The sequence below is a fragment of the Panulirus ornatus genome, chromosome 8 (genome assembly GCF_036320965.1).
Source record: "Panulirus ornatus isolate Po-2019 chromosome 8, ASM3632096v1, whole genome shotgun sequence".
In the NCBI taxonomy this organism is placed as follows: Eukaryota; Metazoa; Arthropoda; class Malacostraca; order Decapoda; family Palinuridae; genus Panulirus; species Panulirus ornatus.
The window spans coordinates 3,352,239-3,496,417 of NC_092231.1; the positions used below are offsets into that span (position 1 = coordinate 3,352,239).

A 144,179-nucleotide genomic window follows, 5' to 3' on the forward strand; every position below is an offset into this window, starting at 1 on the left:
GAGATTGACAGTGGAACAAACATCAATAACCTTTTATAGGAATTGGCTATGTTGAATTAGGTGGTAGCATAAGGCTAAGTCTTGACCACAAACCTAAGTCATGATGCAGTTAAGTGCAAGACTGGCCACCAAACTGGGGTACCGGAAACCGGAATCATGTCAAAAGGACACCACTAAACAACATAGAATGATAGCCTTTATGATATACAATGATTTAATGATGATGATTATGGTATTGAGAAATACATCGCAATCCGGAATTGGTCTGACGAGAACCATTATTTACCTTTGCTTGGAGGGTTTTTATGTACATTGTATTTGTAATTTGGCTTAGCAGTGCTTAATTATCTTACTTCGTATGACATTCACCAACTTTTATAATCGTAAGATATTCACTGTTTTTTTTTTTTTTTTTTTTTTTTTTTTTTTTATACTTTGTCGCTGTCTCCCGCGTTTGCGAGGTAGCGCAAGGAAACATTCTAGATAGCTTAAAAAGAATACGGGACGGACTAATTGACCGTGGTACTTAAAGAACTTTATTCGTCTTCATATAGGTTTTATCATTATTACGATTTTCATTAAACTATTTGGTGATATCCCTAGTGACATCATGCTCATGATATATTTGAGAATAAATGTATAACATGTCTTAAGGATATAGTTTTTAATTGAATTTCCATCCTGGAGATTGTGTTTGAGGTTGTGTTGCTGTGTGAAAGGTCGTGTGTACCGTACCCTTGGCCTTTGTTATGATCCGCCGTATGGACAGACTGGAGCTGGAGCTAGAGTGGCCCTCAGTACTGTGTAGTTGACAACTCTTTATATCATGTCCACCATGGTGAACAAATACGATGCGTAAGTAATCACTTCGAAAAAAATATTAAAACGTTTGAAAAGTTTTTGATGCACTTTTGAGAAGTTTTGCTACAATGTAAATACGTAGTACCTAAACTTGCCAGTATGAATAAGCGAAAGTAGTATGCACCTTTTCGAGTTCATATGCTGACCTCTGACTTTGCCTCATTTGAAAATAATTTTACCATTTATTTTAGCTTAGTTTCCCTTGATATAATGTGGTCAGGTTGATCATTTCTTTTGGCAATTACTCCAGGAGTACACCACACACTGAGGAGGACTTTCTAAAGTACTATTTTGTTTCTTACAAATCTTGTTATCATTACTTTTTATCTTGTTCCTGTTCTTTTGAAAGGGCTTTCAACTGTTACTGTTTTCCATTCCTTACATTATGGTATGTATTTTGATTGTCACCCCTTTTTCTTTTCCCCTCATGTTAATTTGAGGTGATTCATTCATATTTCTCAATTTTGGAACCATTTTAGTTGCTCCCCTCTGTACTTTCTCTGAAGGATCTATATCTTTAGATTATGAGACCATTCCTGAACAGCATACTCCAAGTGTGGTCTCATAACTTTAGTGCAATGAACGAGCATTTTATCTATCCTACCATTTGATTGACTTTCTCGTATTTCTTAAGAGTAGTTTGTAAATTTCATATCCTTTGTCATCAGTATTCCCTGGTCTTTTGTGTAATCAGCAGCTGCTATGTTTTTACCAAACATTTCATGATCTGTTTATACATTACTATGACCAAAGTGCATCACTTGGTGTTTATCTGAAATAAAATCTAACTTCCAAGTGTTTAACCAAGTCATTAGTCATGATAGATCACCTTGAAGAGTATCTGCTCTGTCAGCTCTATTGTAAATTTTTATGTCATATGAGAATGATTCACAGATTGAATTTTTTATCACTCTGGAGATTATTTACAAATATTAGGAATAAAATTGGCTGAAGGACTGGTCCCTGAGGTACTCCACTTTTCATGTCAACTTATTGGTGCTCATTGAACCATACTTGTATGATAGGTATTTCAAGCAAGTTTTATTTTTTAATGAAACCATGTCGCTACTGGAGCAAAAAGTGGGACATGATTATTTATTTGGTTGAATGACTAGTTTTGATTAAACAGGGAAATAGCTTTGTATATTTTTTGCTGGGGATCTCTCACCCCCCCCCCCCTCTCTCTCTCTCTCTCTCTCTCTCTCTCTCTCTCTCTCTCTCTCACACACATACACACAGTATGTTGTTTTGTCATTAAGGATGTGATTTACGACCCTGAGGCACATGTTGCCCTTGACGTTTAATCTTTCAGGGAACATAAAAGTTGCTGAGTGATTTTGAGAATATTCTCTTTAGAAATATGGAAATCATAGTGGTGAGGGTTATGAAGATCATGGAAGAAGTAGGATTAATGTAAAGGTAGGTGAAACACAGGGTAGAGCAAGTTTTGAGATGGATAATCTTTTTTATAAGGAAAACTGCAACAAATGAGTGAATGAGGCAAAAGGAATGTGGCCCAGAGTCACTTCAGATATCATGCAGGGGTCAGTTCTTGGCAGAGTCGAGTCGAAAGCAATCTGACTTATAAACTCTCTTAGGCTAACTTCAAAACTTGACCTTTTGTCCTAAACTGCAGTGTTGCTTCACTTCCCCTCTTTAGGTATTACTATGGGTTTTGCTCCTGAGAGCTGGCTGCTTTTGTGGCCACATTACTAGCCAGACCATGCAATGATGGCAAGCTGCTGCATTTCATGATTACTGTGGGGTCATTAGCACTTCAAGGGTGGGCCGTTTTGATAAGTGTTTCTTTCTGTACACCTTGAAGCTGTGGAATTCTCTACCTTCTCATGTCTTTCCCAACAACTATGACCTGGCACATTTTAAAAGACAGGTTTTTCACTTCTCTCCAAAATTTGCTGATACTTCCCTTTGTCTCTTCTTTTTCCCCTCTTGTTAACCTTTCTGTATTTCAATCAAGGACAGGGTTTTATGTGGAGTTTTGTCCATGACTGGATCCTCCAGTGTAAAAATAATATGATAGCATACTGATAATTTTTCTGATAACTTTTATGAAGTACACCATAAGTAATAAAGGTTTGACTTTTGCTTGTGAGAGTCAGCACCATATTTATATTTAAACAAGCATTCTTACATTGCAGCAAATTATGTTGCTATTAGTTTTTCAGAATATTATGGGTTACAGTCCTGATTACCTTTATTTACTTTTGTGCCTTTCAGTCTTAAATCTAATGATGACTCGGGTGAAGAAGAGGGTGGAAATCGTGACTCAAAGGAGACAGAAAAACCATTGGTATGTTCATTATTATTGTTGTTGTTGATATTATTATTATTATTATTATTATTATTATTATTATTATCAATATTATTTTTTTTTTGTTATATTTGTTTCCCCTGTCAGCGAGGTGGTGCCAGGAAACTGACGAAGAATGGCCTATCCACTCATTTACACACATATTTACATAAATGCCCATACACGTACATATACATGTCAACATATATACATACACATACAAAACCATATACATATGTACACATGAATATATTCATACTTGCTTGCCTTCATCCATTCCTGCCGCTACTGTGCCCCACAAGAAAGATCATTGCCACCATTCACTGTGTCCCATCCTTAGTTGTCATATTTGTACTTGGATTGAATTTTGCCAACCATCTATCAAACTGACTTTGGAGTTTGTGTTGATCCCTTTGTAAGCTGATGCAGTCATCGTCATTAATCACTTCTCTCATGACCGTAGTATCATTTGCAAACAATATCTGGGGAGATTCCAGTATGTCAAGGCAGGCCATTGCCATAACACTTAAAAGAGCAGTGGCATGCTGCTGGTGACCCTAGTTCATTTTGAGAATGCTTCTCTAACCTCTGTCCAGTGAAGGAGTCTTTCTCTTATTCATTCCTGTGTATCCTGCTTCTTAACCATCCTTTCATGTGGGTCACTGTCAAATGCTTCATGGTGCTCCATTCATCTCTTTGGCCCAAGATGGAGCTAAATCTGATATAGAAGTCTTAGGAGATTTATAAAACATGATCTTGAATCACAATTAGGTACTTGATTCTTTGCATATACAGCTTTATCAGCTTTCGGAGTATTGTTGCCAGTGTTTTACATATCTACTTACAGTATATTGATATCTGTTTCGCATGAAATTTATTTAGATTTTCTTTTGTTGCAGCAGCATTGTGACATTGTTGTCTTGCTGCCTTCAATATTTTAAGGGTATTTACCCCAAAGTAAGAAATATAACTGATGCACTGTATGGTATTTCACAGTGGGTTTCAGTGGACAGCATTTCTGAAAATAGGTATCCAGAGTTTATCTTCCTTAATGGAAGAAAAAAGGAGAAATATCATATTTGTATCATCCATAGTGAAAGGAAAGAGGGTGAGCTTTTCTTTGTTTTTTCTTTAAAAGTTCTTTTTTCTTATAACCATGCTCTCAGATACTCATAGGGCTTTGTCCATAGGTGAGAATCATAGGCTTTGAAGAATGAAAAAGGGTTTCCAATCTGCTTCTTTTCTGTCATTTCCCCCCACAAGTATTTCTTGATTCTAGGCAGTGATAGGTATAAGGCAGGTGCCAGTGATCAGTGAGTAAATGGCTGGGGCTCAATGCACTTCATCATATCTCTTCTGCATTGTGATGCCTTTGGCCTGAGCAGGTTACTGTAAGGTCATTAATTTCACAGAACAAGCATGCACTGGCCTTATAGGGTTTATGGTTATTGAAGTGGGGTAAATCCTAATGGTTGCACCACATTTAGAGGGCAAGACTGTATTTTACCCTCCCACCATCCTTACCCTTGGCAAGCTAGAGCTCACACATATGCTTGTAGGGTTATGCCTCCTGTACTGAAATGATTTTTCACTTTTCAAAACCCATTTATTTTTATAGATGAGATTCAGAGACACTTATTTTTCTGACAGCCACCAGTTGAAGTTAAGTGTGGGGAGCATAGACTGCAGTATACTTATTGTATATGGTTCAGTCGTCGAGCACCAGGAAAGCAGGCTACAACACAAAACTATGACCAGAACCTCAGGTTACTTGGAAGGTGAGTACAAGACTTTCTAAGGATTTTATGGTGCTTTAGTGTGTCAGAGAGAAACTCGTTACATAAGAAAGGCTTTAGACTTATGATTTTTGATATCATGCAGATGATTTTTTTGATACTATATTGCCATTATTCCCCTTTGCATGAGGTAGCACCAGGAACAGATGAAGAAAGGCTGCATTTGCTCATATCCATTCTCTCTAGCTGTCATATGTAAACTGAAACCTTAGCTCCCTATCCATATCCAATACCAGATCCCACAGATCTTTTCATGGTTTACCCAAGCCACTTCACTTGCCCAGGTTCACTTCATTGATAGCATGTCAACCATATATACATCATTCCAGTTCACTCTTTCCTGTGCACACCTTGCTCCACCCTTCCATTTTTAGTCTGGTCTCCTGTTCTTCATGTTTCCTCCATTTCAGCCACACACATTCTCTTTGTTAGCCATTCCTCACTCATTGTCTTTATTAGTCCAATCCATTTCAGCACATCCTCTTCAGCTTTCTCAACTACACTTTTTACTACCACACCTCTTGTCTTTTAATACTTACTCGATCGAAACACCTCACACTATATATTGTCCTCAAACATTTTATTTCCAACACATAGCCTCATTTATAGCCTGTGCCTTGTATCTGTATGATAGTATTGAGACTACTATACCTTCAAACTTTCCCATTTTTACCCTCCCAGATGATAATCTCCCATTCCACACATTCTTCAGTGCTCCCAGAACCTTCATCCTCTCACCCACCCTATGACTCACTTTCACTTCCATAGTCCATTCACTGACATGTCCACTCCTAGATATCTAAAACACTTCCTTGTCTCAAACCTACATCTGCCACCCTATCATCATACACATTCAACAGTCCTTGTAAGCACATGCACACACTCCATCTCCTCACTTCATCACTACCCATTGCCACTTCCCCCTTTGACCCTTTGCTGATATTTGTATTTGTTATAAAGCTATTGGAGCAAAATTAAGGATAATCTGTTTATGATTACGTGTGGGAGGGTTAGGCTCTGTCTTTTAAACTTGCTTTGTTATCCTGCAGGCTTTTTTTTTTCTTATTATTACCTCACCTACTGTAGTAAGCCTGTGTCAGGAACAAACAAACAGTAACCTTGGTTGTATGTGTATAGTTTGTAATTGCCATGAATTGTATAATGTACTGAAATTGGAGACTACCATCCACAGCCAAGTCTGACAAACTACACACTGGTTTATCTTGATTGCTTCCTGTGCCATGGTTTAGCTCACTGACAGTCCATTTATTTACCATGTATATGTGGGAAAATTTACCCTTACGTACAGTTTATGTAGATATACATGTCTCTGTATTCTTTATCTCTTCCAGTGTAGGCAAATTTGCAGCTACCAACCTCTTCCTGTAGCTCAGCTTTCTTATTTCAGACTTTTTTGTTACTCTCTGTTGAACTTTGTCAGATTTTTGTTTCATCGAGTGGAATGATCAGATTTGGGATGTGTACCCTAAGTTAGGTCTTATGTATGTGGTAAATGAATTACTGAACATTTCCATATCCTTATGTATTGATGTAATTTTGATTTTAGCAACTAGATGATTTTCAGTAAGTGACTCCATTCCCTTTTAGAGGGATGGATCAAATGCATAGTATGCAGATTAGCATCATTGAGTGAATATGAATCTGGCATCCTGTTCACTTTATCATATGTCTTCTTTGTATCCATAAATTCTGCATACACCTTTTTTTTGTTTTTCTTTAGAACTTTCCTTATCATTTGAGTGCAAATATGTGGTCTCCAGACCCTCTGCCCCTCCTGAACCCACCTTGTTCTTCACTTACAAGGGTTTTAGTAACCCTTTGAACACAATCCCTCTCATACCATACATCCTGCCAACTATATTATGGGAGCTACTGCTTTCTTAGTTCTTATAGTCAGTTTTAGTTTCTTATCTTTTATATAGACAATGAGACAGTAACAGCTTCATCCAGTCATCAGGTAAATTTCTGTTAATCTTGTTAACGAAATTGACATGATTTTAAAGGTGTCACATTTAAAATGTTAAAATGGACAAAATTAGGGATCCCTACTGAAGCAAGAGACATTAGGGTTTACATTAAAAACAATTAGAAGTACATTATGGAATGCTTGGCTGAATGTATCAATAAAGGCCAGTATGATTTTGTGCCCAGTAAAAGCACACAAACTCAGAAACTCAGTTTTTAGTTCACCATGATAACAGTGATAACTATGATAACCTATGAAGGGAATGAGGATCTATACTGTTTTTCTTGAATTTTACAAAGCATTTGGTAAGTGAATTAGAAAATAGTGTAACAGAACATCAAGGTAAATTAGGAAGATGGATGAGGGAGTTTCTAACAAACAGACATTCAGAACAGTGGCAAATGGAACTATGTCTGACAAAGATCTTATTTTATTAGGTATGCCTTACGTAACAGTATTACTTTTTCTCCTCTTGATAATGATACGAGGTATAGACCAAGATAACAGAACACATTGTCGTGTTTTTTGAGAACACCAGTTTTTACAAAGGAGAGTATTTGAAAATAAATCATGGAGTGGGCTTGTCAGGAATTTATTGAATATTTTGAACAGATAGCTTGCAAAGGTTAATAGTCTAACACCAACACCTTGCAAAGGTCTAACAGCAGAAGTGACTGAAAAATGAAGAAAATGTCATAGATATGATTGATTATAAACAAAATGATTACACTGAAGAAACTGTGTTATTGAGTTAGCAATATTGTAGCAAGAACTTTCACAAAGATAGAAAGATTAAGATGAAAATCTTCATTTTGTATATTAGAAGCAGTATTGAATAGAACTGTGTTGTATGATTACCACCTGAGCAAGCAATGATTGAAATTGAAGAGAAATCAGAAAGACTTTAAAAGTAAAACTAAGAGAATGGAATCCGGAAACAGTCAAGAAAAATTGACAGAACTTTAACTATAAGTTCAGATGGTAGAAATTTATTTGCAGGAACAGAAACAGAAAGGGAGATACATGATGAGTGTTACCTGCTAGCTCTGCCTCAGGCAAAATCTTGTTGTATGTACTCATTGGAAATAGTTACTTTGTAAGAAATCTATTAAGTCTTTGTCATGGCCAAATGTAGGGATTCAATTATTAATTCTTAAAACTGTCTACCTTCATTCTTTGTGTTCATTTTCCAGTGTCATTGTTGTCCTTTATCTCCAGCATTACGATTCACACTCATATGCTTTGGATTTATGGCTAGTTATCTGTAAGGAGGCATTTAATTATTTTGCTGTGCTCCTTTAGCAATGCAGAACCATGATAAAGTACTTATAGTTATCTTAAACCTTGCAGATTTGCATCAGTGGAACAGTTTTGGGGTTACTATAGTCGTTTAGTCCGGCCTGTTGACCTAACTTCACACTCGGATATACATATTTTTAAAGATGGAATAAAACCTATGTGGGAAGTAAGTATATGAGGTGCTTCAGTTTTTGTTCTTGAGAATATTGAAGTGTGTCATTATATCATATTTTTGAAGGTGCTTGACAGAGTAAAATCATCAATGATTCTATAGTTATTTGTGCTTGAAGCAAAATAATATAACCTTATAATTGATTATTAAATCTCAAAGGATGTTGCGAATAAGAATGGGGGGAAATGGATTGTTCGTTTACGCAAAGGACTGGCTTCACGGTGTTGGGAGAACATGATATTGGCAATGCTAGGTGAACAGTTCATGGTTGGAGATGAGATCTGTGGTGCTGTCATATCAGTGAGATTTCAGGTAAGGATCCCCACTTTAAACACTGAATGATAAAAAGGCTTTTACACTAGAAATGTGGATTGTGTGATAATGCTGTTTTTTCACTGCTGATATTACTTAGCTATTAATGAGTTTGATTTTGATTGATTCATATTTTCTTCCTTTTAAGAATAGTTGTAACTTCCGCAATACTGAATTCTCTGTTTCCTAGGAGAATGAAAATGTCATCAGCAGCTTAGCATGTATCTTATGTTTAGTCATTCACTTGTCGTGCTAGTTCGGAAAGTTATAATTTTCAGTAGGGCATTTTGTTCTTTACTGGATGTGCTGTCATGATTAACTGTCTTTGCTTCTTTAATTGCATAATATGTAGGAGTGACAGTTGTAAGATAAACATTGGAATGGATGATTCATGCTCTAAAGTAAACAGTCATCCATCTTTCTAGTTTAAAGTGATTCACCTTGCTCAGATAAAGGTTGCTTCAAATGATGCACCTCCAGCCTCACCTCGGTTTTCTTTTTACATGCAGTACGGTTACTAACAGTAGCAACTAGTCATATTCAGAGCTCTGTCTATCTTTCATAGATAACTCCTTCCAAGAGAATAATCTAACTCCTTGGAGCTCTGTGACAGATTTTCATATTGTTCACTATGGCTTTTTTTTTTTTGAATGAGCATTGTCATATTGGTATGTTGGATGTTACCATACTCTTCCTGCATGTGGTTTCACCAAAAGTGAAAAGTTCTCTTTGCTGAGGCTACATCATTCTCAGTGGATGAAGGGGAGTAAAGTCTTGGTGAGGAATGTCTCACTCCAAAGAAGTCCTTCATGAAAGGGGTGCTAGGGTTACATGATTATGATACTGATGTTTGTTCCATAAAGTTGGAAGTATATAGAGGAGGTTAAGCTCATAATTTGAACCAGAAATTACTTGATATGGAAACAAATTACCTAATTTTGTTGGTTATAATTTTCTTAGGTCTTATGATGTATAACAGTATTTGTCTCCATTCATTTTTGTTTGTTTCATTTGAAGAAAGTGGCAGGCATGATATTTCCTTTGGTTGTTAAATTTCAGTGTAAGCAGCCAAACTACATCAGTTGGCTTAATCATCTGTAATTGTGCTAGAGGAAGGTTTTTGATTCACTTACAGGAGATACTGAAAACAGTCCCTGAGACAAGCTCTCTTCTTTATTGATGAATACATATAAAGTATTGTAACACCTACAATTTTGTTTTTCAAACTGTGGGACTTTTCTTTGCCTTATTTTAAAAAGGATATCAAGAAATAATCATCTTTTTTATAATGGTAAAGTATTATTTTGCATAAAGATTATTTTTATATACAGTATTATTGAAATAGTGGAATAGGAACCCCAGTTCTTTGAAAAATTGATTTCATAAAAGATGTTCTTGATCTACCCCATGCAAATGGGAATGGAGTTAATGAAAGATAGATATATAGAAAAATAATGATTATATACGTCTGCATGTTTTAGTTGTAAGTGGTACTGATCTCCACTTATTTGAGGTAACACCACAAGTGAAAAGTTACTTTTGGCAATGTCAAGTGTCGAAACAGAGTGCAGTCCCATTAGAGAGCTTTTTGCTTTAAAGGAGTCTGTCCAGTCTGTGCTACTGAGTGTAGTGCAGCCTTGGAGTTGCAGGATCCCCTGAAAATATAGTCCTTAGGATAACACCAGGACCCTTACAAAAGGAGTTTCTGCAAAATGAGAGTTGAGAAAGTGGGAGGCTTTATAGGAGGATGGAGACTACCAAGTATGAACAAAAGTAGTGAGTATCTGTAGACTCATCTGCAGAGGGAGGTGTGTCACTTGCAGAAGTCAAACTGGTTTAGAGCTGTTACTAGACTGTGTATGCTTTAAGGTACACCATGAGTGAAAATCCATCTTTTGCGAGGCTGCTTCTACGTATGTGTATACTTCTTTTTTTGTGTGAGATTAGTAAATGAATATTTGTAGTTTTTGCTGTTTGAATGTGCAGATCAGTGTAACTAGCAAGAAGGATATAAGAGCTGTAGCACTTTCAGTCCTATGTACATGCTTGAGAAAAATATCACTTGCAAAATAGATCTGTAAGAGTTTTTCAGGAAAAATGTTGTGTGATGTATCGTTATCAGTTACCATAATAGGTGTTCGTGAGTTTGTAAGTTGATTTGAGTATAAAGTTAGTTCTGAGTGAAATGATAGCATAAGACGTCGAGTTTTAAATAGATATGTTTTTTATAATGTCTCATTAGAGATTGATTTATACAGGAGGACATAATCTCTATTTGGAATCGAACTGCACAGGACACAGTAACAACAGGACGAATCCGTGACACTTTGAAGCGAGTTCTTAACCTTCCTCCCAATACAGTTATGGAATATAAAACTCATAATGATTCTCTCAAGTAAGTCACCTTTGTCCTTTTGTTGAAGTTTCACTTTGTTTTTTACTGAAAAAGTAAGCTGGGCATTTTAAGATGTCTTTTTGTTTGATTTTTTCTTATGAATGGTATCTTAAGAAGTCCAGCAATGCAGTCATTTGTAATGTGCCTTTTTGATTTTCACTCTCATTTAGTTATTTTGCTTTACTTAGTACATAGCTAGGGCATTGCATGTGTTAAAGCTCCAGGTTTGCCTTTTGTTTGCATGCCAGACAAGTGCTTGTCTTTCTTTGGAGTGCTATAATCTTCTGTTGACATTTTAAACTGAAATTCAGCTTACAAAATCCGAATCATAATCAAGTTGTTGGTAATAAGTGCTTTACTCTAAATAGATTCCTCTAACTAAGGCTTTTATGAAAAATACAATAAGGTTGCAATAAATTCCAGTCATTTTGCGTTTGCATTGATATATATTTAAAAACCTCAGTTACTTATAATTGTATGATTTTGTTTTTTGAATGTTTTGCACTTCCTCACCCATGTGGCTTCTTGTACTGACCCTCCTGTAGGCACACCCACTCCGCGTCCAGCCTACTGCGGAAACCTGGCCTTCCCATGAGGCATGACCTGCACTGATATTTCTATCCTCCAGCCCCCCCTCCTTGGAGAGAGGAGATTTTGGGGGAGGAGGGGGGAAGAGGTTGAGACAACCATCATACTCTATGCATCTGTGTGAGTGAGAATATATCTGTGCCAAGTTGCAGTTGTGGTCATGTACATAGGTGATGTATGTTCTGAATTGTTTACAAAGCAATACATACCTTTTCTCTGATACATTTTTGAAAGCCGACACAGAATTACATCGGAATATCTGAGCTGTACTCCTTTTAAGAAATATATGTCTGTGAGCTATACTTCAGCTTTATGCTTAACTCACTAAAGCTTCAAAGACATGCTTTTCAACCTGGCCCAAACAAGACAGTTAGACCACCATAAAATGGTAAATCAAACTACTGTCCACAATGTGTTTACCATCTTCAAGCAGTCACTTGCTTTGGTTTAATCAATGAAAGTTTGGAAATAAGTTTAAAGTGATCGTGTTTTATCCCTAAGCGAAGTGTTCTTTTTTTTATCCTCAAGCAGCTCTTGCTTTGGTTTGATTAGTGGAAGTTTGGAAATGAGTTTAAAGTGATAGTATTTTATCCCTAAGCAAAATATTTTTTGTGCCTCTTGGCAGCATATAGGCTGTTGGTCGTTTACAGTTTGTCTTTATTGGGAAGAAGTATTTTGAAGCTAATTACAAAGTAATGGAAAAAAGTAATGCTCCTGGATTTTGTAAAAAAAAGAATGTAGTACCTTTTTTTATGTAGATAGCCATATTTTGGTTTTAGGGGCCCCTTTGTATGACGAAAATTATTAGAGCAATAAAAAGTCAAGGTGAAAGCTCGTGTTCCTTTTTATTTACAGGTATTTAGGAATTTTTTATTTTATTATAGATAATAGGGAGGGTATACGACAGAGAGGTTATATGATGGATTGATTACTTAGTATTTAATTACTTGTGCAGAAATGTGTTATATAAGGTGCTATGGATATATGGTTGAATAGATGATTGCTGATTGCAGTGAGTTTTTATTGGATGAGAAAAGCATGTGTGTGAGTAGGAAGGGAGGAGGATGAGTTGCTTACAGCGAATATGGGTTTATCTCTAGGGTGTGTGATGTCACCATGGCTATTTTTGTCTGTTCATGGACAGAGTGGTGAGGGAAGTAAATGTGTGGATCGAAAAGTAAAGGATCAGGTCTGCAGTAAGCTGGGGGCTGGAAAACATGGAGGTTAAATGAGATACCGTGTTTATGTGACATGTCTCTGATGGCTCCTCTTGAAGGAGAAACACCAGAAGCTGGTGAGAGAGTTTTGGAATGTGTGTGAAATCATGAAGTGTAGAAGAGCAATGAGACTAGATGGTTTGAGCATGGGTTTGAATGGGGAGGGTTCAGAGAAAATAGATTGGTTTAGGTATCTGGGAATGGCCACGTTAATGAATGGAACCATGGGGGTTAAAGTGAGTCATAGTATGGAAAACAGGTAAGATATCGGGTGCATTTAGGGCCATATGGAAGAAATGGTAGGGATAAAACTAGTGATAAAGATAGTGTATGTTTGAGGGTAGTGTATGTTTGAAGATGTAGTAGTCTAACAGTGTTGTTTGGATGTGAATCCCTTAGGCCTTGAATGCAAAAGAATGGAAGAAGGATGTACCGGAAATGAAGGCTTGAACTTGATATGTAATATCAGACAGTTTAATTTTGAATAAATGATATTATATTGAAGAGAGGTGTAGTAGTGAGTGTAATCTGATGAATAGGTCTGACAAGGATCTGCTAAATTGGCTCAGACATATAGAGAGGATGAGTGAAGACTGACTGATTGAGAGGAAGGGAATACCATGATGGAGATGGAAGCATGGAAGAATGGAGTCGTGATAAGAGACTTTGATGATTAGGGCCTAAATATTTAGATGGGCAAGAGGTATGCACTGGACAAACGAATATAAAGACGTGGTAAGTGGAGGCAAGATGCTCTCCATGGGTTGAATCAAGGCATGTGAAACAAACAAGGTAAATCATTGGACTAGTCTATGAGGTTTGTCTGTGGATGGTTCCTTTGATTTCAATATACCGTACATGATAGCTAGAGATTAGATGTGTGCAAATTTGGCCTTCGTTCATTTGTTCATGACACTACTGCACTGAAAACATGGAAGGGAATTCAATTTAAAAACAATGTATGTTAATTTTGAATTTTTTAATATAAAAAGCATCAATGATGGGACTCGTATGAGCATAACGATGATTTGCAGTGTTGGAGTAGTTGTCATAGCCTTATTTGACATTAGCTTATGATTCTAATCAGGGTTTTCAGCAGCAGCAGTTAATGAAGTGAATTCTGATTCAGAAATTTGCAGAACAGTAGAAGTAACACCAGTATATTGTCTGCATGTATTATGCAGAGCAAAATGCCATCTGTTGTTGACGTGATGGAACAACTAGTTTTATTTTTGTTCGATCAGAATAGGTCCATGATTTCACTTGAGTTCTTGAGATTAGAGATTAAGAAGTTAATTGGATGTAAATAGAGTAAAGAGAGCTCTCAACAATCAGTCTTTTTTTGAGATTAGAAGGCAATGACATTGTAGGGTGCATTTCATTCAATTCAAACTGATGATGAGTTTGTAAAGTATTCTACGCTCCTTTGCACAGGTATTGGAACTTATGAAAAACTGTATTAGACATTTTGTTGGGATAGTTCGCGTGATGTGCTTAATGAATCAACTTGAATATGTCAGTTACTGAAATTGTTTCATATTCATATTCCTGTATGTGTAATAATTGGCTGAGAGGGAGATTTTTATATATTATTGAATACTTTGGTTACATTGGCCACATTAATTGTTGCCAAAGACTTTCTGTATTGTTACTTTTGTCTCTTAACATCCCTAACTCAATCAGGTTTTACATGTGTTGATGGTGTAGTGCACACACACACCTTGCCCTCCTCATATAGATAATGGTGGCTTACAGGTTTAATGAAACTGCATTGTAGAATGCAAGATTGAAATTTAGTTGAATGAAGCCTGTCTATGTGCTTATCATTCCCCTTGAATACTCCAGGTATATTAGTGGTAGACTGAACTGTGAGTCAGAGGTTGATGCTCCATTATGAAAAATTTAAATGCTGTATCTTATCACATAATGATATTGATAATAGTGTTATTACTAAGATGGAAGGAGTAACACTACAAAAATATTTATATACTTTTACTAGATTTTCATTAAGTGGTGGTTTTACGTGAAGAGAGAGTGGTTACTGTATACACCTAGTATGATGATATATATGAGTGACTGAGGCATATGATATTTTTTCAGTTATTGCAGGAGAATGCTAGTGACATCAATGGGTAGTTGGTAGGTGCAAACTGCTGAGAATTCAGATGAAGGCAGAACCCATCATTTCATCAGTTGACAATGATAACAGTGAACCATTCATCATCATTTCACATTCATAGTAGTTAAGGGCTTAAAAATATATGTGAAAATGCTATTGAATGAATTTGGAATGTGTTTGTGCCAGCTGCATAAAGATTAAGGGACCAGAAATGATCATAAGAAGTACGGTACCAAGGAAGGATTCTTATTAATAAACCTGGCATATTACACTGTAGGCTTATGATTGATTGTATTGAAAGGAATAGTGATTCCTTCAAGGAAATGAAAAAGGTGGATTTTGGAAGGGACAAGGGCATGTAAACTTGATTTTGCTTTAAGGCAGTGGAGAAAGCTTTATTGAAAAATGACAAAATTATATACCTATCTATCTATATCTCTGATGCCTTCTTCAATTGGAACTCCCTTAAAGGGATAGCCATGGCAATAGACTCCATAACCAGTGAACTCCAGTGCCACCTCTTTTCCTTTAGCACCTCTCCCTCAATTGGACAGTGGCAGAGGGCAACTATCTAATGTTCCTTCCATCTACTTCTACCGAAAATTTCTGCCTAATTCTCCTGCCTAAATTCTCCTATCTACTACTTTTATCTACAACTCCTACCATTTTGCCAAAATGCAGGGCTAGCACATAGTGCTCACCGCAGGAAAATTTAGAGTTATGAAGAATGAGCTGTGTGAGTTAAGTGTTACATATGACAAGGAGAGATTGTATAATTGTGGACAGAATGCCAGTAGTCCACATGTTAATAAGGTAGAAAGAAAAGACAGCTATCTGGATCAGAAGAGTGCAACTTGACAACCACTTAAGTGCAGGCTCATTAAGCAGATGTCACTGTCCCTCCTGATACCCATGTGGGTAGTACTTGTAAAATACCTTCCTGGTCATTGGCTGCCTATCAGCAAAAGTATATACTGCAATTATCTACATAGAGAAGGCATGAAATATTAATAGGAAGGTGTTTTGGAAAGTTTTAAGTCTGAACTGTACATGGAGGTTTTCTGATTGCTATTTAGAGCTTTTGTAAATGGAAATAGACTGATTAGTCTTGTTAAAAGTGATTGTTATTTAGAGCTTTTGTAATGGAGATAGACTGATTAGTCTTGTTAAAAGTGGAATGCTCAGTATTTTGAATTGGGTACAGCTATCCCATATACTAACAGGGTCATATTTCCAAAAAAGATTTTTTGATTATGCAAAATGTTGCTTTATGAACTTTTAGAACCCATTACAGTATATGAAGGGGCTACTTTCCCAACCTCTAATTTTCCAAATCAAACTCATAAGTATGGAATATACATGTGGTAACTTACATCTTACACATATTTAATTTGACTTCAATGAAAACCAGCTGTAATATGTGGTTATGAGGTTATAAGGTCCTGATGGAGTGGATTTGGGTGGATTGAGGTTCAGTCTATCTATTTGTATCTCTGACGCTTGTTCTAATTGGAACTCCCTCAAAGGGGTGGCCATGGCAACAGTCTTTCCATGACTAAAGAAACGTAGTGCCGCTACTTACCACTTGAATAATCTAAGTCTGGAGAAGTTTTCTTAGGCCTTTAGAAAATATTTACCAATTTGAACTGTATGATGCCTCTTTTTATCTCTACAAAGTTCCCACAAACCTAATTTACAATCAGGCTCTGTATTTTCTACAAGGGCCACAATCTTGTTTGTGTAGTCCATCACTTCTGCTAAACCATTGGATGTTAAGTAGCATGTTTCTTCCCTTTTTTCTAGGGAGATATCCTGCCCTAACTCCCTGAGATCCTCATTGGCTGTTTTCTTAGAATGTGTCTCTGACACATCTTGTTCTTCAGTTTTTCAAAGCTGGTGCTGATAGTAAGAGTCACAATTATCAGCTGGATCTTGGGCATTGTCTCTGCCTGCCCCAGACTTGAAAAACTATGTACGCACTCAGGTCATACCTTACCCAAGACACTGTTGATTTTTGTGGATGTGACTTTCTTTCATGACATAACAGTATGTTCTGTAGCATTCATGATTTTGTGTTCTTCCACCTCCCTGATTAGAGGTTTACCCTCTGCATTTATACTGTTGAGGAGTTCGCAGAATGTTCTCTGGAAATATGGCTTAAAGGTGGTAGTCACACTTTGGTTCATGTGCTGAAGAAAAGAAGTGGGTGTTTTTAGGGAAGAACTCTACCCTAACGTTTGGATTCATCCCAGTCTTGTGTTGAAGATAGCTTGATGCATAGGCAAGCAGCAGGTCTTTATTTACCAGATTTTTTCTGGCATGATGGTAAAATCAAAGGAAGAGTTTGTTACAATGATAAATCACTTTATTGTGGGCTTGTAAGGGGAAGGTATTTAAAGTGTAATTGAAAGTGAGATCTTTGTGTTTGAGAGTTGGGTTGTCATTGTACAGTAAGGGAGTTAATGAAGGAGAGTTAGTTGTAAATGAGTTGTGTTATTTGAGGATGATCATCAGTAAGGATAGTGAAATATTTGGATGGTTTATTTCAAAGATGAAAGCTGACTGTGAGTTGGAGGAAGCAGAATTTTTCTTGTCCAACATGCCAGTTCCCTTGCCCAATTGGCCTCAGAATAGTTATGGTTATGCCATGGACTGAAAGGAAAGGTAATCTTTGAGGAAAAAGGAATGTATAACTTCATTTTCACTAAAGAAAAAACCCTCTGTCATGTTCTCTGCAGAGACAACAGCTAACTCAAGGAGAGGCAGCAATTTTCCCATGGAAAGAAGTTTGCATGTAAGAGTGATTATCCTTGCTTTGTTGTCTATCTCAGACGGTAACTTTTCTTAGTGACTGAGATACAAGATGTTTTCCTTCTTTCTTTGGTTTTTAATCATTCTCTTTTGGCCTCATTCTCAGTTCCAGGGACTTAAGTAAGAAGATTAAGGTATTGTTTTACAGAACTTTCGTTTGTAGATTTTTGTTTTTGAGTTTGATGTACCTTTTCCCTTATTTTGTTCAGGAAAATGCAGACTTTGAAAGTGATTATTATCTATACAGAAAAACTTATTTTAATGAAACAACTCTTCTTTCGTGAGTAATTGGTCTTAATAGAGCATATTCTCCTTCCACATTGTTCCCAAATGTTGTTGGATTTAATAAACTGAGGAAGATTCATTCTTCCATTCCACAGTGATGGGTTAGATGCTGAAGTGATGGACTAAGGGGGGTTAGTTTGGCTCAATAGTTGAGCTGATTGTGGGATCCTGGGTGCTTTAAATTTTCAACAAAAGTACAGCTAAGCTTTCCCCAGCCGTGAACCATAAGGTGATGTAGCTTCCATTTTCTGACATAGAAGAGAAGCATTCATGTCAAATCAGGTCCCAACTGTCCTACTGTCTTCGCTGTATGCCTTACTAATGAATTAATGGCAACCAGATGTAGTCTGGTTCAGGGCTGTGCATGGGTATGTGAGTGACTGACCTGTTGCATGTTTATTGATGGACCTTTTAACTTTTAATCTTACTGTCTTTGGATGTATGTGTCCAAAAATGTGCAAAGGGCATGGAGGGGCTCTAAAACTAATGGATTAGTGTAAAGGAAAAATATTCCTTCTTTGTGTTTTATACTGATTTGTTCTTTCTCATTATTTCTTAAATGTAAGAGCAGTCTACTTTTGCTATATTTATAAGTTTTGTAGGTGTGATGAAGAATGTGTGGAAAGAGAGAACATTATCTCTGAGAGCAAAAATGGATATGTTTGAAGGAATAGTAGTTCCAACAATATTATATGGTTGTGAGGCATCGGCTATAGATAGGGTTGTATGGAGGAGGGTTAAGGTGTTGGAAATGAAACATTTGAGGACATCATGTGGTGTGAGGTGGTTTGATTGAGTAAGTAATGAAAGAGTAAGAGAGATGTGTGGAAATAAAAAGAATGCGGTTGAGGGAGCTGAAGAGGGTGTGTTGAAATGGTTTGGACATATTGAGAGAATGGGTTGACGAAGAGGATGTATGTGTCAGAGATGGAGGGAACAAGGAGAAGTGAGAGACCAAATTGGAGGTGGAAAGATGGAATGAAAAAGATTTTGAGCACTCGGGCCCTGAACATATAGGAGGGTGAGAGGTTTGCAAGGAATAGAGTGAATAGGAACGATGTGGTATACCAGGGTTGACATGCTGTCAGTGGACTGAACCAGGGCATGTGAAATGTCTGTGGTAAACCATGGAAAGGTCTGTGGGGCCTGGATGTAGATAGGGAGCTGTGGTTTCAGTGCATTGCACATGACAGCTAGAGACAGTGAATATGGCCTTTTTTTCTGTTTTTTCTGGCACTACCCTGCTGAAGCAGGGGGCTGTGATTCTGTTTCCAGTGGGACATGGTGGCGCCGGCAGTGTTTTAAAGATAAGCAAGAATGAATATGTACATGTTTATATATGTGTAAGTATATGTGGATATGTTGATATGTATATGTAAGTGTATGGGTGTTTATGTATATATATGTGTATATGAGTGGATGGGTTATCCTTCGTCTGTTTCCTGGCGCCACCTCGCTGATACGGGATACAGCAGTCAAGTATAATGAATACATGTGTTAGAGGTGGAGGGAATGAGGAGAAGTGGGAGACCAAATGGAGTTGGAAGAATGGAGTGAAAAAGATTTTGAGCAATCAGGGCCTGAACATACAGGAGGGTGAAAGGTGTGCAAGGAATACAGTGAATTGGAACGATGTGGTATACCGGGGTCGACGTGCTGTCAATGGATTGAACCAGGGCATGTGAAGTGTCTGGGGTAAACCATGGAAAGTTCTGTGGGGCCTGGATGTGGAGAGGGAGCTGTGGTTTTGGTGCATTATTACATGACAGCTAGAGACTGAGTGTGAACGAATGTGGCCTTTGTTGTCTTTTCCTAGTGCTACCTCGCGCACATGAGGGGGGAGGGGGTTGTTATTTCATGTGTGGCGGTGTGGCGATGGGAATGAATAAAGGCAGACTATGAATCGTGTGTGTATATATGTATATGTCTGTGTGTGTATATGTATGTATACGTTGAGATATAAAGGCATGTATATTTGCGTGTGTAGATGTGTATGTATATACATGTGTATGTGGGTGGGTTGGGCCATTCTTTCGTCTGTTTCCTTGCGCTACCTCGCTAACGCGGGAAAAAGTGACAAAGCAAAATAAATAAATGAATATTTTTTTTTTTTTTTTTTTTTTTTTTATACTTTGTCGCTGTCTCCCGCGTTTGCGAGGTAGCGCAAGGAAACAGACGAAAGAAATGGCCCAACCCCCCCCCCCCCATACACATGTACATACACACGTCCACACACGCAAATATACATACCTACACAGCTTTCCATGGTTTACCCCAGACGCTTCACATGCCTTGATTCAATCCACTGACAGCACGTCAACCCCTGTATACCACATCGCTCCAATTCACTCTATTCCTTGCCCTCCTTTCACCCTCCTGCATGTTCAGGCCCCGATCACACAAAATCTTTTTCACTCCATCTTTCCACCTCCAATTTGGTCTCCCTCTTCTCCTCGTTCCCTCCACCTCCGACACATATATCCTCTTGGTCAATCTTTCCTCACTCATTCTCTCCATGTGCCCAAACCATTTCAAAACACCCTCTTCTGCTCTCTCAACCACGCTCTTTTTATTTCCACACATCTCTCTTACCCTTACGTTACTTACTCGATCAAACCACCTCACACCACACATTGTCCTCAAACATCTCATTTCCAGCACATCCATCCTCCTGCGCACAACTCTATCCATAGCCCACGCCTCGCAACCATACAACATTGTTGGAACCACTATTCCTTCAAACATACCCATTTTTGCTTTCCGAGATAATGTTCTCGACTTCCACACATTTTTCAAGGCTCCCAAAATTTTCGCCCCCTCCCCCACCCTATGATCCACTTCCGCTTTCATGGTTCCATCCGCTGACAGATCCACTCCCAGATATCTAAAACACTTCACTTCCTCCAGTTTTTCTCCATTCAAACTCACCTCCCAATTGACTTGACCCTCAACCCTACTGTACCTAATAACCTTGCTCTTATTTACATTTACTCTTAACTTTCTTCTTCCACACACTTTACCAAACTCAGTCACCAGCTTCTGCAGTTTCTCACATGAATCAGCCACCAGCGCTGTATCATCAGCGAACAACAACTGACTCACTTCCCAAGCTCTCTCATCCCCAACAGACTTCATACTTGCCCCTCTTTCCAGGACTCTTGCATTTACCTCCCTAACAACCCCATCCATAAACAAATTAAACAACCATGGAGACATCACACACCCCTGCCGCAAACCTACATTCACTGAGAACCAATCACTTTCCTCTCTTCCTACACGTACACATGCCTTACATCCTCGATAAAAACTTTTCACTGCTTCTAACAACTTGCCTCCCACACCATATATTCTTAATACCTTCCACAGAGCATCTCTATCAACTCTATCATATGCCTTCTCCAGATCCATAAATGCTACATACAAATCCATTTGCTTTTCTAAGTATTTCTCACATACATTCTTCAAAGCAAACACCTGATCCACACATCCTCTACCACTTCTGAAACCGCACTGCTCTTCCCCAATCTGATGCTCTGTACATGCCTTCACCCTCTCAATCAATACCCTCCCATATAATTTACCAGGAATACTCAACAAACTTATACCTCTGTAATTTGAGCACTCACTCTTATCCCCTTTGCCTTTGTACAATGGCACTATGCACGCATTCCGCCAATCCTCAGGCACCTCACCATGAGTCATACATACATTAAATAACCTTACCAACCAGTCAACAATGCAGTCACCCCCTTTTTTAATAAATTCCACTGCAATACCATCCAAACCTGCTGCCTTGCCGGCTTTCATCTTCCGCAAAGCTTTTACTACCTCTTCTCTGTTTACCAAATCATTTTCCCTAACCCTCTCACTTTGCACACCACCTCGACCAAAACACCCTATATCTGCCACTCTGTCATCAGACACATTCAACAAACCTTCAAAATACTCATTCCATCTCCTTCTCACATCACCACTACTTGTTATCATCTCCCCATTTACGCCCTTCACTGAAGTTCCCATTTGCTCCCTTGTCTTACGCACCCTATTTACCTCCTTCCAGAACATCTTTTTATTCTCCCTAAAATTTACTGATAGTCTCTCACCCCAACTCTCATTTGCCCTTTTTTTCACCTCTTGCACCTTTCTCTTGACCTCCTGTCTCTTTCTTTTATACTTCTCCCACTCAATTGCATTTTTTCCCTGCAAAAATCGTCCAAATGCCTCTCTCTTCTCTTTCACTAATACTCTTACTTTTTCATCCCACCACTCACTACCCTTTCTAAACAGCCCACCTCCCACTCTTCTCATGCCACAAGCATCTTTTGCGCAATCCATCACTGATTCCCTAAATACATCCCATTCCTCCCCCACTCCCCTTACTTCCATTGTTCTCACCTTTTTCCATTCTGTACACAGTCTCTCCTGGTACTTCCCCACACAGGTCTCCTTCCCAAGCTCACTTACTCTCACCACCTTCTTCACCCCAACATTCACTCCTCTTTTCTGAAAACCCATACTAATCTTCACCTTAGCCTCCACAAGATAATGATCAGACATCCCTCCAGTTGCACCTCTCAGCACATTAACATCCAAAAGTCTCTCTTTCGCACGCCTGTCAATTAACACGTAATCCAATAACGCTCTCTGGCCATCTCTCCTACTTACATAAGTATACTTATGTATATCTCGCTTTTTAAACCAGGTATTCCCAATCATCAGTCCTTTTTCAGCACATAAATCTACAAGCTCTTCACCATTTCCATTTACAACACTGAACACCCCATGCATACCAATTATTCCCTCAACTGCCACATTACTCACCTTTGCATTCAAATCACCCATCACTATAACCCGGTCTCGTGCATCAAAACCGCTAACACACTCATTCAGCTGCTCCCAAAACACTTGCCTCTCATGATCTTTCTTCTCATGCCCAGGTGCATATGCACCAATAATCACCCACCTCTCTCCATCAACTTTCAATTTTACCCATATTAATCGAGAATTTACTTTCTTACATTCTATCACATACTCCCACAACTCCTGTTTCAGGAGTATTGCTACTCCTTCCCTTGCTCTTGTCCTCTCACTAACCCCTGACTTCACTCCCCAGACATTTCCAAACCACTCTTCCCCTTTACCCTTGAGCTTCGTTTCACTCAGAGCCAAAACATCCAGGTTCCTTTCCTCAAACATACTACCTATCTCTCCTTTTTTCACATCTTGGTTACATCCACACACATTTAGGCACCCCACTCTGAGCCTTCGAGGAGGATGATCACTCCCCGCGTGACTCCTTCTTCTGTTTCCCATTTTAGAAAGTTAATACAAGGAGGGGAGGATTTCCGGCCCCCCGCTCCCGTCCCCTCTAGTCGCTTTCTACGACACGCGAGGAATACGTGGGAAGTATTCTTTCACCCCTATCCCCAGGGATAATATACATATATATATACATATACACACACACACACATACACACACATACGCACATACACACACACACACATACATATATATACATATAAAAAATGTAAGAAACAATTTAGAAAACAAACTTTTAGCTTGAAATGAATGAAAAAATGAATGTCACATAATGGTTCAACCTCTGGCTATGGAAAAGGAAATGTACAATTTATTCACACAAACGTCAATAGCAGTTCTCATCAATTTCACCACTGTATCAATAAGCTTCAATGTCTAAGCTACATTTTTCTCCAACTTCACTATTTTCTTGTCAAAAACACCATGCATGAAAACTATCACTCCAGTAACACAACTATAAACATGGAGCTGAGGGCTTTCAACCACAATCCTCCTTTTCACTTCATATGTAAGCACCCTCTCTGTCATTATGACAAACAAGCTATTCTAATATAAACAAAAAGAAATTAAAATCGCTAAAATAACCCAACGCATTGTCAATAGTACTGTTAAAGACGGTCGGTTAGTTACACGGTAATCGTTCTAAGCTTGATTTCACTGCATACTTGTAAATTTAACACTGCTAATAACAATGTTACATTTACATTACTGTAACAGCCTTCCAGTCTCATACTACCGAAGTCAGTATTACAAATTGAGTCATTATAGCAGCTTTAATCCCTGAAATAGTCATACAGCCTATTATAATCAGTGCAACAGAGGTACAACGACAAAACTACACAGGCTATAAAGCCTATTAATCATGCTAATATCAATGTAAGACGTCTTCGAGTAACAACAAAAAAAAAAAAAATCGTTCCTTTAATAAGCTACAAATCCCTATATCAAGTTTATAGCCACTAAAATGTACGTTCCATTAAAACCATTGGATGACTGCAGCAATACCCTATAACAAAGTTTATCTTAACAATAATAGTAACCCCCTACAGGTATCGTAACGATAGGCATAGCAACCACTTATTGCAAATCTTTAGAATCAATACCCACCCCCCTCCCCAAAATTACTTTACCAACTGTACACTAACAACTGTAATATCTGTATCCATATAATTCATCCGACAAATGTCACTCGCATCTTTTAGTCATATAAATTCCTGTCCACATGCACACCATACGGCTTGGCAAACACCTTAATCCGTGAACAAATTTCATCACCGTAATATGTCTCACGATGAACCTTTACAAATAAACCTCGAATATATTTATTATTATTAGAGAGAGAGAGAGAGAGAGAGAGAGAGAGAGAGAGAGAGAGAGAGAGAGAGAGCACTAGTTGACAAGGAAGTTCATTTCTTGATTTTACCAAGTTATTGAGTTACTTGTAACTTGTTTGCACATTCTTTGTGTCTGTCTTATAATTTCAAGTCTGATTTAGGAAGATTAAGAAAGGAAAGTTGATATATTAAAAAAGGAAAATTGATACAGTAGATGGATATCTTATTTAGCAAAGAGGTATATATATTTAGTACATAATCTTTAACAGTGAATTTCTGTATTTTCAGAGTATAAGGGAGATTCATAAGTACTTGTGACATTGTTGTATCAAAACATTAAGAAAGTTATTCAGTCTCTGATCAGTGATAGGATCCTAAATAGATTTTTATTTGATACAGGCAGTGTTCATCACAGCCCTCTAATGCAAACTAAATTGATGAGATGGTGGTTGAGGTATGGGAAAGAGCCAGAGTAGAGGGACATGTTGCTGTTGTGACTTCATAGGAAAATGGTGTGAAGTGTATGGTCACATTTATATACCAAGTGTATGGATATATAGTGCTGTACATAAATATTTTACCTAATTTTATTGTTTTCATTTTAATGCTCCTTCTGAAAAGGTAAATTGGAAGTACTCACATCTTGCTGCTAGTGCATGTTTTACTGGAGGATTCTCATTCTTTCTTTTTGTAGTGTATTTGAGCAAATTCATTTATTTTCATGAAAATTACTGTTATGGGATAGGATCTACTTCCATCATCATGATACATGTTGAAGCAACAGATCATGTTTCCAGTGTGAAGGCATAGATGCATTAGCTTTACTATGTTGATGTAAGTTTCCTGATAAGGGGGCATTCATTTGTATTAAGTATAGCAGGCCATTTTCTTGTTAGTAGATGGGCTGGCTCAGGTCTCTTACAAAAGTAATCTTTTATGAACAGTCAGGGTTTTAAGAGGGGTAATTTCCTCATTGTTTGCTCTTTTTTAGTGCATTGAGACTGCATTGGATGGTCTGTTAAGCCTTAAACAGTGGGTATGGTCCAGGTATCCCAACACAGAGAACACAGAAAAGGAAAAGATTTTTTTTCTTCTTGAAGTGGTTCATTAGCATTCACAAGTAAAGAAGAATTCACAGAAAGTTATGTTAGTGAGCACCTGGAGAAGTGTGAATGGTGCATTTAAAGCTCCTGGTAATAGAGAAATGAGAATTGTTTCTTTTTTTTCTGTTTAGCTTGTTTTCCTTTTTATTATCTTATTTCATACACAGGCACTGTTGGTGATAACAAGTAGTGGTGATGTGAGAAGGAGATGGAGTGAGTATTTTGAAGGTTTGTTGAATGTGTTTGATGATAGAGTGGCAGATATAGGGTGTTTTGGTCGAGGTGGTGTGCAAAGTGAGAGGGTTAGGGAAAATTATTTGGTAAACAGAGAAGAGGTAGTGAAAGCTTTGCGGAAGATGAAAGCCGGCAAGGCAGCAGGTTTGGATGGTATTGCAGTGGAATTTATTAAAAAAGGGGGTGACTGTATTGTGGACTGGTTGGTAAGGTTATTTAATGTATGTATGACTCATGGTGAGGTGCCTGAGGATTGGCGGAATGCGTGCATAGTGCCATTGTACAAAGGCAAAGGGGATAAGAGTGAGTGCTCAAATTACAGAGGTATAAGTTTGTTGAGTATTCCTGGTAAATTATATGGGAGGGTATTGATTGAGAGGGTGAAGGCATGTACAGAGCATCAGATCGGGGAAGAGCAGTGTGGTTTCAGAAGTGGTAGAGGATGTGTGGATCAGGTGTTTGCTTTGAAGAATGTATGTGAGAAATACTTAGAAAAGCAAATGGATTTGTATGTAGCATTTATGGATCTGGAGAAGGCATACGATAGAGTTGATAGAGATGCTCTGTGGAAGGTATTAAGAATATATGGTGTGGGAGGAAAGTTGTTAGAAGCAGTGAAAAGTTTTTATCGAGGATGTAAGGCATGTGTACGTGTAGGAAAAGAGGAAAGTGATTGGTTCTCAGTGAATGTAGGTTTGCGGCAGGGGTGTGTGATGTCTCCATGGTTGTTTAATTTGTTTATGGATGGGGTTGTTAGGGAGGTAAATGCAAGAGTTTTAGAAAGAGGGGCAAGTATGAAGTCTGTTGGGGATGAGAGAGCTTGGGAGGTGAGTCAGTTGTTGTTCGCTGATGATACAGCGCTGGTGGCTGATTCATGTGAGAAACTGCAGAAGCTGGTGACTGAGTTTGGTAAAGTGTGTGGAAGAAGAAAGTTAAGAGTAAATGTGAAAAAGAGCAAGGTTATTAGGTACAGTAGGGTTGAGGGTCAAGTCAATTGGGAGGCGAGTTTGAATGGAGAAAAACTGGAGGAAGTGAAGTGTTTTAGATATCTGGGAGTGGATCTGGCAGCGGATGGAACCATGGAAGCGGAAGTGGATCATAGGGTGGGGGAGGGGGCGAAAATTCTGGGGGCCTTGAAGAATGTGTGGAAGTCGAGAACATTATCTCGGAAAGCAAAAATGGGTATGTTTGAAGGAATAGTAGTTCCAACAATGTTGTATGGTTGCGAGGCGTGGGCTATGGATAGAGTTGTGCGCAGGAGGATGGATGTGCTGGAAATGAGATGTTTGAGGACAATGTGTGGTGTGAGGTGGTTTGATCGAGTAAGTAACGTAAGGGTAAGAGAGATGTGTGGAAATAAAAAGAGCATGGTTGAGAGAGCAGAAGAGGGTGTTTTGAAATGGTTTGGGCACATGGAGAGAATGAGTGAGGAAAGATTGACCAAGAGGATATATGTGTCGGAGGTGGAGGGAACGAGGAGAAGAGGGAGACCAAATTGGAGGTGGAAAGATGGAGTGAAAAGGATTTTGTGTGATCGGGGCCTGAACATGCAGGAGGGTGAAAGGAGGGCAAGGAATAGAGTGAATTGGAGCGATGTGGTATACAGGGGTTGACGTGCTGTCAGTGGATTGAATCAAGGCATGTGAAGCGTCCGGGGTAAACCATGGAAAGCTGTGTAGGTATGTATATTTGCGTGTGTGGACGTGTGTATGTACATGTGTATGGGGGGGGGGGGTTGGGCCATTTCTTTCGTCTGTTTCCTTGCGCTACCTCGCAAACGTGGGAGACAGCGACAAAGTATAAAAAAAAAAAAAAAAAAAAAAAAAATATTTAGAAAAATTCATGCTACAATTCAATGTGAGGGAGGTTGCCTAGCAAATGTGTTGGGGGGTTGGTAAAGGATTTGTTTCTTGATTTATACTGAAAAGTTTAGTCTAAGTTCAGAGATACTTATACACACAGACACTGTTTTTGCTGAATAACAAATGTATGTAGAAGTATTATACCTTTTACACTGCACGTAAATGTGAGGAGATTAATTGACTGGCATGTATGAGGAAGATGTTAGAGGTGTTGTTTCATATGAATATTGTAGGTTATCTGTTTTTTGGTACAAAAAATGTTTATGACCCCAGAGTTACTTAAAGAAAATTTGACACAGTTTTCAGCTGCGTTTCTCAAGAGAACAACATTTGATGTTTACCACATTTTAAGGGTTAAATGGAAAATTTTCCTCTTACAGATGTAAATGTTCTTTGTCCTTTAGCTTTCTGTCCTTAAGTGCCACCAGTAACCATAACCATATATTAGCGTTAATAGTCATTTTAGAATGTAAACAAAGTATCATACACACAGTGCCTGCCAGCAGTTGATCTGCAATTGACATTTGTCAAGTAATTTATCAATTTTTTTTAATTGTTCATATACTGTTATCCAGGTATGCATTTAGCATCATAACAAAATCACTTGTAAGTGCAACTTGGCACAAAAAGTACTTATTAATTGAATATTTTCATGTAATGTGACAAAGGGATTTAATCAGAATCTAAAAGCATGCTATCAAGTTCCAAAAGGACCGGTCTACCAAAACTGTTGAAACAAAACACATAAATGGAAAACCCCAGAACAATTTGGAAGCAAAACACACAACATCTTTCATTAATGTCACCTTACAGGAGCTTAAATCACACACAACAAACAACATCCCTTTTTTAAGTTAACTTATTGACCAATTCCAATGCAGAATTTGCAGCCTTCATAGAAACTCACATCAAGGATCACATGAATAGTGAGTTTTAGGCACCAAAATACAATGTATACAGATGTGACAGGATTAGAACATGTTGAGGAGTTTGGTTTTATGTTAAAGATTCTTGTTTGATAACAACTGAATGAAATTCCTTAAATAATGTAGTAGAAATACTATTTGTCAAAACTGAAAGCCATAATCTGGTCAGTGCATTAATCTAGATCCACAAGAATTTATAGAACAAATGAGAAAGACAGAGTTGTGCATCAACTACCTTGGAAACTAAGTCCCAGACTTAATCTTCAGAAGAATCTTCAACTTACCAGACACAATGTGAGAACACATAGGAAAAATATTATAGCCTAGAATCTTTCCAGAAATGATTTAGTTGAACACCTGAAGGAAAGAGAATTATCAAGACTGTGTGACATATTCTCTCTTATTCAGTAAATAGCAGAGCCCACTAAAAAATGTATGTTGTATATTTTCGTCACCAGTAATGTAGACCTATTCTTTGGCATCACCTTTTCATATACAGTGAACTCTGATCACAACTAAACAGAGGCCTTGCGCAAGCAAGCGTGTGTGCTAAACTATCAGGGCAACATACATAAACCAGTAACAGAAAAATACAAAAGGTCAAGGCTGAGACAAGTAAGATGCTCCTTTTATAAGAGGCAAAACATGAATTGTAAACTTCTTGGAAAAGCCATAGCTCACCTAGCAAATAAAAGAAAACCTGTCAGATGAGCTTAGGGATATAAATTATATACTCAGAAAGCCTCTCTTGACTTTCAGTGGGCCAAAGATCACCTTAAAGATAATCATCCCACCCAACTTCTTCATAAACAACAATCCCTTTACTCAAATCTCACTAATACACCACAGGACTTCATGAGGGCCTCTGAAAACATACCAGTGCACTTTGCTCTAGGACTGTACTCATGGAACTCTGTCTTTATCAAGAAATGGAAAATGCCACCTGCACTAACACTAAACAGCTGTGAAATAAGTCTGAACTCTGGCATCATCCTCGAGAGTTTCAAACTGACAAAACATCACCCACTCCACAGAGGAGGAACCACAACAATGCCAAAATATTTCCAACGAGTAGAACTGACATCACACATTATTAAAATTTTTGAGAGCCTCTAAGATGTAAATTGACTGACTTCATGGAATTGAAAAGTCTGACACATACGGACAACATGGTTTCAGGGTAAGAAGATCATGCCAACCTCAGATGTTTGACCACTACAATAGAATGTAGAGGCTTTGAAAATCAGAAAAGAAAAAGAATGCTGTTGATATACAGTATATCCATTTTGCAAAAGCCTTTGATAAATGTGACCATGGTGCCGTAGCACAAACTGTGAAGATGGGAATAACTGGAAAAACTGGTAGACTTACTGCTTTTTAAATGATGGATCACAACATGTGATTCAGGCTACCTCCATCGCCTGCATGGTAAAAGCTCAGTTTCTTATTTTTGATTCTGACACTAATGCAGAAAAGATTCATATTCTCAAGTGATGCTAGAATAAATGTAGAAGTCTCAAATGATGACTAGAATATTATGGAAATCTCATTAACAGGAGACATTGAGAAACTTCAAACAGACTTAAACAAATACATCTGTTGGGTCAAAAAAAAAAGGCATACTTTTCAGTGGGGAAAACACAGTACTACTCTAGTACGGGTAGGGTGAAAAAATAGAAAACTACAAAATACTAGACATACAGACACCATCACTTCACGATTGAGTGGTATAAAACACCTTAGAATGATGATTCTGATGACCTTACAGCAGTTGCCTCTTCCAAAAGATGTTTTGGTAGATCTTGAAGATGAGACAAAAGTGAAGCTAATACTTGGTAATATTGATATTCTCACAGATGGAAATTCGCTGTGTTTTAGCAGCATTGTTCAGGGGAGGGGAAATTGTAGTGCTAGAAAGTTTACAAAGCTCTTTTGCAGCATACATTAATGCACTAAAGGTTCAGAACTATGAGGAACAACTGAAATCATTGAGGTTGTACTATTTAGGGAGAATTCAGGAGAGGAATAGCATAATGTATAATTTGAAAATTGTGGAAGGCATGGCTCTCAACCTTCACTCAAAAATAATTCCTTGCCAGCATGAAAAGCATGGAACACTCAATAAAATATTACCGCTGTAATTAACTGGTGCAGTAAGTTCAAGAGAAAACCCCTCAAAAATATGGTACCCATGGGATACATAGTGGAGGAATTTAAAAGAGTCCTTTGATGTGTATTTACAGTGTACCAGATCAACCAGGCTCTGGTGCTTATGTTGGCTTATGGGCCATATCTTCCTTTAGCTTGGTCAACCAGTGACCCAGTTCAACAGTGTGGACTGATCCCCAAGCAAGAGACCTCTGAAACCATTGAAAGGTATATATAAGGAAAGATATGGCTTTGTTCATGGATCCTCTGAATTCATTTGTGCATCTTGAGTGATATTAATGAGTTCAAAGGCTGAGAGGCACCCTTCAAAAGTGCTGACAAGCTGTGACATAACAGTTCTAACTGTTTCACAACTTGAGTTAGTGATATTAGGCCAACAAATATATTAGATCATGGAGCCCCAGAATGTATTGGTTAATATACTGCAACAGCCAAGATCACAGTAGTGGATTCATGCAGGTCAAAGTGATATTACTTGCTGAAGTCATCCATCTTGATGGTAACTTGAATTATTAATGCAGCATTTCATAGACCCTTGTCATTAGATATTTTTGAATGTAAATGCGCTGTGACAAGTTACAAATTTTTTTTATATTGCATGAACTCATATAACCAGGATTTATCAGAAAACAGATCATTTGAATACACTTGTGTGAAGGCATGAATAACAGCAAATACCATATGGGATTTCTTGACTATAACCCACATCTTCTTGAGATTAAGCATCATGCTTGGGATATGATCGTGAAACACAAAGTGATTCAAGGCCATTCCCATCCTCCCCATATATTTTCTTGCCTTTACGCTTCCCATAGAATAAACCGAAATGTGTGACAAAGGGAACTACCCTTGGTGGTTGTAGAATCCAAGCAGTTGTACTGTTTGGAAAATCAAGCAACCTTAGTGGCTGAACAGTTATTAAAAATCTACTGGGTGGAAGATGAAAACATTAGTGATGCAGGGAGAAAATATAAAGGATCCTGGTAGTTGACCATTATCTCACACCTTTTGTATGCATATCTATCTGCTTCCCCCTACTTTTTTGTTAGTCATATCTTGTTTAGAAAATCAAAACAATTATAATGGTGGAAAAATTAAAAAAATGTGTTGTGGTTCATTAAATCACTACTTTGGTTAGTGGAATCATCTACATACATTCTTCTTGTCTTCTATTCTTTCTTGGGGTAACCTCTTTACACAGGCACCTAAACAGAAACATGTCCTACTCCACTTTTTGATACAATTTTTCTGTTAAATGTATGAATATATACATGCATTAAATATGTCTCACTTTTAGAAGAGGATTAGTTGGGATCTCAGAAGCCAATGTTGATCCATTACTTAGCCAGCATACAAGACAAGATGGTTGGAGAACATTGCATTTTGTTGATGCATATATTGTACCATATCCAGCTTGATTGAGCTGAAATGTGATTATGCCATATACATAACTATATTATTTGGAAAGGTGACATCAGCAGGATAAGACTTAACACTGTCCACAAAAATAATCATGTGCTTGCCTTTTAAAGTAGGCTTTACATATTGGGTATTATTTGTGGAACAAATCTATTATTCATTTATAATGAGGATAGCATATGTCTGGCAGTATGGTACAGTCTTGGAAGCCAGATGACATCATTTGCTGCCTCAGTTACTCCATGGTATTGAAAGTGGAGGAATGCAATCTTTCCTTGCCACCCTTTTATTAACCGATATATTTGCTGATGCTGTTCAAAGGGATATTTTTTCTCTACCAATGATTAACTATAGGTTTTAAGTTGTACAAGTAAATAGTAATCCATATTCTTGCTTGGAAGCAAGAAAATGTGTCCACAAGCAAGATCTCAAGATATACTGGAAGGGCTGAGTTCACCATTCAGCTTTTTTTTTTTCTGATATAATTCCTCCTTGAAAAGTTGGGTCTGGTTGACCTAGGAAGACCAGTAAGGTGACTGATAACTTTTCTAGATCAACCAGACAAACTTTCTCAAGGAGGGAAAGAAGTGTCTGAATGGTGAACTTGGCTGGCCTTGTCAGTGTATCTTGAATTCTTGCTTGTAGCATCATTTTCTTGCTGAAAAAAAAAAAAGGTATTTTCTTCCATGGACAACTTCTTTGGACCTAAGATTAGTTACTAGTAGAGGAAAAATATCACTTGGAAGAGAAATAGAAAGAATGTCAATAAGTAAGAATGACAACAAAAGTTGCATATCTCCACGCAGCACCATAGGATAACTGAAGTGGCAAATCATGTCATATTAAGTTTTCTTTACCATCAGATAGCTTTTTAAGCAATTGTATGCTGCCAAGACTTAGGATTTCATAATTTAGTTTATTCCAGCCATTCACCAACCTGACACTAACACAGTGCTTTTCTATATTCCTTCTTAAAAGCTTTAAAGTTATGACCCGTGGTTACTCTACAAGTGCATTACATTAAGAACTGTTTACTTTTGATGTTGACCAGTCTGATTTAGAAACTTGAAGGTTGTATTCAGGTGACCTACAATTCTTTTCTAGTTCATGGTGGGCAGATTTTAGCCTTCAGTCTTTCATTTTATCATAGTTTTCTTAATTCCTGTATCATCTTAGTTGCCCCTTTTATGGACTCAAATATATCTTTTTGATGTTTAACTAGACTTCAGAATTATAAAGGAACAGTTTTGGTATATGTTGTGAATAGTTATCAAATTTCCTCATTCATGCATTTATATGTGGTTCTTGTATATTATTTGCCAGTAGACAGTTAGCCTCCTAAACATATGTTATTTGCCAATTGACAGTTTGCTTCCCTAGAATTTCTCCTGATGTAGAGTTCTGGTCCCAGGGTAGCCACAATGTCCACTCTTAGGTCTCCAAATGAGCCAGCAGGGTTGTTTGTGGCCACTTTTTCCCATTATTTGAACTTCCTATTGATTTCATACGAATACTAGACAGGGCACTGATTCTTCTGGTAAGAAACAGAAGCCTTGTGTACATTGATGCCATTTTTTTTACTGTAAATTATTGTACTGTAACTTTGAAACTGTTGTGCATTACAATCATTGCACAAGATTTTCCTAACATTGTGCAATACTGTACTTTACGTTGATTAATGTTGATGTACATCACATGCTTTTCCATAGGTCATGAAATGAAGAGATTGATAAGTGGGTACCTCCTGTATTTAACATACATGTAAATCCTCAACTTTCTGAATTACATATAACTGCGAATGTTATATAGACATAGTGTTCACATGTCCATGCATCTGGGTTTAGAATGAATAAACGTCAGTGATATGGTGGTTCTCCTTTGCTGTTCTCCACTCTGAGTTTTGATATATAACTGGATGTATTAATGTAATTTAGTACATGAAGAACTGCTGATAAATGTGAAATTATTTATGTATTCATGATGATAATCTTCACTGTATGTAAACAACACCCAAAACAGCAGAATTTGAGAGATTGTCCATAAATATTCCACTAGGACATATCTGTAACAAAGTCTAAATTGAAGTTGGTCTCATTAAAATTAGTTTACTTTACGGAATACTTTTCAGGAAAGCATATGCTACATTTATGGAAGAGCTCTGTAGAATTTTTTTGAAAGGCAGGAAATTATTTTGTTGTTTTAGATACAGTGTGTGTTATTTTTCTGTATTTTCCAAGTCAGTTTTCATTCGTATTTGAGTATCTCCCATGTTAAGTCTCAAGGTGCCATTTATTTGGGATATTATTGTAAAGGTATTCTCCAACCTGTGAACATCTAATCTACAAACACCCGTGCCCACAAATGAGCTCAAAAAAAACAATATTTATTTCCTTGTCCCACATGCTGTTAATCCTCATACTTATGAACTGCAGAACTACTTTACTTAAATGTGCACTCTTCCCTTAAAGTTTTCCTTAAAATTGTGTTATAATAACTATATGTACTTGGTAATGCAATATCTATTACTATAGTCACATATACTTTCTCTTTTTTTATGTACATTGGAGGCACCGGCCACAGACAAAAGTCCACATCAAGGCTGGGCCTTAAGTGGGTGATGCATCATCATAACAAGCACCTTATTTTTTTTTTTACACAGTATGTGTCATTGGAACATGAGCACAAGTCTTTTGAATGATGCTATATACATCACTGAAATGCCAGAGTGTTAAATGTAGAGCACCTGCCCCAGCTCTGATAAATGGATGTGAAACCCCAAGTTGATATGTCAGTACAGGGGAAAAAATGAGAGTGGTACAGATGGGTAACTTGAAAAATATAGTTGGCAGTAGAGGAATCTATATATCAAAATAAAGATGTGAAAAGTGTGTGTGGTATGATGAAAATATTAGCAGAATGCATTTTTGAAACTCTTTCAGGATGGTATGGTCAGGTAGAACTTTTGGGGTTGGTAGATAGATTAATCAAGTGGAGTCCCAGTTATCCAGACCCTGCTATTCTAGATTTCTGGATATAAAGTATGTCTCAGTCAGGTAGTACATTGCTGATTGATCAAAGTGAATTCACTTGTATTCAAACAGTCAGTAAAGTGTACGACTCATCCCTACAATATCACAAACATCATTTCAACGTATCTCGGGACATTTCATGCCCACAATGAAGATACTGATAATTTATTGCTCACTTGCCCTGCTTAGACACAGACACAACAGCACTACACTTCATGACCTATGGTCCCCCACCCATTATATGTAGCTGGCCTCTTAAGCACTGCAATAGCCCCTTAGGAGATAGAAGGGATTCCTGGGGCAGGAATATAAGGCAAAGAGGATATATATGTCAGAGTGGAGGGAATGATGAGAAGTGGGAGACCAAATTGGAGGTGGAAGGATGGAGTGAAAAAGATTTTGAGCGATTGGGGCCTGAACATACAGGAGGGTGAAAGGCCTGTAAGGAATAGAGTGAATTGGAACAATGTGGTATACCGGGGTTGACGTGCTGTCAATGGATCAAACCAGGGCATGTGAAGCGTCTGGGGTAAACCATGGAAAATTTTGTGGGGCCTGGATGTGGAAAGGGAGCTATGGTTTCGGTGCATTACGCATGACAGCTAGAGACTGAGTGTGAATGAATGTGGCCTTTGTTGTCTTTTCTTAGCGCTACCTCGCGCACATGGGGGTGAGAGGGGTGCCATTTCGTGTGTGGCAGGGTGGCGACGGGAATGAATGAAGAAAGCAAGTATGAATATGTACATGTGTATATATGTATATTTCTTTGTTTGTATATGTATGTATACGTTGAAATGTAAAGGTATGTATATGTGCATGTGTGGCAGTTTATGTACATGCATGTGGGTGGGTTGGGCCATTCTTTCGTCTGTTTCCTTGCACTGCCTTGCTAATGTGGAAGACAACGACAAATTATAATAAAGAAAATAAGTATGTGAACAGGTTTAGGGCGTTAGTGGACTCTGCTTCCATGAGGTTTCACTGCAAGTGAAAAAAAAATAACTTTTGGCAAGGATGTATTATTGGGAGGACAGTAGTGTCAAAGGACTTTTTAATCCAAAGGGGTCCACCTTTTCCTGCAACTGGAAGGAGCAGTAATTTAGGTTGCCGTAGCCCCTGCAGAGAGATTGTGAGTAACAACAGGATTCTTTCTTAGAAAGGTTCAAGAATAATGATTTTATTTATTATAATATTATTATACTTTGTCACCGTCTCCCGCATTAGCGAGGTAGCGCAAGGAGACAGACGAAAGAATGGCTCAATCCACCCACATACACATATATATACATACACATCAACACACACACACATATACATACCTATACATTTCAATGTATACATATATATACATACATAGACATATATACACATGTACATAATTCATACTTGCCTTTATTCATTTCCATCGCCACCCTGCCACAAATGAAATGACAACCCCCTCCCCCGCACATGCACAAGGTAGCGCTAGGAAAAGACAACAAAGGCCACATTCATTCACACTCAGTCTCTAGCTGTCACGTATAATGCAAATGACATGATAAATAGATAAAATGAGTATAAGCTAATGTACCTGTCCTTTGTGTTGGTTACGAATTTTAAGAAAATGGATGGGTGGATGCCATGACAAATACTATCTATCTGCCTATCTATATTTCTGATGCCTGTTCCCTCCAGGAACTCCCATCATGGGTACATCAACATTTACTGATGTATATCTTCATCTTGAAGCTTTCCACTGCAGCTTCCAGGCTACATTTTGGGAAGGGGTAGGAAAGTAGGCATGTATGGGTGCCAAATACTTACACATGATGATCAGTCTTGGTTACCCTGCAGACATAACTGGGGAGGGAAGCACAATTTTTGTTGATGTTGCCATGCTTGCCACTTTCCACTGTATACAGTGCCTGCATAGATTAATGATAGTTACCTGTAACTTCCGCTTCCATGGTTCCATCCGCTGCCAGATCCACTCCCAGATATCTAAAACACTTTACTTCCTCCAGTTTTTCTCCATTCAAACTTACCTCCCAATTGACTTGACCCTCAACCCTACTGTACCTCATAACCTTGCTCTTATTCACATTTACTCTTAACTTTCTTCTTTCACACACTTTACCAAACTCAGTCACCAGCTTCTGCAGTTTCTCACATGAATCAGCCACCAGTGCTGTATCATCAGCGAACAACAACTGACTCACTTCCCAAGCTCTCTCATCCCCAACAGACTTCATACTTGCCCCTCTTTCCAAAACTCTTGCATTTACCTCCCTAACAACCCCATCCATAAACAAATTAAACAACCATGGAGACATCACACACCCCTGCCACAAACCTACATTCACTGAGAACCAATCACTTTCCTCTCTTCCTACACGTACACATGCCATACATCCTCGACAAAAACTTTTCACTGCTCCTGACAACTTGCCTCCCACACCATATATTCTTAATACCTTCCACAGAGCATCTCTATCAACTCTATCATATGCCTTCTCTAGATCCATAAATGCTACATACAAATCCATTTGCTTTTCTAAGTATTTCTCACATACATTCTTCAAAGCAAACACCTGATCCACACATCCTCTACCACTTCTGAAACCACACTGCTCTTCCCCAGTCTGATGCTTTGTACATGCCTTCACCCTCTCAATCAATACCCTCCCATATAATTTACCTGGAATACTCAACAAACTTATACCTCTGTAATTTGAGCACTCACTCTTATCCCCTTTGCCTTTGTACAATGGCACTATGCACGCATTCTGCCAATCCACAGGCACCTCACCATTGGTCATACATACATTAAATAACCTTACCAACCAGTCAATAATACAGTCACCCCCTTTTTTAATATATATATATATATATATATATATATATATATATATATATATATATATATATATATATTTGTATGTATATTTGTATGTAGCATTTATGGATCTGGAGAAGGCATACGATAGAGTTGATAGAGATGCTCTGTGGAAGGTATTAAGAATATATGGTGTGGGAGGCAAGTTGTTAGAAGCAGTGAAAAGTTTTTATCGAGGATGTAAGGCATGTGTACGTGTAGGAAGAGAGGAAAGTGATTGGTTCTCAGTGAATGTAGGTTTGCGGCAGGGGTGTGTGATGTCTCCATGGTTGTTTAATTTGTTTATGGATGGGGTTGTTAGGGAGGTGAATGCAAGAGTTTTGGAAAGAGGGGCAAGTATGAAGTCTGTTGGGGATGAGAGAGCTTGGGAAGTGAGTCAGTTGTTGTTCGCTGATGATACAGCGCTGGTGGCTGATTCATGTGAGAAACTGCAGAAGCTGGTGACTGAGTTTGGTAAAGTGTGTGAAAGAAGAAAGTTAAGAGTAAATGTGAATAAGAGCAAGGTTATTAGGTACAGTAGGGTTGAGGGTCAAGTCAGTTGGGAGGTGAGTTTGAATGGAGAAAAACTGGAGGAAGTGAAGTGTTTTAGATATCTGGGAGTGGATCTGGCAGCGGATGGAACCATGGAAGCGGAAGTGGATCATAGGGTGGGGGAGGGGGCGAAAATTTTGGGAGCCTTGAAGAATGTGTGGAAGTCGAGAACATTATCTCGGAAAGCAAAAATGGGTATGTTCGAAGGAATAGTGGTTCCAACAATGTTGTATGGTTGCGAGGCGTGGGCTATGGATAGAGTTGTGCGCAGGAGGATGGATGTGCTGGAAATGAGATGTTTGAGGACAATGTGTGGTGTGAGGTGGTTTGATCGAGTAAGTAACGTAAGGGTAAGAGAGATGTGTGGAAATAAAAAGAGCGTGGTTGAGAGAGCAGAAGAGGGTGTTTTGAAATGGTTTGGGCACATGGAGAGAATGAGTGAGGAAAGATTGACCAAGAGGATATATGTGTCGGAGGTGGAGGGAACGAGGAGAAGAGGGAGACCAAATTGGAGGTGGAAAGATGGAGTGAAAAAGATTTTGTGTGATCGGGGCCTGAACATGCAGGAGGGTGAAAGGAGGGCAAGGAATAGAGTGAATTGGAGCGATGTGGTATACCGGGGTTGACGTGCTGTCAGTGGATTGAATCGGGGCATGTGAAGCGTCTGGGGTAAACCATGGAAAGCTGTGTAGGTATGTATATTTGCATGTGTGGACGTATGTATATACATGTGTATGGGGGTGGGTTGGGCCATTTCTTTCGTCTGTTTCCTTGCGCTACCTCGCAAACGCGGGAGACAGCGACAAAGCAAAAAAAAAAAAAAAAAATATATATATATATATATTTTTTTTTTTTTTTTTTTTTTTTTATACTTTGTCGCTGTCTCCCGCGTTTGCGAGGTAGCGCAAGGAAACAGACGAAAGAAATGGCCCAACCCCCCCCCCCCATACACATGTACATACACACGTCCACACACGCAAATATACATACCTACACAGCTTTCCATGGTTTACCCCAGACGCTTCACATGCCTTGCTTCAATCCACTGACAGCACGTCAACCCCTGTATACCACATGACTCCAATTCACTCTATTTCTTGCCCTCCTTTCACCCTCCTGCATGTTCAGGCCCCGATCACACAAAATCTTTTTCACTCCATCTTTCCACCTCCAATTTGGTCTCCCTCTTCTCCTCGTTCCCTCCACCTCCGACACATATATCCTCTTGGTCAATCTCTCCTCACTCATTCTCTCCATGTGCCCAAACCATTTCAAAACACCCTCTTCTGCTCTCTCGACCACGCTCTTTTTATTTCCACACATCTCTCTTACCCTTACGTTACTTACTCGATCAAACCACCTCACACCACACATTGTCCTCAAACATCTCATTTCCAGCACATCCATCCTCCTGCGCACATCTCTATCCATAGCCCACGCCTCGCAACCATACAGCATTGTTGGAACCACTATTCCCTCAAACATACCCATTTTTGCTTTCCGAGATAATGTTCTCGACTTCCACACATTTTTCAAGGCTCCCAAAATTTTCGCCCCCTCCCCCACCCTATGATCCACTTCCGCTTCCATGGTTCCATCCGCTGACAGATCCACTCCCAGATATCTAAAACACTTCACTTCCTCCAGTTTTTCTCCATTCAAACTCACCTCCCAATTGACTTGACCCTCACCCCTACTGTACCTAATAACCTTGCTCTTATTCACATTTACTCTCAACTTTCTTCTTCCACACACTTTACCAAACTCAGTCACCAGCTTCTGCAGTTTCTCACATGAATCAGCCACCAGCGCTGTATCATCAGCGAACAACAATTGACTCACTTCCCAAGCTCTCTCATCCCCAACAGACTTCATACTTGCCCCTCTTTCCAGGACTCTTGCATTTACCTCCTTTACAACCCCATCCATAAACAAATTAAACAACCATGGAGACATCACACACCCCTGCCGCAAACCTACATTCACTGAGAACCAATCACTTTCCTCTCTTCCTACACGTACACATGCCTTACATCCTCGATAAAAACTTTTCACTGCTTCTAACAACTTGCCTCCCACACCATATATTCTTAATACCTTCCACAGAGCATCTCTATCAACTCTATCATATGCCTTCTCCAGATCCATAAATGCTACATACAAATCCATTTGCTTTTCTAAGTATTTCTCACATACATTCTTCAAAGCAAACACCTGATCCACACATCCTCTACCACTTCTGAAACCGCACTGCTCTTCCCCAATCTGATGCTCTGTACATGCCTGGGGATAGGGGATAGGGGAGAAAGAATACTTCCCACGTATTCCCTGCGTGTCGTAGAAGGCGACTAAAAGGGGAGGGAGTGGGTGGCTGGAAATCCTCCCCTTTCTTTTTTTTTTTTCTTTTTTTTTTTTATTTCCAAAAGAAGCAACAGAGAAGGGGTCAGGTGAGGATATTCCCTCTAAGGCCCAGTTCTCTGTTCTTAATGCTACCTCGCTAACGCGGGAAATGGCAAATAGTATAAAGAAAAAAAAAAAACCTGTAAAGTATACTCTATGAATTATTTTGCTTTTGAAAAAGTAAAAGCAATTTATAGTAGTCAGTATTTGAGGTAAAAAAAGAAATATTAATTAATGATGTGTGAAGGCAGATTTGTCCATTCGTATCTATAATAGCAGTGGGTAGTAGCTCCTTTACAGGTGTTATAAAGCTTGATATGATTATATGTTGTTAATCATTCATTTGAGCTCCTCAGATGCTTGAAGACGTAATATTTAAATGTGAAGAGGTTATAGGAAGAGGGAAATGCAGATGAATGAGAATTTCATAGCTTTTGATGTTCAGGCCTTAAGTGGCTGGGACACATGCAGAAAGTTCATGGGAGCATTCGCTGAAATAACACCCATACAGTAGAGAGAAGGTATCTACATCATGGGGGTTGGTTAGTGAGGGACGGTTTTACAGCAGTGATAACAAGAGGTAGGAAAGTGGAAGGTAACTGATTCTATGCTAGGATAGAATGAGGTGAAGGAAGTTAGACTCTAGATATCGAACACCAGCTAAAAAGAAAAATAGGTAAGTAAATTATGTAATGCTATGTAAGTTGGGTTTCCAGGATAGAGTGGAGATTTAATTATACTCATGTTTCTTTGTTATCGCAAGGATGAAGTGTAGTGTTGAAGTTAATTACTAGGAAATGAGTTAAAGGTATGAATTGTGTTTTTCATGAGTTGAGCTTAACCGGGTTACTACATCCCTATTACAGGATGCTGTATAGGTCCAAATTAAGAGGGAAATTGTGTTCACTACAAGAAGAAAAGCAACTGTTGGAATCAAGAGAAAGAGAGTGAGTTGAAGTATGTAGTGGACTCACTGGTAAGAGTGACTAAGGTTAGAGGTTGAAGAAAGATCATTGTTGGTGTAAAGAAAGAGAATTGGCAATAAGACAGACCCATGAGGGACACCACTATTGAAAGGGTAAGAAGGAGAAGTCATTCTGTTAGTGGCTAGTGCAAAGGAATGACTAGAAAGGAAACTAAGTCTTAGAAAACAGAGAGAAACATAAAATCCAAAGGAAGGAAGCTTAGAAAGCAAAGACTTGTGTTACACCCTCTCAATGCTTGGACAGTGACAAAAGATTCACTAAAATCTGCTGAGAGGACACAAGATGAGTCACACAGAAGAGATCACTGAAGGACCTTCATTTGCAAAGGCTGTATTAGTAACCTGAAAGAAGGGAATGATATTTTAGATGCTTAATAAAGTGAAGATTAAGGAGAATTTCAAAGATTGGCAACTGCAGAAGTGAGAGCAAGGGGGTGATAATCATAAGGATTAGAATATTCTCCTTTCATAGGGCTGGGGTTAATGTGGACATGTTTCCAAATAGAGAAGGTTAGGATTTTTAGAAAGAGAAAATAAGCATGCAAGGATTGAAGTTAGCAACGAGATACTATACTTAAGGGCACAAGAAGGGATGCCATCCAGACCTTACTTAGAAGACTTTGCATGAGGACATTAAAAGAGAGGTTGTAGGCTAAGTGGAAAGATGTATTTGGGAGGACTAGATGTGTAATCACCCAAAGGAAAAATGGAGGGAAATAAGTTACCAGAAGGAGCAGTACGCTTGGAGTTTACTATAGATTGATCAGGGTGGAGAAGTTAAGGAAAGGTTGAATTGCAAAAGTTATTAAAAATGCTTTTGGTTAACGACAAAAATGATTCATTTGAAAAAGTCAGGTCAGTAGTCTTTCATTCTATGAAAGCAAAGATTCTGAGTTTCTAGAAATAAAGATGATGTGATATGTGGTTTAAGTATTTTAGCAATACTTAGTGGTGAGTATTGAAAAAGAAATATTGCAATTAATAAGCATATGAAGGAATAATTAGGTGGTGTGGCCATGAATGATGTTCCAGGACTTTGGACAAGGTGGATTGATCCTGGTGAAGTAGAATTCACAGCCCCAGATAAAAGAAATTGAAGGAGTGTGTATGTGATAAAGGTGCAGATTTTAATGAATATGTGAGAATAAGTGATAACAGCTGTGTTTACAGGATTTTGAGCATGAAAATTGAAATAAAAATTGTAGAGTATTTCAAATTAAATTTAAGTTACTTATTTAGAATACTCTTAGAACCTAATAACTGCAGTTTTTGTTTTGCTATTGGATATACTTTTTATGCTGTAGGTTAATTTCATGGTACTTAATATAAGTGTTGTGTTTAATTGTAACTTTTAAGTAAATATTTTTGCAATCAAACACTGTAAAAAGTATGAAGCCAGTAAGTTATCCGACACATGCACCATTTCCCTTTCACATGAATTAGAGAAGAATAGGAAGTAGTCATGTTGTTGTCTAATCTATTGATGGCATTTTATGAACTTGGATTCTACTGGCACTGTTTCATTGAAGCATTGGCTTATATTACATATGTAGATAGAATTATTTAATCAAAATCCTCCTCCTCACATAATTTAAATAAAATTTTTGTATAAGCAGTAGATCTGAGATAAAGATATCAGGAAAACATATTTTTTTAATTGATATCAAGATATGTTGTTTAATGCTGAAATATACTTACCACTTAATTGAATTCCAAAAATAGCCTCAAAATAGAATCATGTGATGATTGTGTAACAAATGTCTATAACTTTCTCAGAGATGATGAAAATATGCAAGATATTTTCATTATTTTATTCTTAGAAATTTAACCTTTGTGATGTAATCACAAATTCTCAGTTAATGTCAAAGTTTTCTGGATGCCTGTATGATAATTCTGATTTCTGTGCAACAAAAAAAATAAATTTTATTTTCAACTGAAGCCTTACGAATGAATAATAGTTAGTACTTTACCCAGTTACCAATACATTTCAGAGACCACTCAAGCTTCCGAAATACCAGAGCAGACAGCTACAATAACCGTGCTGAAGGATTCTTGAGATAAGGATATGCTGAAGAATTTTCTTAGGAGATCCTCTGGCACATCTCTTCCACTATTAAGTGTCAGATCCTACAAACATCGCCTACCTAGTATCCTGTCCAGCATCGCAGTGTTGAAGGACTGATATTCAAATTGACAGGAAGCAATATATTGCCATTTTCTAGAAAACAAATGCATTTTCAAATGAGGGAAATATATTTTTCAACCTTTTATTAATTATTATCTATGCTAAATAAATTATTGTTATTCTTAAGGATGAAATTATTTTTGAAACAATATTATATTGAAGAAAGAGGACTTGTTTTTGTGGTTGATGACATGATAAAGTATGTTGGAGTAAAAATGTACTCCCTCAGTAGAGTGAAATTAGGCAAGACAGCATTCATAATATATTGTATGAAGCATGTAAAATGACATACATTTAATGCAAAAGATTAAAGAGGTACAATTTTTTTTTTTTTGTAGTCAACCATAGTGAAAGTAGTGTAAAACACTAGTTTCACTGTACAACTGTGACATACCTTGCTAGAAGTTAACTGATATTATCTATATCAATACTCTGGTTGTGTGAATCTTTGGTACTCATTGATAAGACACCACAGAAAAGTTGTAAAAGATTAAATAAAGTGAATATAACAGGTAAAATCAATTTATTAAACACAAGTAGAATGTACAACAGGAATATGTCTACTATTATTAACTCAATTCCCAGTTACATAAGGAGGATCAGGTACACATAGCCCCTAAAAGAGAAATACGAATCTCCACACCTGTTGTTTGTTTGTTTTTTAGTTTGCTTGCACACTAAATTGATACATCAAAATGGAAACGAACCACCATTCATATTACCCATGTATAGAAATAAATTCCAATTCATATATCATATAATAGGGTCACTGCACAGTACAAGGTAGGTACCAAAAATGTTCACATGGTAGATTATTGTGCTATAACGTGACAACCAATATCATGTAAATAAGGAGTTAAGGACCATGGACTCTCCCAAAAAAGCCTGAAATATACTCAAACCCTTATGTAAGTACTGAAAATAATGTACCAAATAACACTCAAAACATTATCCAAGCAATTAAAATACAATACAACACATGGAAAATAAGATAGGTATCTGCCTATTTGTCATATGTACCTTCGGGACTCAAGATAGGCGAGGTAAGGCTTTGTTGAATATTTTCTTTGAATGTGTTGATAATCTTTAGTTCATGCATTTGGGTAAGAACCTCCATAAGAGATCAAATTAGAAAAACAAAATTTACTGTATCTTTCACAGAAAATGTAGATGTTTTTATCTGAAATATGATCACTTGCCTTACCTCACTTGCCTGAATTGCAAATGTTTACTGTACCACCTGCATTTTCAATATTTTTCTTAATATGCAAGTTATTGTAAGGGAATTTTTCGTTAACCTACATAAGAAAAATGTGTAGAAAACTATTCAAAAGATTACAATATACCATATCATTCACCAGGTAAGATTTACATTTTGAACGCTGTGACAACCACTCTGCACTCCCCTCCCTGAGCTGTAAATGTGTAAACTATACACTTGTACTGCTGTTGCAGTATATCTCTTAATATTGTCCTCTCTGTAATTCATTATTAGTGTATGAATTAGTCATAAACATAATAGAGGGAACCGAGTATAAAATTTTGAAAATATATAAATTATCTTATCATTCACCGAGTGAAACATGAATTATATAAACAAAAGATGCTGTGCAGAAATATGAATGATACAGCACTGTATAGTTTAGATTGTTTCCAATTCAGGAAGGGAAGTGGTCAGTCATCTCACAATTAAAACAAAACATCTTAGTTCTTACAATTAAAAACAAACATCTTAGTCAGTGAATATGGTAAATTGTATTCTCTATTTATTTTTTTCTTTGTTTATGCAGTTCTCTTCAATATGTTCATACCTAATGCATGAATAAATGGTATAAAATGAATACTAAGGGAAAAAATATACAAAAACTTATATTTTTCTTAATATTCATGCAGATAACTATTACTTCATACATCTGGCAAGAACATAATGACAGGCTGTGTATTAAAAACAAAATATAGCATTTACCGAGGAGGATGTATGTTTTTAACTATGAGACGAACCGACCACTAGCCTCCCTGAACTTTAAATGATTTAGACAGTATACTACTGTACTGTCCATATTTCTCACAGCATTATTCTTAATAATGTGCTCTATGTAATTCATTTTTAGTATATGAATTAGTGAATAACCTGCTGAATAATATCAATGCTATTTATTGTATTTGTATGTGAATAGGCCAGTATAGTACTGTGTTCAGGATCTGTGTGAGGCGAGTGGTGATTTATATTCTAAGCGGCATATTGTACATCTGTGTTGGCATAAAATGGTTCTGTAGCCAGTTATTTCCATCTCAGTGGCAGGTTTGTATACATGATGATTATGAGGATGATATAGCATGAATTATAAGATAAAAAACAGTGATCTTCATTTTATAACAATTGTTTTGAATTTTATTCATTATATGCCATGGGCTATTGCTGTAATAATAAATAGAATTCAATTACAATTGTATTTTTGATAATTTTCTCTTAAAAAGAAATATATTTATTAATTTTGCTTTGTCACTGTCTCCCACGTTTGCGAGGTAGCGCAAGGAAACAGACGAAAGAAATGGCCTAACCCACCCCCATACACATGTATATACATACACGTCCACACACACAAATATACATACCTATACATCTCAATGTACACATATATATACACACACAGACACATACATATATACCCATGCACACAATTCACACTGTCTGCCTTTATTCATTCCCATCGCCACCTCGCCACACATGGAATACCATCCCCCTCCCCCCTCATGTGTGCGAGGTAGCGCTAGGAAAAGACAACAAAGGCCCCATTTGTTCACACTCAGTCTCTAGCTGTCATGCAATAATGCCCGAAACCACAGCTCCCTTTCCACATCCAGGCCCCACACAACTTTCCATGGTTTACCCCAGACGCTTCACTTGCCCTGATTCAATCCACTGACAGCACGTCAACCCCGGTATACCACATCGATCCAATTCACTCTATTCCTTGCCCGCCTTTCACCCTCCTGCATGTTCAGGCCCCAATCACTCAAAATCTTTTTCACTCCATCTTTCCACCTCCAATTTGGTCTCCCACTTCTCCTCGTTCCCTCCACCTCCGACACATATATCCTCTTGGTCAATCTTTCCTCACTCAATCTCTCCATGTGCCCAAACCATTTCAAAACACCCTCTTCTGCTCTCTCAACCACGCTCTTTTTATTTCGACACATCTCTCTTACCCTTACATTACTTACTCGATCAAACCACCTCACACCACACTTTGTCCTCAAACATCTCATTTCCAGCACATCCACCCTCCTGCGCACAACTCTATCCATAGCCCACACCTTGCAACCATACAACATTGTTGGAACCACTATTCCCTCAAACATACCCATTTTTGCTTTCCAAGATACTGTTCTCGACTTCCACACATTCTTCAAGGCTCCCAGGATTTTCGCCCCCTCCCCCACCCTATGATTTACTTCCGCTTCCATGGTTCCATCCGCTGCCAGATCCACTCCCAGATATCAAAACACTTTACTTCCTCCAGTTTTTCTCCATTCAAACGTACCTCCCAATTGACTTGACCCTCAACCCTACTGTACCTAATAACCTTGCTCTTTATTCACATTTACTCTTAACTTTCTTCTTTCACACACTTTACCAAACTCAGTCACCAGCTTCTGCAGTTTCTCACATGAATCAGCCACCAGCGCTGTATCATCAGCGAACAACAACTGACTCACTTCCCAAGCTCTCTCATCCACAACAGACTTCATACTTACCCCTCTTTCCAAAACTCTTGCATTCACCTCCCTAACAACCCCATCCATAAAGAAATTAAACAACTATGGAGACATCACACACCCCTGCCGCAAACCTACATTCACTGAGAACCAATCACTTTCCTCTCTTCCTACACGTACACATGCCTTACATACTCGATAAAAACTTTTCACTGCTTCTAACAACTTGCCTCCCACACCAAAAAGAAATATAATGATATAATGATAAAACTGGGAAGCACAATAAGTTGGGCTAAACAAACACAGAAGACATATGAAATCACTTGCCTGGTTGACTGTTAAGCTGGCACACCCTCATTATCCTCCTCAGACGATGACATCCACGTCACAAAATACTTCTCAAAAGTATTATATTCAATATATGAACTTGGTAGTTTTGTTTAAATCATAATACGAAAAACTCTGTTTACAATATGTGTGAAAATACCAACAAATGTTATGTAGAAGTCCTACAAATCAGCATAAAAATAATGTTTACTCTATCTATATCTCTAATGCCCCATTCCCTCAAGGAACTCCTATTAAAAGGGTGGCTGAGGCAAAAGTGCCTCCATTTATCTCTGTCCTTAAATGCTTCCCTTGCATAGACCATTAAATGAATTCTTCCACCATTTATCTCCCTCCAGTACTCTTCCACTGTATTTCCCCATGTCATGGATGGTCTTCCTCTCACACCAAGCCTTTTTAATTGTATTGTCAAGACTCCATATTGCAATTTTTTCACGATCCCAAACTGCCTTTAAGTATTCTGTTTAACCCACTCTGCCACTCCACAATTTATTCACTTTGCATGATCTGCCATACTGAATCTCTCATACACCCCCTCAGTTCTTTCTTCATTTCATTTAGTCATGCCACATGCTTCTCTCAAATAGCTCATTTCCTCGGCCTGAGTTCTTGACCTAATGCTTTCCAGGTCTGTGTTTCGGCTGCAAGGGTCAGGGTCAGGAGGACTATACTGTCCCTTAATCCCTTCTTCACTTCCACGCTTACATCCATACCATACCTTTCAATATTTTATTAAGGGATCCAATAACTCTTCTAACATGTTCTGTTCTCTCCCTTATCTTTCTTTCCATATCACCAAACTTACCCAAGATAGCTTCTTAATACATAAATTCTCTCACTGCTTCCAGTCTTCCTACCCTATTTGTATAATGCAGTTTAGGAAACTTTCTTCCCTCAATCTACAGGGCTTTGCAAAACCTATACTTTCACTCAATTTCCTTGTAAATATCATTACTTTACTTTTACTTTCATTTACCTTCAACTGCCTTTCCTTATACACAACATAAAACATTCTTGCCACCTTCTGCAACTCCTCTTCTCTCAGCAAACAACACAGTATCATCTGCAAACAGGCTTGTCACTAGACAACATACCTCACCACTACACTCCATCTCTGCAACCGCTTTCCCTTGTGTTGCTTTCATCTGTCTTATCACTCCATCCATATATATGTTATAAACCCACAATGACATAACACAGCTCTGGTTCAAAATAATGTATACTGAAATTTTCACTCAACTTTCCATCCACTCTTACAAATGTATTTGCTCCTATACAGAGGGCTTTCACACCATCCATTAGTTGTCTCCCTACCCCATATATCCTTAACATATCCCATATATCTTCCACTCAACTCTCATACGCTTTCTCTGGATCCATAGAAGCTGCATACAGCTTTGAACCTTTCGCTAGATGCTTTGTGGCCAGCGTATATCTTGTGATGTCAAGTATAGCTGTGTAATAGAATGTGCGTGATGATTTCATGATACTTATTCTTGTAATTACACAGTTGGGTATGAGCTACACTTACTCCTATATAGTGTAACTTAATCTTTGATGTTTCTATCTATCTATCTATATCCTTGACATCTGTTCCAACTGGAACTCCCTCAAGGGGATGGCTATGGCAAGAGAGTCTCCATAACTAGTGGATTCCATTGCCACTTCTTAGCCTTTAGTGCCCCACCCTTAACATAGGGCATTTCTAATGCAGTGTTTGCATAAGCTCCTACCTAATACTTCTACTACCAAATGTATCTACCTAATGCTCCTGCTTAAATGTTCCTACTATTGCTCCTACCATTTTGCCAAAAGGCAGGGCTAGCGCATAGTGCTCACTGCAGGAAAAAAATCTTCGATATTTTACGAAAACCCTTTCCAAATTTCTAGGGTAGGATTTTTTTTGTGGGTGTGTATAAATGTTAAAGGGTTAAATGAAAGAGCATCCTCCATCTTCATCTTGATAGATTTGCTTTTGTTCTTTATGAAGCAGATGCTACCCTCATTTATGCCAAAACAGCGAGTAAGTTCCAAAGCAATCGACCCACTCTTAAGTTTATTCAGTATCTTAAACAGGCTTTGTCGTATTAGGAGTACCTACCAGACACTTAAACATTGTGGTGACTGGTTCAAGTGGGCAAAAGTGTAGAAACTTGCAAGTGAAAAAAAGGCCATGTTCTTACTCTCTGAAAGCTAGCAAAGAACTGATGCAGGAGGCAGCATCATATGCACAGCTTCAGCATCACACAGGGCACAGACAGTTGGTCTTGCATGTTAGATCCAGGACCAGACTTAGGAAGCATAATCAAGTTTTGGTCTATGTTCTGACCTGCACATCAAACATTTCTGTTTGCCACCAGAAAGTTTGCATCCTTAACAGTTCTCCTAATGTGGATTGTGATGACTGGTTAAGCATAGTGTTATCTTCTGGGTCTCTTTCACATACTCTTCTACTTATTTCCAATTAGATAACTGTCAAAGTGAGGCTTTCCTTTAATGTGTCTCATCCTTGTTCCTATGCATTTTGATGAATTTCATCAAACAGTTACAGACCAACTATGAAATTTATCAAGGTCTCCTCATAAGCTGATGTAATCTATTTCATTTTTCCTTGCTTCTCTTATGACCTCATGGTCAGGTAAGAATCCAGTCCATCAAGCAAGTTACTGACATATGCCAAGAAGAGCAAAGGGACTAAGATAAACCCTGCAGCATGCCATTGATGACATGATCTCATTTCGAAAATGCTCCTCTCCCTAACCTGAATTTTTTACTCCCTTCCATTAATGTAGTCTTCTTTCCAGATGTCATCCCTGCCTATGTACTCAGCTTTTAAATCAACTACCAATGATGTATGGTGTCAAAAGTTTTCTGGCAGTACAGAAACATAAAATCTACCAATCCATCTCTTTGATCTAAGAAGCAGCTCATTTTTGTCAGAGAAGTCTGAGATATCTGTAAAGCATGACCTCAACCCCAAACCTTTGCTACTTTCTAGTTTGGTTGTTTCTCCTATGTAAATAGTTTTCCATATGCTTTCGTACAAAATTTTCCTGTGGTTTTCTGAAATAATTTAAAAAGGGAGTTGTTTTTTGGGGTTTAAACAATTTTAAAACCTTTTTTAAAAACCCAAATCAAAAAATTTTTTAAAAAAAGAATTTTAAATTAGGTGCCGGGAGGTTTCAATAAATTTCAAAATTTTCTTACTTTTTTCCGCCCCTTTCCAAGGGGGTTTGGTTTGGACAGCGGGGCCAAAAGTATTCCTTATTTTTTTATTTGCTTATTTTAATTATTTTTTAAGAATTTTAAAATAAATTTTATTTTTTTTTTTTTTTTTTTTTCTTTTCCTCCCCCTTTTTGGCGGTCCCAAAGGAAAAAACAGAAAAAAAGGGCCCAAAACCCCCCCCATCCATTTTAATCAAAAACCCACACCCCTTTTACTTTCCACCCACAGCCTTTTCCTTGGTTTACCCCGAGCTTCAAATCCCCTTGATTAAATTTCCACTGACAGCAGGGTAAACCCCCTGTATACCACATCGCTCCAATTCCTCTATTCCTTCCCCTCCTTTCACCCTCCTCCCATGTTCAGGCCCCGATCACAAAAAATCTTTTTCACTCCATTTTTTTCCACCTCCAATTTGGTCTCCCTTTCTCCTCGTTCCCTCCACCTCCGACACATATATCCTCTTGGTAAATTTTTCCCTCACTCATTCTCTCCATGTGCCCAAACCATTTCAAAACACCCTCTTCTGCTCTCTCAACCACGCTCTTTTTATTTCCACACATCTCTCTTACCCTTACATTACTTACTCGATCAAACCACCTCACACCACACATTTTCCTCAAACATCTCATTTCCAGCACATCCATCCTCCTGCGCACATCTCTATCCATAGCCCACGCCTCGCAACCATACAACATTGTTGGAACCACTATTCCTTCAAACATACCCATTTTTGCTTTCCGAGATAATGTTCTCGACTTCCACACATTCTTCAAGGCCCCCAGAATTTTCGCCCCCTCCCCCACCCTATGATCCACTTCCGCTTCCATGGTTCCATCCGCTGCCAGATCCACTCCCAGATATCTAAAACACTTCACTTCCTCCAGTTTTTCTCCATTCAAACTCACCTCCCAATTGACTTGACCCTCAACCCTACTGTACCTCATAACCTTGCTCTTATTCACATTTACTCTTAACTTTCTTCTTTCACACACTTTACCAAACTCAGTCACCAGCTTCTGCAGTTTCTCACATGAATCAGCCACCAGCGCTGTATCATCAGCGAACAACAACTGACTCACTTCCCAAGCTCTCTCATCCCCAACAGACTTCATACTTGCCCCTCTTTCCAAAACTCTTGCATTCACCTCCCTAACAACCCCATCCATAAACAAATTAAACAACCATGGAGACATCACACACCCCTGCTGCAAACCTACATTCACTGAGAACCAATCACTTTCATCTCTTCCTAAACGTACACATGCCTTACATCCTCGATAAAAACTTTTCACTGCTTCTAACAACTTGCCTCCCACACCATATATTCTTAATACCTTCCACAGAGCATCTCTATCAACTCTATCATATGCCTTCTCCAGATCCATAAATGCTACATACAAATCCATTTGCTTTTCTAAGTATTTCTCACATACATTCTTCAAAGCAAACACCTGATCCGCACATCCTCTACCACTTCTGAAACCACACTGCTCTTCCCCAATCTGATGCTCTGTACATGCCTTCACCCTCTCAATCAATACCCTCCCATATAATTTACCAGGAATACTCAACAAACTTATACCTCTGTAATTTGAGCACTCACTCTTATCCCCTTTGCCTTTGTACAATGGCACTATGCACGCATTCCGCCAATCCTCAGGCACCTCACCGTGAGTCATACATACATTAAATAACCTTACCAACCAGTCAACAATACAGTCACCCCCTTTTTTAATAAATTCCACTGCAATACCATCCAAACCTGCTGCCTTGCCGGCTTTCATCTTCCGCAAAGCTTTTACTACCTCTTCTCTGTTTACCAAATCATTTTCCCTAACCCTCTCATATATATATATATATATATATATATATATATATATATATATATATATATATATATATATATATATATATATATTTATATATATGGGGTGGGTTGGGCCTTTATTTCGTCTGTTTCCTTGCGCTACCTCACAAACGCGGGAGACAGCGACAAAGCAAAAAAAAATATATATATATATATATATATATATATATATATTTTTTGCCGGTCTCCCGCGTTTCCGAGGTAGCGCAAGGAAACAGACGAAAGAAATGGCCCAACCCACCCCCATACTCATGTATATACATACGTCCACACACGCAAATATACATACCTACACAGCTTTCCATGGTTTACCCCAGATGCTTCACATGCCCTGATTCAATCCACTGACAGCATGTCAACCCCGGTATACCACATCGATCCAATTCACTCTATTCCTTGCCCGCCTTTCACCCTCCTGCATGTTCAGGCCCCGATCACACAAAATCTTTTTCACTCCATCTTTCCACCTCCAATTTGGTCTCCCACTTCTCCTCGTTCCCTCCACCTCCGACACATATATCCTCTTGGTCAATCTTTCCTCACTCATTCTCTCCATGTGCCCAAACCATTTCAAAACACCCTCTTCTGCTCTCTCAACCACGCTCTTTTTATTTCCACACATCTCTCTTACCCTTACGTTACTTACTCGATCAAACCACCTCACACCACACATTGTCCTCAAACATCTCATTTCCAGCATATCCATCCTCCTGCGCACAACTCTATCCATAGCCCATGCCTCGCAACCATACAAAATTGTTGGAACCACTATTCCTTCAAACATACCCATTTTTGCTTTCCGAGATAATGTTCTCGACTTCCACACATTCTTCAAGGCTCCCAGAATTTTCGCCCCCTCCCCCACCCTATGATCCACTTCCGCTTCCATGGTTCCATCCGCTGCCAGATCCACTCCCACATATCTAAAACACTTTACTTCCTCCAGTTTTTCTCCATTCAAACTTACCTCCCAATTGACTTGACCCTCAACCCTACTGTACCTAATAACCTTGCTCTTATTCACATTTACTCTTAACTTTCTTCTTTCACACACTTTACCAAACTCAGTCACCAGCTTCTGCAGTTTCTCACATGAATCAGCCACCAGCGCTGTATCATCAGCGAACAACAACTGACTCACTTCCCAAGCTCTCTCATCCACAACAGACTTCATACTTGCCCCTCTTTCCAAAACTCTTGCATTCACCTCCCTAACAACCCCATCCATAAACAAATTAAACAACCATGGAGACATCACACACCCCTGCCGCAAACCTACATTCACTGAGAACCAAAATATGTATATATATATATATATATATATATATATATATATATATATATATATACATAAACGCCCATATACATACATATACAAATCAACATATATCTACATACACATGTATATATTTATACTTGCCTGCCTTCATCCATTCCTGGCGCTACCACACCCAAAAAGAAACAGCATTGCTACCCCCTGCTTCAGCGAGGTAACACCAGGAAAACAGACAAAAAGGCCACATTTGTTCACAGTCAGTCTCTAGCTGCCATGTGTAATGCACCAAAACCACAGCTCCCTATCCACATCCAGGCCCCACAGACCTTTCCATGGTTTACTCCAGATGCTGAATATGTATTTCATAACAATGATCTTTTGTATTTGATTACTGTTCCTGGTCTCTACCACATGGCACAACACATATGCAGCTGCACTGGATCAAAGGGCATAAGTCAATAAGTTTAACTGCCTCATACTAAAAAAAAAATGTGTAACTCCAGTTCAGGAAAAATCATAGTGAGGTGAGCAGTCACTTAAGAAAGAAAAAACAAAGACGTGGTAAAATGATGGAGCAAATTACTTATTTCATAAAACAGCTGTAACTATAGAACAATAAACAAATATACCGGAGTTTTGCATACGATAAATCTTAATAAAAATACCTGAGAACAAGGGCAAATGATAGTATGATAAAAAGGAGAGGTCCCAGCCATGAGGAAATCAGCTGCCCTTGCATGCTCACTTAACTTGAAAGCCAAAGGCCTGTCCTGCTCTTTGTTAGCCTATGGATATGGGGCTAGAGACCCAGTTCAGCAGACTTAATTCCCATAAAAAGTGATTGTGAACTTACATGGAGAAAGCTGTATGCATTAGATCCATCCTTATAAATGGAAACAGAATTAAAGATAAAAGACAAATAAAAAGGACTCTCTTTTGGTGTACATTCTTTTGCTTTCTATTGAACAAGCTTCACTTTAAACATAAGTACCTTGCCAGTGTAGAGTAAAAGGAGATGGTCATTGAGGATATTCAAAAACTTCTGTGTCAGAGGTATCTTATAGGTAGACACTGTAAGTGGCGTTCCCCTACTGCTTACGCCAAGCTTAGCACCTCCTATCAGTCCACCAACCTGTCGTTCAATTTAAATCTTAAACAAAGACATAAGTTGGTTATGCATGTAAGTGAAATGAGTGTTTTTATACTCTATCCATGTCATGCTTGAGGGACATAGTCATAATATACAAAGATGTACTCCTATCCATATTTTGCATGGACCCAGAATATATGGTCTCACTTGTGATGTCTTATTTTTTCAAATAGTTCAAGAAATACAGGTATATTTAACTCATCTGTGGTAAGTGTCTGCAAAGGTTGATTAGGTGACTATGGGCAGTGAGCACAGATCATATATATAGTGAAAACCTATATTCTCACCATCTAGCCCCACAGCCCAATAATGTAACCCAGTGTCCAACACCCAGTATAACATCCCATCACCTTGTCTTACATCCCTAACACCTAGTTTCACATGCTCATCACCTAGCCCCACATGCCTAGAACACACCCAACACCCAATCAACTGACATCATGATGTGCTCTGTCAGAGTAGCATGATATCACAGTAACAACAGAAACCTGGATGTGTTTTACTAAACAATCCCTTACTGGCAGATTTTGCATTTTCAGTGGTAGGAAACACAGACCCACACTTCTTCATCTGCCACTCATCACCACTTTCAGTCACCTTCCTCTTTCCACCACCTCCTTTCCTGCCTCTTGCTACTTCATATGTGTTTATCATCAATAAAATACAACTACAGTATAGTAAAAACTATCTATTTATGTAACTCTCTAAAACCCATTCCCTTCAGAAACTCCCTCAAGGGGATGGCCATGGCAAGGGAGGCTCACCCTTCACAGGCCACTGGCAGAGGGCAACCCTAGTGTTTTCAGAGGCTTCTACCTATTATTCCTATCTTCTGCTTCTACCTAATGTGTCTACCTAATGTTCCTGTCTAATGTTCCAACCTACTACTAATATGTAATGCTCCCAGTTAATGTTCATACCTACTACTACTACTACCTAATGTTTCTGTCTAATGTTCCTACGTACTACTTCTATCTCCTGCTCCTCACATTTTTCCAAAGGCAGGGGGAGTGCACAGTGCTCACTACAGGAAAATCTAGAGTAACAAAGAATGAGTTAAGCGCTGTCAAGTGTTATGAGTGACAGGGAGAGATTGTATGTTTATGGACAGACTGCCAGCAGTCCATGGGTGAGTAAGGCAGAAAAAACAACTACCTGGCTCAAAGTAGTCAAGTTAACAACCACTGAAGTGCTGGCTCAGCATGCAGCCATCACTAACCCTCCTGATACCTGGGCAGGTAGGACTGGCAATATACCTCCCTAGCCAATGGCTGCCTTCCAACTGCTTCCTACTAAAACAAAGTAGCAATAACACAAAACAGTCATTCAATCATAAACTGCTCACTGCCATCCTTACTTGATTCCCTCCTTCTACAACTTCTATCCCTCCCTCTTGCTTGCCTTGTGATACAAACTTTTCTATTTTTCAAATTGTTTCATTATCATCATAGCTACAGAATAGTTAAAACTGTACAGTAACAATGCAAAGCAGTCATTTTATCATACAAGAAAGTCAAATCAGTGCTGAGACAAAAGAGTATGGGGTCAAAAGTAATTCAAATTTTTTTTATAATGAGTCTTTCCCATGTAGTAAATGCACTTGTTTCCTAATTCATAAATTGTCATAAAATTCCAGTGAATTAGCTGCCATCATCTTGGAAATACCAATAATTACAGATACTCACATGTGAAATTACATATCTATCTTGTCATCACTCTTTTATGCCTCCTAAACTAAAGTATGTATTACAAAAACAGTAGAACAAAAACAATAACTTCTACTACACAAACCTGGTCCTGCCATCCCCCACCAGTAGTGAGCCACTGCTCAATGCACAAAGTGGCATGGATAAGGTGTGAGTGACGTGGTACTGGATGTCCCATCAAGACCATGACTACTGAAATCAATGTACCTGCTAGAAGACTGCTACCTCCTAAACCTGATCCTTGGGGTAAATGCGACCAAACTTCTACTTCTACTCCACCACCATACCTACAAACAAAATTAGAAAAGAACAAGAATTAGTTACCCAACTCTTTTACCATCAGACATGACATACAAGATCATATATCACTCACATACACCTACACTTGTGTGTCATGTCCCATTGTCGTTTTCTGGCCTGTAACATCCATGTTAAAAAGTTTAGGAAAAATGCAATGAATAAGATGCAATTCCTTTAAAAATTATCTATTTATCTATAATTCCCTTTCCATATACATGAGAAATGTTAATTGCATACAGCCTCTCAGTTCATTCACCACATCCTCACATTTTTTCACTATGTGCCAAAGATGATCTGTCAAGTTAGGAAACTATGAAGACTTTAACACCAAGTTAAGTCTGTAGCTTCAATAATCATCAACGAATGTGGTAAAAATTGGACAAGAGACTGGTGTGAAGAAATACCAGGAGAGATTGAGTGTAGAATGGCAAAAGGTGAGAGTTAATGAAGCAAGGGTGGTGATTGAGGGAAGAGAGGTATTTAGGGAAATAGTGCTGGAATGTGTGAGGGATGCATGTGGCATACAAAAGGTGGGGGTTGGGCAGATTATAAAGGGTATGAGTGGTGGGATGAAGAAGTAAAGCTGCTGGAGAAAGAGAAACAGGTATTTGGGTTGAACATACAGGGAAGGAGTGCAAGTAATAGAGGGATGTATAAGAGAAAGTGGCTGGATGTCAAGAGTAAGGTGCAGAGGTTAAATGAAAAACCTTAGAAATGGGAGAGATACAATGTCAATCCAGTGAGAGTCTGAACATGAGAAATTTCCCCGTGAATCCAGTAACATCTAACTTTCACGCATCATTATAAAAACTTGTGAGGCTTCCATTTCCTCCATACAGTGTTTTCTACAATGACATATTATCTAATGTAACTTCATTCTATGGGGTGAATAAAATCACAAATTTTGTTCATAAATCTTGAGGCTCCTATTTACTACTAAAGTCAAAGGGTTAAGTACACTAAAAGTAGGCTACTCTTCCTGAAGGCTTAATATCTGCAAGGTTCTTTTCCCTTACACTATGGCTGCAGGGAAACCTGGCTACCATTGTGTGAGCAAAAACACCAGAAAAAAATCTCTTGAGAATATATCATACTCATTTAAAGATATGAATACATCAATATGAAAATTGAAAAATTAATCCTTTATACAACTTTGTTTCACCATGGCGGAGTGCTGAATTTAGTTAACTAAGCACATAATTAAAAAAGAAGGTTCAAAAACTTAAACACAAATTACATTCTTATTAGATTATCAACAAGCATGCAGAAGCCAAAATGAAAATTTATATCCTTTATCTACCTTTGCTTTGTCATGAAGTTTACACTTATAATTCAAAACAGTGTGTGGAAATCTTGTCTCATATGGTGGATGTTGTAGTTAACTGATAGCATATGAATATATCACAATTTAAGGGTGGAAGTGAACAATTACAGGTCAAGAATCACTAACAAAGGCAAAATCACACAAGTGAAGGGCACACTGAATATTTCTCAAGGAACCTGGATATTACCTGTTCTGCAACTGTAGGGCCAAAGAGTCTTCACTTGTGAGGTCTATCACCTGACAGTAAACTAACACAGCCTTCACTAGAGCACCTGGAGCAATGGGGTTGTCATAATCACGAAGATGATCTACTTCAGTCCAGGTCAAACGCACATCTCCTCCAGACCAATCACGAAGAACACATACTACATGGAATTCAGGTACCATTCGTGCACGAGCACCAATCGGTTTCTTCTTGTTAATCTGGACATATAATCAAAATTGATATTCTTTTGTTATATGTATGAAGCATAAAATACAGGTGAAGATTATAAATAAAACCTATCAAGGTCCCTAGCCATGGCAAATGTTCAGGTTATTTCTCTTTCCTCATTCATTCATAACTGTCATCACTGTACTACCTCTTTCTCTGACAGATATCAGAAACATATATGAGGAAAGACATGTAGTTTTAAGTGTCCAACAGGAACAGAGGATATTCAGAATTATATAACTGGAAATGTGGGTGATGAAAGGAAGGCAGATGTAGTTTTAGGTTCAAATGAAGAGGAAAAATAATGTAGAAAAAAATATACACTACCTCATTAACATAGGAAATGGCAATCAACAAAAAATAAATAAATAAAAAAACAAAAAGGAGACTGAACCACTTGAAACATAAGGTAAGAATTAAGGGAATCATAAGAAATCAGGCAGTATATTTTTCATTAATGTCATTATTACTAAATAATCATTGCCATCATTATTTTCTTTCTTTCATAAATGTTCACCATTTCCCATATGAGCGAGGTAACACCAAAAACAGATGACAGAACAGTAGCCATGAACCAGGACTTTCTATTGTGAGGTACTGTGAAATTTAAAATCAGAGTATACATATGGGTACATCAAGCCTCAAATACAGAGGAATGGTATGAAAGAGGAAGAAATGGTTTCCTAAAAGATGTTAAAAAGCAAAGGAACTTTAAGATGCGCAGTGGTGAAGATATAGAGAGCACTCTAACCAGTTAGCATTTGCATGGTATATGAGAGCATGTAACATGTATAACAAGATAACGAATGAGGAACAAGTAACTCTGAAAAGAAAACTGGGGACAAGGCAGGTGAAAACCTAAAAGTTTCCCATAAATTCATCATGGGTCAGTTGTAAGCTAAGGAGCAGCTACTCAGGCTAAGAGAATCAAAGGGAAAAACTGAGGAGGATAATGATATAACTTTGTCATCTCTCCTTTGGCCTTGTGCAGACATCTGGGTATGGAATGGCAAGATTCCTGAAGTATCCTAGGTCCACATTTTAGGGCCACTGGGTCTTGATCTGAAAGGGGTGAGACACTGATGAGGTGATGCAGGAAGCAGCCACCTGATCATACATTCTGAGTGCCTTATGTGCCTCAAAATCTGTGTACCCACATTTTCTAATTTCCAAGTAAGAACATGAGCTTTCTTCTCCTTAGGAAGGTAAGAGCTAACCATCTTGAAGCACAGGTGGAGGAAATACAGTGCCTAGAAGCAATATTCCCAAAATGAAGTGGCAGCCTGGAAAAGTACATGAAGAACACTGTTCCCTCAAGACAGCCTGAGGCACATTAAGGCAGGTTACTGGTGCTCACAACATTAGATACACTAGTCTCAGATATCATATGCATCAAGGTTTCATCCTGAGGATGTCATATGCTTGTACCCACAATAAACCTTAGCTGTGTACTGTCTGTGAAAACATATAGGGTGGACGGTCAATGTTTTTTTACATATATATAATAATGACTTGCTAAAGGTATGGAATCCTTCATGAAATTTTTGTAGACAATGCAAGGGTCATGTGGGAAGTGATAAGCAAAGAAGATTGCACCAGCTTACAAGGGTACCTAAACAAACTCCAAAGTTAGTCTGAGAAGTGGCTGATGAAATTTAACCCAAGTAAATCTAAAGTAATGAGGATGGAACAAAGTGAAAGCCAGCCTTAATAAAATTATCAACTAACAGGAAATAAGCATCAAGGTTCTGTGTCTGCAAAAGACTTTAGAATATACGTCATCCCTAACCTATCAACGGACTCCCATACTAGAGAATGGTTAAGAAAACAAACTGTCTGCTGACAAATATCAAAATAGCTTTCACATATACTGATAACAAAATAGCTGTTAATATCCTACATAGGCTAAAACTAGAATATGCTTCCCAAGTTTGGTTACTACACCTAAAGAAGCACAAAGAGCTCATACATATGGTCAAGAGTAGGGTAACAAAGATGGCACCTGAATTACAAGAGTTAAGCAACAGGAAAAAGCTAGAGGCTTTAAATTTAATCATCTTTGGGGGAGTGAAGACTGAAGGGTGACCTGATCACATTTAAGATTTTTCAAAAGATTGACAAAGTGGACAGTGGACAGTTCTTCAAGATAAGCAGGGAGAGAGCTTATCTTAAGAGATTAAGAAACTTGTAAAGAAATATTCTTATAGTATAAGAGTGGCGGGAGATGAAAAAGATTGACTGAAAACATGGTTAATGCGAAGAGCATACACAAATATATGAGTGGCGGGAGATGAAAAAAATTGACTGAAAACATGGTTAATGCAAAGAGCATACATAAATATATGAAGTTATATGACAGTAGAATGTTCAAGAGATTGCATCCCATGTGTAAAACTCCCACCTCATACAGTACAAACTGGTAATTACAGAAAATATAATTTTTACTATTATCATAATTATCAACATCATTATCATTATACAGGGGCACTAGTTTCTAAAGATGACTTTGTGTTTTTCCTTTATCACACAAACACACATACACACACACACTCTTGTTCAACCTTTGGTCTCCAAAGTCCTTCTACTGCTGATAGTGTCTTATGCCAGTCAGTCTGCAAGGCCTACTACATTTTCAATCTGTTAAGTAAACTAACCACTGAAGCATGCTGAGGCAAATCTAGCAGTAACTCTACCATCTATGTCAAAACTACTGTTGCCCAGCCCAATGATTTAGTACTTTATTCACAGGTTATGACCTGCTTCCCAAATCTTCCTATCTATATAACTATGATTTGAACATGTTCAAGTTTAACAGCTTTTGCTTTACACAGCTTAGACAATTAACTGAAGTACAGACTGGCATGTGAATCACTAACATTTTCTCTTGGTAAAACAACTTCATATTTTCAAATAATACAACACTTCATCCAGGGTTTACTAATAAAAGCTGTTTCTACTACTCAGCCTGAACTTTAGGAAAGAGTTTTCTGGAAGTTTGAGAGTGCTAAAGCTACAGGTTCAACTGACCTCAGTTAGGGCACAATAACTCAACAACTACTTTGTCTGGTAGGTTCATGAAATATAGTTTACAGTGTAGCTAAACTTTCCATGCCAAGGTTCAGAGGCTCTCACTAAACACAGATGGCAAGCAAGCATTATTCAAGCTCTGTCAATTCAAAGAACTAAAAATTGTTACAATCAGTAGTCTAATACATACCTTGATGGCAATGTTTAATACTGATCCTCCTTGTTCATAACAAATGGGAGGAGTATCAGTCCATCCTCCTGCTAAATCAATACGAGCAGGTGATAGTGCTTCCACCCACACTCCAACATTCAACCTCTGACACAGTTTTGGTAATACCCACATTGCTGACACATGTACATTTGCTGTCTCCACCTTTGTTAAGGAAACATATATAAAAGTCTCTTAGTCTAAATAATTTTGCTTCTTAAAATAAATAATAAGCAATCATTACAAATGAACTTGAAAATATATACAAAGGAGTAACTATGTGTACTAAAATGGGTACTCATCATACACATGCACACATACAAACATATATGAAATGTAATTCAGAAGTTACAATCCACAAAATTTAAAGCACAATCCCTTATCCAAAACTCTCTTACTTTTCAAGACTTGGAAATAAAACTTTTCTAAAATCATTTCAGCTTTCCAAGTTGAAAGACAAAAATTTCAGGAAAAGCTATAAAAGTGCTAGGTCTGAAAATACTCTGGCTTCAAGAAATTTTCCGGTTAGCAAAGGTCTAACACGTCATTTTCAGAATAGAGAAACGTGTAGGAAATTGATATCCTTAAATTAGGGAGATTAGTTGAGACATGAAACTTCACTAAATTCAAAATTTTACTTAACCAAAACAGTTAAGCTTCTGTTAATTTGGATAAGAGAATTTTCACAGTACACCCTTACCTTGCTTTGCATGGAACCAGAATAAAGGGTTCCACTCATGCACATTTTATATTTTGACCTTCAATAGAAAATGTGTGTGCTTCAATCACATGCATCTAAATCAAATATCTCATAAAATACAAGATCCAGTGGACTCGATATCATCGCCAAGTTGGATGAATTTCCAAACAGCTTCTTTTGTTCATCATGTGCTAACAAGGAATATGCCATTTCTATTCCTATTTGAAAAGATAGTTGTAGAGGTCTATGCTTTAAACAGGTACTTTTGTCATTCTTTCATAAATTTTGATCTTATAATGTTACCTAAAAAGCATTTGATGACACTGCTAGGTGTACTTTTACAAAGAGAAGACATACTGGAAGACATATTGTGCTTACCATATGGATAATAAAGAAGTTAGATGAAAGTGTGTCTATGCAACAACTGAATAAATATCATGGTATCAGTAACACAACCAAGCATGAAATCAAGTGGAAGCAAGAAATACTGTTGCAGTTCTTCACTAAAAGCATATCTAATGAGGGTACACCTAATCATAAACTAATTCAAACAGCTAGACTGGCCAACCCTGACTGGCATATGTACAAATGGTTTGCATCAGAGTGAAGGTATAAGCATTTTTGGCTCACTCTTGCGTGAAAAGGCCACATGATTTCATAAAAAGTTAAAAATCACTAAGCCTTGTGACTTCTCACATGGATGGTTCCATAAACCTTGCCCCATGATACCTAAAAGCATGCTGTGCTCGTTCATTTATGAAAGAAATACTTTTTACTACTTGTCTACTATATCTGAATTGCCAGTTATCACTGGCAATTCAGAAATTTATCTTTGCAACTATAAATGCAAACTCTGTGCAATGAGCGCAAATGAACAAACGTCTGTCCATCTATCTTTCCATCCAACAGACATCTTTAGAACCCAATTTATAGTCATACATATATGTAAAGCCTAGATCAAGAGGAAGAGCATGGAAGGTACATGAATAGTTCATGACATTACTGATACACACTATGAGAAATCAATGAGCATTTACAGTTGATTGTAAGTTAATTGTAAAATGTGTAACTAAACTTTTTCTCATCCCAATATATCTATCAATCCCAGGGTGTATGATAATGGTATTTTGTCAGTGTATGATGAAGGTGTTTTGTCAGAGTGTATAGCATCCAGAACCCTAATACAAGCAGGAGTTTCACTATTTCATTGAGCCTAGCCCAGACCACATGAAGGGCTTGCCATTGAGCTTTAAGCTTAATAACATTTAAAAGAAAAATTAAACCTGAACCTTGAAACCCAGGACCACATTTGTAGGGCTCCCACCGTACTCAGGAAGTCAACCACAACCACTGTCTGCAATCACAGGTCATACAATGAGATGATGCGTAGCTGTATGGGTTGGGTAAAAGTACATGAAAAGTACTTGGAGGAATAGGTACTTGGTGTTAAGGTGTGGAAGATACATTGTATGCTGAATGAATGTTTGTAATATTGAAGTGATTGATGTTGCACAGTACATTTATGTGAATGTTACAGAAACAAAAAGCAAAGTGGAAATTGTGGTATGTGGGGGCCCTGAGACATCCTAAGAAAACAAATGTGTTGCTACAATACAGCAGAGATGGAAGGAAAGATGTGGTTGTCTCCTCTCACTGCATGTGGCAACCGAATTCAAATAGTTTAACAATGTCAAGTGTTACTTCACTCTGACCCACTGGTAACACAGAAAGGTTACATGGACTAAGATTAGTGAACATATCCACGAAAAAAAAATAAAAAAGGGCACTAAAAAAGGCAAAATGATGTAAAGAATACATATGGTACTGGTTATAACACACTTATGACACCAAATAGACACCACTCCTAATTATTCTCTAAAGAAAATATGAATAAAATTGGCAAAGAAATTGTGGATAGTCCAAGAGACTAACCTGCTGACTAATGACAATTTGAGAAGCTCTTTCATAATGCCTGGAGGCTCTGATTAAATCTTCAGGATGTCCAGACTTTATCCACTGTGTGCACACATTTGCCATTTGGTCCACTGCCCTTTCCTGGTTTCCAGCCTAGAACAAACTGGATCAAAATTAGTAAGGTATCAAAGGGGAAGTCTTTCCATATTATAAGAATAAGAGTATAATTATACGAATAACACTGTGTAGGCAACTACTTGATGACAAAAAGTTCTGAGACTGCCAATCAAACCACAAAATTTGTGGATGAAGTTACCATGTGATATCTTCCTGGTTTATACACTAAGCCTTGAACAACTCTAAGGACACCACAGTGAACACCCATCTGCTAACCCTCTCTGACACTTGGGATTAAAACTAATCCTCTCACACTGATTATATAGCATGGTATTACCATACTCCACCTGCTTGAGGCTAAACCAAAAGTGAAGAACCATCTCTGGTGAGGCTATATCATTGTCACCTGACAAAAGAGGGAGCATGCTTATTAAAGAACTCCTCATTTCATAGGAGACCACCCTGTCCCTACTGATTGTAGCCTTGGAGATGCAAGAGCCCCTGGGGTTATAACCTCAGGACCCATCTGTGAACTGAGACCAGGGTTTGTGTAGTATTATAACAATAATCATTGTACAACTATAATGGTACACACTGTTGTGCCATGATCACAAAATGAATACTACCTATTACACTGACAAAATCATTCAATTTTGAATTTCTTTTTCCAAGAAGTATAATGAACACTGTACTGTTAGAATACTAGCAAAGACCAGTATCAATATATTATGTAACCATTCAACTGTGGTCATCCTAAAATCTACTGTATAACTTAAGTTTAAGATATTCTGAAACATTCTAAAAAAATCTCTAAGATCTTAGTCTCTATGAAGATTAACCATAACAGACTTTTCTAAATAAATAACATACAAACAAAACTTGGTGAAACACTGTTTATGTCTTCTACATGCCTTTCATCTTAAGTTGCTCCACTGCCAGGCATATGAGGTATTTTCAGGCACACATAGTGAGATGTGTGGTATTTTGCAAAGTGTTTTTGACAAAGAATAATTTGATTATCATGAATTTTCATCACTTATAATGATTTGACAAAGAATAATTTGATTATCATGAGTTTTCATCACTTATAATGATTATCTCATGAAAATGTCATAGCTTCAAAAATCACTAAACAATGTGAGTCTGCAGACCTCATACAGTCTTCTTTATCATCTCCACACATTCTGACCTTTGTGTGAAAAAATGGAAAGAAATCTAGGCTGCTGGATCTACATACAATGTGCTGGATTGATGGCCAAATATTTGGACTTGAGGCAAAGGCAGCCAATCTAAGACTTATTTATGTACATAACCAAGATGCAGTAAACATAAAAAAGATCATGGGTTTTTTTATGCCCCAGCCACAATGAAAGGGTTGACTGAAATAAGCCTAAACTAAATCATAGCAACACAACACAAACAGCTTACTATGAACTCAACCAGTGCATTCTTCCACTGAGGATTGGCAGCAGGTCCACTTCTCAGTCCACCCATTCCTGCTGCCATACAGCCAAGCATGTCTGCAGCATTGGCTAATAAACGAGGGGTGGAGGGACGAGGCTGCTTTAGCTGCTCATGTAGCTTTTGTAAGATCTCCTCGACTGACTTATATCCTCCTTAAATTAGATACTTTTCTTAACATAAACCAAAGCTATACATGTAATCTAGCAACAATTATACATTTTGTTCTTGAAGAAGTTCTAATATAGGTATCTCAGACAGATATGCTGGAACCACTTTAAGAAGTATGGACAGTGACAAAAGTCTTTTACTCTTTTGATATAACAGTCTCCAACAGGGAATCTATCTATCTATCTGATCTCTAATGCCCATTCCATCCAGGAACTCCCAACAAGCAGGTGGCTATCTACTTATCCTTGTCCTTACATGCCTCTCTCACATACACCATTCCACACATTCTCCCACCATTTCTCTCCCTCCAGTACTCTTCCACTCTATTTCCCCAGGTAACAGGCAGCCTTCCTCTCACACCAACCCTTTTAATCGTAGTCATACACTCTCTTCACAAAATCCCCTGCCAACCCCTTTAATTGTAGTCATACACTCTCCTCATAAAATCCCCCGCCAACCCCTTCAATCGTAGTCATACACTCTCCTCATAAAATCCCTGTCTTGTACTCTTTCCTCTTGCCCAAACCATCTCAAAGTATTATGTTTCTCTCACTCTACCACTCCACAATCTCTGCAATTAATTTTCTTTGCATTCCTGTCTTACCAGATCTTTCTTCATTCCATCTAGCCATACAACATACTTCTCTCACATGACTCATTTCCAAAGCTTGGATTCTTAACCTTAGTGACATCCCATGTCCATGTTTTCACAGCATAGGTCAAGGTTGGGAGGAATGACATTCTTCATTTCCATACTTACACTTCTTTTTTTTTTTTTTTTTTTTTTTTTTTTTTTTTTTTTTTTATACTTTGTCGCTGTCTCCCGCGTTTGCGAGGTAGCGCAAGGAAACAGACGAAAGAAATGGCCCCCCCCCCCATACACATGCACATACACACGTCCACACACGCAAATATACATACCTACACAGCTTTCCATGGTTTACCCCAGACGCTTCACATGCCTTGCTTCAATCCACTGACAGCACGTCAACCCCTGTATACCACATGACTCCAATTCACTCTATTTCTTGCCCTCCTTTCACCCTCCTGCATGTTCAGGCCCCGATCACACAAAATCTTTTTCACTCCATCTTTCCACCTCCAATTTGGTCTCCCTCTTCTCCTCGTTCCCTCCACCTCCGACACATATATCCTCTTGGTCAATCTCTCCTCACTCATTCTCTCCATGTGCCCAAACCATTTCAAAACACCCTCTTCTGCTCTCTCAACCACGCTCTTTTTATTTCCACACATCTCTCTTACCCTTACGTTACTTACTCGATCAAACCACCTCACACCACACATTGTCCTCAAACATCTCATTTCCAGCACATCCATCCTCCTGCGCACATCTCTATCCATAGCCCACGCCTCGCAACCATACAGCATTGTTGGAACCACTATTCCCTCAAACATACCCATTTTTGCTTTCCGAGATAATGTTCTCGACTTCCACACATTTTTCAAGGCTCCCAAAATTTTCGCCCCCTCCCCCACCCTATGATCCACTTCCGCTTCCATGGTTCCATCCGCTGACAGATCCACTCCCAGATATCTAAAGCACTTCACTTCCTCCAGTTTTTCTCCATTCAAACTCACCTCCCAATTGACTTGACCCTCACCCCTACTGTACCTAATAACCTTGCTCTTATTCACATTTACTCTCAACTTTCTTCTTCCACACACTTTACCAAACTCAGTCACCAGCTTCTGCAGTTTCTCACATGAATCAGCCACCAGCGCTGTATCATCAGCGAACAACAATTGACTCACTTCCCAAGCTCTCTCATCCCCAACAGACTTCATACTTGCCCCTCTTTCCAGGACTCTTGCATTTACCTCCTTTACAACCCCATCCATAAACAAATTAAACAACCATGGAGACATCACACACCCCTGCCGCAAACCTACATTCACTGAGAACCAATCACTTTCCTCTCTTCTACCCATCATTATTCCATTAAGGGGCCCAGTGACTCTTCTACCCTATACTGCTCTCTCCCTTATCTCACCTTCCATATCACCATAGCTCCCAAATACTTAAATTCTCTCTCTCTTTCTCTCTCTCCTCTCCATATCTATAACACAGTACACAGCGGTTTTCATCTCCTCATTGGTTATAGTTTCAAGTATTGGAATTCTCCTTTCACATTTCTCCATTCCCAGTCGTGTCCTTACATCAATGCAACATCTCATCTATCTTTTGAAAAATACATCCTCCTGCACCACTTTTCACCTTCCATTCTTATGCATTTCCTTCAAACTTTCTTCTAAAGCCTTCATCTGCTCTTCTCCCTCTCCCTTATCATTTTATTGCACTCTTTAGACTCCTGTGCTTTCTAACTTACAAGAAACTGTTCTCTAGCTACTGACTGGAATGATGAAGAAATATATAAAAGAATGCATTCCTTACTTGTGACTATATATCTAAACAGAGGAAGGAGAGATTCTCCTCCTACTTCATCTGCAGTGTCACCGATGAACTGCTTTACTGTCTGCAAGTATATGAGTTCCCGTTCTCTTGTTAATTTCTTCAAGTCACATTTACAGGCAGCATCTAAAAGAGACACTCTACAGCAACTTCTCCATTCATGAATTTTTGACTTCCATTCCTCTTGGCTCTGGTTATCAGTACCTACTCTTACCAAAGTTACCATCAGCTTCACTTGTTCAACAACAGGAAGTTCCATAACAAACATTTTGGCAGTTAAAGCAGTTTGATACTGGTCTTGAACACCTGACCATAAATCCTCCTTTTCAATTCCAGTTCTAGCAAAAAATTCACACCATTTAATGTTGAATATGGATGCTTCTTCAACATAATGTGGCCTTGATAATTCATCACATAACCCATAGCAAGTCACTACATCATATTTATCTTCATGATATATCTGCCAAACAAGCCCACTTGGTATGTTAAAAGAAATACTGGATCCTTGTAAGTGGAAATCTAAAAGAACACAGGGCCCTGTTAAACTAAGTGACACATTTTTACCAATGAAAGAGTCTAAGACATAAACTTTTCCAAGTGACACTTTTATAACTCCTTCAATGAAAGAATTCACTACTGAAAGTTCTTCAGTTGAGTCACTTTTCATTACTGTGCTTGTATAAGTGATACTTTTTGTGGGAAGTATGGGCATTATTGATAGTTTAAATGGTAAGTTAGAGCTCAAGTAATGATGCCTGATGCCCTCTAGGGGGTGGAAATTGGCCTTAAACCCTTGCAACTGCTTCCAAATCTGGAGTCTGAAAATAAGAGAAAAACAATTTCAGTGAAAATCATTTCAATGATGTAGCAGTATACGAGCTAGAAAAACTCTCACTCTACCTCAATATGGTAAGTCTCGTTATATGAAACTCCAGGTACTAATCAAAATATGAAAAAACATCACATATCTACTTGTGTCTTGCCCTTGCTCTCCACTCATACAATACTTAGGCCTAGGGTCATACATAACACCTTCATAACACATGGTGCAAGTTCAAACATAACTAACACTCCATTTGATCCAAAGAGCAATTCAGATCAAAAAGTGGGAGAAACAGGAAGTACAGCAAAATCTTCAGATCCTGTGCCTTACCACAACAAAGAAGGGACTCTCTTTTACAAAAAATTCTGTTCATACTGGGACTGGTAATACATATTCTATGCATGCATCAGCACTCAAATATCTCTAAAAATAGCATTCAGGAAAATTCATTTGGCAAAGCATTCAGTCTACTTAAGAAAAACCTGCTCAAGCATGAAGAATTTTGATAAATGTCACACCTTTCATCAGCTATAAAAATCTGGTTTTATTTGAAAAAATTTTCCTCTCAAGTCTGTAGTCTTGAATTTAAGGAAATACTTCAGAAAAATCATAAAAAGCATTCTTATTCCAATTTGGAAACTTTATAAACTAATAAATAATTGTGATAATTAAGAACTATCTGGACAACATAAACACCACTATGTACCCCATGACCTCTGTGAAAATTTACTTCCCTCAAGGTAATCAAAAAACTTACATACCTACACAAAATAAGAGACCAGGAACAGCCACTGATCTACAAATTAGTCTCACTACCAAGAGCAACATACAAGGGTCTGGAAATGATAATTTGAAAGCAGGTGGATGATTTACTATATAGGAAAAATTTCCTAAGTGAGTGACAGCATGGTTTTAGGGAAAGGTCATGTGTAACTAACCTTTTACAGTTCTACAAGAGGGTTAGTGCAGTCCTGGACAACAGAGAAGGTTGGTTGGGTGAAAGATGCATCTACACCGGAATAAAGCACATGATACGGTACCGCATGGGAGACTGATTAAGAAGTTGGATGACCTGGCAGGAATAAGGAGGAAGCTCCTATGATGGATAAAGGAATATCTCAATAGGAGGGAACAAATGATACAGGTTAGAGGAATCTTTCCAAAGCAGGTTGGAGTGACCAGCAGAGTACCACAGGCTTTGGTTCTGGAGCCATTTCTCATCTTGTACTATGCTAATGACTTGTCTGAAGGTACAGTATCCTACCTGAATATGTCTGCAGATGATGCAAAGGTCATGAGGGAAGTAAAAAGTGAGCAGGACTGCATCATTTAACAAGGTAAGGGTTCTTAACCCACAGATGAGGTCCCCAAAATATCCTTCAAATGGTTGAAGATTTAGGAATGTTAGCTAAACCTGGTCTAACAGAGGGCTTTTACCTTGTGGCGGAAGATTTCCAAAGCCTGTAATGGGGTGGGAAAATCCACAAGCATCCTTAATTGGCAAGGAGCCTAAAGTTCTAAACCCAAGGTCATCCACCAAAAATTGGTCAGTCCATGAAAAAAGGGGAACTCTACCTGTCCTTTCTTTATATATCATGTAGTGGGCTCTCACAAGACCTGCCCTTTTCTCTAACACAGCATATTGGGAAAGTAACCATTGTTCAAAAATATGCCAGTAGCACTATGTGTTGATATCCAACTTTGTCAGACAGAGGACCTCTTAAAGGTCAGAAAGTGTTCTGAAGTGCAACAACTATGGGTAAACACTTCATGTGGGGGTTATCTACTTCAGTTTTATAACAAAAAGAAGGTTTTTCAGCAAATAAATACCTGCAAATTTGAGTATTTTTGTGAAGATAATAAATTTTCTTGAAAACCTCAGTATAAGGACTAATTATCATGCAAAATTCAAATCTGGGGTTGAAATATATGTTGGGGAAATTAAGGCCTATAAATAAAAAATTCCCTGGGGATAGGGGAGAAAGAATACTTCCCACGTATTCCCTGTGTGTCGTAGAAGGCGACTAAAAGGGAAGGGAGCGGGGGGGGGCTGGAAATCCTCCCCTCTCTTTTTTTTCTTTTTTTTCCAAAGGAAGGAACAGAGAAGGGGGCTGGATGAGGATGTTTCCTCAGAGGCCCAGTCCTCTGTTCTTAACGCTACCTCGATGACGCGGGAAATGGCGAATAGTATGAAAGAAAGAAGAAATAAAAAATAAATGGTTACTCTTTAAGGATATTCTGTGATTATCATGTTCAAATTTATTGGGTATCTGCTGCCTTAGAGAAGCATTATGAGATATTTTCTGTGATCATTTCAAGTATTTATGTTGGGAGACATTAAGGCCTGTAAATATTAAGTAATTAATGTTTACCCTTTACGAAGATTCTGTGGTTTTTCTGTTCATATTTATTAGGTATCTGTTTTTTGAAGAAGTATTGTGAGATATTTTCCATAACTACATCAAGTATAAAAGCATTTCATTGTGTCATATTTCATATCTAAAACAAAAAAGGTTTTTAGGCTGAAAAATTCCCTGAACTGTTACCTGTAATTTTTGTTATTTTTGTGAGGGTAATATTTCATGTGATCATTTCAAGTATACAAGCCCTTCATTATGTAATATTTCAAAGTTAAAACAAAATCTTTCTATGGAGGGGCTTGATAAATAGTCCTTATAAGGAAGTTTTGAAGGAAATCTATTACTCTCGCAAGAATTAACAATAATCACATGTAAAGTTTTAGGAAATTTTTGAACTGAAATATCTTTTTTCTTTTAAATTCAAAGGTAACATAACCAAACACTTCTGTTCTTGACATAAGTATGGAATGTATATCATAATGCTTCCCTAAGAAGACAAGCACCCAATAAATATGATCTAAGAGAATCTCCTAAAAGAGTAACAGTTAATTACTTATCTAAAGGCCTTCCTCTCCCCCAACATATATTTCAACCACAGATTTGAATTCCGAATAAAAATAATCCTTATACCAAAGTTTTGAATTAAATATACTGCCCTAAAAAAAATACCAAGAATTACAGGAAACAGTTCACGGAACTTTTTCACGCAAAAACTTCTTGTTTCCAAGTTGGAATATGACGAAATGAAACTTTTCCATGCTTGATATAACTGCGGAAAATACATCATAATGCTTCATCAAGGCGAGAGATACCTGATGAATATGAACAGATTCACCATTAATTACTTATCTATATGCGGACAGCATATATTTCACCCACAGATTCAAATTCATCATGATAAATATTCCTTTTAGTGAGGTTTTGAAGGAAATCTACAAACATGACAAAAATACTAAAAATTGAGGTATTAGTTCTGGGAATTTTTGGCACCATTTTTTTTAATGAAATAAAACATAATAAACCATGGGGTAAACCATGGAAAGCTGTGTAGGTATTGTATATTTGCGTGTGTGGACGTATGTATATACATGTGTATGGGGGTGGGTTCTGCCATTTCTTTCGTCTGTTTCCTTGCGCTACCTCGCAAACACGGGAGACAGCAACATAGCAAAAAAAAAAAATATAGGGTTAGGGAAAATGATTTGGTAAACAGAGAAGAGGTAGTAAAAGCTTTTCGGAAGATGAAAGCCGGCAAGGCAGCAGGTTTGGATGGTATTGCAGTGGAATTTATTAAAAAAGGGGGTGACTGTATTATTGACTGGTTGGTAAGGTTATTTAATATATGTATGACTCATGGTGAGGTGCCTGAGGATTGGCGGAATGCGTGCATAGTGCCATTGTACAAAGGCAAAGGGGATAAGAGTGAATGCTCAAATTACAGAGTTATAAGTTTGTTGAGTATTCCTGGCAAATTATATGGGAGGGTAATGATTGAGAGGGTGAAGGCATGTACAGAGCATCAGTTTGGAGAAGAGCAGTGTGGTTTCAGAAGTGGTTGAGGATGTGTGGATCAGGTGTTTGCTTTGAAGAATGTATGTGAGAAATACTGAGAAAAGGAATTGGATTTGTATGTAGCATTAATGGATCTGGAGAAGGCATATGATAAGAGTTGATAGAGATGCTCTGTGGAAGGTATTAAGAATATATGGTGTGGAAGGCAAGTTGTTAGAAGCAGTGAAAAGTTTTTATTGAGGATGTAAGGCATGTGTACGTTTAGGAAGAGAGGAAAGTGATTGGTTCTCATTGAATGTAGTTTTGCGGCAGTGGTGTGTGATGTCTCCATGGTTGTTTAATTTGTTTATGGATGGGGTGTTAGGGAGGTGAATGCAAGAGTTTTGGAAAGAGGGGCAAGTATGAAGTCTGTTGGAGATGAGAGAGCTTGGGAAGTGAGTCAGTTGTTGTTCGCTGATGATACAGCGCTGGTGGCTGATCAATGTGGGAAACTGCAGAAGCTGGTGACTGAGTTTGGTAAAGTGTGTGAAAGAAGAAAGTTAAGAGTAAATGTGAATAAGAGCAAGGTTATTAGGTGCAGTAGGGTTGAGGGTCAAGTCAATTGGGAGGTAAGTTTGAATGGAGAAAAACTGGAGGAAGTAAAGTGTTTTAGATATCTGGGAGTGGATCTGGCAGCGGATGGAACCATGGAAGCGGAAGTGGATCATAGGGTGGGGGAGGGGGCGAAAATCCTGGGAGCCTTGAAGAATGTGTGGAAGTCGAGAACATTATCTCGGAAAGCAAAAATGGGTATGTTTGAAGGAATAGTGGTTCCAACAATGTTGTATGGTTGCGAGGCGTGGGCTATGGATAGAGTTGTGCGCAGGAGGGTGGATGTGCTGGAAATGAGATGTTTGAGGACAATGTGTGGTGTGAGGTGGTTTGATCGAGTAAGTAACGTAAGGGTAAGAGAGATGTGTGGAAATAAAAAGAGCGTGGTTGAGAGAGTAGAAGAGGGTGTTTTGAAATGGTTTGGGCACATGGAGAGAATGAGTGAGGAAAGATTGACCAAGAGGATATATATGTCGGAGGTGGAGGGAACGAGGAGAAGTGGGAGACCAAACTGGAGGTGGAAAGATGGAGTGAAAAAGATTTTGAGTGATCGGGGCCTGAACATGCAGGAGGGTGAAAGGAGGGCAAGGAATAGAGTGAATTGGATCAATGTGGCATACCGGGGTTGATGTGCTGTCAGTGGATTGAATCAGGGCATGTGAAGCGTCTGGGGTAAACCATGGAAAGCTGTGTAGGCATGTATATTTGCATGTGTGGACGTATGTATATACATGTGTATGGGGGTGGGTTGGGCCATTTCTTTCGTCTGTTTCCTTGCACTACCTCGCAAACGCAGGAGACAGCGAAAAAAAAAAAAAAATAATAATAAAAGTCATCTATATTTGATATAATTATGGAAAGTATATGATAATGCTCCCCTAATATGAGATACCTAACAAATATGAACCAAATAATCACAGAATCTTCTATCAGAGTAACAATCAATCAATCATTTGCAGGCCTTATTGTCCCACAGCATATATTTCAACCCCAGATTTGAATTCATCATGATGAATTGTCCTCATCATGAGGTATTGAAGGAAATCTATTACCCTGACAAAAACACCAAAAATTGCAGGGAATTCTTTGGCCGAAATACCTTTTAATATCAAAATTAAAATGTGACATAATGAAAGTCTTCTGTACTTAATATAATTATGGAAAGTATATCATAATGCTTCCCTAAGAGGACAGATACTTAACAAATACAAACCAAATAATCACAGAATCTTCTATCAGAGTAACAATCAATCAATCATTTATAGGCCTTAATGTCCCACAACGTATATTTCAACCCCATATTCGAATTCAGCATGTTAAATAGTACTCATAATGAGGTACTGAAGGAAATTTATTACACTGACAAAATATCAAAAGGTTTTAGTCAAAATAAATTGTACAAAGGCAAAGGGGATAAGAGTGAGTGCTCAAATTACAGAGGTATAAGTTTGTTGAGTATTTCTGGTAAATTATATGGGAGGGTATTGATTGAGAGGGTAAAGGCATGTACAGAGCATCAGATTGGGGAAGAGCAGTGTGGTTTCAGAAGTGGTAGAGGATGTGTGGATCAGGTGTATGCTTTGAAGAATGTATGTGAGAAATACTTAGAAAAGCAAATGGATTTGTATGTAGCATTTATGGATCTGGAGAAGGCATATGATAGAGTTGATAGAGATGCTCTGTGGAAGGTATTAAGAATATATGGTGTGGGAGGCAAGTTGTTAGAAGCAGTGAAAAGTTTTTATCGAGGATGTAAGGCATGTGTACGTATAGGAAGAGAGGAAAGTGATTGGTTCTCAGTGAATGTAGGTTTGCGGCAGGGGTGTGTGATGTCTCCATGGTTGTTTAATTTGTTTATGGATGGGGTTGTTAGGGAGGTGAATACAAGAGTTTTGGAAAGAGGGGCAAGTATGAAGTCTGTTGGGGATGAGAGAGCTTGGGAAGTGAGTCAGTTGTTGTTTGCTGATGATACAGCGCTGGTGGTTGATTCATGTGAGAAACTGCAGAAGCTGGTGACTGAGTTTGGTAAAGTGTGTGAAAGAAGAAAGTTAAGAGTAAATGTGAATAAGAGCAAGGTAATTAGGTACAGTAGGGTTGAGGGTCAAGTCAATTGGGAGGTAAGTTTGATTGAAGAAAAACTGGAGGAAGTAAAGTGTTTTAGATATCTGGGAGTGGATCTGGCAGCGGATGGAACCATGGAAGCGGAAGTGGATCATAGGGTGGGGGAGGGGGCGAAAATCCTGGGAGCCTTGAAGAATGTGTGGAAGTCGAGAACATTATCTCGGAAAGCAAAAATGGGTATGTTTGAAGGAATAGTGGTTCCTACAATGTGGTACGGTTGCGAGGTGTGGGCTATGGATAGAGTTGTGTGCAGGAGGATGGATGTGCTGGAAATGAGATGTTTGAGGACAATGTGTGGTGTGAGGTGGTTTGATCGAGTAAGTAATGTAAGGGTAAGAGAGATGTGTGGAAATAAAAAGAGCGTGGTTGAGAGAGCAGAAGAGGGTGTTTTGAAATGGTTCGGGCACATGGAGAGAATGAGTGAGGAAAGATTGACCAAGAGAATATATGTGTCGGAGGTGGAGGGAACGAGGAGAAGAGGGAGACCAAATTGGAGGTGGAAAGATGGAGTGAAAAAGATTTTGTGTGATCGGGGCCTGAACATGCAGGAGGGTGAAAGGAGGGCAAGGAATAGAGTGAATTGGAGCGATGTGGTATACCGGGGTTGACGTGCTGTCAGTGGATTGAATCAGGGCATGTGAAGCGTCTGGGGTAAACCATGGAAAGCTGTGTAGGTATGTATATTTGCGTGTGTGGACGTATGTATATACATGTGTATGGGGGTGGGTTGGGCCATTTCTTTCATCTGTTTCCTTGCGCTACCTCGCAAACGCGGGAGACAGCGACAAAGCAAAAAAAAAAAAAAAAAAAAATCTAAATTGAAATGTGACATTATGAAAGTGTTCTACACTTGATATAATTGTGGAAAACATATCATAATGCTTCCCCAATATGACAGGTACCTAATAAATACAAACCAAATAATTGCAGAATCTTCTAACATAGTAACAATTCATTACAAATTTATAGGCCTTAATGTCCTGCAACATATATTTCAACCCCAGATTCGAATTCAGCATCATTAAAAGTACTTATACTGAGGTTTTGAAGGAAATCTATTTTCCTCACAAAAATGCCAAAAATTACAGGGAATATCTTAGCTGAAAAAACTTCTTGTTTTAACTTTGAGATTTTACATATTGAAGGCCTTCTATACTTGAAATAATCATGAAAAATAGCTCACAATACTTCCCCCAGGCTACAGATACCTAACAAATACAAACCGAATAATCAAAGAATCTTCTAAAAAGTGTAACCTTTAATTACTTAATATTTACACGCCTAAATGTCTCCAACATACATTTCACTCCCAGATTCAAATTCACCATGATAAATGGTCATTTTAGTGAGGTTTTGAAGGAAATCTATACCCATGACAAAATTACCAAAAATTGTAGGGAATTTTTTGGTCCCCCTAAATTTTTGTTTTTAAATTCAAATATGACATAATAAAAGTCTGCTAAACTTGATGTACTTATGGAAAACATCTCACAATGCTTCCCTAAGATGACAGATATCTAATAAATATGAACCAAATAATCACAGAATCTTCTCTTCTAACACAGTGACAATTCATTACAAATTTATAGGCCTTAATGTCCCGTAACATACATCCAAATCCACCACCTTGCCGGCTTTCATCTTCTGCAAAGCTTTCACTACCTCTTCTCTGTTTACCAAACCATTCTCCCTGACTCTCTCACTTTGCACAACATCCCTACCAAAACACCCTACATCTGCCACTCTACCAGCAAACACATTCAACAAACCTTTAAAATACTCATTTCATTACTACTTGTTATTACCTCCCCACTTGCCCCCTTTTTTATTCTACCTCCTTTCCTCTAATCATTATTACATCACTCTTATTTATGATGATGTTAGTTCCAAAGTCTTGTGTATGTCTCCATCCTCTGTACCATTCTTACTGACATCAACCATGTATTCACCAGTAAAACCATATCATCAGCATAATAAAGATCAGTAAAATTTATGCTGCCACTCTAGCACCCCTTTTTGAACTCTCCATTATCAGTCACATTACAGTCTGACAAATACTAAAAAGCACCAGTGAAAGTACACATATGAATCTTACCCCTCTCCCCACTTTTTGTCATTTACTGTACTCTCCATCTACTTTGATACAAATGCATAAGCTAAAATACTAGCTTTACAACGACCATCATATACTGTTACCTGGCAGAATGGGACTCCTGCTGTGCAAGAGTACTGTAATTGGCTGCTTGGGCATAGATGGCGCCACACTGGCCAGATACATATTCCTCATATCCAACTCCAGAGCACAGTGGCAGCAACAGGTCAAAGTACAGTGATACCTATGGAAGATATTCTGCATTAGATAATGATTTTCAAAGCATAAATACAATGTATAACAGAGAAGTCAAATAATTTTTCAAAAGAACAGAACCATCATCTCAACTGGTTAAACCTTGACTAAACCTCGCATAAGAAGGCTATCCTCTTTTAAGATTATTAACAGCTGGATATATAATTGGGTAACATCTTCATACTACCTATATAAGGGAAGGTTATAAAATATAAAATATAAAAAGAAAAATAGCAACCTACATAAGGTGCTGGACAGTCTAAGTAGTTTTTAGTTGAAAAATTGCATAGTTAGTAATAATGAATAAACTAAGGTTTGACATCTGCTTTTTACAAAAGCATTCATGGCTGAGTCTGTTGAGAAAGTTATAAAGGGATGAAATTTCAGCTTTCAGTTGTGGTGAGAATCACCATTAAGATGATCATTAATAAACAAGAGTAACAATGAGTTCTGTAACTACTGTTTGTAGCTTACTTTATAAAAAAAAGAGCTGAGGAAAATCAGGGAGGACATAGTACTGGATGCAGATGATAAAAGAATAAAAGATGTTATCTGGCAGCTTATGCATGTAAAAATTTAATCTGTGTTTGGTAAAAGACCTCTTCGCACCATGAGTGAAAAGAGCTAAATCTTGACACAGAAAGCCTAGCCACACCAACAGACTGTCCAATGATGGCAATAAGTCTTCTGTACATTACCCAGTGACAACACTAAAAAAACAAATGAGGTTATAAAGCCTTTATCTCCCAATGAGATCACCGAGCTCAAAACCTAAATGCTGAGTAATTGCCAGGTAGGTAAAGGACAGAGATGCAAGAAACATCATAATCATGCATTAGAACTGGTGAGCAGTACATATCCTTTAAGCCTTTTGTAACAAAGTGCAAATAACATGTCTTTTCACATGAAAGTGATTCTTTCTTGTGAAAAAGACTAGCCAAGGAGAGAAGTGCTTAACAAATGGAGGAGAGCTCTCTCCTAGCATTTCTGAGGTTGTAGAAAGCCTGGTCAGAGTTAGTTTTTGCATTGTGTTTGTGCTGTAGAAGAATTTCATGCTCTCTGATCCAGTCGTTGCTGCCAATCATATCAGAAAAGCAAGAAGACAAGCAAAAAACAGATCATCAGAAAGAAGAACCATCTCGAATGAAAAACTGACAAGATCTTTTACAACAGTTTATGGGCGAAAGCATCAAACCCAGATAAAAGCATCATCAATCTTTTGTCCTATTCCTTAACAAAGGACAAAAAACTTGCTCTGGGATTTGGATTCTCTTTCTCTTTCAAATCGACTGATTCTCTTAGTGTGAAACATCTAGCAGCTTTCGTGAAATCCACTAATAACACCCACCAGGAATTTGATTTCGTATCTGGTTCAGTTCTAAGTGTCTTGGCCAGTGATAGCATTTCCAAAGGTAGTGACATGCCACAGAGACTCCAAAGAGCCACTGAAAATCTTAAGAAAAATAAAGATATTCATACCACACAATCAGATAAGACTAGTCAGTTTTGAATACAGTGACCTACAGATGTAAACTTCAGGATCTTTTAAATGATAAAGAAACATATGAAAGATTAACATCCAATCCTCTTTGTAATAAAATAATGACCTCCAACTACAGACTTAACCAACTTTTAAATAAGCACCAGGACATTCTGAAGTCAGTGAAGATGGTTAATCCCTCTCTTCCTTATGTATAAAGTCTCCCTAAAATTCACAAAGATAGATGTCCCCTCAGACCAATCATCTCCTCTATTAATTCTTCTGGTTATAAATTATCCAAATGCTTCGCTAAACACCATCGCATGTTATTCATAGCTTAGATTTTGTAACCAATGCCAGGACATTAATTTGCTTGAATTATAAACTCATTAGTTTTGATGTGAAGTCCCTTTTCACTTAAATCCCCATTGATGAAAGGAGGAAATTACCTGATTTCAGTCTTGCCTTGTTCCTGCTCATAAAAACTCTCATTACTTAGTAAAACTTTGTGTCCAATAATGTTTTCAAAAATGACGAAGCTAATTTTTATGCACAGAAATTTGGTCTTGCCATGGGAAATCCCCTTAATGCTATCCTCAGTAACTCATTCATGGAATACTCTGAGAATGAAATTCTAACTTCAATCAGCAGTAATCATCCAAAAATCTGGTTTAGATATGCTGATAATGTGTGACCCTTATGGCCATCTTCTCAAGATTGTGATGTTTTTTATTATGAATCAAATAACACTCACCTCACCATCAAATTCACGATTGATTTGACAAAGAAGGCAAACTGCAGTTTCTTGATGTGTTGATAACTAGGGAATCTGATCACTTGTCCTTCAAGTATGTCCTTCAAGTACATGATTCTTCAGTAAAAATGTCAGTAGTTATGTCTTCGTTTTTAATAGCATTATGGATATGTGATTCCATAAGTCTGGTTGAAAAATGTAGTCCTATAAGACTTTGGGGAGTTATGTTATCCTAAGTGGTTGTGAATAAGGCTTACTGGAAAGCTAGGAAGACATCTTATGCATCTAGTGACAAAAATGTGGAAACTGGTGATAACTCTAAATATTTAGTGTTGCCCTATTCTTCTAACTAAGCTAATGTACGACAGATACTAAAAAACAGTGCCTTTAATGCCGCCTTCCAGTACAATAACACTATCAGAAAGACCTAAAATAAAAGTAGGTCAAATAATCCAAAAATTGGAAGTGTTTCCACCATCAAATGTAAGGCAAGTAACGATGTATACATTGGACAGATTGATCAGACAGTAACCAAGAGATGCTACTGGCATCATCATTTAGTATGCAGAAATGACCACAAAAATGCAATTGCTAAACAGCATTATGAAAACGATCACCCTGTAGACCTTAACAACCCAATCACATTGTACCCCTCTTCTGATTATGATTATGAGTGAGGAAAGGTTGACAAAGAGGATATATGTTTCAGAAGTGGAGGGAAAAAGGAGAAGCAAGTGACCAAATTGAAGGTGGAAGGATGGAGTGAAAAAGATTTTGAGCAATTGGGCCTTGAATATACAGAAATGTGAGAGGCATGCGAGGAACAGAGTGAATTGGAACAATGTGGTATACTGGGGTCGATCTGCTGTCAATGGACTGAACCAGGGCATGTGACACACCTAGGGTAAACCATGGAAAGGTCTGTGGGACCTGGATGTGGATACGGAGCTGTGGTTTCAGTGCATTACCCATGACAGCTAGAGACTGAGTGTGAACGAATGTGGCCTTTTTTGTCTCTTTTCCTGGCACTACCTTGCTGAAGCACAGATAGCGATGCTGTTTCCTGCGGGGTTGGGTAGTGCCAGAAATGGATGAAGGCAAACAAGGATGAATATGTATGTACATGTGTATACAAGTATTTGTCTGTGTATGTATATGTATATACATGTGTATATGTTGATAAGTATATGTATGTATAAGGGCATGTATGGGGGCTTATGTGTGTGTGTGTGTGTGTGTGTGTGTGTGTATATATATATATATATATATATATATATATATATACCCATGTATATACATACGTCCACACACGCAAATATACATACCTACACAGCTTTCCATGGTTTACCCCAGACGCTTCACATGCCTTGATTCAATCCACTGACAGCACGTCAACCCCGGTATACCACATCGCTCCAATTCACTCTATTCCTTGCCCTCCTTTCACCCTCCTGCATGTTCAGGCCCCGATCACACAAAATCTTTTTCACTCCATCTTTCCACCTCCAATTTGGTCTCCCTCTTCTCCTCGTTCCCTCCACCTCCGACACATATATTCTCTTGGTCAATCTTTCCTCACTTATTCTCTCCATGTGCCCGAACCATTTCAAAACACCCTCTTCTGCTCTCTCAACCACGCTCTTTTTATTTCCACACATCTCTCTTACCCTTACGTTACTTACTCGATCAAACCACCTCACACCACATATTGTCCTCAAACATCTCATTTCCAGCACATCCATCCTCCTGCGCACAACTCTATCCATAGCCCACGTCTCGCAACCATACAACATTGTTGGAACCACTATTCCTTCAAACATACCCATTTTTGCTTTCCGAGATAATGTTCTCGACTTCCACACATTCTTCAAGGCTCCCAGAATTTTCGCCCCCTCCCCCATCCTATGATCCACTTCCACTTCCATGGTTCCATCCGCTGCCAGATCCACTCCCAGATATCTAAAACACTTCACTTCCTCCAGTTTTTCTCCATTCAAACTCACCTCCCAATTGACTTGACCCTCAACCCTACTGTACCTAATAACCTTGCTCTTATTCACATTTACTCTTAACTTTCTTCTTTCAAACACTTTACCAAACTCAGTCACCAGCTTCTGCAGTTTCTCACATGAATCAGCCACCAGCGCTGTATCATCAGCAAACAACAACTGACTCACTTCCCAAGCTCTCTCATCCCCAACAGACTTCATACTTGCCCCTCTTTCCAAAACTCTTGCATTCACCTCCCTAACAACCCCATCCATAAACAAATTAAACAACCATGGAGACATCACACACCCCTGCCGCAAACCTACATTCACTGAGAACCAATCACTTTCCTCTCTTCCTACACGTACACATGCCTTACATCCTCGATAAAAACTTTTCACTGCTTCTAACAACTTGCCTCCCACACCATATATTCTTAATACCTTCCACAGAGCATCTCTATCAACTCTATCATATGCCTTCTCCAGATCCATAAATGCTACATACAAATCCATTTGCTTTTCTAAGTATTTCTCACATACATTCTTCAAAGCAAACACCTGATCCAAACATCCTCTACCACTTCTGAAACCACACTGCTCTTCCCCAATCTGATGCTCTGTACATGCCTTCACCCTCTCAATCAATATCCTCCCATATAATTTACCAGGAATACTCAACAAACTTATACCTCTGTAATTTGAGCACTCACTCTTATCCCCTTTGCCTTTGTACAATGGCACTATGCACGCATTCCGCCAATCCTCAGGCACCTCACCATATATATATATATATATATATATATATATATATATATATATATATACAGAGCATCAGATTTGAAGAATGTATGTGAGAAATACTTAGAAAAGCAAATGGATTTGTATGTAGCATTTACGGATCTGGAGAAGGCATATGATAGAGTTGATAGAGATGCTCTGTGGAAGGTATTAAGAATATATGGTGTGGGAGGCAAGTTGTTAGAAGCAGTGAAAAGTTTTTATCGAGGATGTAAGGCATGTGTACGTGTAGGAAGAGAGGAAAGTGATTGGTTCTCAGTGAATGTAGGTTTGCGGCAGGGGTGTGTGATGTCTCCATGGTTGTTTAATTTGTTTATGGATGGGGTTGTTAGGGAGGTGAATGCAAGAGTTTTGGAAAGAGGGGCAAGTATGAAGTCTGTTGGGGATGAGAGAGCTTGGGAAGTGAGTCAGTTGTTGTTCGCTGATGATACAGCGCTGGTGGCTGATTCATGTGAGAAACTGCAGAAGCTGGTGACTGAGTTTGGTAAAGTGTGTGAAAGAAGAAAGTTAAGAGTAAATGTGAATAAGAGCAAGGTAATTAGGTACAGTAGGGTTGAGGGTCAAGTCAATTGGGAGGTGAGTTTGAATGGAGAAAAACTGGAGGAAGTGAAGTGTTTTAGATATCTGGGAGTGGATCTGGCAGCGGATGGAACCATGGAAGCGGAAGTGGATCATAGGGTGGGGGAGGGGACGAAAATTCTGGGAGCCTTGAAGAATGTGTGGAAGTCGAGAACATTATCTCGGAAAGCAAAAATGGGTATGTTTGAAGGAATAGTGGTTCCAACAATGTTGTATGGTTGCGAGGCGTGGACTATGGATAGAGTTGTGCGCAGGAGGATGGATGTGCTGGAAATGAGATGTTTGAGGACAATGTGTGGTGTGAGGTGGTTTGATCGAGTAAGTAACGTAAGGGTAAGAGAGATGTGTGGAAATAAAAAGAGCGTGGTTGAGAGAGCAGAGGAGGGTGTTTTGAAATGGTTTGGTCACATGGAGAGAATGAGTGAGGAAAGATTGACCAAGAGGATATATGTGTCGGAGGTGGAGGGAACGAGGAGAAGAGGGAGACCAAATTGGAGGTGGAAAGATGGAGTGAAAAAGATTTTGTGTGATCGGGGCCTGAACATGCAGGAGGGTGAAAGGAGGGCAAGGAATAGAGTGAACTGGATCGATGTGGTATACCGGGGTTGACGTGCTGTCAGTGGATTGAATCAGGGCATGTGAAGCGTCTGGGGTAAACCATGGAAAGCTGTGTAGGTATGTATATTTGCGTGTGTGGACGTATGTATATACATGTGTATGGGGGTGGGTTGGGCCATTTCTTTCGTCTGTTTCCTTGCGCTACCTCGCAAACGCGGGAGACAGCGACAAAGCACGTTGAACCCGGTATACCACATTGATCCAATTCACTCTATTCCTGGCACGCCTTTCACCCTCCTGCATGTTCAGGCCCCAATCACTCAAAATCTTTTCACTCCATCTTTCCACCTCCAATTTGGTCTCCCACTTCTCCTCGTTCCCTCCACCTCCGACACGTATATCCTCTTGGTCAATCTTTCCTCACTTATTCTCTCCATGTGCTCAAACCATTACAAAACACCCTCTTCTGCTCTCTCAACCACACTCTTCTTATTTCCAAACATCTCTCTTACCCTTACATTACTTACTTGATCAAACCACCTCACACCACATATTGTCCTCAAACATGTCATTTCTAGCACATCCACTCTCCTGCGCACAACTCTATCTATAGCCCACGCCTCGCAACCATACAACATTGTTGGAACCACTATTCCTTCAAACATAGCCATTTTTGCTTTCCGAGATAATGTTCTCGACTTCCACGCATTCTTCAAGGCTCCCAGGATTTTTGCCCCCTCCCCCACCCTATGATTCACTTCCGCTTCCATGGTTCCATCCGCTGCCAGATCCACTCCCAGATATCTAAAACACTTAAAACACTTTACTTCCTCCAGTTTTTCTCCATTCAAACTTACCTCCCAATTGACTTGACCCTCAACCCTACTGTTCCTAATAACCTTGCTCTTATTCACATGTATGTGTGTGTGTGTGTGTGTGTGTGTTTGTATGAGTGGATAGGCTGTTCTTCATCTGTTTCCTGGCACTACCTTGCTGATGCGGGAAATGGCAATCAAGTAAAATAAATAAATATATATCAAAACCTGATCACCATTTCCTACACTAGCGAGATAGCACAAGAACAGATGAAGAAAGGCCACACTTGATTTCATCAAATATCTAGATGTCATGTTTGATGCACTGAAACCAAAGCCCCCTCTCCTTAATCAGAGCTCAAAAACCTTTCCATGGCTTACTGCAACTGATTTACATGCCCTGACTCACTCTATTGACAACATGTTGATCCCTAAATACCACATCAATCCAATTCAGTCTATCCCATGCATGTATGTAATGACATGTGTCACTACACCATACTGATTTCCAAAACAATGCCAACCATCCTAGGTATCATTCAAGCTTCCAGGTGATCCTTGAAGACTTATCCCTGTCTTCACACTGTCTCGATGTGGTTTATAACAGACTTCACTGTCTCCAACAATAACTATGTACTCAACTTCTCCCTGTCTTCACACTGTCTTGATGTGGTTTATAAGAGACTTCACTGTCTCCAACAATACTGATGTCCTCAGATATGACCATGGATTAACACTAAGTCAATTGTAGACTGCAACACCTCATGTCTCCCTAAACAAATTGCTAAAAAAATCATAAATCTCTCCACAATTCCACTCTCAGAGTATTGACAAAAGTTCTTTAGATTTCATGTTGCTGTGGACTGGGATCCATGGTCTAGTTGTGTATGATAAAGTGTGGACAAAGAAGTAAAGCTATGAAATACATGATTCTGGAAGATATCCGACTTCCCTGAAAATACAATAATAATGATGTAATTCATAAGAATGGTAAATAGCATCACGAATTCTTGTAACTTATTACCAAAGTAAATCTTTCACCTTTTTAATATTACCATAAATCAAAGGCTGCTTACCTGCAGAGGCGGTACTCCACTGTCAGTGCCATAATAGGTACAACGGTCTAAGGGTGGCAATGTGTGAAGACTAAGCAACTGCTCTGTTAATGAAGCACTGAGAAACACCAGTCCTGATATTACTGCACCAATGCCCCCTTTAAACAGGTTCTCTGTGAGGTAAGAATTTCATATCAAAATTCACAAACCAGACAAATAAAATTTATCAAAGCAATATAATCTTGCCTTATCTGTTTGGGAAGGTGCACAACAGCAAGAAGGGAAGAAGACAAAAGGGAAGAAAGGGACAGGTTAATTTTCAGGAAATTCACTGGATGGTCCATTCAATCAGTACATAACAGGAAGAACATCTGTAGAAAAAACTTGCATAGTGGTGATGATAATCTATATTACTACAAAAAGATGCAACGAACCAGAACAAATATTCAACAATAACAATGAGGGTTCAATAAAGATGGAACAAAATACAGCAAGATACTCTCTCTCTGCAGATGGAAGAATCCTAACAATATGAGATTTCAAATAAAGAGAGACAGGAGAGTCTAGATTCTCACAGAGATATAGAGTCATGGATGCATGATCTTAAGAGTGTCAATAGACCTTAATTCATCAGCATGTGACTGAGCAAATCACAACCAGATGGAAGAATCCTAATAATATGAGATTTCAAATAAACACAAACAGGAGGGTTTAGAGTCTCACAGAGATATAAAGTCATGGATGCATGATCTTAGAGTGTCAAAAGACTTTAATCTATCAGCAGCTGACTGAGCAAATTACAACCAGATGGGGGTGATGCCCTATCATTTCTAGACCTTGACTTTATGCAATGAGACATGGAAATAGAAAATATCAAATATGATAAACCATTAGAAAAAAAGTGATCATGTAATGCTTGATTCTAACTACACTGTTAATGAGGATATAAAATGGGGATTATTGAGGAAACTAGACTCACAGTGAAGATAAAACTGTAGAAACTGTACAGGGCTGAACAATTTCTTTGAGGACACACATTGGGAAACAGTTATGAAGTCAAAAGATGAACTACTTTTATAAGAGGTTTTTTGAGAAATCTACAATGAAAGAATGGAAAAAATAGATACCCTTGGCTGCAAACAGATAGGAAAGGTTAGAATAAAAGATCTAGAAAAAAATCCCAAGAAAAAGAGTAAAGGGTTATATCATGAAGTGAATATATGCAGCACAACAGCTGCCCAGAATTTGAAAGGTATACCAAAGCAAGAAAAGAGTATAGTAAGACAAATAAGGAGTAGAGAAACACCAAAAAAAATATTGCAGACAAGGCAGGGCAAAACCCAACACTTTTCTAAACATTCCTTAGGAATATGTCAATTAAAGAGCAATGATCAGCAATTCGCTGATGATACAGCGCTGGTGGCTGACTCATGTGAGAAACTGCAGAAGCTGGTGACTGAGTTTGGTAAAGTGTGTGAAAGAAGAAAGCTGAGAGTAAATGTGAATAAGAGTAAGGTTATTAGGTACAGTAGGGTTGAAGGTCAAGTTAATTGGGAGGTAAGTTTGAATGGAGAAAAACTGGAGGAGGTGAAGTGTTTTTGATATCTGGGAGTGGATTTGGCAGCGGATGGAACCATGGAAGCGGAAGTGAATCATAGGGTGGGGGAGGGGGCAAAAATTCTGGGAGCATTGAAGAATGTGTGGAAGTCGAGAACATTATCTCGGAAAGCAAAAATGGCTATGTTTGAAGGAATAGTGGTTCCAACAATGTTATATGGTTGTGAGGCATGGGCTATGGATAGAATTGTGCGCAGGAGGGTGGATGTGCTGGAAATGAGATGTTTGAGGACAATATGTGTTGTGAGGTGGTTTGATCGAGTAAGTAATGATAGGGTAAGAGAGATGTGTGGTAATAAAAAGAGTGTGGTTGAGAAAGCAGAGGAGGGTGTTTTGAAATGGTTTGGTCACATGGACGGAATGAGTGAGGAAAGATTGACAAAAAGGATATATGTGTCAGAGGTGGAGGGAACGAGGAGAAGTGGGAGACCAAATTGGAGGCAGAAAGATGGAGTGAAAAAGATTTTAAGTGATCGGGGCCTGAACATGCAGGAGGGTGAAAGGCATGCACGGAATAGAGTGAATTGGAACGATGTGGTATACTGGGGTCAACGTGCTGTCAATGGATTGAACCAGGGCATGTGAAGCATCTGGGGTAAACCATGGAAAGTTCTGTGGGGCCTGGATGTGGAAAGGGAGCTGTGGTTTCAGTGCATTATCACATGACAGCTAGAGACTGAGAGTGAACGAATGTGGCCTTTGTTGTCCTTTCCTAGCGCTACCTTGCACACATGAGGGGGGAGGGGGTTGTTATTTCATGTGTGGCGTGGTGGCGATGGGAATGAATAAAGGCTGACAGTATGAATTATGTACATGTGTATAAATATATATGTCTGTGTGTGTGTATAAATATGTATACATTGAGATGTATAGGTATGTATATTTGCGTGGAGGACGTGTATGTATATACATGTGTATGTGGGTGGGTTGGGCCATTCTTTCGTCTTTTTTCGCGCGCTACCTCGCTAACGCGGGAGACAGCGACAAAGCAAAATAAATAAATATATAAATATAAATAAGTAAAGAGCAATTAATCAGGCTAAGAGTTCCATAGGGAAGAGCTGTAAAACATGATGAAATAATATATAAGGGAGTAAATGATAAGGTCATAGCTGGGGAAACTGTAACTCTAAAACCATCACTGAAATAAATACAAAATGGCATAAGCATTCTACTAAATGGTCTTGACCAATATAAGGCATATGGTCCTGACAAAGTATATGTATCCTACACAAGTTTGAAGAAACACATGACAGACTGCTTATCATATTCTTCCAAAAACTTCTTGGAGAGAAATTAGTGCAATGGGAGTAGAAGGCAAGTGTTGTTGCTATCTTCAAGACTGGAAGTGAGATGATGAACAGACCAGTTTTGCTGATGAGGCTGGTCTGTAGAATACTGTCACTTAAGGAGAAACTCCTTCAGTGAGATTCAACATGGGCACAGGATACGGTCATGTGCAACAAATCTCTTTAACTTCTGTGAGAGAGTGAGCACCATTTTAGACAGCATGTACAGATAGGTAGACTGTGTGTTCCTGAATGCCAGAAGGCACTGATACTGAACCACACTGGAAAGCATAAAGAAGCTCGTCTTCATGTCAGCATGAAGGGGTGACTTGCTCAGCAGATAAGAAATTATCTTAATGGAAGGGAACAAACTTCTACCTAATGCTCCAACCTCATGTTCCTACCTAATGTTCCTACCTACTACTTCTACCTAACAATTCTACCTAATACTCCCGCCTAAAGTTAAACAGCATAAAGCACACCAATATTCCAACATGCTTCTCAAGTTTGGTCACTGCACTTCAGGAAGCACAAAGAACTTACAAAGAAAATCTAGAGGCAGGCAAAAAAGATAGTGCCTGAAATTACAGACTTGAGTTATATGGAGAGGGTGGAAGCCATAAATTTGTTCTGCATGAAAAAAGAGAAGAGTAAGGAGGGGCTTGATAACAACCTTCAAGTTTGTAATCCATTTAGACATTGTCAACAGGAAACAGTTCTTCATGAAACGTGAAGACAGAGTAACAAGAGGCTAAAACTTGAAACTAAGCAACAAACTTGTTAGAAATGAAGTAAAGAAGTATTCTTAAACTATTAGAGAATTGGATGAATTAACAGGCAAAATCTAAAATTTTGTATGATGCTAAGTAAAGTAAGGGTTAAAGAATGCACCAGCCACTATTGCTCCTAGGGTTCTCCTCCATTAATGTGCTTGATGTGTTGCCCCAGGGTATATCTAGTCTATACAATATTGCAAACATATGAGATTATGCAGTTCCCATTCACACAGCAGTACGTGTAAATTACAGTGGTTATACTCATGATTTCACAAGAGGCATTGATGCTTTTGTATAGGATAAGCTGATTTTGGGCTTTTGTAGTAAATGACAACTCTAATCATGGTTGGTGTCCAAAAAGGTACAGGTTTTAGATCTATCTGCCTGACAGCTTTCTCATCCTGCTTGTATGCTTGATGTTTAGTGTAGAAGAGGCAAAGAATAAAAGCAACGATAAACTGAAAAAGGACCCTGTGAGAATTGTTAGTGTAACAAAATGTGAAGAAGTAGCTGTTGAGAGTATGCCTTAGAAATATTGCAAAAGAAGACATATTGCAATCAAATAATTGAGTTAACATATTCAAAATCAATCATAGTCAGATACTTGCATACTCACTCATTTCTTTTACCGACATTCTATACGCCATCCTGCAAATATCCTGACCATCACCAGCAATAACAACACCATGAAGAGCAGCATGTTCCAAAGGGGCTGCCACAGTACAAACAATAGCACCATCAATGTCATCAGTTTTAGGAGACTGTACAACAGGTGAGTATGGGAGGAAAGCATCCAATGATGTCACCCACACCCCAGTTTTGCTCTTTTCACTTATCTGCAATATGTACCAATCAAAAACTGAATCATATTATATATGACATGATTAGAATCACTTACAAGATCAAAGAAACAGATACTAAGGTACTGTGTATACAATAAATGAATAATAAAGTACACTGTACTGATTAATACTTTAGTAGCCATCCAAATGGCATGCTGAAGCAGAGTTGGTGGTGTCGTTCTGGCACTGGAAGGGATGAAAGTTTGTTCTGGAGAAAGTTGAAGAAATGCAGTGCCACCAGGAGAATGTGCCAGGAGACGACCATGATGTACTACAAGAATGCGACTATTCTGAACAAGCTCAGTGTTGATCTGCAAACCACAAGAAAACTTTTAGAAAGGGGAGCCAGATTATGATATTATGTATAAAGGATAGAAAAGAAGATTCTTCAAAGACTTAATAACTGAGAAAAATCTGTATGAATAGTAATGTGTCAGTGAATGATGAAAGGCAAGATAGATTAACAAATGAAAAAAAATGTGTGCAATTTAGTATGGTGAAGTTGTCATGAGATATAGTACAAACAAAACTAAAGTATGCTCGCAGTATGTGACAGAGTAGATTCATAATGTTTACCATTAAATGGGAGATTCTTTAAAGCAAATATCTAATCCACAAATTCTCTACCACTCCTGAAACCACAATATTCCTCATCAATTTGATGCTGTGGATGCCACCATCCTCTTAATTACCACTCTCCCATACAATACACCAAGCAGACTCAACAAACTTATACCTTTGCAATTTGAACACATACATACCTCTGTCCCCCTTTCCTTTATACAGGCATCCCACCAATCCAATCCACATATACAGTGAAAAACCTAACAAACCATCATTATACATGACAGCTAGAGTAGATGTCAACAAATGAGACCATTTCTTATTTGTTCTAAGCACTTCCTCACTAATGAAGGTAACAGTGAACAAGAGTGAATAAATCAGTATTTTTCAAAATCTCAAAATAACATCATCTGGAGGGTCCTGCTAGGGAACACATCAAACCTTTTCATAAGGTAAGCTTTCAACAGATTAACAGATATGATGAACAAATTTTGAAATATACATATATACAGACATGTAGGTAGACTAAGGTATAAACTGATAAATAACAACTAGATAGACACACAAATGAATAAAAAGTAAAACATCTGAGAGCGAACTAAATTACAATATACTTTAACTACTCAGAGACTCCAATTTAATGTCTTTTCAGAAATTTTTGTATGCAGTTCTTTCCTAAAATCATTTTCATGACACCTTCCTCCTTTTAACATGTTTGAGTACAATAGTTTTATATGGCCTGAACCAGGACACACGAAGTGGCTAGGGTAAACCATGGAAAGATCTGTGGGCCCTGGTTGTGGATAGGAAGCTGTGGTTTTGTTACATTACACAGGACAATTAGAGAATCAATGGGAGCGAATGCAGCCTTTCTTAATCGATTCTTGGCAAGCAATTACCAACACACGATATGGTGATCAAGTATGAAATATATAATTTCTTCTTTTCATACATGCTCACCATTTCCCATATGAGTGAGGTAGCATCAAGAACAGACGACAGAGCCTTAGACAAAAAGTACTTCACATGACTCCTTGCTCTGTTCCTTCTTTTGGAAAGTAATACAGGATGTGTTGGAAATTAAATATTTGAGGAAAATATGTCTTGTGAGGGGGCTTGATCAAGTAAGTAATGAAAGGGTAAGAGAGATGTGTGGTAATAAAAAGAGTGGTTGAGAGAGCAGAAGAGGGTGTGTTGAAATGGTTTGAACATACAGAGAGAAAGAGAGAGAAAAGATTGACAAAGAGGATATAAGTGTCAGAAGTCAAGGGAACAAGGAGGATAATGAGACAAAATTGGAGATGGAATGGAGTAAAAATGATTTTGAGCAATCAGGACCTGAACATGCAGGAGGGTGAAAGGGTGTACAGGATAGAGTGAATTGGAACGGTGGTGTACTGGGGTCGACATGCTGTCAATGGACTGAACCAGGGTATGTGAAGTGTCCACGGTAAACCATGGAAAGATCTGTTAGGCCTGGGTGTGAATAGGGAGCTGTGGTTCTGGTGCATTAAATAAACTAGAGAATGGATGTGAATGGATCTGACTCTCTTCATCTGTTGTTGATGCTACCTTGCCGACACAGAAAGCAGCAATTGGGTATGAATGTAAAGTAATGATCTAAATAGTGTAGGAGATAAAAACTTGACATCACTAAAAGAAGTACATTTATAAGGAGGAGAGTAAACTATTTACAAACTCATAAAGCTCTTCATGTCTAACTTGACTCAACATTCCTTAAACTAACAAAATAAGCACACTATGGACTCTCTAGCTAATAAGTAAGTTGGAAAAATTTTGAATGCAAAACTAACTGTGGTATGATGATGTTGGGCAGATAGCCTTTCTATTGCCACAAGTAAGGCATTGATTGTTGCTCCTCCACTGCCTACTCCTGTGGCTGGCCAAAGTACAGAATAATCCTTTGATTCAAGGACTCTAGGCTGTGGGTCATCCACCACCATCAAGAGATCATGGCGAGGTAATAAGTCACCACTAGATAACCGCTTACACTCTGAAGATGAATTATTTAGTAATTAGTATACAACTTCAACAAGGTTAGTATGGGCCTACACCACACTCTTAATTAAAATAAGACTAAATACCAATAGTGGCATAGGCAGGTCACACTCAGCTTAAAAGCATAAGAATGGACATCTCATGCTTGGACACAACCAAATAGGACAGTCCATACAAATCACCATGGATGAGGCTAGTGGGGATCCAGACGGTAGTAATCCATCACCAGTGAATTAGGTCTGTAAACTAAAAGATGGAAGGAGAGAGGTGACCTAAGGATAAACATTAAGTGTGGAATTTTAGTGCATGGTGTTTAAAAGTATTGACAGATTGCTATTAACACTGCACAATAAGAAAACCTCTGAAAGACACAAAACACATGTTTGCTAAGAGTCAAGTTACTGGAGAGTGTAATGTAGATCAAAAATACATATAAAAAATACAATCTCAGATTTTGATATGCAGTCATATGCACTGTATGACACAAATGTTTAGATGTAAAAGTGGAAATGACAAAAAAAAAATTAGGAAGATGAAAAGAGGAAGCAAGAAATGTACTTAACCTACACGAGGACTTAAAAGCTTGTTTGCCTTACTGGCAACCATTCTGCTTTTCCTGCTTTTCTTCTATCATCATTTATAAAGTATCTGGTTGGACACAAAATGCTTAATCCAAAAGAAGACTTATGAAAAGCTTGTTTACTTTATTGATAATTGTTCTATTTTTCCTGTATCATCTTTTCTCCAACAAATGGTTGGACACAAAAGATCCACTTAATACATTCTTATTCTTATCCTTAACACAGACAAGGTACTATATAAAGAAAAAAAAGATGCTCTTCAGTAACCATTACAAATGTAACCACTAATTTCTTGGCACTAATTCTTCATGATAAAGATGCTTTAGGACATAAAAATTACTAGAGCACAAGTCTACTGCAAATAAGGATATCAGAGTCTGTGGATGTCAAGGATATACTAATAAACATCAATCTTCTATAATTGTACAAAAAATACAGTATGGCCATACATGTCGGTCAAGAAGAGAGGCAGATATACCTTCAATGAAGAAATACACTATACTGAAATATGAAAAGTTTTACAGTATACATAACATGCCATTTGAAAAAATTTTATTCTCACATTTCAACTGTCTTGCAGCCATAGTGCTCCTAATCTGTACAGGCATATCTTGCATTACATACCAATAATGGAACTACATGATCTAGACAAATACTGATAATTTTTGGATAACATCATAAACATACCTTGCACTGAATGCCAGGAAATACAATGACAGAGCAGAAATTCCATACCTTCTTCCAACCCTTTCCTCAGTGTATCAGATGCACAAGTAATAATTATTGTAGTCCAGTGAAGATCTACGTAATCCGTACATGCCATGGTGCTCAATCTGAAGGTTGAGATATATATACATATACATGTATAACAAAACTTCATACTTAGAAAAACTTAGTATATCAGTCTAAAATCAAAGAACCTTCTAAATTTGTGATGAAAATTTGTGATGGCTAGACTTCCAGTGAAAGCCTTTAGGCTGCAGAGAAGTTAATTATCGGTATTAAAGTTGGTCATGAGTTTCTTGAAATTTGTTGTCTACCATCAAAAATGTTTCTGAAGGAAATACAACATGCAAAAAACATCAAAATACCATGATGACTGAAAACTCCTCCATGGTAGCCTATAAATCTCTAACAGCCTGGAAGAAAATGGTTCCTAAATTTTCAGTTGGGCTCTCAATTTCTCAATACCCTGAAGGCTGTTGTTGTTAAAAGTTGACTATGCCTCAGCCCTTGTTTTCAGAAGAATCAAATACTTTTAGCTATTCATCTATCTAATTATCTATACCTCTAATGCCTGTTCCCTCATAGATCTCCCTTAAAGGGGAGGCCACGGCAGTAGGGTCTCCTTAACAAGTGAACTCCAATACCACTCACTTCTAGTCTTTCATGCCTCACCCTTTACAGGCCACTGGCAGAGGACAACTCCAGTGCAGTGTTTGCAGAGGCTCCTATCTAATGTTCCTACTGACAACTACTACCTAATGTTCCTGCCTTATGTTCCTTCCCGCTACTCATACCTAATGATCCTGCCTAAGTGTTCCTACCTCTACTTCCATCTACTGCTCCTACCATTTCACCAAATGGTACGGCTAATGCATAGTACCCAATAATGAAAAGTCTAAAGTTATGAAGAATGAGTTGCGTGTTAAGCATTATCAAGTGATATGTGTGACAAAGTGAGACTGTATGTTTGTGGACAGAACGCCAGTGGTCCTTGTGAGAGTGAAGCAGTGAGAAAAGAAGAGACAGCTACCTGGGTCAGAGAAGTCCAGGTTCACGACACATCCATCACTAACCTGGCCGTTAGTAATGGTAATATACCTCACTGGTTGTAAGCTGTCCATCAATTACTACAAATACATTTTCAAGCAAGGCTCATAAATAGGATCTAATCTCCACATAGTCCAGCATGAGTATAATAAAATATCACATTCCAAAGCTATCTCTATGGTGTCCCTACATTGGAAATTTACTGAAATTCAAATCTATAAGATTCTTTTCTCAGGAGAATAAGGACGACATGCATAATACAGTGAGGTGCTTGCACTTCAATATTACCAGTTTCCTCTGGCTTCACACATGTGACCACCATATAAATATTATATATATTTATATATATATTTATATATATATATATTTATATATAAATATATCGTTTAAATTACTTCTAAAGTTAAACTTCAGTAATCTTACTTCATTCTTCTTAGACAATACAGCTCAAGTGTATCCTTTTCTTCCACAAAATATATTTCACATCATCGTATTATTCTATATTCTGGACAGAATATATCCATATATATATATATATTCATATATCCATAATATTGTCATCATGTTCATTCACTCCATACCTCATATATTCCACTAAATATCTTATCATATCAATTTCTACTCCTACTGTTTCCTTTCATATCTTCTCTTTCCAACGGCTCTTTTTCTCTAAATTTCCCTCTGAAAATGTTCTTTAATGGTCCTGTGTATTTATCTAGCTACAAAAATATTTCATTCTTCCTTAAATCCATCCATATTTTGGCATTAGCATTAACAAAATCACTTCCAATCAAACGAACATGTACAGGTACCCAAAGAACTGCACCATTTCTTACTTTCTTCCTCTCAATTCTTAACACTACATCGAATTTCCTTTGAAAGCACAACTTCAGATCCTTCAGTTTCTACATATGCCTACGACTCCTCTGAACCCTCGTCGTCAGGGATGATGTGGGTTAATGTTTAGGGGGTGGAAGAACTGCCGCCCCTGTTGGGTTTGATCATTCAAAGAAACTAAAGCAAATGTATGCACAATAATGAACAAGCCATATACGATGAAAGTTTCATATCATAGGCATCCACAAACTTGTCTCTCTCAAATTGTGACTGGGAGGAAACTCGGTACAAATTTAGCGACAAAACTTCACTGACAAAAACTCTCACATGAACTTAACCTTCATCCGACTTTTGGGACGATTAGTATTAATACGATTAGTACTAATTAATCCGGAATTGATATATTCAGGGTTAAATGGAAGTGTCATGCAGAGACAACACTTCCGATACAACGTCCTTATCACTCACCGATATAACGCCCTTATCACTCAACTAGTAAAACCATTTTGCAGTCACTTCATATCATTCCTTGATCTTAATAACTAGTAACAATGACTGTCATGACCTGTCATGTACATATATCGATGGGAAAAATATTTACTCCTTGACAGCTCAAGACTCAGGCACCTAGGTCGCACGTGCAGCGCCGCTCCACTAACTTAGAGTTACTCGGACTCATTTATTTCGGGGGATAATTTTTATTCAATAGGCCAGTGTATTGATATTTTTGTTTCCCAATGATAAGAGATCTCCCATAATATTTCATCTATTCAATGAATATCCTTTCATGGGCTGCATCTTCCTATCACTAAATCAAAATCTGAAATTAGAGTTGTAATTGAACAACAACTTTACGTGTCTCCAGTGTACACACACACACACACACACATGTGTGATGTGGCGGATTGTCTCCGTCATGTGCTGCATGTATGAAAAATTACATGTTAAATCATCTGAACTCCCACTAATTTGCAATTTCACATTCATATATATATATATATATATATATATATATATATATATATATATATATATATATATATATATATATCCCTGGGGATAGGGGAGAAAGTACTTCCCACGAATTCCCTGCGTGTCGTAGAAGGCGACTAAAAGGGAAGGGAGTAAGGGGCTGGAAATCCTCCCCTCTCGTTTCTGATTAAAATTTTCCAAAAGAAGGAACAGAGAAGGGGGCCAAGTGAGGATATTCCCTCTAAAGCTCAGTCCCCTGTTCTTAATGCTACCTCGCAAACATGGGAAATGGCGAATAAATTGTTGTGTTAGAGTGTTAGAGCGGGATAAATTGTTGAGTGCTAGAGTGGGCGAAACGTAACACTTTGAGGTGTGTAAAGAATGCAAGACTGGGAGTTTACAAGGAGAGTGACAGTTCTATTAAAGGGGTTGGGTGCGGAAGGAAGGACACCTGTGGCATGGACAAGTAGGGTGGAAGAGAACTGGAGGGAGGGAAATAGTGGAAGAATGAATGTGTGGATCGTTGCATGTGTGGGAGGTATGTAAGGGCAGGGATAAGTGGACTTGCCGTGTCCACCCTCTTGATGGGAGTTCCCAGAAGGAACAGACGTCAATGAATTTATATATATATATATATATATATATATATACATATATATATATATATATATATATATATATTATATATATATATATTATCCCTGGGGATAGGGGAGAAAGAATACTTCCCACGTATTTTCCTGCGTGTCGTAGAAGGCGACTAAAAGGGGAGGGTGCGGGGGGCTGGAAATCCTCTTTTTTTTTTTTTAATTTTCCAAAAGAAGGAACAGAGAAGGGGGCCAGGTGAGGATATTCCCTCAGAGGCCCACTCCTCTGTTCTTAACGCTACCTTGCTAACGCGGAAAATGGCGAATAGTTTGAAAGAATATATATATATATATAATATATATAGGTAGTCATAATCTAGCCACAATAACGTCCATTAGCCTATTCGTCCCATATGTATGGTGTCCTACACTATATATATATATATATATATATATATATATATATATATATATATATATCATATCGTAAATCTATATATTTCTTTTCTTCATCATCCTCTCGTTTCCCACGCTTCTCTAAATTTCCGTTTGTTTTATTCAGTTACTCAATTTCAAGGTACGTGAAAATCTATCTCGTTCATCTCACATCCAAGTTTTGCTACAGTGTCAGCAAATTCATGTCCAACCAAACTGACAAGTGCAAAAGTATCCAAATGTCGGCACCATTTCTCCCCTTCTTTTCTAAATTCCAAGCACATCTAGCTTCCTTGTGTTCCTCGCCCACTTGTTCATTTCTCCAATGTGGTTATCATACATTCTCCATAGGTACCTGCAACTTCAAGGCTTCACTACAAACATTAGCAGTAAAAGTACTATCCTTTAGAATGTGAGTTCGACGAAGTCGTATTCCGGTGATACAACCTCGCCTGGGGTGGAGTTTCTCCTGCGGGGTCGAGCAACGCCCTCCAGTGTGGTACAACACATATACACACACACACACACACACACACACACATATATATATATATATATATATATATATATATATATATATATATATATATATATATATATATATATATATATCCGGTGTGTGTGTGCGCGTCCAACTCCTGTGGGAAAGGTAAATGCACTTAAAAGGTGCCCGGTTATCTATACATTACTTTTTATCCTGATATGGATTAAGGCTACGCTGACCTCGATTTAACCCACAGAAAAGGTGTTACAATGGTACAGAATTCGTGTCATGGTTATTCACAGATGCCTCACTTTCTTCGTCCTCGCTTTCGCAACCTGGGTTCGAGGAGACGAGGATGCGGGGTATATGTTTAACCTATTCAGCGCAACGGTACGATGATACTTGAGCATGACGGTACGATTGTTGAGCATGACAGTAGGACTCCTGAGCACAACGGTGTGTGATCCTAGACCCCGACGGTACAATCCTTGGGCACGACGCTATGATCCTTGGGTAGAACGGTTCATACCGTAAGGAAAACGGTGCGATCCTAGAAAATGACGTTAAGATCCTTGAGCACAACGGTGCGATCCTTGAAAAGAACGGTATGATTCTTGAATACAACGGTAAGATCCTTGAAAAGAACGGTATGATTCTTGAGTACAACAGTTCGATCCTTGAGCACAACGGTAGGATCCTTGAGCACAACGGTAGGATCCTTGAGCACAACGGTAGGATCCTTGAGCATGATGATATTACGACTCCAGCGAGTTCGACCAAATGATGTTCCAGCCTTCCAAGCATGAAAGTAAATATCTAAGTAAACCAGACACATACTAAACCATTTCATACGCTATAGGCAACAGCAAAGATTCACTTTGTTAAAATCTACGTGTCACGGAAAACTACTTCGCATCACTACAGAGTAATATTAGACTTGGTTCCTTCCCTTTGATTAAGTGAAAGAATTGATGAGGTATGGTGACTCATGATTAGTCATGACAATGATCAACAGTGATCCGTCTGTGGCTAGAACTTCACTGTGGGTGAGCTGTGTAATGTAATCTGCTCGAAATTGCTTTTAGATATACATAAATATGGAGAACATCTGAAAATAATTGCAGAATACCTCAGAGACAAATAAAAGTATTACCAGTTCTATTACTTTCTTCAAGATGTATGGATTTGTTGGCAGTAAAGACTGTACCAGTAATAAGCGTTTGCCAACGTTGGAAGGTTACGTGACATGGTGGTATAACACATAACTGAAATGATTTGACAATTCTGATATCAATAAGTTTTTCGGCACGGAAAACACTCGATCAACAAAAAGACATAACAACCAAGAGACAAGTTCAAACCTTTGTGAAGGTTGTGTGGTGTGGGCGAACGCTTATATATTCCTTTTTCTCTTGATGCACTTCATGTTAATCCCATCAACCTCTTAATTTCTTATTGTATCGTCCAAAAAATTGCTACTATCCTTGGAAATAAACAAGACAACCTTCTTTATATATTCAAGGAGTGTTTCAAAACTCACTTTTGTCTAAAAGCCAAAATCTTCCTCGATTTTGAAATTTTTCATTGATACAGCCTATCCCGAAATGGGTGACTGCTCAAACCACTTCCATTTATCCTTCCGTTTGCTCAGACTTCTATCGTTTCAAGTCTTTGAATCTCCCTATAATTCACATTTCCCAGAGCATGTTGAATCTAAGTTTTCTTTTCCATCATCAGTATGTTTTTTACAAATCCACTAGATATAACCTTTTCTATATCACTGCAGTTTGTTATATTCTCTTAATAAGCTTCTGGCAATTCTATAATGCAGATTTTCATAACTAAAATCATTTCATAAGGCGTGGTATTAGTTTGCGATTTATAAATCTATTCTTTTTTCAGCTTTTCTGATTTTCCGTGTTCAGCTTGTTTTGTGGTCGGTTTAATAATCTTCAGTAACGGAATTGTCAACTGTCATGCAAAATTTGAGCCCCCCCCCCGCCCTTGGATTTCTACTCACTATTCAATACTGTATGTATGATAAGCACTTACCAATGTATGTAATACAAGTAATATCTAATACCTCAGTCTTTATCACATGCTTAATACGCACTTCACTCATGGAATATCAACACGCACTCCTGACTGGGTAGTGTGAGCATGACACACTCCATATTATAGTCATGGAGAGTTTGTGTAAGTTTTGACGAGTAACTTTATAAAAGTTGGTCTAAAATCGTGTAAATAAGTCCATCTCTGGAATTCTGTCGCACAGAGTTAAGAATTGGTCAGTAGCTGACGAGGTATTTCTTACAAATGTCACCCGGTGTGTTTATTCAAAATAACTTGTGGTGGTCGCAATATTTGTATAACAAAGTTAACAACGTATTAGTCAAAATGAAATTTCAAATTTCTTTAATATGGTACCTTTTGTGCCTATTTGGTACTTTCTATATGTTCGTCTGGTACTATTTACACAAATGAAACTGGATATCAGCGATGGATGAGTGTCGGCAGCATGAAGAGTACGATGGCCCTTGTTACCGTTGTATGTAATGCTACTTCTCTACTCTTCCTCCTTCAAATATAGACAACTGATAGTGTATACTCTGAAGTGATTAGTGCCAGTGTTTCCTTGAGTGTTGGTGATGCTTTGTGGATTTGAAAATGAAATGAATTTACCACTTGTAGATCTGAAAATGAAATGAATTTACCACGAACATGAAGTACACTGACAAGTGTTATTCATTTGGAGAAATTTTTGATTTTGTAAGCCAGCAAATTTATCGTGATAATATGAAGGTTAAAGAGAAGAACGCCAATTTCCTTAGTGCACGGAGACCGTTTTGTCACATCAACAATTTAAGCTGTAGTAGAAAAACGATTGAATGGTGATCCTATAAAGGTAAGTGCATGTCGTCAATTGTTTCCTCGTTGCTGAGACGTAAAGCTGAGTCATAAGGTAAATATAACGACCTAATACTGGCTGAATATGTTGATTAGCAGGAGTTTCTTGTATGATAAATCCTAACATAATTATTTACATATGTATATGAATTATAGTAATTGTCATTGTGAGAGGTGCGCACGTCCGTAATGATAAACAGGTTTGGTCATCAGGGTCATTGTTGTTTAACTTTGTTCTCCAACGGTAATCAGTATTGGAACGTAGTCAAGAGGGTAGATGTTTAGAATTGGTATGATAGTAAGGGGATAATGTAAATGATTCGCTGGTAGCTTACATATAATTATAAGAGGGCAAATTATACATGTTAATGATAGAAGAGAGAGGATATTCTGGGGGAGAAGTATATCAAATGTTACAAAGGCTCAAGATTATCTTTCTTTATATTGCACTTAAGGTTATTTCCCGAACACGATTTCCCATGGGGCAGACGGGACTGAGGAAGATATTAATTGTGACAAAGGTTCATGATAATATTTCCATATAGTGTACTAAAAGGGTCTTTCCCGAAAAGGACTTCCCAATGGGCAGAAGGGAATGGGGAAAATTTAATGCCCTTAAAGGCCATTTTGTTTCTCTTTATCTGTAAAAGATCCCATGACTTTTCATCTCTGACGAGTCCGGTTGCACACTCTTTACTGTTACCTATCGAAGTGTCATCACAGCAGTTATTCTCTACCGCACCCCAAATGATCCCACTCTCTACCTCTACCGGACTTTCCCTGGTTCGGAGACCTCAGGCAACCCTCCACCCCTCCCCAACCGTAGACCCCTAACGTCCTCACCACCACGCGTGACCTCCGAGGGAACACGGTCCACCAATCAACATATTATCTACGTCAGGGTTTCGCTCTCTCTTGTTTCTCTATAGTCCGGTTGTATTTGCCCCTATTGTCATATGTCCTTGATTGATTGTTATATCGAAGGATAAGGATATAGGCATTATCTATAGAAGGAAAGAGAGCAGTATATATAAATTTCAGATTTGATTAGAATTAATTTCGGTGACTATTCCGCCATAACGTCCATCTTGTGATAAGTATAACGTTGGGTCTGGTGTTGAGAGATGTCAATCTCGACTTTTACCTAGAGGTAGCTGCGTCTACTTAGCCTAGTTTAACGAGTGAAAGTTATGTTAGAACATAAGGCTGGGCTAATACGTTAATGGGTCGAGACCCACCGTAGTCGACGGCGGTTGGGGTCGTGACAATATATATATATATATATATATATATATATATATATATATATATATATATATATATATATATAAATTTTTTTTTTCTTTCATACTATTCGCCATCTCCCGCATTAGCGAGGTTGCTTTAAGAACAGAGGACTGGACCTTTGAGGGAATATCCTCACCTGGCCCCCTTCTCTGTCCCTTCTTTTGGAAAATAATAATAAAAAAAAAACGAGAGGGGAGGATTTCCAGCCCCCCCACTCCCTTCCCTTTTAGTCGCCTTCTACGACACGCAGGGAATACGTGGGAAGTATTCTTTCTCCCCTATCTCCAGGGATTATATATATATATATATATATATATATATATATATATATATATTGGAAAGGATCACAATTTTGCGCGTGATCAAGATATTCCTATGAGTCCACGGGGAAAATGAACACGAAAAGTTCCCAAGTGCACTTTCGTGTAATAATCACATCATCAGGGGAGACACAAGAGAGGCATATAACAGTCAGTTGATATACATCGAAGAGACGAAGCTAGGTCCTAGCTTCGTCTCTTCGATGTATATCAAGTGACTGTTATATGTCTCTCTTGTGTCTCCCCTGATGATGTGATTATTACACGAAAGTGCACTTGGGAACTTATCGTGTTCCATTTTCCCCGTGGACTCATGGGAATTTATATATTTTTTTTTTTTTCATACTATTCGCTATTTCCCGCGATAGCGAGGTAGCGTTAAGAACAGAAGACTGGGCCTTTGAGGGAATATCCTCACCTGGACCTCTTCTCTGTTCCTTCTTTTGGAAAAGAGAGAGAGAGAGAGAGAGAGAGAGAGAGAGAGAGAGAGAGAGAGAGAGAGAGAGAGAGAGAAACTAGTTTTACATGAAAGTAAGCAAATTTCATGTAACGAAAGGTTTTCCTGTAGTAAGTACACGTGTGTGGAAATGCACTGTATACGAATATTATACGTCTCACGCAGTCATAAAGGTAATTAAAACTCACACATTTGTGCCCTCCCATCTACCCTAGTTTGTCTGCAGAAAATGATATCCAACACGCACGAATTGGCGACCTCTAGGAGCGGGCGAAATTTCTCGGATGTAGTTTTCGTGTTTGTGGTCAGGGACGCGCGGGTCCTGCGGTTTGTGGTTATTCCCTGAGGTTGGGATGGGAGCTGCAGTTTTCTCTCAACCTTAGAGGAAAGCTTTTAAATATCATTATTATTATTATTATTATTATTATTATTATTAGTAGTAGTAGTAGTAGTAGTAGTAGCATAACACCAAATTGGTTGACTATTCCCTTACCTCAATTCCGTGTTCAGCGAGGCTGTGGAATTCTCTTCCTTCATCTGTTTTTGCCTTTTTGACCAACCTTTCTAGCATTGAGATTCACGTCAACGAACGGTTGAGAATTTCAAAGTAGTCTTTACAGCATATGATAAAGGAAATAATACGAGGTAAAGAAGAAAATGTAAGAACGGAGAACGTTCGTGTTGATAAGTGAGGAAAACATTCTTCAACAAATTGACATAAAAGCTGAAGACATGCTATCAGCAGTAAACAAGTAAAACAGCAGTCCCAGATGAGTTTCAATTTAGGACAATGAGAGAGGCGAAAAATGACTGCCTTCTTCAGTGAGTCACATACTATGGGGAAAGTTCCAGATGAATGGAAATTTGCCAGTGTAGCACCGATATTCTAAGAGGATTGGTGACATATCGGACTATTTGTCAGTTCGAGTGGTTAATGCAGTACTGTACGCACATCTAAGAATAGACTTGATAAATATTACGCTTCCTTAAGTCACATTGACAATTTGCAGGTTAGTCTCTTTAAATTATCTGTATACCATCTAACTTTTACCACAATAATCAATGAATTTCTGATAACCCGCTATCACAAACAGCCTCGAAAGGATCCAGTGGTCTGTTGCTGTTTGAATTTGAATTTTATCCCTTTGTATGTAATGGGTATAATTCGAGGGGCCCCACCATATATATATAGCACAGCTTGTGATACCAAGTACCATACCAGCAAATAGGTGCCATAGGAGGTACCACACCTTGTAATAAAAGGTATAAAACAAGATATCACTGTATTTGATAAGAGGTATGATAAGGTGTAACGTACATTATGATAAGAGGTATAATGCGAAGTGTATAACACCATGATAAGAGGTACCATACTATATGATAAAAGGTACAGTCCGAGTTACCACACCAGATGATAAAGGAACCATACTATATGATAAAAGGTACAGTCCGAGTTACCACACCAAATGATAAAGGAACTTACAGTACCAGTTACAACATAAAGTTAAGGAAGATGATATCACGAGGCAGAATTCTCGGTCTCATCAAAAAACGTTATGTATGCTGTGGACGTAATGGTCGTTGACTGCTCGATGTTCTCTAAGGCAATATCTTCAGTACTTATAAGATAAAAGAAATGGTTGGTTGATCGTAAGGGCTTTGGGCCTGTCGACTGGCAGGGTAATTAAGACGGCGAATATCAATTTTTAACCATCAAACGAAAAATTTAGAACACCTTCTCCGGAAGTTCAAATTAATCTTACCATTTTAAGGCCATTTACTGCATATATGACCTTTTTGTGACATAAAAGTTGATGGGTTAAACAAAAACCCTAAACACGTAAACAGTAAATTATCTTATGATAATAAAACAGGTGACACCCAATGAATTTTAATTTACAGATATTAACTGATGTACAGTTATACTAATATACAGCATTTGAAACACATTGTTTTTTATAATAAATATTTTTGGAATCATTAGGTAACGATATTCCAGAAATCTTCAACATAACATTTATAAAAATTATGATAAATAAATAGTTGTGAGTCCTCTCAGACACACTGCAACTTTAAAGCTTTCGTACAGAAATCAGAATCCAGCTGAAGTGATACATAAAACGGAAGTCAGAGATTCTTACATTTATAACGAAAAGATTGTATGAACAATTAATGCACAGCTAAGTGAGCTTTATAAAAGAATACCAAAGACTCACTAGACCCATGGAATGACTAATGATAACTTCCCACAAGGAGAGATGTATAGTTAATGCAAGTTGTTGATGTTCTTAGATATTTCTTGTGGTAAATCCATTCAGGAATGTACTAGGAACCATATTAAGAAAGTACCACATTAGTGAAGATCTACGTTGAAGCCTATAATATCATGATAATGAATTTCACCCACCGATCTCTCGTAAAGGAAAAAAAAATAATGAAAGATGATTATCAGTAACGTATCATAACACAGCCACGAAGACTAAGTCGTCGTATAATATCACAGATTGTTTACAGTAAAACAACGGGAAATAATAAACGAAACTTCATGAACAGTATCTACAATATAAATTCATATAAATATTTACAAAAATATAGACCAAATATAAACTTAGATGACTAGGCAAGTGCTCAGTAACTGCTGACATTTTATATATATATATATATATATATATATATATATATATATATATATATATATATATATATTTCTTTCAAACTATTCGCCATTTCCCGCGTTAGCGAGGTAGCGTTAAGAACAGAGGACTGGACCTTCAAGGGAATATCCTCACCTGGCCCCCTTCTCTGTTCCCTCTTTTGGAAAATCATATATATATATATATATATATATATATATATATATATATATATATATATATATATATATATATATACATATATATATATATATATATATATATATATATATATATATATATATATATATATATATATATATATATATATATATATGGAACGAACATGCAACATCACTGCGGTTCAACCAATAAATTACCACAATTTCACACATTTCCGTCTTTTTTTGCACTTGGGTAACGCCATTGCCAGCAGTTTCCCAAACTGACCGTCCACCTGTTGACGTCATGTGACCCCACTTTCATGGGATGTTCTGTGACTATGCAACTGTGGGCTCCATTATGGCGGTGTCCGACCCCTCCACACACGCTCGGCGTCGTCCGTCAGTGCGGATGTTCGATACATTCGTGATATAAATTGGATTCCTCACACACACACGCGACCTAAATAGAAAAAAAAAAAAAGAAAATTGAATGTCAAAGTTTACATGAAATTTTGCTAGTTTCTCGTCTTCTACCACTTTATAATATAACTTGGTGGCATGAAAACAATATATATATATATATATATATATATATATATATATATATATATATATATCATGGTGTTTTTAGTGTTAATGCCGTTATCAACCATCGTGCAAGATAAACACCAGAAGATTATGTACTATATACTTACCACAATATTCTCAAAGGTCTAATCAATTAGCCTCGTAGTAAGTGAGCCAGGGCCTTGTACTCCTTTAGGGGCAACAAGAGTTCCCGTACGCACATGGAGAAGACAGGAGTCGCGAAGCATCCCTTTCTGTTGATTAGGAAAAGTAATGTTATACCTAAAAATGATTTTTACGATACTTATTAAAAAAGAAACATGATTTTTACGATAGGTATTGAAAAAAGAAAGGGGCGTGAGATTGAAGTTATTAAATTGTCATTAATTTAGTATGGGTTTGGGTGATTAATTCTAAATTGTCATTAATTTGACTAGCATGTATAACGAAAATCATTTAGTGTGAATTAGATATTATAAATGTTATTTACCTGCAGTCCAAACCTAAGCCAGGTGTCCGGAAAACGTTTTGACAGTCCTCACACGCACGGTTCAGCTTGGCCCATATTTTGCGGTCGTAGAGGCCCTTGCAGGCTGTGTCGAACACGGCTCTCTTGGTGATGCTGTGGTACAACAGGTCAGAGTCTCCATCTCGTGTGCTGTGTTCCTGGGTGGCGGTACTGGAGGAAAACGGTTCCACTAAGGAGGTCTGGGGGGACAGGTGCTGAGCGCCAGCTGGTGACTGGGCATGAATTCTGCATAACGACGTCAGAAGGACGAGGGTCACCATCATCACAGGCATTACCTATAACGACCAAGGGTATTTTCAGTATACAGCAGTGGGGTATGGGATGGTACTGTATATAGACTACCGTCTCCCACAGAAAGACATGCTTCATTAGGATGAACAGGATATTCCCACCAAAGATATAGTTCCCCCCTCCAAAAAAAAAAAAAAAAAATAGTCGAGCTTCCTCAGAATGATCGCGCCAGACACACAAACAGGGTGGATCACAAGTAGTAATCCACCCCTGGTTAAGGGGGCAGTAATGGATTCATAGAAAAGGAGGAACAATATTGTCTGAATGAGGACTAGGTTGCTGCCGACACACCCGACAACTAATGCCTCTATCACTCACAACCACCTTTCCAGGAAAGCATTAGGCTTAGGGTGTGGAGGATGTCTATTTTGGGAGCGTAACTGGGTGGTGTCTGTAACTCCGGATGTCTTTTCCGTTTTTGTCTCACCGACAATTGCTTGGGATCATCAGGGTAAAAATATCCAACGAAATAATGGTTCTCTTCCTGCCATGAGAAGAACGTTGCTGAGAGAGTAAAAGAGAGAGACCCTCACCTCCTACATTGCAGGATGGAACATAGCGAATAAAACATTTTTTTTTTTTTTTTGTCTTAAAAAATCGGTGGAAAATGAAAGCGGAAAAATCCGTATGGGACGTGTGGTAGTTGTTAACTCCAGATGGTTTATATGTGAAATATCCCTGCGGAACTGACTGGCTCTCCCAAGCTCTTTCCTAAGAATACCAACCCCAGACTCTCTCTCTCTCTCTTTGAGCAGGCGGAAATGCTTACCCTCGTAGAAAAATGATTTTTTTTTTTGTTTGAAAATGGATGACATCACACAGAGATGCTCCTAAAGATGCTCGACCTCAGAGAAGTCGTTTCCTGGGCATGGTTACCGCTGATGGAACTAGACAGCGTGACGATTACACATGACAAGCCTCTTCGAAACTTAGTTGTAATGAATAACGAAAAACAAATAAGAAATTTCTATCAAATGTCAATGAAAAATGAAAAGTAATTCATTAAATTTTCTATCAAATGTAAATGATTGATGAAAAACAAATCAGGAAAGATGAAAAATAAATCAATAAAGATGTCTATCAAAGAAAAAGGAAGATTGAAAAATAAGTAAAAATTTCTATCCACAAGAGGGCGCTTGCAATGGTGATGATGCTACAGGAAAATGACGGATATAGCAGCCTATTACCTGTGGAGTGCGCGCGGGAAACCCCAGTACCTGCCCGGTAACCCACCATCACCATGAATGTTAATTCATAAAACCAGCTAAGAAGAATTTCCAGTCCGCTTCGTCCCAGCAAGGCGTGGCAACTTTCCTAGTTCAAAAATTGAGGCTAAGCTTCCCTGACTTATTTGTTGTGACACACAAGTGAATTTAAAGAATAATTCAGAATTTCCATTTTGGTTACATCGTTGATCTAAACAGATCTGCTGATATTATTTCTGGAATTATGAAAACAAGGTTGCTATAGTTTGACGAATGAATAAATATAACACCTATAAACAGAGTCAGAATTTTAAGGGTGGTAATAATGATGATAATGATAATAATTATAATGATAATAATAATAATAATGATAATAATAATAATAATGATAATATAATAATACTAATGATAAGAGGGAACGTTGAAAGTGATTTGAAAACTTGTCCGCCGTAAACAGGAAGCTGCCATGGTGGAATAAATTGAAAAAATTTATCCTGACGTTCGCCACCCATCCAGATGGTTTACGACACAGCTGATTCACCTCACGTCAGCTGGTTCGCTACGGTCAACTAGTTTTGATAGACTTTATTTGTATGTTTGAATTTAGAGTGAATTGCTGTCTCCGGTGATAAAGACGATCATTACTGCTGCACTATTAAGTCTTGTTCTCACTTAAAATTGTTTTATTACGCTGTTCAGGCAATGCTTTGTATGTTCGTAATAGAAGTGGAAGTGATCGCAAGTTGCATCTTAAATCAAAACTACAGTTAACTGTAAGTTCATCTCTCTCAATCACCATTACACCCAAAATATTTTTAAATGTTTTAGATTTAGAGGTATAAGTTTGTTGAGTATTCCTGGTAAATTATATGGGAGGGTATTGATTGAGAGGGTGAAGGCATGTACAGAGCATCAGATTGGGGAAGAGCAGTGTGGTTTCAGAAGTGGTAGAGGATGTGTGGATCAGGTGTTTGCTTTGAAGAATGTATGTGAGAAATACTTAGAAAAGCAAATGGATTTGTATGTAGCATTTATGGATCTGGAGAAGGCATATGATAGAGTTGATAGAGATGCTCTGTGGAAGGTATTAAGAATATATGGTGTGGGAGGAAAGTTGTTAGAAGCAGTGAAAAGTTTTTATCGAGGATGTAAGGCATGTGTACGTGTAGGAAGAGAGGAAAGTGATTGGTTCTCAGTGAATGTAGGTTTGCGGCAGGGGTGTGTGATGTCTCCATGGTTGTTTAATTTGTTTATGGATGGGGTTGTTAGGGAGGTAAATGCAAGAGTTTTGGAAAGAGGGGCAAGTATGAAGTCTGTTGGGGATGAGAGAGCTTGGGAAGTGAGTCAGTTGTTGTTCGCTGATGATACAGCGCTGGTGGCGGATTCATGTGAGAAACTGCAGAAGCTGGTGACGGAGTTTGGTAAAGTGTGTGGAAGAAGAAAGTTAAGAGTAAATGTCAATAAGAGCAAGGTTATTAGGTACAGTAGGGTTGAGGGTCAAGTCAATTGGGAGGTGAGTTTGAATGGTGAGAGGCTGGAGGAAGTGAAGTGTTTTAGATATCTGGGAGTGGATCTGTCAGCGGATGGAACCATGGAAGCGGAAGTGGATCATAGGGTGGGGGAGGGGGCGAAAATTTTGGGAGCCTTGAAAAATGTGTGGAAGTCGAGAACATTATCCCGGAAAGCAAAAATGGGTATGTTTGAAGGAATAGTAGTTCCAACAATGTTGTATGGTTGCGAGGCGTGGGCTATGGATAGAGTTGTGCGTAGGAGGATGGATGTGCTGGAAATGAGATGTTTGAGGACAATGTGTGGTGTGAGGTGGTTTGATCGAGTAAGTAACGTAAGGGTAAGAGAGATGTGTGGAAATAAAAAGAGCGTGGTTGAGAGAGCAGAAGAGGGTGTTTTGAAATGGTTTGGGCACATGGAGAGAATGAGTGAGGAAAGATTGACCAAGAGGATATATGTGTCGGAGGTGGAGGGAACGAGGAGAAGAGGGAGACCAAATTGGAGGTGGAAAGATGGAGTGAAAAGGATTTTGTGTGATCGGGGCCTGAACATGCAGGAGGGTGAAAGGAGGGCAAGGAATAGAGTGAATTGGAGCGATGTGGTATACAGGGGTTGACGTGCTGTCAGTGGATTGAATCAAGGCATGTGAAGCGTCTGGGGTAAACCATGGAAAGCTGTGTAGGTATGTATATTTGCGTGTGTGGACGTGTGTATGTACATGTGTATGGGGGGGGTTGGGCCATTTCTTTCGTCTGTTTCCTTGCGCTACCTCGCAAACGCGGGAGACAGCGACAAAGTATAAAAAAAAAAAAAAAAAAAAAAGATTTAGATACCGAATCATTGGGCTGAATACTGAATAATTTACGTATTAAACAGTATTCATGATTCTTTGTTAAAGGAATTTTTCCTTTTTACTTTTCAGAAAAAAAAACACTCATGCCGTCACTATCCCCTCAGTCCAGAAAGATTTATAACATGTAATCAGTAACGTGCAACTCGTTCGTTTTAACCACGCAAGTCCAGCATAGACTATTATCCTCAATTACATGCATTACTTACTGTCTCTGACATTTTGTATCATGAAACTGGATATCAAGCACATTCCCTGACCCCGTGTGATACTGCCCAACACGGATCGCCCACGTTACCATTCAAGAGTGGGTCATTCAGGCGTTGAGTGTCATCCATCATGGAAGCCGTATGTGCTGCGTTTTTTCTAAATTATTTAAAATATTTTTGTGTTGTATGTCGTGTATATAAAAAAGATTGCAGTAACGGAGCCAGCCAGTCGTCGTCTGGGCATGAGCAACAACAGGGTCAGGGACAGTGTGACGAGGTAATGAAACAAGAAAATGAGACGTCTTAAGGAGTGAGTGCAGACAAGAAGTTGCTTTCAGTTTTCACTTTCGATTTTTGGTACACTTTTTTCCCCTTCTGGCCAACCACACGAATTCCTCAAGAAACTATTATCTGGCCTTCTTTACAGACATGTACTTGTTTCGTACACCAGGAGTAGGTAGAAAGATACACTAGCGGAGAATACATAACAGATAGCAACCCTTTCCAGCCAGCTCCCTGAGTAGGAGCGGCGCCATGCCACAGCTGCTGAACGTCACTAAGGCTTCACAATCAATCTTGTTGCAGTCGCCCTGTGCACACACACCACCGCTCCGCGCGCTCCACGTCGCACATGCATCCCCTCCAACTTAAATTTGTTTTTCCTCTGTGGTTTACATGTGTTGTTAAGTGGCGCGCGCGCGCACACACACACACACACACACACACACACATATATATATATATATATATATATATATATATATATATATATATTATCCCTGGGGATAGGGGAAAAAGAATACTTCCCATGTATTCCGTGTGTGTCGTAAAGGCGACTAAAAGGGGTGGAAGCGGGGGGCTAGAACAGAGAAAAGGGGGGTCAGGTAAAGATTTTCCCTCTTAAGGCTTAGTCCTTGTTCTTGACGCTACCTCGCTAACGCGGGAAATGGCATATATATATATATATATATATATATATATATATATATATATATATATATATATATATATATATATGTATATATATATATATATATATATATATATATATATATATATATATATATATATATATATATATATATTACTGGAGATTACTGAAAACTTGGAAAAGGAAATACAAGAACAGTTTCAAAAGCAAAAAAGGAGACTGTGTCTGTAGTTGGTAAAGGGGCAGGCAACAAGGAAGAAAGCAGAACTACGAACAGCCAAGAAAAATAAGAACTGAAAGACTCAGTGAGTCTGAGGGTAAATGTAAATTGAGACATTCCCAATTTATTTTGAATTTTAATCATAATACTGTAGCTAGACACATATTGTATGATTTAGTGTTTTGAATATGTCTTGCACAGAATTTACAAAATATCTTCAGTTTGTAAGTTTGTATTCTTAAATAAAAGATTTCTTTAATTTGTATTGAAATTTGTATTTCTTACTTAAATAAGTAAGTTTTTATTCTTAAATAAAAGATTTCTTTAATTTGTATTGAAAACGACTTGTGTAGGTTATTTTATAATTATTTCTTTTTAAAAATTGTAATTTTTATGTATGTCTTTAAACCGTTTACTTTTGTAAGTGTTAAGTATAAAAAAAAAAAAAAAAAAAAATATATATATATATATATATATATTATCCCTGGGGATAGGGGATTAAGAATACTTCCCACGTATTCCCTGCGTGTCGTAGAAGGCGACTAAAAGGGGAGGGAGCGGGAGGCTGGAAATCCTCCCTCTCGTCTTTTTTTTTTTTCTTTTTAATTTTCCAAAAGAGGGAACAGAGGGGGGTCAGGTGAGGATATTCCACAAAGGCCCAGTCCTCTGTTCTTAACGCTACCTCGCTAACGCGGGAAATGGCGAATAGTGTAAAAGAAAGAAAGAATATATATATATATATGGAAAGGATCACAATTTTGTGCGTAATCAGTTATATTCCTATAAGTCCACGGGGAAACTGAAACACGATAAGTTCCCAAGTGCTTTTTCGTGTAACAATCACATCCTCAGGGGAAACACAAGTTAGAAATATAAGTCAGTTGATATACAACGAAGAGACGTAGCTAGGACGCCATTTGGTAAACATGCGATTGTCCAAGACAGACAACGAGCTTATCATAAACTTAATATGTGGGCAAGAAGGTGAATTGTTTACAAATTATATCTACAATAAAGTTATCCAATTTGGATAGACCTTCACTGATATTAAGATTATAATTCTTTGTGTATTTAATAACAGAAGATTCAATTATTACTGAGATGGCATTACTCCAGTAATGCCATCTGTTATTAACTCCAGACATCATTCCTTAGTATCGTTCCTCCCTCGCCATGTTTTCTGGACACCTTCCAAAAGGGCAGTTCTGTCGATCCTGTCCCACACTTTCTCCATACAAATCTCTCTTTCCGGCTTATTACACAAAGATTTTTATCTTGAAAAAGATTGTGTGGTATTGTCGTCGTATGCGGGAGGCGGGTAGGAAGTACACTTATCTCTCCCCGAATTACGTCACAAAGGTGTTAATTCTCTTGCCGTTATAACGAGTTAAAAATGAGATATTTTTGCTTGCGATAAAAGACCTATTTGTCGCGATAATGCTCAGTTACGTATTTTATTGCCGTGATAAAGCCTAGTTATCTATGTTTTTGCCGGGGTGAAGCTGCTACAGATCTTTTTTGCCGCGATAAAGCCTAGTTATCTATGTTTTTGCCGCGGTGAAGTTGCCATAGATCTTTTTTGCCGCGATAAAGCCTAGTCATTGATCTTTTTTTCGCGATAAAGCCTAGTTATAGACTTCTTGCCTCAATAAAGCCTGATCCATCCTTTGGGTGAGGATTAGGTTAGGGACCGTACTAAATGAGTATTGAATCATTTTTAGCGTAAATAAAGCATTTAAAGTACACTTACCATGGAACTGGTAGCTTGAAAACGATTCATCACATAAACAGGGCATTATAAACTAAGAAAACAAAAAGCACAATGTTAGAGACTGTACTATCTGGATACACTGTATTTTCTTTACCGTAAATGAAGCATTTAAAGAAGATTACCCATGAAACTGCAAGCTTGAAAACGATTCATGAAATAAATAGGACATCTATAAACTAAGAAAAACAAAATAATCGTCAATGTTCTACTTATGCCATATCAGTGTTCCCGAGTTGGCGCTTTCGGTGGCACTGACGCGGGGTAGAGACCCGCCAACACACTCGTCCAGCAAGAGGTCATGGTAAACTCCCTGACACCACCTTCGAACATGACTGGCTGGCAGTGAATCATTCATCGCTGTAACAGTGTGATAAGAAATTTCCTCTTCTCTCTCTATATATAATATACTATATAAAGTCTTTTGAATCATTGAATTATATGCAAACTTTAAACTGAAGTGAGGCGCAGACTGCTTTTACGTGTCCATAATTGCAGATCTGTCCGTGGTCTGCAAGGGACCAGCCAACACTGATTACTACGACGAGAAGTCACTGACAGTTCATAGTTACAGTGCTTGTAATCCGTGTTATGTAAGTTGTTGGAATATAAAGTTCCCCGAGTCGCTCGCAAAGCTCTGTTCCCGTAAAATGTCCAGAACAAGCTTGAACACTGCCGTTTTAACAGTTGAACTCTCTTGATGTGCACGTTGATGAAACAATTAGACTCGTACTTGATATACACTTGGTAAAGGTCTTCAAATCAACAAAGAGCCTTCGCTGGAATCTCCATCCTTAAAACTTTTTCTGTTTCCCATTGCAGATTATTTGCGGACAGCGAAACGACGCTACCGTCATCTTTATTCTGATTTAGCACTGTTTTTGAAATATAAAGGAAGTATTGCGTACCTTAAACGCACACTGGTATCGTCGGTCACTACACACAATCGGTTATTATTACGTGTCAGTCACCGTAAATTATGGGAAGGCACAAATCACTTACCGCACTATACAACATGTTGGGGGCTGGCTGTCGGTGGAGGAGCAAAGTGCTGAACGTCTCTCCTTGCTGGCTGCCGCGGCTCGACTGATGCAGGAGAGCTAATCCTCGTGTTATATGAAGGTGCTACGCTGGACCAGCCGACTTCGTCATCGTATCTTTTTTTTTTTGTTTTGTTTTTTGTTTCCCTGTTCTCGGAGAGGACAGCCTCACCCATCTCCATTCATTTGAGGCACATGAAGTTCCAAGTAAGATATTCTCAAATTGATGTGACATTCAGTTATACACTGATCGCTAAAATTAATCTTGCTGGACTTCGAGAATATACGACCAGGTAGCTAGCTGATAAGGCGGTGAATAATCATGACGTAACAACTCTTGGAAATCCGTGGAAATCTCGAACTAAGAAATCATTTCCCGGCAATAAAACTAATCTTCGTTGAAATGCTTTTATCACGTATCACTTCTGTGTGCCAGGAAAGATATGGTTTTGTAATACAGGGCGAGCGAGGCTTCCTTACAGCTATTTGTACCTTTAGGATAGAAAAGTATGGGTAGAGAGTAAGGTACTTGAAGAGGAAGCGTAACGTAAGAGATATCAGGATATGTTCACATAACAAGATGTTCTGTGAACGTTGAGGATCCTGAACTATGACGTCTGTCTGTAGTGTTACCGAAGGAGCAATATTTCTTTATATTTAAGAAATCCTTCAATTACAGTGAAAAAATTTATGAATTTTCTTTAAGGCGTCGATTTACTCTTACGTTAAGGATCTTTTGAATTAGCTTTGCTTTAGAAATAGCTTTAATCACGAATAGGATTCTATGAATATTTAAAGAACACTTAATTGCATATTAAAGACCAAATGGATCGTCTTTAGATGTTCATGTTGACAGCATTTAAAGGATCCGGTCAATCGTGTTTCAGTGATAATTGAAGGTTCACAGCTTTCCTTCACGTCAGGTATACCTAACACTAAAGCCAGGGTCTCGATTTACCTGTAACATCGTATGAAGGGGACGGGGCCTGGATGTGGATAGGGAGCTGTGGTTTCGGTGCATTACACGTGATATGTAGAGAATGGATGTGAACGGATGCGGCCTTTCCCTCGTCTTTTCTTGGCTCTACCTGGCGAACACGGGAAACGGCGATCAATAATTAAAAAAGAATTATATATATATATATTACAAACCTCCAACAGCCAGGATCGAACCCGGTACCCCTGTGCAACAGGCGGGAGCGCTACCGCTAGGCTATAGTCGCCCCTAATAAGAAATGACTATTCGAATACTATGTACTCGAATACCCTTCGTCTCACGTTGGTGAGCAATGGGGTCTACACCGGTCATTTCCCAACAGGCTCACATAGCCAGCAGATAGCATTATACATGACAGCTAGAAGACTGAGTGTGAACGAATGTGGCCTTTGTTCTTTTCCTAGCGCTACCTCGCGCGCATGCGGGGGAGGGGGTTGTCATTTCATGTGGCGGGGTGGCGACGGGAGTGAATAAGGGCAGACAGTATGAATTATGTACATGTGTATATATATGTATATGTCTGTGTGTGCATATGTATGTATTAGTTGAGATGTATAGATATGTATATGTGCGTGTGTGGACATGTATGTGTATACATGTGTATGTGGATGGGTTGGGCCATTCTTTCCGTTTCCTTGCGCTACCTCGCTGACGCGGGAGACAGCGACAAAGTATAATAAATATTAAAAAAATGAATATATATATATATATATATATATATATATATATATATATATATATATATATATATATATATATTCCCCGTGGACTCATAGGAATATATATATATATATATATATATATATATATATATATATATATATATATATAATATATAATATATATATATATATATATATATATATATATATATATATATATATATATATATATATATATATATATATATCCTGGCTTGTTTTGTCGTCCAGAGTGACACAGAAACTTGATCGAGTGTACAGGGTTTTATGGGATTGGGAATTACAGAGAGAGAGACTGCAGGTATTGGGACGTGATAAGAAGCGAGGTTGGTTTGCTTCGTGACGGTCTTGGTATGAATAATGGTGACGTGATTATCATCCTGTTAGCTTAACGTCCTTGATTTGAAAAATGATAACAACCATCATTCGAGATTGAATTACAGACTATTTAGAGGACCAGCACTTAATATACGATTCTCAGCATGGTTTTCGACGAAACGTCCACGTCTGACAAATCAGCTTGATTTATGGTCTGATATAATCAACATGTATGACGGGAGCAGAACAGGTAATGTTATATATTTAGACTTTCTAAAAGCTTCCGATGAGGTTTCGCATCAAAGGTTCTAACGCAATAAAGTCACATGGCATTGATAGGGTTTTACTTCATTGGATAGGAAATTGGATGGGAAATTGGTTAACTGGCCGTGAACAAAGAGTAGTGATTAATGATCAAGTCTCAAAATGGTTTGGCGTAAGAAGTGGAGTGCCACAAGGACCCCTTAGTTGCAAATGGATTTTGATATGGGTAAGTATAACGTTTTATAGACTGGTTGTAAAAAACGAAAAGGCTAACTACGGTATGAATTTTGTTGAACTACTAAAGAAGAGCAAGTTAGGAAAAAAAATATTGGGTTTAATGATCTCTGGGAAACTAAAACCAAGCAAGCAATGCACAGACACAGTGAAAAGAGCGAAGCAAATTCTTCGTTTCATAGGTAGGGGGCTTTCGAATTTATTAAGTCCAGGGAAATCACCCTTACTCTTTACAATGAATTGGTTCGTCTATATCGTGAATATTGTGTCCAGTTTTGATCACCCTACTTAAATAAAGGCGGGCAGAATGGAGGGAGTGCAGCGTCGAGATACCGAGATGACCCCTGGATTGAGAAACAAATCCTACGAGATGAGATGAAACGACTTGAATGTATATGGCATAGAGAAGAGAAGCTGAAGAGATGATCCCATACAAGTATTGAAAATAATCAAAGGCTTTGATGATCTTAATCTACCAGGTTACTTAAGACCGGATTCGTCTGATTTTACTCGTGGTAATTGATACAACAAACTCGTGGGCCACGAATAAGACGAAGTAGTGTCTCCTTAACAGATTGTCAACATATAGAAAGACTTGCTAAGTTTAGTGGTTGAAAGCAGTGCCATAGACACGTTTAGAAACAGACTTGATGAATACTTCGCTTCAAGTCAACGATTTTCATGATTTGCGCCACCTTAGTCAAAATGACACTTCGCAGGGTATTGTCTTTGAATGATCCGTATGCCTTCCAGCGTTAACCACACTATTCGGTGAGTTTTCCGATATATTCCACCACCACAAACAACAGCCTCGAAAGGACCCAGTGGTCTGTTGCGGTTTACATTCCTTTACAAATGGCGGTGGTCCAATTCTGGAGGCCGTTGAGGGTGTTTAGGAGAGCGGTGTACTCAGGGAAGTTGTTTACACTACTGATGCCAGTGGTAATGCAGTCGATGTATCTCTGTTGCAGCTCTGTCATAGTTGCTTTTGAAAAGGGTATGTGACCAGGCTGGTGAGGCGTAGTTTAAGGTGGAGCGCATGAACTGTGTACAGAGGATGCTGAGTTTTATCTGAAAATGGTGCCAGTGTGGACATTTAGTTTGTTTACGGACTTTTGATATTTATATAAAAAGTGAATGCCATGTGTATGTGATATGTAACGGCGAGTTTGGTCAATGTTTCAGAGAGTGGCGAGTGATAGGTGATCATGAGCGATGGGTGGTCATGAGAAGAAAGATCATGAGAGGCAAGTGTTTTGGGAGCAGTTGAGTGAGTGTGTCAGCAGTTTTGGTGCACGAGACCGGGTATTACTGATGGGTGATTTGAATGCGAAGGTAAGTAATGTGGCTGTTGAGGGTATAATTGATGCGCATGGGGTATTTAGTGTTGTGAATGGAGATGGTGAAGAGCTTGTGGCTTCGTGTGCTGAAAGAAAAGATTGGTGATTGGGAATACCTGGCTTGAAAAAAGAGACATATACACAAGTATACGTATGTGAGTAGGAGAGACGGTCAACGGGCGTACTAGATTTCGTATTAATTGATAAGTGTGTAAAAGAGAAGACTTTTGCATGTAAGTGTGCAGAGAGGGGCAGCTGGTGAAGATATGTAGAGGTTTTCTGAAAAAAAGGAAACAATATTGTTGGGAACATCGTGGTGAGAATGAGTGAGCTTGGGAAAGAGATATGTGAGAATGATACCAAATGAGATTGAGGGTAGAATGGCAAGAGGTGAGAGTAAATGAAACTATGGGAACACTGGCATGTGCAAGAGATGCGTGTGGCATGCAGAAGGTGGGAGACGGGCAGATTTGACGGAGTAGTGGATGGTGGGATAAAGAAGTAAAGTTGCTTGTGAAAGAGCAAAGAGAGGCATTTGGACGGTACGTACAGGGAAGGAGTGCAAATGATTGGGAAAGGTATAAGTGCAAGCTTCAGGAAGTAAAGAGGAATGTGCAGGGGCTAAAAGATAAGTAAATGAGAGCTGAGGTGAGCGAGTATCAGTAGACTTTCAAGAAAATAAGATGTTTCAGGAGGCTACTACTGTGCGAAAAACAAGGGAACAAATGGGAACATAGATTAAGGGGACAAAATGGGAAGTGGTAACAGGTAGTGATGGAGTGAGTATTCCGAAGGACTGTTGAATGTGTTTGACGATAGAGTGGCAGATGTAGGGTGTTTTTGTCGGGGTGGTATGGTAGATGAGAGAGTCATGGAGAGTGGTTTGATGGAGAGAGAAGAGCGGTGAAAACCTTACGCAAGATGAAATGTGGCGAGGTGGCAGGAGTGGATGGTAAAGCCGTTGCATTTATTATGAAAAGGGATGATTGTGTTGTTGATTGGTTGGTAAGGATTTTTATTGTATCTATGGATCATGGTGAAGTGTCTGAGGATTAGCGGAATACTTGTTTAGTGCCAAGGGTGATGAAGGTGTTCAAACTACAGAGGTATAAGTTTGTCGAATGTACCTGGTAATTTGAGTGGGAGCGTATTGATTGAGAGGGTGAAGCCATGTACAGAGCATCAGATTGGGGAGGTTCAGCTTGATTTCAGAAGTGGTAGAGGCTATGTAGATCAGGAGTTTGATTTAAAGAACATTCGTGGGAAATAGAAAAACAGATGGATTTATATGTGGCTTTTATGGATCTGGAGAAAGTATAGGTAAGGGTTCATAGAGACGCTTTGTGGAAAAATAAACTCTCTAAGCTTAAGAAATCGTATTATTCCTAAGACTGGAACATTTTTTTTCGTACGCTTTTCGATTTCAAACTCTACATTATAAGATTCACGACTACCAAAAAAACAACAAAATAACATTACAATAACAATGAAAAGAAACTTCCAAATACATTCCAAGTCATCTCGGTGTCGTAAACACCCCAGCGATCCCGAATCCTATACGCAATTAACCAAGACCAACCGTAATCATTGACAAATAAATCAAGTCTACAAATCCTTCTAATTATAAGGAAGACGACGATCGAATGTAGCTACGGTGAAGCTGCCGTAAGTAGCACGGTCAGGTACACACAGCAGCATAGTACATCCATTCACGGTGTCCTTAACTCCCTTTGAGCGACTCTAACGCAACCAATCATTCGACGCTGGGTGACGTGGGACACGCGAGAGGAAATGACTTCAGGAGGGCGCGGAGGGATGGGCCTGCAGTTGAATCCCGGGAGGTTGACCTAGGTCGGCAGGGTCGGAGGGTGAAACTGAACTAGGACGGTAGCAGAGGGTGTGGAGTTCGCTCTCACAGGTGGCGCAACGCGGCAGGACATTTCTCAAGAGTTCCACCCACACGACTCACGTCACTTTGATGAGTCTCACTTTCCTCCTCCTGCTTCTTGAAGGCAATGGCTTTGATCCTCGATGTTCCTCGTGATGTTAGAGGTCTCCTGTGCTCTGGCTTTCACCCGAGAGGGATTCGCGGATGACCTCATCCACCGACGACAGCCGAGCTTGGGATCGTGGAGAGCCCAGCAGCTGTAGGACGCAGAGACGGGTCACCACCATGAGACGAGATGTGATCCCCACCGCGGAGGACCGGGTCACAGGGCCTTCCTCCCTCCTCTTCCATCGTGTGGAAGTCTTCGTCGTCCCCTTAGATAGTGTTGAATATGCGATTGTGTGATGGGATATATATCCATTTTCTGTTCCTCCCTCGATTCAGACTATATTATTGATGTCTTTTGCTCCTTGTGATCCGGGGGGGAACGTCTACCGTAACGGTGATGACGTATGGCAACAGGAGGAGCCATTGATGGGTCAAGCACGACCTTTGCGACTCTGAGGTACTGACGGACGACCCTTCGCCTAATGTGACCTTTTTCCCTTGACCCTGGATGGTGAGGTCAAGTATGCCCAGGGGTCGTCGTGCCGTCGCATTCAGGGATGTAATTGTCGATGAGGTTCTTCCACGGGTGGTTGTGTACAGTGTGTGGAGGCCCTGCACGTCACGCACCCACGGTCGTGCCACCTCTGGCCACACACTCACACTCACACACACACACACACACACACACACACACACACACACACCAGCCCCATCTGGACACACACAAAACACTGGTCGCCTCAGCGTTTTGTGTTAAACTGTAAGACTCTTAAGGACCCTCACTGAACACTTACGCCGCAATTAACGCCATTTTATTTGTTAACGAAAATATACGAGGCTTCCTCACGCACTTCTGGGCGAAAAAAATTTCGCCGTCAGGAAACAGACGAATTTAAGAGCGGCTTTGTGCGTTTTTGTCGAGCCTTGCACAGCAAACTGGGTTAATTGAACGGATGGACCAATGTAAATGGGTTTCCTTGCCTTAATGTTTCGCGTCGCTAACTTTGGACTCACACTCTAACCGGCCAGGGTTCGAAACCTGGATAAGTTTCACAGCCAACCCAGTGCTCATCATACCCTTGGGGCGAGTTGATGAATGAGCACCTGGCAAAGACAGGAGTATGTATGTATATATATACATATATATATATATATATATATATATATATATATATATATATATATATATATATATATATATATATATAATGTATGTATGTATATAATTTTTTATCCATGTGCCATCTCCCGCGTGAGCGAGGTAGCGCCAAGAACAGATGACAGAGCCTTAGAGAGAATTCCTTACTTGACTCCTTGCTGTGTTCGTTCTTTTGGAAAGCATTACAGGAGGGAAGGATTTCCAGCCCCCCGCTGCCATCCCTTTTAGTCGTTGTCTACGACACGCAGGGAATACGTGGTAGTGTGTGTGTGTGTGTGTGTGTGTGTGTGTGTGTGTCTTGGTACGCAAGAGCTGGCACAGCTACGTGTGGCTAGACATGGTGTGTGGCAGTAGACGACGCGTCGCCTCATCATTTGTGGTAAGACTTCACGTCCGCTGGAGCAGTGCCACTCCCCTCACCTCACCCCACCAGGACGTGCCTCCCTCCGCCTTCCTCACCCACTCGTCATGTGAGCAGGAAGATTCGAACCCGCAGGAGGAAGCTCCCACGGCTAGTTCCTCTCTGTTGCTGTTACTGCTGTTACTGCTGCTGCTGCTGCTCTATGGCATATAGAGCACATATATAGGTGTTCCTCCGGTAGGGCTTGGCTCCGTAGGTTGGGAAATAATGGAGTGATTTGGTGTCGTGTGCTCGTGGTTGTCAGGCCCGTTGCCCAATGTTTGATGGTGGTTATCAACATCGCTTTCAGAGAAGTCTGGGTTTTCATTTTTGTTTTTGTATTCTGATAACTGAGATGGCTTAGGCGGTTGTATGCCCTAATATGGCCATATTAGATTCATATTATAGCAAAGGATATATATATATATATATATATATATATATATATATATATATATATATATATATATATATATATATATATATATATATATATATATATATATATGATTATCATTATGGTGATGATGATCATGATCATGATGAAGGTACTTGATCGCCGTTTCCTGCGTCAGCAAGGTAGCGCCAGGAAACAGACGAAGAAAGACCCGTCCACTCATATACACACGTATACATACACCTACCTACGTACACACGCACACACACACACACACACACACACACACACACACACACACACACACACACAGATAATAAACAATTGTACATATTCATATTTGCTTGCCTTCATCCATTTCCGGCGACACCCCGCCCCACAGGAAACAGGTTGAGATGGACCCGTGTGAGATCGTGTAGTGAGCCCCAGGTTTAACTCAGCCATCCTGTCCATCAGGCAAGAGTGTCGTGTGTTCCTCGGAGTGTAGCGAAACGTAAGGAGAGAGAGATAGAGAACGAGAGAACAGAGGATAACCAGTGTTGCCACATCTGTCCTGATCCTTTACGACAGTTCAGTGTTACTAACGTAACGCTGTTACTGTCATATAAAGATAGTTACGACCCGGAAGTAAAAAGGCATTTATGTTATTACCGGAGCCGCTGTATATGAGGGAGGGGGGGGGGGGCGACCATCCAGATGGTGTGAAACCAGCTCTGGCCGCACGCGGTGTTTACGTGGGCGTCCGGGGTCGTTGCGTCAAACTGCGGGAGATTGGCACCTCCCCACTCTCCCCCCCCCCACACACAAATCCCCCCTCCCCCTCACCCCAGCACCTCTCCCACACGGGGGAGGCATGGCCGTCATGGGTGCGCTCTTACAAACTGTTCAGCGTGTACTGAGCGAAATATCAGACTGCACGAGTAAATGTGAGAGAATTGGTGTGTGAGGTCCTCCATACCATATGGTGTAGCTGTACGTTGGTTATAGGAACTACATGATTAAGCTCATAAAAGACATGAGATCGTCCACAGCAGGTCTCCATATAGGATGAGATGAGCAGCGAGGTGTAATGTTTACGGTGTTCAGGAACGATTATACAGCAAGGAAACGACAACTAACGACACAAGGAAAATGCATCGAGCGTGGGAACATGAAGGTGTGGATCAGTAAAGTGATTAACGAAGGAGAGTGTGTTAACACTGCTGGGTATCTAGCACTACTCAAGACAGAGAGGAAGTGCGTGCATATAACAGTATATATATATATATTATCCCTGGGGATAGGGGAGAAAGAATACTCCCCACGTATTCCCTGCGTGTCGTAGAAGGCGACTAAAATGGGAGGGAGCGCGGGGCTGGAAATCCTCCCCTCTTGTTTTTTTTTTTTTTAATTTTCCAAAAGAAGGAACAGAGAAGGGGGCCAGGTGAGGATATTCCCTCAGAGGCCCAGTCCTCTGTTCTTAACGCTACCTTGCTAACGCAGGAAATGGCGAATAGTTTGAAAGAAAAGATATATATATATATATATATATATATATATATATATATATATATATATATATATATATATATATATATATATATATATATTGTTAGTGTATAAATGGTTGTGCAGTCTCATTGAGGAACTTCTCATTCCAAAGTAATCCATCATTTTCCTGCTCCTGATTGGAGCACACACACACACACACACACACACACACACACACACGTGTCTAAAACGCGGTTGATAAGATTCTATCAAAACAACTATGTAAAGTAACGAGTATGGGAGAAAGAGAAACACGTCCTCAGTATGATCACTACCTTGCAGGATGTAAACTTAAGGATAGTGAGTTTGAGAAGGACTTGGTAATCGACGCTATCCCTAACCTGACTCCAGAGTCCAATTGTGGGAGAATAGTTAAGGAGACAGACTGTCTGCTGGCCAATATGCGAATAGCTTTCAAGGATATGCACGAGGAAATAAATATCAAGCTTCTTGCATCATTCAAAAGGCCGAGTATAGAATACATGCTTCTCAGGTCTGGTCACCGCACCTATAGCCTACAGAGCCCATAGAGAAGGTCCAGAGGAGGGCAACGGAAATGGCGCCAGAATTTGAGGGCTAAGCTACATGGGAAAGGCTAGAGGCATTATTTTTCTTTTTTTCTTTAAGAGATGAACGAAGTTAAGAATGGAGAATTCTTTGAGAGATGTAGGGGTAGAGGAACCAGAGGACATAACATGAAATTAAGAAACTTGTAAATAAGGATGTAAAGAAATACTTTTATATTATAAGATTTGGTGAGTGAATGGAACATTGACCGAGGACATGGTTAATGCAGACAGCTTACATAGATTTAAGAGGTTGTACGACAGTAGAGAGTGTGGAAGACATAGGGCCCCAAGAGTGTAAAACCTTCCTCGTACAGCATAAGATGGTAACTATAATTAGTTTGTGTGTGTGTGTGTGTGTGTGTGTGTGTGTGTGTGTACATAATAAAAGTGGAATTATCAGTCCGCCTTGAAAGCCTGTAGTAGTTACAACAGCGAGGGTGGCAACAGCAATGACGTCATGAATACTAGGCGCGAAGGAAGGCTTTCGTAATGTATGGAAGACTAAAATAATATTACTCTATCCTGAGGTAGAGGGACAAAGAGAAAGAATTTCGCTATGGATTTTGAGCGGGAGTTTCTTGCATTCACGTTACAGGCTTCATGGTAGTAAACATCTGATGCCGCAGCTCGAAAAACATAAAAAGAAAAAAAAATATAGGATACTACACTTCAAGGTTGACTTTGGCTCAACAGGATCCGGAGTCTGGCCATCCCGTGAGAGCGCCAGGAGCCACTGAGAACGGAACCATGGAGGATGGGGTTTAGAATACGTATATCCCATCACGTCCGTCCGGCCGAAAATAATCGAAGCTGTCCAACACTCTTGACCGCAATTTACGCTTGTTTTTCTATATGAATATTATAGCACTAATTACGTAATCTATAATTTGTTATAGGTATACTTCTCATGATTTAGAACTGCTAGCAATAGTTATAAAAGCGGTTGTGTCAGTTCTCATTGAGGGTAAAGGCGTTTAAATGGCCGCGGTGTTTTTAAACATTTAAATGCCTATTTACCAACATATTACTGATGTATCCGTGGGAATAATGCACTTTTGCACTGCTATGAAAATGCAGTAGACCTGGTGTTCCAGGCTCCGTACATTCAAGAAATTTATGCACAAACTTTGATTAACGGGAAATTAATGGCAAACCTCTCGTGTTACATGATACTGTATGCATTGTACAGATCACGTTAGGTAACCCACGGAAAATACTTCCAGAGTACACGGGGTGCGAGCGACGGTTTGGACGCACTTCGTTGCATTGAACGACTCAGAAAAACCTCCAACCCGAACCTCCTAACACACACACACACACACACACACACACACACACATATATATATATATATATATATATATATATATATATATATATATATATATATATATATATATGCTCGCCTTTCATGCGATAGCGAAGCAGCGTCAAGAACAGACGACTGAGTCCGCTTCAGCTCGTTAGTCGCCTTGTGGAACGCGCGGAAGACAAGGGATGTGTTTCTCTCTCTCTCTCTCTCTCTCTCTCTCTCTCTCTCTCTCTCTCTCTCTCTCTCTCTCTCTCTCTCTCTCTCTCTCAATCTATCTCTGTCTCTATCTATCAACAGAGCCTTTGCTTTACTCCTTTTCTCACACTGCATCCAAAGGAGCATTTTTTTCTTTTTAGCGTTAAGGCCAGACCACTTCGCTTGGACCTTGGGTCTGTTTGCTCTGTGTATCTAGGGAATGTCTGTGTATGTAACCATCAGTAGTATACTGTGGGTATGGCGGTAACAGGATGCACAAGCCTGTGTGTTAGTGTTGGGATTCAAAACTTTATAAAATGTTTGTACCCAGTGAGGAGGATTGTACTGTGTATTGTAACCGAAGTGCGATTTCACCCTCTCTCTCTCTCTCTCTCTCTCTCTCTCTCTCTCTCTCTCTCTCTCTCTCTCTCTCTCTCTTATGAAGATTTGAAATTTGAAGTGTACGAAAATCAAAAAAAAAAAAAAAAATCTACAATCTAGCAGCCTGCCAACAGCGAAGCGGCCGATCATACTTACGGCGAAGGTCTGCTGTTTCGTAATGGTGTGCTGGAAGTACATTTGTTGCATTCCACCCCACCCCCTCGGCAACATGCGGCCCCGCCGCATCCCAAGGACACTGCACATCGTCGACGAAAATACCACCTGTGTTAATAGTATATGTTCAGTGATGATGAGTGACTCTAAATCCTGGGTTTGTGCACGAGCGAAATTTTTTTTTGGAATGGCTTCATCGCAATGTGGAACCTTCTGGAACTGTGAGGTTGAGCACGGGATTGGCTTAGAGGTGACGTCATGGATGATCAGTCTGCCGCTCTTTGTTCTTCCTTCTTCTACACCACTCGACAACATGGAACTCACAGGACTATTCTTGACTCAGTTTTTCTGCGGTGAGAGCAACGCGCTTGTCCTACCTATTAGCCTAATCTTGCCATAAATACATACATAAAGTATAAGAGGTGGAGCCCACAAGTGTAGAACTCCATACTGTGCAGATGGCTGTATACACAGATAAACACATACACACCTGGGGATGTATATATTATTCAGGGATGTATAACTGGTGTCAAACATCCAGTGAAGTTCTTTATAGGGACCTCGAGTGTGAGTAAAATATAACAGAGACGTCATTATCGTAGAAGAGACCCTTCTTCATTCAAGAAATCTGGTGTGTAGTCAGCTGCTCTGGTCCTCACTCTGGTGTTTTCATAATAACTTCACGTATGTAGTACTACGTTACTAGGAAGAGTTGGGTAGCGTACAGCCTTGACTGGAAGTCAGGAATATTAAATGGATGTTACGTCATCATTTTATCGATGATGATTTCCTGTGGTTAAATATAGGTCGAGCTTGGCTAACCAGTGGATGTGTGTATTTGTTGCTCTTGCCGTACTAAAGGGGGGAAATTCAATTATGCATAAAACATAAAACGAACAGCTGAAGGGTTGCCAGTTTTCGATGATGATGTGTCCGTATTTTCCCCATAGATCAAAACGTACCTCTCTAGATTCCCGTGTATCCGGTAGCCAAACTACACCTTGTAAAATATGACTCACAGGGTCGGCAACAGACTCGGCGCCGTGCGGTCAGGCTTGTGTTAAATGATGTAACCGTACACCATTATTTGTTTGCATGTTGCGCTGTCAGTGCTCGTCCTCCTTTGCTATTTCCTTCTACGAATGTCTCATTCACAGTAACGTTTAAGAGCACGAAAAATGTTGTTGCTATATAGTTACGGTATAATTGCTGAAGAGGAATAGAATGTGAACGCCATCAAGCGCGGTAACGTATGTTCCTGTCTAGCGCAACAGATGTCATCATAATTGTGTCTTAACTCGTACTGTTGCCACCCGTTGTGATGCAAGTTCAGATGATGGTAAGGTGGATTTGTATTGTAATTAGATGCATTTTTGAGCAGGATGAGTCGTTCGTAGGGCAGGAATGATTAGTCTTATCACTATCAGGTTCACTCGCTTTCCACGAACTGCCTCCTGTACCCATTGACTTCTCGAGATGATGCTTCTAAATATTCTCATTCATTCCGCATTTTCTTGTGATGATTTGTATCATTTGATTTCATAATAAAGATTTTACGTTCAGCAATTTTGCCTTTCATCATTTTTTTTTATTTTGGCTCAGGCTTTTTTTTTTTTTTTTTTAGCAACTTTTCTCTATCTCAGTTTTTTCATGTTCTTTCAACAACCTGTTTTGACGGTACCTTTAGTGAAGTGGTCCACAACTGCCTCAATTCAACCGTACCATCGACAGTTTGACCCATGTATTGGCTCCTCTTGTAACTTCTGTTGGAGGTTAAGTTTTAAAAGTTCACTTCCCTAAAAGCTTTAATCCACCTTGCTTTTTCGGTAACAGTTATTATTATTACTATTATTATTATTATTATTATTATTATTATTATTATTATTATTATTATCATATTATTATTATTATTATTATTATTATTATTATCATAATTATTATTATTATTATTATTATTATCATCATTATTATTATTATTGTTATTATTATTATTGTTATTATTATTATACAAGCTCAGGACCGTTTCACAAAGGGCTCCTGCAGCTTCTACAGATCCCCGGTTGCGCTGCATTCATTGTTAGGGACAGGATGGTCTCTAAAGCGAGTTCTTTAACAAGACACAACAGGGGTTGTGTTGGCGGACAGTCATGGAAATATTACACGGGCGGTGGATCGACTCCTTAAACTGCCTGGCACACACGTTCAAGGTGAAGTTGATGAAGGGTGACACACAACACTCCCCCTCCTCCTGTGGTGCCGCTGGCTTGTGAGCGGTTGTGGTAGCCGCCGCCTTGGGCGCGCGAGGACGCTGACGACGATGAGTGTGGTGACCACCGATGCTGGAGGACTCGGTCTCCATGCCACCGGGTCAAGCTTGCCCTGGCGGTTGGCCTCCGTCTGCGTGAGGTTCACAGGCCGTTGGCCACAGTCCTCAAGTGGGATTCTGGGGAGGCTTGTTCGGTAGCTTCACCGACTGTGATGATCGTTCCTACTAATTCCTCCGTCACAAGAGAGAGAGAGAGAGAGAGAGAGAGAGAGAGAGAGAGAGAGAGAGAGAGAGAGAGAGAGAGAGAGACGTGCACTTAACTCCGTGTGGGTACGACGACCTGGGCACGTCTGACCTGATTAGCATATTAATCAGACACTCTCCGTCGGCCGGCGTCTGAAGCCAGTGCCTGCCACGGGGCCCCACACCCTCGGTTGTGTGTGTACTACAGTTGTCCTTTCCCTACGGAGGCATTTCCTGAAGGTCTGGTATGTCGGGGGTGTAACGGTCTGCAGACAGTTGGGTCCTGCGGTTGATAAAGATAACGAGTAGGGAGTTGGGAAGAACTTAGCGTAGAACAAATTGGTCTGATGGAGTCATTGCCACGCATCACGCGATGCTCCCAAGGTGTCCTAATGTCTTAAGTGCACAATGGAACCGCCAGTAACTCGTCACATTGACTGGCGAGTGTCGTCATGTCAAACGACACTGTGACTGGTCTCACGCCAGGGAGATGGTGGCTATTGTGCGGTCTTGCTCGATGTAAGCACGAGTGAGAGGGAAAGCAGGGGTTCTGTAAGATGTGAAAATTTAGGGTGCGAAGACTTGTTGTCATTGTGTAAAGATATGCAGTTAAAACAGCCTTCCCCGTTTGTGCAAAGAATGAATCACTAGCCTAGTGCATTTAAAACGCCCTCCTCGTTCCTGCGGAGAATGAACAACTAGCCTAGTTCCTGCGGAGAATAACTAGCCTAGGATTTTCAGAACTTACGAGTGCTGCTGTGGCGCTAGGCTGGACTACAAGGTTAACGAAGTAGAAGCGACAAATGAAAGATAAAATACAACTAATTTCTTAATTTGTTAATTTTTTACTATCGACACTCACTGGGTTGGGGGGTTCATCAGCGCCCCTCCACTCTCCTCATGCGTTACGAGGGTGATGTGATGACGGAGCCGAAGAAAGTCGTCTAGCAACAACCCATGCCGCCCCATCCCCCTTCTCCTCCGCCGTGGGCGGTCGTACATCGAACGATACGTTGCATAACGCTCTCTCCCCCCCCCCCCCACTCGGTCATATTGCCATACCGCTGTTTACAGTGTTTACTGTATGACACTCTGTATAGTGACTTCACAGACAACACAGTGAATTTAAGGTAATTTTGCGGTAAACGTTTACGACATGAAGTCTCACAACCTCTCGCGATTTTCCGACGGTTGGTGAGTTACTGCTACAAACTGGCGTGCTGTTGCGGCCGTCCCGGTCCACGGAACTGTTCGTCTCTGCCTCCGCCGTCATGTCGATTTCTTCAGGGAATGAGTCGACAACTTCTTGATGAGGGTTCAGGGACTCCCCACGAACGCCGTCCAGTTCTCCCTTCACCCGGGGGGCACCGAAACGATCTTCGCACACCACCACTATGTACGCACACCTGCCACGACCTGCGCACACCGCCACGATCTGCGCACACCGCTGCAGGCCGTCTCTCTGGTGCGCTGGGTCGTCGCGCCAGACAGGTTCGCTCAGCTTGGGCGGCCAAGTCCCTCTCCTCCCTCGCGAGGATTTCACCGCCACGCCTCCTCCCGTACCAGAGAGTTACCTCATGTCTGCTGCTCCTCGAAAACTTTCCGATTCCTATGCGCGGCGTAGTCTCGCCTCGTCCAGCCGCTGTTTGGAGTACCTTACAAGGACTCCAGGTGCACCTTCCGCAGTCCCCTCCCTCACATAGTGGTCGCAGGTCGTGCCCCAGTCATCATCATCGTCTGTTTACAAGCGTCTCTTGGGGTTCTCCTGAGTGGGTAACGGCCGCCGTGCGTGATCAGCCTGCAACAGTGTTTCTCTACCCGCTGGAGGGAATGGCCACTTGCTGGCGCTCTCTTCACTGGCGTTCTCTTCACTGGTGTCCCGTTGTGTTTACACGTCCAGCACGTCCCCACGTCCTGCAGTTTGCCGATGCCTGGTCGCGCCTCACCCCTCTTCTTTTGTCAGTCTTGTCAGAGTCACGTCTCTAGTGGCCGTCTGTGCCACAGTATCAGCACGATCCCCGGGACGTTGCTATGTCGCTTCTCGCCGTCTGACTCGGAATATAGCCGATCTTTCTTGCCTAGGTGATGACCAGCGTTGCTGGCAGTCAGCTCCAGCTGCTACTGTTCTTGTACTGTACTTTCTTGAGGGCTGATGATTACTACTCTAACTATACCCACTGCCAGGCGCAGCTGTTCACCTCATTAGTCTGCTGCTACAAGTGTGTATGTGTCAGCCTCTGGGACATCCGCTACCTCTGTTCGGTCAGGGATCGTAATTTCCCACTCAGCATTTTCATCAACCGTCAGACTCAGCTCCGAGTTTGACCCGTCCTCGGCCCATCTAGTCGTTGCTCCCGGTGCAGATTCTCATCTGACGTTCGGACATCTTTTACTTAACCACTGTGTTATTACGTTGTGATTGTGTCGTACGGCTGTGGGTTCCTGTTGTGGAAATATAGGCGTGGAGGTCGGTGTGAACAGTCATAAGGCTAATTCATACAGAACTTAAAAAATTACTGAGCTTTATTATTAGTATGTTGAATAGCGTATTGCTGGTCACAGTTTAACAGGGTAATCATGATCGGGCTCTCCACGGCTCTGTTTCACTGTCTCGTGGGTTACTTTGACAGGTCAGCGTAGATCCGGGGTACAGACACACCTCACTGTGCTCTGTGGATGTGACTGCACATTTCTCCACAGCGAACTCGTTACATCTCCTGGGATGCGGCAGACTGCCTCGCTCGCACGCCCTCAAGACACGCTCACTGTGGACGCGTCAGCGGGAAGGTTCACACCGCCTGACGCGCTCCAACCAGCGTTCAGGCTGTTTGGTTGTTTAGCCTTATTAGGTCTCTGGACCACCAGGTTCATTTGAGGCCATCAAGTTATAACCGTTAGCTGAAAAAGAAGAAAAATTGAACGCCACCGGTTGATCAAGATAATTATGATGGACAACATACACACTCAAAGCACATATGGTCCTAGTTTAGACGCCATTGGCAAACCAATGGTGTCTTAGCTACGTCTCCTCCCTGTATATCTATCTCATTTTTGTATCTCCCCTGACAATGTGATCATTACATGAAAGTGCACTTGGGAACTTATCGTGTTTCATTTTCTTCGTGGTTATCAGCATATATATATATATATATTTTTTTTTTTTTTTTTTTTTTTTTTTATACTTTGTCGCTGTCTCCCGCGTTTGCGAGGTAGCGCAAGGAAACAGACGAAAGAAATGGCCCAACCCCCCCCCCCCCCATACACATGTACATACACACGTCCACACACGCAAATATACATACCTACACAGCTTTCCATGGTTTACCCCAGACGCTTCACATGCCTTGATTCACTCCACTGACAGCACGTCAACCCCTGTATACCACATCGCTCCAATTCACTCTATTCCTTGCCCTCCTTTCACCCTCCTGCATGTTCAGGCCCCGATCACACAAAATCTTTTTCACTCCATCTTTCCACCTCCAATTTGGTCTCCCTCTTCTCCTCGTTCCCTCCACCTCCGACACATATATCCTCTTGGTCAATCTTTCCTCACTCATTCTCTCCATGTGCCCAAACCATTTCAAAACACCCTCTTCTGCTCTCTCAACCACGCTCTTTTTATTTCCACACATCTCTCTTACCCTTACGTTACTTACTCGATCAAACCACCTCACACCACACATTGTCCTCAAACATCTCATTTCCAGCACATCCATCCTCCTGCGCACAACTCTATCCATAGCCCACGCCTCGCAACCATACAACATTGTTGGAACCACTATTCCTTCAAACATACCCATTTTTGCTTTCCGAGATAATATATATATATATATATATATATATATATATATATATATACCCTGACTTGCATCAGGTACTTAGCTTATCAAGAGGAGGATGAACATCTGGGTTGACTGGAGAGACTGCCAGGTCCAACCTTCGATTGTAAGCGGGTTCGATCCCCCGTGCGGCCCATGAATGCTTCAGTGTCAGGAACGCCAACCGCTACATGGTGGAGGTGGCATTCATCTCTCTCCTTTTGAATATCATTTTACTCCATTCTCGAACTTTGCACCTTCAATGTTAGTTCCTGCCCTCTGTGTGGGCGACATGGATCGGCACAGACTTACTGTGAGGAAATGTCGGCATGAGAAGCAGTGATGGTTGGTTAGATAGAGTCATCCCGCATATTTCCCCGTGATCCGTGCCAGAGGGCCACACACACATCTTGATCAGGATTTAACCTTGCGGGTGCGGCAACTGTCCTGTCCCAGAGTACGTTTTCCATGGCCACCAGGAGCAGGACTTGAGGCAGTTCGCTTCCCTCGTATTAGAACCGACCGACTGTGCGTCCAGGAACATGGCGTCTGATCAGCATTTACTACCGAGGGAAATAATATCGCTTATCCCTCGGCGGATGATGGTTTACTTACTTCCTCGTAAAGAAAATGGATATAGCGTAAGTCACGTTCGTATACGAGAAGCTTCCACGACTCAGAACTGGTTATTTACATCGTGGAAAGCGCACGCCCGTTCTTCAAAGACGCGGAGATATATTGTTCGATATATTCCCCTTGATGTGTGTGGTGTCCACTCTGGGAGGCATTTGAGTCTAAGGAGACGAGACGGTTCTGTGAATGTCAGCGAGACGCAGCCAAGAGCACCAGTTGTGTATGTTGAACTGTGAGCGTTCTACTGGTGTACAGCCGTATGGGTAGTACACACACACACACACACACACACACACACACACACACACGCTGGCATTGGGACGGGCTTGGCAGTACCTCTGGCTCTGGAGTTGCCGGGCTTCGGTATGAGGCAAACTGGTTCCCCGGATCAACCCCTTCGCCACACTGACGTCATGGAAAAAGCGAATCTGCTGATGGGTGACCTGTCATGACGTCACGCCACACTTGATGACGTGTACGAGATTGTTGGTTTTACCCGCGGGTGGGAGAGGGTATGTTTGTGGTGACCCGCCACTGGGGCAAGAGAAACAAACGTAAGCTCAGTAATGATCGTTCCGCAACACGAGGTGTTGTGAATAGGACATGTGTTTGTACGGATCGTTTGACTCGTACGTTTACACCAGTAAATGGGTGCAGCTCTGCCGTATTTTACTCATTACGAAATCATTCTTGTGTATGTATCTGCCTCAGTCACGTTTTTCCGCACCTTCTTTCATCGTTATTCTTTCGTCCGTGCCGTCAGTCATTCTCGGTATATTATTAAGACCATATTGGATATAAATATTTGCATATGCTTCAAGGGCTGTCCCCGGTAAAGCATCTAAATATATTCAGTGTGTGTGTGTGTGTGTGTGTGTGTGTGTGTGTGTATGTTGACAACATAAACTGACTCACTTTAGTCATTATGAAGTCGTTGTTTTTGTATCCAGTTAATGTGTTTTTGAATTATGATACTGTAAGGGCCAGATTGAAATAAGATACAGAGCATCAGATTGGGAAGGAGCAGTGTGGTTTTAGAAGTGGCAGAGGATGTGTGGATCAGGTGTTTGCTTTGAAGAATGTGTGAGAAATACTTAGAAAAAGATGGATTTGCATGTAGCATTTTATTAAGGTTGACAAAGAGGGTATATGTGTCAGAGGTGGAGGGAACAAGGAGAAGCGGGAGACCAAATTGGACGTGGAAGGATGGAGAGAAAGATTTTGAGCTATCGGGGCCTGAACATGCAGGAGGGTGAAAGACGTGCACAGGAAACAGTGAATAGGAACGATGTAGTATACTGGGGTCCACTTGCTGTCAGTGGACTGAACCAGGACATGCGAAACGTCCGGGGTAAACCATGGAAAGGTCTGTGGAGCCTGGATGTGGAAAAGGAGCTGTGATTTCGGTACAATTACACATGACAGCTAGACAATGGATGTCTGTTCCTCGCGGTATCTCTTTAACGCGGGAAATGACGATCCTCCCCTCTCTCTCTCTCTCTCTCTCTCTTTTTTTTTTAAATTTTGCAAAAGAAGGAACAGAGAAGGGGGCCAGGTGAGGATATTCCCTCAATGGTCCAGTCCTCTGTTCTTAGCGCTACCTCGCTAACGCGGGAAATTGCGAATAGTATGAAAGAAATATATATATACATAGAGAGAGAGAGAGAGAGAGAGAGAGAGAGAGAGAGAGAGAGAGAGAGAGAGAGAGAGAGAGATTACATAGACATACATAGATACACAGACCACACAGACCCAAGGTCGAAGCGAGGTGGTCTTGCCTTAACGCTAAGAAAGAAAGAAAAAGATGCCTCCTTGTATAGCAAAGCAAAGGCTCTCTCCCCACCCTCCACTCTCTCCAGCAAACGCCGGCAGGGAAACAGGTAGAAGAAATACCTTGCAAGATTAATAAGCCTGTGGGAAATTTCAATAGGAAGGTCAAAGATATGGTAGAATGAACATGAATATGTCACGCATCCCATCACCAACGACATGCACCCCTTCACTTTTTGTTATAAAGACATTATCAAGGATAAACCTGAGCTCCAGCCTCGCGACTTACCATGACTGTGTCATTCCTGATGGTAGAGAATAATACAATAATTCTTAATTACTCCGTCAAAGGAGACGACGCGGGTTAATGATAGCATGTTACCGCAGCCTGGCCAGGGAGAGATCGGTGGTTGAGAAGTTAGCATGATATACCTCCACGTTATGATGATTAATTAAAGGAATCATTCATTACCGGAGAGTGACAATAATGATCAAACCTAATTTTGAAGATATTAAATGTGTTGCACTGAACAGCATGTTCTGGGAGCTTATTCCACGCATGAATAATGTTGGTAAAAAAATATTTCATGCAGTCCAGATTACCTCGGTGACCTTCAAGTTTTAATCCATTTCTCTCGTCGGTAATGCTGGTGCTACCGTAAAGAAATGTTCAGCAGTGACGTTGTTGAATCCTTTTAAATATTTTGAAACATTCGATTAATTTGCCCCCGGAGGCGCCTCCTGCTCAGGGAGAACAAGTTTAATTCTTGCAGTCTATCCTTATATAGTTTGTTACGCAAGGAGGGAATCAATTTAGTTGCTCTTGGCTGCGCTGCTTACAATTCAAGAATGGCCTTATTTAAGTGGGGGGGCCCAAAGCTGCACTGCGTATTCGAGGTGTGGTCTAACTAGACTTAAGTATAGTGGCAGTATCACATCCTTGCTTTTGTACGTAAAGTTTCTTTTTATAAATCCTAACATCCTATTTGCGTTCTTGGCAGCTTCATCGCAGTGTTGGGAGAATTTGAAGTTGCTGGAGACGGTGACCCCTAGATCTCTCACACAAGGGGTGTGTTTTATCTTGTGGCCCATCAGTTCATAATCAAATTTTTTGTATAGGTTTCCTACTTGTAACAGCTGACATTGATTGACGTGAATGGCATTTGCCATTTGCCAGACCATTCAGCGAATTTATTTAGATCCTCTTGTAAGCATAGCGCGCCTTCTTCAGATAATATGGCATTGCTGATCTTTGAATCCTCTACAAATCTGGATACTAAAGTTATTCAACCGTACGTCAATAGCGTTAACATGAATGATGAAAAGTATAGGGCCAAGTGCGGATCCCTTGGGGACCCCACTAGTAACGGGTGACAACGGTGATGATTCCCCATTCATTATGACTCTCTGCCTGCTATCATGTGACTAGGCTTCCAACAGAGAGAGAGAGAGAGAGAGAGAGAGAGAGAGAGAGAGAGAGAGAGAGAGAGAGAGAGAGAGAGAGAGAGAGAGAGAGAGGTTAGTTCCTGCGTGTCGTAGAAGGCGACAAAAGGGTGCAGGATCGTGTGGGCTGGAGCCCTCCCCTCTTTTTGTTTCTAATTTAGTTAAATCATAGCAGCAGGAGCCAGGCGCGTTGTGCTCACCCTCCTCGAAGGACAGGATGGGTTGTCTAAGTGTATGCGGATGTAACCAGGAGGGATGGGAAAATAGGTAGTACTTTGAGGAGTGGTTCTTGGATGTTCTAAGAGAAACGTAGCTGAAGGGGAAAGGGGAAGAATGGTTTGGGAATGTCGTAGGGACAAAGTTAGGGATTAGTGTGAAGGCGAGATCTAAGGAAGGGGCTACACTGCTGCTGAAGATGGAGTTGTCTATGTATGTGTGTGATGAAGTGAGCCTCTGACCGGTGTAGGTAAAAATGAATATGGGTCATTGGAGATTTTTAGTGCTTATTGCACGTGGAAGTGAAGGACTAAGGAAAAGAGACAAGTGTTTTGGGAGATGAGTGAGGGCGTCAGTAGTTTTGATCGAGGAGATCGAGTGCAAGTGACAGGAATGGACTGAAATGAACAGATAAAGATATGATTGGGTTGTTGAAGTGCTTTAATGCATACAAGACGAGTGGACCTGATGAAGACTTTCCATATGTGTTGACGGAGTGTGCAGAAACACTTGACGCGCCACTTGAAGTGTTCTGCAAAAGAGAAGGAAATACTAGGAAGTGAGCGTCACGTTCATGGCGTGGAAGAGAACAGATGTGTTTATTTGTGAGAGAATAGATTATGAAACTACACCGAACTACGTAGCAGAATTTCAGAAGAGTCTGGTTTCCAAACCTCGAGGTCACATGTCACTCCAATCCTCAACCTCAAAATCTTGGAACATCATTCGTCACTTGTTGAATTTCGCAACCATATCCTGCTGTGTCCTCCTTCTGACGTGCATAAGGACGACGGTTGAGTGACGGCGTCCGGGAGCACAGAGGTCCCCTTAAACCCTCAATCTCTTCTCCTTAAACAGCGAACCAACACAGGAGAACACGAGTCCTCGTTACCAGCTGACGATGTACGTCATGATGGCGCGATGGTGGCAGCCCTCACCAGCTGACGATGTACGTCATGATGACGTGGTGGTGGCAGCCCTCACCAGCTGACGATGTACGTCATGATGGCGCGATGGTGGCAGCCCTCACCAGCTGACGATGTACGTCATGATGACGTGGTGGTGGCAGCCCTCACCAGCTGACGATGTACGTCATGATGACGTGGTGGTGGCAGCCCTCACCAGCTGACGATGTACGTCATGATGACGTGGTGGTGGCAGCCCTCACCAGCTGACGATGTACGTCATGATGGCGCGATGGTGGCAGCCCTCACCAGCTGACAGTGTACGTCATGATGACGTGGTGGTGACAACCCTCACCAGCTGATGATGTACGTCATGATGACGTGGTGGTGGCAGCCCTCACCAGCTGACGATGTATGTCATGATGACGTGGTGGTGGCAGCCCTCACCAGCTGACGATGTACGTCATGATGACGTGGTGGTGACAGCCCTCACCAGCTGACGATGTACGTCATGATGACGTGGTGGTGACAGCCCTCACCAGCTGACGATGTACGTCGTGATGAATGAGGGTGGGGGGGGGTTCCCTCACCAGCTGGCCTCCAGCTATTGTTTATCGTCATGGGTTCGTGGTGGGGGCCATCTTGCAGGAAGTCCCCCAGGCGGTCTTTTTCTCCCAGGCTGGTGAGATCCGTGTTCACCCCCCCCCCCCCCCCCCCCCCCCCCCCCCCCCGTCTCACCGTGACTTGCACGCCCGACTGAAATGTACGTGCTCCCTGGGGATTTTGATATCTCTTGTTTTGCTTTGATTTGACTACACACACACACACACACACACACACACATTCAACTGAATGATGAATTCAAAATTGTTTTCACAGTGGAGGACACTATGGCACCCCCTGAAAAAGCTAATGAGATGGAATGAGGGGAAGGAGAGGGGTCCTGGAAAACCCCGAGATATCTGGAAGAGACGTCAGCAGAACACGAACGGGTCATGATCCATACAAGGTTCATTGTCACGACGACATTGTGCAATGTGTGCTCATTGTGTGGCTGGAGAAAGGCGGTAAATATGTGGCTGGAGAAAGGCGCTAGATGTATGGATGGAGAAAGGCAAAGTGGCAAGCGAGTACTGGATGGCAAATTTCACACACGTCCGTAAAGAAGGAGACCAGGAAGAAGCGTTCTGCCACAGCCCAGTCGTCCTCCAGGTCTTGTACGGCACCAGGAAAAAGGTAGTCAGGAAGCTGGTGCATGACTGCCTGAGTGAGAGACAACATCACTTCGGGGAAAGACCGTCATGTGCAACGAAGCTCACAGATGTTTTTTGATGAGAGACCGAGATGTGTTTCAGACCAAAGAGAAAGCTGCTTGGATTGTTTCTATATCCTATTGCTCTGCCGCCGCTCACAGGGAGAGCGAGGGGTCCACAGTAACCTCGCCTCTGACACTGGCACATGTCAGATCTTGGATGTGGATACCCAGGAAAGCCTTTGACACTGTCAGGTACGGGAGATTCATTCACGAAATGGAATCACCAGGCGAGAATATGAGGAAAACTCGATCGTTGGACGGATTGTCTTCACAGATTCGGGAACGAACGAAGGAGGTGTGGTCAGGGGTGGAGTGCCCGAGGGTGGCGGGAAAGGTCTCATGTGGGAAGAGAAAGGCGAAGTGGATTGCTTCACCTTACACGGGAAACCTAGACAAACTCCAGAGTTGGTCCGATACGTGTTTGATGAAACTCCACCGAATCTACACGTTAAGTAAATAAGGCTGAGGCTCAGTATGACACGAGAGGGGACATGCTGCAGAAATCCATACTTCAGAGGGAGTTGACACCGTCCTCAACCCCTCGCCAGAATCCCTCAATGAGGGGAAGAGTAGAGGCTTCAGGTTGGTTAGCTGCTGACAAGTATCACATCAGCATCCAAGTAGATGGAAGGGGAAACTTTGAGTAAGCTGTTCACGTTGTACGTTAGGCCAAAGCTAAATGCTTCTCGGGTGTGGTCACCGCCCTCCAGAGCAGCACAAAGAACTGGCAGAAAACGTGCAGAAGGCAACAACGAAATGTAGGAGAAGGCTAGAGGCCTTAAATTTGCCCATCATGGAAGAGAGAAGAGTGAGGGCTGACCTGATCACAACCTTTGAGATTCTAGATTGAGCTGGATGATGTTGATGGTCCTCAGCTGGTCGAAGGATGTAGGGATACAACCAGAGGATATAACATGAAATTAAAGAAGAAGCTCGTTAGAGAAGGATGTAAAGAAGGACTTTTGCTGTCCATGAGCGGTGGATAACGAATAAAATATGAGGAAATAGTACGTGTGGAGAGCAAGAGATGGGGACTACGAATGTAAAACTCTCTCTCCATGTATCCATGTATAGTATATATATATATATATATATATATTTTCACTTCCTTCGCATCATGTCCAGACAGCTACCGTAGTGATATCACTCGTTAAATCTGTTTGGAAAAAGTAGGAAAAAACAAACGTAATTTAATTGAAGGTTTCGTTAAGCTATGAGGGAAGTCCTGCGTGTGCTCACACAGGAGGGGAGGTGGGTGAGTGTACACGTGACGACTCCCCCTTAACGTTCGTGGGAGACGACGAGGATGTCTACACAGGGCTGGGCTTCGACACCCGTCGGTACAACAATCCTTCAGGACTCGGGAGGAACCCGGACCAGGGAAGTATCCTGGAGGATATGAGGGAGCGTTTCCTCCTCAGGAGCAGAGCGGTGGATGAGGAGAGAGAGAGAGAGAGAACCAGCTGGTCAGAGATCAGGTGGGTGCACGTCACGTTGGACGCTGAGAACTCTGTACAATAATAGGTGGAGGATTGAGACCCCAGGAATGTAATCCTCCCTCTTTCTATAGTGAAGTGTTACACACACACACACACACACACACACACACACACACACACACACACACACACACACACACACACACAGTCAAGCACACGTCCACGAGGCAGTGAGAGATACGCTTGTGAGAGATGGCAAAGTCTTGATAAATGGGGGACTTTTTAATTCTGAAATAAAAAATGAAATCTTCAGAAAGGACTTGACTCACATGGTTATGACCGAGGGTATGTTGAGACACAGAACATTAGAAGGTCTCTGCAGGAAAAAAATATGTTGGCCCTGGATTTGACTGAAAACAGTCTAGGCAAAGCCTGGCGTATTGTTACATCTTGTCTTGTCTGTAATTAAGATAACAAGAAAATCACAATATCAGGTCTGATACACCACTTAGGAACTGTGATCAAGTAACGCTTGATTATCATGACGTGGTTTATTGAGGACATATTGAGATCAAGGAAGAGCCTTTGTGGTAACTGTAACGCAGCAAAATGTTTCTCCAGGGACACAAACTGGGAAAGGAATTCGTGTTTCAGTATATCGAATATTGAGATGAAAAGATCCGTAAACATATTATACTCATTGGTATTCCCGACTCTCGTTTATCCTTCAGTAATGACTTCATCAGTTCCATCTCCTCGGTAAGTGTCATTTTAAACCACCAACAATATCAGGCACCATCTCCCCAGT

At 39.5% G+C, this 144,179-nt stretch overlaps 3 protein-coding genes across 10 annotated transcripts; 1 reads left to right on the forward strand and 2 right to left on the reverse strand.

Annotated features, from left to right (window-relative positions):
• Nucleotides 1–700: 700 nt before the first annotated feature.
• LOC139749750 (eukaryotic translation initiation factor 4E type 2-like) lies at nt 701–46,970 on the forward strand. Of its 4 annotated transcripts, none has more exons than XR_011713030.1 (8): nt 701–855; nt 3,100–3,172; nt 4,823–4,950; nt 8,306–8,420; nt 8,586–8,738; nt 10,997–11,133; nt 11,679–11,841; nt 44,334–45,045. XR_011713030.1 is itself a non-coding variant. In XM_071663953.1 (7 exons), exons 1-7 carry the CDS (start codon nt 827–829, stop codon nt 44,401–44,403), a joined length of 705 nt encoding a protein of 234 aa, XP_071520054.1. In that variant the 5' UTR covers nt 701–826; the 3' UTR covers nt 44,404–46,970. The 4 variants fall into 4 exon arrangements, 2 of the variants coding, with proteins under 2 accessions (XP_071520054.1, XP_071520055.1); XR_011713031.1 differs by lacking the exon at nt 44,334–45,045 and adding an exon at nt 25,209–25,347; XM_071663953.1 differs by lacking the exon at nt 11,679–11,841 and having other exon boundaries at nt 44,334–46,970.
• A 7,015-nt stretch (nt 46,971–53,985) lies between these two features.
• LOC139749751 (L-fucose kinase-like) lies at nt 53,986–98,637 on the reverse strand. 5 transcript variants are annotated; one of them, XM_071663958.1, is made up of 14 exons: nt 98,590–98,637; nt 96,114–96,211; nt 94,593–94,792; nt 92,346–92,525; nt 91,989–92,208; nt 87,712–87,863; nt 79,510–79,649; nt 69,889–70,724; nt 67,272–67,459; nt 65,745–65,879; nt 63,095–63,277; nt 59,632–59,867; nt 57,906–58,107; nt 53,986–56,096 (listed from the first exon to the last, which is right to left on the reverse strand). In XM_071663958.1, exons 2-14 carry the CDS (start codon nt 96,199–96,201, stop codon nt 55,923–55,925), a joined length of 2,934 nt encoding a protein of 977 aa, XP_071520059.1. In that variant the 5' UTR covers nt 96,202–96,211; nt 98,590–98,637; the 3' UTR covers nt 53,986–55,922. The 5 variants fall into 5 exon arrangements, with proteins under 5 accessions (XP_071520059.1, XP_071520058.1, XP_071520057.1 ...); XM_071663957.1 differs by having other exon boundaries at nt 98,554–98,633; XM_071663956.1 differs by having other exon boundaries at nt 98,457–98,617.
• An 8,678-nt stretch (nt 98,638–107,315) lies between these two features.
• On the reverse strand, nt 107,316–117,403 carry LOC139749672 (molt-inhibiting hormone-like). The gene is made up of 4 exons (XM_071663837.1): nt 117,316–117,403; nt 109,292–109,605; nt 108,930–109,055; nt 107,316–108,694 (listed from the first exon to the last, which is right to left on the reverse strand). The coding sequence occupies exons 1-3, from the start codon at nt 117,328–117,330 to the stop codon at nt 108,956–108,958; spliced, it is 429 nt and encodes a 142-aa protein (XP_071519938.1). The 5' UTR covers nt 117,331–117,403; the 3' UTR covers nt 107,316–108,694; nt 108,930–108,955.
• Nucleotides 117,404–144,179: the final 26,776 nt, after the last annotated feature.

What these genes read in the sequence shown, in the direction of transcription:
- LOC139749672 (XM_071663837.1), bottom strand. An exon ending in GGCTTAGGTTTGGACTGCAG is followed by an intron (nt 109,056 to 109,291) that starts GTAAATAACATT and finishes CCTAATCAACAG; the next exon opens with AAAGGGATGCTTCGCGACTC.
- LOC139749751 (XM_071663955.1), bottom strand. Translation starts at nt 98,416, where the DNA reads ATGACACTTCCATTTAACCCTGAATATATCAATTCCGGATTAATTAGT. An exon ending in AATGTCGGTAAAAGAAATGA is followed by an intron (nt 87,864 to 91,988) that starts GTGAGTATGCAA and finishes CTTACCTCACAG; the next exon opens with AGAACCTGTTTAAAGGGGGC. An exon ending in GTTTAGATATATAGTCACAA is followed by an intron (nt 67,460 to 69,888) that starts GTAAGGAATGCA and finishes ATCTAATTTAAG; the next exon opens with GAGGATATAAGTCAGTCGAG.
- LOC139749750 (XM_071663953.1), top strand. Translation starts at nt 827, where the DNA reads ATGTCCACCATGGTGAACAAATACGATGC. An exon ending in ATGGTGAACAAATACGATGC is followed by an intron (nt 856 to 3,099) that starts GTAAGTAATCAC and finishes TGTGCCTTTCAG; the next exon opens with TCTTAAATCTAATGATGACT. An exon ending in ACTCATAATGATTCTCTCAA is followed by an intron (nt 11,134 to 44,333) that starts GTAAGTCACCTT and finishes AATACATTTCAG; the next exon opens with AGACCACTCAAGCTTCCGAA.